The 144,179-nt window shown below is 40.1% G+C and overlaps 2 protein-coding genes across 5 annotated transcripts in view; one reads left to right on the top strand and one right to left on the bottom strand.

Annotated features, from left to right (window-relative positions):
• DNAJC3 (DnaJ heat shock protein family (Hsp40) member C3) overlaps positions 1-34,742 on the top strand; it is a 42,253-nt gene extending 7,511 nt beyond the window's left edge. The window contains exons 3-12 of the mRNA XM_068168511.1: positions 3,102-3,226; positions 4,267-4,341; positions 14,560-14,712; positions 15,993-16,174; positions 21,216-21,335; positions 22,693-22,798; positions 22,903-23,023; positions 28,614-28,746; positions 29,542-29,690; positions 30,838-34,742. Coding sequence (XP_068024612.1) covers positions 3,102-3,226; positions 4,267-4,341; positions 14,560-14,712; positions 15,993-16,174; positions 21,216-21,335; positions 22,693-22,798; positions 22,903-23,023; positions 28,614-28,746; positions 29,542-29,690; positions 30,838-30,995 — 1,322 coding nt within the window. The 3' untranslated portion in view covers positions 30,996-34,742. The remainder of the gene's footprint in view (positions 1-3,101; positions 3,227-4,266; positions 4,342-14,559; positions 14,713-15,992; positions 16,175-21,215; positions 21,336-22,692; positions 22,799-22,902; positions 23,024-28,613; positions 28,747-29,541; positions 29,691-30,837) is intronic.
• A 3,543-nt stretch (positions 34,743-38,285) lies between these two features.
• On the bottom strand, positions 38,286-140,048 carry UGGT2 (UDP-glucose glycoprotein glucosyltransferase 2). 4 transcript variants are annotated; one of them, XM_068168158.1, is made up of 39 exons: positions 139,816-140,048; positions 138,271-138,353; positions 133,490-133,620; positions 132,253-132,365; positions 128,782-128,956; positions 126,786-126,882; positions 125,364-125,442; positions 123,231-123,331; positions 120,849-120,948; positions 115,227-115,287; positions 108,537-108,628; positions 107,587-107,737; positions 105,614-105,733; positions 102,535-102,620; positions 97,480-97,615; positions 95,880-96,011; positions 94,300-94,464; positions 93,747-93,870; positions 93,573-93,671; positions 91,614-91,708; positions 89,985-90,191; positions 87,794-87,925; positions 85,660-85,787; positions 83,877-83,972; positions 82,469-82,571; positions 76,005-76,084; positions 71,671-71,860; positions 69,317-69,475; positions 67,037-67,122; positions 61,881-61,965; positions 59,440-59,525; positions 54,356-54,454; positions 52,082-52,166; positions 51,353-51,535; positions 49,827-49,987; positions 47,943-48,057; positions 45,527-45,643; positions 42,875-43,019; positions 38,286-42,181 (listed from the first exon to the last, which is right to left on the bottom strand). In XM_068168158.1, exons 1-39 carry the CDS (start codon positions 139,965-139,967, stop codon positions 42,159-42,161), a joined length of 4,572 nt encoding a protein of 1,523 aa, XP_068024259.1. In that variant the 5' UTR covers positions 139,968-140,048; the 3' UTR covers positions 38,286-42,158. The 4 variants fall into 4 exon arrangements, with proteins under 4 accessions (XP_068024259.1, XP_068024413.1, XP_068024333.1 ...); XM_068168232.1 differs by lacking the exons at positions 38,286-42,181; positions 42,875-43,019 and having other exon boundaries at positions 45,556-47,814; XM_068168312.1 differs by lacking the exons at positions 38,286-42,181; positions 45,527-45,643; positions 47,943-48,057 and having other exon boundaries at positions 42,884-43,019.
• Positions 140,049-144,179: the final 4,131 nt, after the last annotated feature.

Here is a 144,179-nt window from a genome sequence, read left to right as displayed (position 1 = left end):
AATCCCATCAAGATTAGATTTTATCTTTATGAAGTTTGCTGAAGTATGTCTTTGAAAGGTTGTGTTTATCCATGCTTTGTTCTTGTCCAGGAACCTAAAAAATTCAATACTTAAAGTAGTCTATTTAGCAGTGGGTGATACCTCTGAAACTGATTCTATAATCTGAGATACTGCACTGCTAGTGAAGAGTATCTTAGCTATCCTTTTCTTATACTCAGCAATTTTGTTCTGCATTTTCAGCAAACTAAGGAATTAAATGTCTGCTCCTCTAAACTTTAAAGCAAGTTTACTGGTTTAAATCCTTGGGTTGAAGCACAGGCAGACCAGTAAAGACTGTTAATAGTACAATTTCTCAACTGTGTGCTTTTGTTTATTTTTTTAAAATTGTTGCTTACAATGTGTACATGTGCAGCATTTTCTCAGGGAAGAATAGCACCAAAGTGCTAGACAGAAATGATTCATGCTATTGAGACTTTCCTATTTATGCTGTAGTCTAGCAGTGATATGTAAATGAACTATCTACTGGGTTTGAATTATTAATATTTTTTGTGAGTTCTCAAAGGTTTCTTTCCATTGTGTAAAGGGAGTGGAGTTAGAAAACAACTTTTTCTGTGATATGGAAGCTTCTCATTCCACCAGGAGGTGGTCTGTTGCTCCTTTAGCCTCTTGTGTAGCTGCCAAAGCATTCCTGTGGGATCTGAGCAGAGCAATATTACAACATGTTTTGTGCCTTTTTTTATTAGTTGGCTACGTTTAACTTTCATGGAGGCAGTGGTGTGAGCTGGGGTGCATAGTGAGTTGCCTTCAGAGTGAAACCCTCTGTTTATCCAGTAGCACTTAAGCAGATGGTGGAACTATGGCTTGACCACCTCTGTTGTGACCTTGCTGGGATTTTTAGTTGGATGTTGATTGGAGCCTGATTGCTTGAACATTCGTTAGACTTCTTTCTTCTTCGTATTTTGTCGTAACGAAAGGATTTTAAGCACAGTTTGCTTAATGTGTTTGTAGGGGAGAGGTTTCTTTAATGCTTTTTTTTTTTCACCTGTACTGCATCACTGTAGACTGTGAAGCAAATAGATGTGACTCAGCCAGACTTTCCCCCCACCCCCAAACACCTAAAATGAAAGCAAGCCACTGCTTTCTCTCTTTTCAGTTTAATTTTTAATTATTTCCTTAATTCTATGAAGTCAGTGGCTTATGCATTCTCTTTGGGTAAATGTCAACTGCTGGGGAACTATGAGGCAAAACCGTCAGAAAGGTCATCATCTGGTGCTGGAATATGCTTTCTGAGTTAGCTCTTTGCTATCTTTCATCTTATGTGTATTAGTAAAGTTTCTTAAACTCAACTCTTGATTCATGCTTACTCTACACATTCAGTTGCATGCAATATGACTTAATCACAGAAGCATAGAATGGTTTGGGTTGGAAGGGGCCTTAAAGATCATCCAGTGCCAATGCCAAGTTGTTTCCTGTTAGTTGGCGTTTGGTGTGGTGTGGGGTTTTATTTGTTTGTGTGGGGTTTGATTTTGTTGTTGTTTGGTTGTTTTCTTTTTGAGGTAATAACATTTGAATTTACATCCATAATGCTGCCATACCAGTTGGTATATAATATGGAGGTTATTCTTAAATTTCACTGCTGGACATGAGCGTTTTCACAGCCAAGATACTGTAGAGGAAGAGGGCAGATATTTTTTCCATTGAGAACTGAATTAGTGTTCTGGTAGTGGAGGCAGCTAGCTGTGAAGCACGGTTACTGACCGTAAGATTTTTGGCAGTGTTATTTCTTCCATTTGTTTTAAAATTTGGCTTTCACCTTAGCTGAAGGGAAGAAGATAAATACTTGTTTTGTTCCTCAGGTTTGGATGTTCTTGTTGACATCTGGATTGGTGATTTTTAATTTTTTTTTTTTTAAATTTTGTTTTTAATAATGTCACAGTAAAAAGGTCACTGTCTTTTACTGTGTATGATTGTTTGGGTGCTCCAAGCTGCCTTTCCCTGAGAGCCCATATTGACTGTTACCTTTTTCTTTTACCTGCTGCGTAGAGAAGCATATTAGGAAATTTCTTCTTGATTTCAGAGGCTGATGTTTGTGTCCTATAAGAGTGTCACACACTCTAACCTAGAGAGCATTAAAACGGCTGAATCTTGGATAATTGGCCAGCAGACAACAGGCTATCTGTGTGCCTTGAAGTTAACCTTCAGGTTTTGATAGCATACGTGCATTTGTATGCCATTGAGAGGGGTTGGTGGCCACACAGAATATTAAAGAAGTTGCTTCTGTTTCAGTGGATGGCTTATAAGATTTATCTGTCTGACAACATTGGACTAATATATAGGTCATTTGGGGATTGTTTGCTTGGATCTTACATCATAGTATCATTCAGGGTAGGAAGGGACCACAAGGATCATCTAGTTCCAACCCCCCTGCCATGGGCAGGGACACCCCACACTAGATCAGGCTGGACAGAGCCTCATCCAGCCTGCTCTTAAACACCTCCAGGGACGGGGCCTCGACCACCTCCCTGGACAACCCATTCCAGGGTCTCACCACTCTCATGGGGAAGAACCTCCTCCTCACATCCAGCCTGAATCTCCCCACCTCCAGCTTCATTCCATTCCCCCTAGTACTATCACTACCTGAGATCCTGAGAAGTCCTTCCCCAGCCTTCCTGTAGGCCCCCTTCAGATACTGGAAGGCCACAATTAGGTCACCTCGGAGCCTTCTCTTCTGCAGACTGAACAGCCCCAGCTCTTTCAGTCTGTCCTCATAGGAGATATGACAGACTGGAAGTGTCCCATTGATTTCAAATGTATGTTTGCAGTTGGAGATAAAGGGTTAGTATGAAGTGGCTATTTTCCTGTATGAAGCAGAGAAACTTGTTCATGTTTCACCGTTGGTACTCTTTATTACTTGTTATTTAACAAGAAACACCGTTATCCAAGCAATATCTGATATTACAAATATTATGTCTTATAAATACCATTTTATTTTCTGGTTGCTTAAAACTCAGATAATATATTTTTAGTCATTAAAGTTTCACTGTACCAGAAGTTTCATTTGCTTTGAAATTGTGTTCTGATTACTGTTTCTTCACTTCTAGAGGGAGACTCTGATAACTACATTGCTTATTACAGAAGAGCCACAGTATACTTAGCCATGGGCAAATCTAAAGCAGCAATTCGTGATTTAAGTAAAGTGGTTGAATTAAAGCAGGACTTCACATCAGTAAGTATTGCTGGAATTGAAAATGGTTCAAGCATAAAAAAGCTGATTCAAAGAAGGTCGTTATTTCAGATTTGGCTAAATGGAAATAGAAAAAACATTATCACTCAGAGGACTTTAAGTAGGATAAAATAATAGCAGTGGTGTATGTGCTTGAATTAGCAACTGTGAGTACAGCTTAGCCAGTTATTCTAACAACTAACAGTGGTTCTATTAAGTTCATGTTCCTCACGGGTTTGTGTTAAACACTTTCTATTTCTCTCTTGTGGTTATTCTCCCCTCAATCATCAAAGCTATGCCATTTGAGAGAGAGGAGGAGGAGAAGGAGTGCACAGATGCCTCTTTTTCTTCTATCTTAATCAGCTTTTGATTTGAGGCATCTCTTCTACGCACGAGCTGTCCTGTCTCACTGCCTTCCTATGGGGCTGTTGAAAGTTCTGATTTGCTTGCCTCTTGCTCACTTCTGCATGCTGTGTGTGGAAACTGCCTCACTAGAAGGAGGTCCTCTCTATCCAATTCTGTCATCTCCCTTTGCATGGGCAGTGGCATATCCTACATAGCTTACAATGAAGGAGCATATACTAAATTAATTGCATGGAAATACAAGTCAGAATCTTCAAAATCACGGATTGACTTTTTTTACATAGCTTCTGTTACTCAGAAAATATGGCAGAAGAATTAAATGTGGGAATTCTTTGTTATTTCTGCCAATTTCTTAATCTCTAATCAGGAAGGTGGTGTAAGATAAACACTCACTTTATTTTATTTAGCTTTTTGAATGACCTGTTTCCATGAGTTAGAGCTGCTCATAAAAACTGGTTGCTTTTTGTCCTTCAGTTCTGGTGCAGACTGATCTTCACCAAAGAGTCCTCGTACAAACACCTAGAAGACAATGGGTGTTGAGATTTCTGTTTCAGCTTGTCAGCTGTAGTAAAATGAAAGGGGTTTTTTGTTATTTTTCCAGGATAAAGGAAGCTGAAGCTTGTGTTCATACTTGACTTAATGCCAATTTGTAAATCAAAAGAACTTACGTTTCATTTCAGGCAAGATTGCAGAGAGGACACTTACTGCTCAAGCAAGGAAAATTTGATGAAGCAGAGGATGACTTTAAAAATGTGGTAAGTTGGAGGCCTGAGTTGAACTGTGTCACTGCTTTTAAAGTTGTGTTCTTTGCCAAGGTCTCATCTGAACTCTCGTGCTCTAGAGCACATGTATATGTATTTCTGGGTTTGTCTTTACTGTTCTTTAAAGGTATTGTAGCTCAGCCATCTTGTATGAATAAATGACTGAAAAAGTTGTAATGCACTGATGGAGATGAAATAATAAGGTGTTTCATGAAGTAGCTAAGCACTTTGAAAAGTCTTTGTGTGTGTGATCTCTGCTTCATGACACCTATTCTAGGGAGCAACTGTCATTCAGGAAGAAAGGGTAAGTGATGTGGGACTCAAAGTATGTAATTGAATCCTGCTTTATGTCACTGTATTCAGGTAACCCTGGAAATCACTAGGGGAAGACTCATGGATCAGCCTTTGACGGTTGATTGTGTAAGCATCCTGGGCTCTGAATTTAGTCACTGGGCTATTAAAATCAATGAATTTCAGTGACACACATGTCTTTGTCTTACCATCTGTGAAAGAGTTCTCCATCTTTCACAAATGTGCTGACAATACTTTCTTTCCATGATCAGGAAGCACCCATAGTTCCCATGCAAATGCAGTTGTTTTTCACTGTTCCAGTGGACTCTTTTTGATGAGGAATTAATTAGTTACATGTACCACAGGTGCCAATAGGTCCTACTTTCTCTAATATAAAAGGCAGATGCAGCTGTGCCGAAGCACTGCAAGGCAGGAACCTCAAAGCAAGGCACAACCTCATAACTTACCCATGAAAGCTGAAAGCAGAGCCTGATCCCAAGTAAAGCATGGCATAACCCTGCAAGCTACCCAGTAAACCTGAAAGCAAAGCCCAGTCCCCAGCAAAGTGAAGCTAACTTATCCTAAACACCCTATAAGAAACACAGTGGTACCAAAGATTGCAGAGTGGTGGAGCTGACTGTCTCCAATCCATGCAGGCGTCCCTGCGAGACCAAGTCTTGTCTTGTTGGATTGGAGAAGTGCCAGCCCCTGCCAGTAGCAATCTTCAGGTTTCTTAAGGGTCCCGTGTCCTGTGACATCGGGCCGGGATGTCACAGGAGGTTAGGTCTTGAAGCCAAAGCCCCTCCCATATTTTGCAATCGTGTTATGTAACTTCTCACCCTACTACTCATGTGCGCAGCCTGCTTAGGGGGTCGCACGATCCCTGTCCAGCGATAGGCTTCCTCATCTTCATCTCCCTCAGGTCCATTAGCAGTCAGTTGAGAGCTTGATGGTCTTCTGCAGTCAGCTCAGGATATCAACACATTCAATACATTCCCATCCCCACTTAGTTCCATAAACAGAGGAAACCTACAGATATGTCTTACCGTGCACCTGGCGGCTTCTGGTCAAACACCAAGCATTCCCAGACACCCCTGGGCAGCTGGGCACAAACACCGATTATTCCCAGGCAGCCTGTGGCAGCTGGGTATTCCTGATCAAACTCCAATTAATTATTCACTGCTACAAACCTGAAACTCACTTGTGTGATGGTTTTTTTCTTTCAATGGGTATTTTGTGCATTGAGCCTCACACTGCAAAAAGAAACTTCTAACCCCAGAATATGTTAGAGAGTATGTATGACACAACGCAGTTATACTGTATGCTTTGCAGGATGGTTTAGAGGAATGACTCCTGCAGGTATAAATGCAGCAGGTCTTTGTGTTTGTAGCATACTTGCAATAGCTTAGTCTGAAATTCATGCAGCAGTGGCTCCTCTAGCTGCTGCTTCTTCTAGAAGTTTTAGTAGTGTGTGGTCTGCAGTTGTACTTCTGATTGATCTAGTTGCAGTGCAGCTCTGCTGTTTCCAAGTATGGCTCAGCTCTGATTGAGGCCATAGCTGCTGCAGTATCAATTACATAATGTCAATGCTGATTCTGAGTCTGTATATGCATCTCTTTGCACTTACAGTTTCTTGAAGTATGCTTAATGCTACATATGGAAATGCTTCCCCAGTCAACTGCCAAGTAGATTGCCCTTTTTCCAAAACAACTGCAAAAATTTAGATTGCTGCCTGTGGGCAAATAGCTCAGTCTTCAGTCAGGTTTTAAACATGAAGTAGGACAGTTTCTTCTTAGAAGATGGTTTATGAAGATACTCCCACTTCCCTTGGTTTTGCAAACAATACTGCCTGTGTACTTGGAAAATATGGCAAGTGGAGTGTTTGAGGAGCAGAGTTTTCAGTTAAGTACAGTTTATTCAAGCAAAATAGGCCAATATTGAAGTCATCCTTTGTAACAGATTAATTTATTCAAAGGAGGGAAGGGATTAAGTTATGCGTTCCTTGAATCTTTAAGTGAAATACATATTGTATTTGAGATACTGCCTTGTGTTCTTCTAGTTCTTTCAGACAGCCAGTCTGATTATTCTACCAGTTCTTTACATGTCTAAAATACCTGCTGTGCTCTGGCGGCATGTTTGCATTTAAACACAAAATTAGTCATAACACTGTGAAATGTATTAACATTCTGTGTTACTTTGGTGTGGGTTGGGAGGATTGTTGTTTTGTTTGGTTGGTTGATTTGGGGTTGGGTTTATTTTTCTTGGTAAATTAGAGGGGAGGAGGGAAGGAGGAAGGTTGATAGGTTAGTTACTGAACTGCTTTCTAAATGATTACAAGACATCAAGACCCTCTTTGACTTGTATTTTAAGTGAATTGCCAAGAAGCCAAAAGAAATAAGTTGTACCTTGAGATGAAAGGTTTTTTTCTACTACTAGGGTGGATACAGCACAAAGAAATGCCAATGGGATCTCAGTAGGTTGTAGGCTACAAGTTAATTGTGGACTTGATTATCTAAAGTTGTACCTTTTACATGTGAACAGAGTATGTAGTCTATGATTCTGCTCTTCAGCTGAGTAAATGTAGGTCAGGATCTGAACAGTCCTTTTGCCTCTCTGTTGGCCGGGTATCATCTAACTAGGATGCTCTCATTCTGGGTAAGCACATAGCAAGCACATCAGTAAACTTTGGTGTCAGATCTGGAGCTAAATCTGAGTTAAATTGGGGCCATTCTGCATAACAGTGAATAGGCTCTAAATCTGCATTTGCTGTGAATCAGTAGGCATGCAGAGACCTGGTCATATGCTGTAGTCTGCAAGAGTTGAATATTGTGGAGAGTTGGGGAGTATTTAACAAACCAAAACAAACCTTCACCTATTCATTGCCCTTCCTGAAACGGAAGCCATGATTTGAAGAAAAATAATTCACTTGCTTTACTGTGCAGTGTTTCAGGATGTTGCCTAGAATAGGTAGTCCTAAGGGTGTTAGAATCTTACAGGAATGAATTGCAGGGTGTTAAATATGAGTGGTTTTACTGTCAGTGTTGCTTCTTTCCTGAAGAAATAGTTTTGTCTGTGGGCTTTCTTCTAGTAAAACCAGCCTTGTTTGAAGTGATTCTAGGATGAGAGTGTTTGTTGGTTTGAGTCAGGTGTTGTCTTCAAAGGAGTAGCTAAGATTTTATAGTATTCCCCACTTCTGACTTGGAGAAACCAAGTCAGGCTGTGGCAACTAAGGAGAGCAATTTTGCTTGGACTTGGACTACTCAAGGACGGACGTGTAGGAGTGAGCTGGCTTGTAATTCCTCATATGACACTTGCATTAAGAATCAGTGTCACCAGCGCTGCTTTCTGCGCCTACCAGAACTGTCAGGCGATTGATGTAATAAGCTACTTGTAAAATTCCTGTTCTCTCACAGCATATTGCAGAAGTCTATTGAATCCCAGTGGTGACTCTGAAAAGCTGGGGTTTGGGTTTTTTTTAATTCCTATTCCTCATCTTGTAGTCATGCTTCTTGAAATACATCTCAGCAGTTTAGTAGATGCAGTTATTTTTGAGGGAGAGAAAGAGTAAGACAAATTCAGCCCATCCTAAATGGAGGAGAGAATGACAAGTAAACTGTTCCAATTTCTAACAGCAGAGGTTTTGTGTAGAGCTTAAAGGAATCACTGAAACTCTTAATGAAAACCCCCAATCCTTTAGTTTATACTTGTGAAAGGAAAATTTCATACACTTGAATTATTTCTCTGTAGTTTTGTAGTCTGTTGAAGCAAAGTTTCTTGAGCACTCTAAATGCCTTTGTAGTTACATGATTGTTATGCAGAGCACTCTAATTTTGGAAGTTTCTGACCCCTTGTGGCATATTGGCACTGGCTGTCTTGTGAGACAGCATCAGTGAGAGCAGGCAGTGGGAATGCCTGCCTGGGAAGGATGGGAATAGCCCTTTCAGGAGCAGAGTTTCTTGAAACCCGGCCTTCAGACACAATTTTTTTTCTTCCTTTTTTTTTCCTCTTCTCTGTACTCCCCTGCTGGCCAAAATTAATCACGAGGTTTAGATAGATGGAGGGTGTGGTTCAGACTTTCTGTGCCATGGCATGTTAAGCAGTACTGCATTTCAAGAAACCTTTCTTTTTGGGCAACAGATGCATGAAGTTCCTTATGTGGGCCGCACAGGTTTTTTTGGTCTAACAATACAGATTCACAATTCATTAATCTTTAGAAGCTCTTTAGCTGAGCTGCAAAAGAAAAATCTAACAGTTTGGAAATCTGGGACCTCTAGATGGTGACACAACTTTCAACAGGTGTCAGCTGAGTGGTCTAATTCTTGTGTTCAGAGTGCCCAGGATGGAATGGGGATTAAGCAGAAGTCCTTGGGTGACTTTAGAAAGTCATTGCACACAGTATACGAATAGTATTTGTTCCTTTGCTCCAACATCAGTTGAGTGTCCATATGTTTTTTAATATTAAGTTGTTTCTGTTTTAATTAGAAGTTTCTTAATAACCAAAGTCAACAGGACAGATCTGTGTGCACTTCAACACTCATGTCTAAGACCTCAGCCCACAGAAGCCCTGTAATATTTATTTTATCTTTAAGCATGTGATTTCTTTGTGCATTTTTTTTTTTTAGTGAAAATAGGAGGACTGTTGATATCCTTTGATTGATGGAAGGCTTTCTGAAGAGGTGAAAAAGTGATGCAAGTTCTGGCAGCCTTTAGTATATGCATTGTAATATTGTCTGTGACCCTGCTTGTGTCCTAGAGAAAATGAAAATTATTTGAGTGGCTGAATTCTGTAAACAGAACTCTGTCTAGTCTACTGGAAAGTGTGGAAAGGATGGAGTTGTCATATTTCTTTTAAATGATTTCCCTTTTTTTTTTAGCTTGACTGTAATGCTCACACTTGCTGTTTGTTGAATAAATACTGTAAATTGAAGTGTCCTAAATATGCAATTCTGTCTCCCTTGGAGGCGTAAAAAGTTAGAAGCTGGAAAAGGGTGGTTCCACTTCCAGCTCCACTAGATGTCAGCCAAGACCAAGTGACTGAGCACTGTACATCTACAAATTGTGTTCTACTCTGGAGAAACCCTTGGCTGTTTCAAAAATACACTAGAGAGTAGTTCTCTGTGGTTGGTTGGTAAGTGTAATAAAACTATCTTAGATGTAGGTGAAGGAGACTATCTTACAGCACTGTGAGTTAGCCTCATTTGGGTATATGAAGGTCTCTAAACCAGATTGAAGTGACATTTAAATTGTTTCCAAATGCATTCCTCTGTGGTTCTGTGATCATCTGTGGCTTTCAGGGTAAAGAATAAAAGGTATTTAAGTGCTTCCTTGCATTTTTTCCATCCATCTTAACATTACAGCTGTGTTACTTAATACATTGCTTTGCCAGTGCAGAACTTTCCTTTGTGCAGTGTTCTTGAGTTCATGGTGTCTTGGTCCAGAGGGGGAAGGAAATTCTGTTATTTTTGAACTTTCCCATGTTATGAAATTATAGACACAAACAAGGCCAAAATATTAACAGCAAGGCTACTTATAAACAGAATAAAGTGGATGGAACAGAAGAAAAGGGGGGGGAATGGAGAGAGAGGGGGAAAGGAATTATATTACCACCCTCCCTGCCAGCCCCAAGACAGTTTGGGTCTGTGGAGGAAGGGTGCTGCTGCATCCTTGTTGGCTTGTGCTTTCTGCCCTGGAGGAGGGGAGGGAGAGATCCCAAAGTCCAAATCCTTCTCTGAGCAACCTCCAACATGTGGTGTCTTCAGTAAAGATGTCTTTTGTCTTCTCCATGAGTTGCAGCAGGCAGAACTTAAGGCAGAGGGATGGTTCCTCCTGGTCTGCTGTCTCCAGGCTACATGGTTATGTCTGTGTCTGTCCTTTTCTCTCCTTGAGTTTTATTCTCCTGAGGAGGCGTTGCTCAGGTATTTTATACAGTTTTTCAGACACAGGTGTGGTTTGTTCGGGGTCTTTTTTAGGTATGTGTCTAAGTATTGTCCACAGGGCATAGCAGGTAGCAAATCCATTGTCCTTTTCACCATCCTCCCTTCCTGGGGTAGCTGATGGGTAGAGATGATCTTGTCTGTGCACATTCCAGACAGTTACCCAGTGGTGTCTGCCCATGACACATTTCTGTTGTCTGGAAGCAAAGGTGATTTTATATTTGTTGATTCACATCAAGAGAGACAAGTTTTAGTTTCTTACACACGGGTATCTTGATGTTGGATAACATGGATGCTCCGTCAGTTCCCCTCAGAATGTTTTTCATCTTAGACCTAACAAATTTCTTCTCATTGCCTTTATTTACTAACTGGCATCAGTTTGAAAAGCAAGGAAATAAAACAGCTTTAGAATGTGTGGATATATGCCTAATTTAGTGGCACTGGATGACTGTAAGCAGGTTATGGAAACTGTGTGTCTAACACTTTTGGCTTGTAACAGTATTCTGATCTTTAAACAACAGTGTTAAAGAGGTTTTCAAGCGGATCATGGCTGTTTATAGTACATACTAAGAGATTCAAATGCTATAGATTAATTGCCTGTTCATCTTTAATCTGTACCTTTGAGTACAGAGGATTTTGAGTTGTTTTTGTTGTTTTTTGTTTGTTTTGTTTTCTCAAGGTTGTAAGTGGTCTTCATTAGAATTCCTGTACTAAACGATCAACTTTTCCCTGTGTTGTTGATGAGCCATTGCAAAGGAATGTGTAGAATTATGTAGCTGCAAAGCAAGGCAGATCGTGGTAAGCCATCGTGGTAAACTTAGACGTTTTGTAAAGCGTTCCTGTGCTTCTTCAAAATAAAAGATCCTGAAGCAGAGAGTTCTTACTGTGTTTAATGGGTAGGAGGCAGAAAGGTAATATTGCAAAGTTTTGTCTCAAGTCCTTGAGATAAAGTTCTCAAAGAGGCCAACTTCCTTACGGAGAGTAATGAGAGTAAAGACAGATACACTTGGGAGTGCTTTTAAAGCATAACTTGATAAATCAAATGGGAATAACACTTTTTATGTTGGTGTGGTTTTTTTTTTCCCCTTTTAGTCTTGCTTACTTGAACAGAGGGAAGAGTGGGGTTTGCTTACCCTAAGGTGTGTTTTTCCCCTATACTGTGTCTAGGCTATAAAGTAAAACAGCATGTATAAGCTATTCCTGTATACTGGGCTTTGATTCCTGTAAAGGAATTAGGTGTAAATTTGGCAGGAGGTTGGTTGTGAATGAAAGCTTCTGTTAACAGATGGCTAGCTCTTGCAACTGAAGCTGCAACTAATTTAGTGTTCTAGTCCAAATGTAGTAAACCTCAAAGACTGTGCTGAGAACATGTTCACCAGTAGCAGCATGCTTGTCCATCAGAATTGAGCAGAGCATAGCCTCTGACTCTGTGTTGTGAGGCCATCGATGAAGGATGTAGAGGAGTGTGCAGATTGCTATACTAGTGTATAGTGTATTAAATTCAGCTGGATGGCTTTCAAAATACTTTGCTACTTTCTTGGAAGCTCAGCACTTAGTGTGAGCAGTTGTTCTGAGTTGTCATACCCAAGCTTACTGCTCCACAGAAAAAGGAGAAACAATTGAAATATGATTTGTAATTGATAGTGAAGTGGTAGTTGTCTGATCACAGAGCAAAAAGGAAAATAAAAAGGGGGAAGTAAACCAAAATTAAAATATCAAACTGCATCACATTTCCAGTTTGGTGGGGTTTTTTTTGTTGTTTTTTTTCTGGGAGCTGAATGGGTGGGTTCTTTTAACATCACTGAGTAAAACCTCATAGTAGTATGCTAATTAGTTATTAAGAGCTTCTGAGTGTGTATCTTGGCCATACTGGAGCACAGAAAGGCTTTCATGGCTTCAGTTTGAATGATAGCTTTCATTGTGAACTGGACAGATTATACTACATAAAATTTGTGTGGAGTTTTTCACTCAAATGGTCTTTATTACTGTTGGACTTACTATATGCTTGTAATATTGCTTTCCATATTCCTCTGATGCTTCGCTCCAAATAAATTACAAGAAACATACTGTGTGTCTAAGGAGTGCAGTAGTATCATGAGATAAGTTTAAGTGGAAGCATAAAGCTCATCCTTAGCAAAAGGTCTTTGTTTTTAAGAAAGGAAAACGCTGAGAAATTGAGGCAGAAATTTAGCAAGTCAGCTGCAATGGAAGAGTTCAAAACTTCAGAGAGTTTTGTACTCTCAAAACTTTCAAAATTACAGGTGCAGAAATTTGTTTCTACTGCAAGCTCCAGATTTGGGGAAGAGGATGCACAACATCTGTGGTTTATAGGCAGAGTTTCTGTTCTAACTAGAAGAAAAGATTTTTTTGAGACTTGTATTAGGAATCAGCCTACAAAGAAGAAATCTCTGATTGTATTTCTCTCTTGCTGAAAACCAGTGTAGGGAATAAAGGAGAATTTTCAGGTCTAAGTACGACTTGATTTTTTGTGAGAATAAAATGAAACAACTGCATAAGGTTCAAAAGGACTTAAAATGAAGAATTTAAGACAGAGGTGGGACTTGTGCATGGTTTTGATGTTGCATTTAGGCTTTTTCCTTTCATATGCTTAAGTGTTAGAACCAGGGGAAGTTTTGTTGAAGGAGTTCTGAGAGAAGATGTTGAATTACATTAGAGACTTAAGCACAAAATACGAGTGTTTGAAGAACTGATGAGAAAAAGGGAAGAGGCCACTTTTGGGCTACAGGAGGAAGGAAACAGTACTGCATTACTCTGAGGACTCAGTAACTTTAGTCAGCATTCTGTTTATAAAATTCAAGGCAGTGCAAATTTTTATTTTCAACCAAACAAAAGTAAGTTCAAATTCTGCTGAGCTGTCTCTTTTCAAACTTTGGAAGTCATAGAATGCATTGGGTTGGAAGGGACCCTTGAAGGTCATCTTGTCCAATCCTGCTGCAGTGAGTGGGGACATCTCTAGCTAGATTGGGTTGCTAGAGACCCCTCTACTCAACATGTTCAGGTATTTCACTGCCCTCATTGTAATGTCATTCTGATCAGCAACAAGTGTGAAGTCAGTGCCTTATTCAAACTACACTGATCTTGCAGACCATGTCTTGGCTTTGCGAAGAGCATGACTGAGACTCTTACTGGCCTATATTTGGCTTCCTGGGTGATACCAGAGTTACTTGTGACATTTTGTTACTTGTTTTGGGGGTTTGGGTTGGTTGGTTTGTTTTGTTGTGGCTGAGGTGTTTTTTGTTTGGGGTGGTTTTGGTTTTTTTTTTTTGTTCTCTGGTTTTTAATTTGAATACAAACCTGCCTAAACAAATGAAGGTTAGTACAATGTAACGCTTTCTAGTTACTTGGAGAGCAGTTTAAGAAAGTCTTTGCAGACAAAACTTCAATTTAAAAAAAATAAATCTACATATGAAGGGTAGAAATTACCAGCTGATCCTAGTTGAACCTTTCCCTGATCTGTACCATCTTAACTTGCTGCTGTAACCACTTTTATTTGGGGAAAATGTAGGAAACACAGCTTTACAGTAATACTGTCTGGGACGGGTAGCATCTGCTTCTGTCATGAATTTGAGAGTTGTGCTTAAAGTGAGATGTGCTTATGCTGTGTAGATACACTTTCTACTGGTGCTGAGGAGTCCAGTGTTTAGCAAGTGTCTGCAGAGAGAGTACAATTGAGAGATCCATGACTTACGGGGGGAGGTGACGACTGTTGTGTATGTGTTCAGTGCTAAATGATCAGGCGTGGTGGAGGAAGGAATTTGGTTTCTCTGACTTGTGACAATTTTTATAGAAACTAAAAATGTCTGGGGTTTTTTGAAGTTTGGAGTTGAAAATATTTCTTTCTAGTGGAATTTTAGAACTTACTTTGCTTTATTTGCAGCTTTAGACAGTTCTCCATGATATGATTGTTAATGGGACAAAATGATCTTTGAACAAGCACTTCAGTCTCTCTCTTTGCTAATGTTTGCAGCTGAAATCCAATCCTAGCAGTAATGAGGAAAAGGAAGCCCAGGCTCAGCTGACAAAATCTGATGAGCTACAGCGCCTGCATTCACAAGCATTATCTGCCTACCAGAAAGAGGATTATGAAGCTGCTATTTCTCTTCTTGATGAAATCTTAGCAGTAAGTGTTAAGTAAAATGGTACTGTGAAAGGAAAGTAAGAGTTCCTGTCTTGACATCTGTGTATTTTTATTTTAATAACAATGTAAGAAGACTTGGTATAATATGGTGCTCAGCAAGACAGAACCATACTCCATAATGAAGCTGGAGAGTGGAGAATGCTGAGCACTACCTGAAAAAGGTCATTACAATTGTCTGTAGTTGGGGTTAAAGATACAAGTTCAGCCAAACTTGGGCTGTGGATAATTTTCTTGTTCATACTTTCCTATTTTTTGGTTCTTGGGGAAGTTTGGAAAAAAAAAAATTGTTCTCCCACTAATGAAGATCTGTCAAATATAAGAGGTGCAGAGGTTTTTTTTCATTGCCTACATGCAGGCAATCTTTATGAGAAAATGAAGTAACAAAAGTTGAGAAAAATCACATAGTTAAAAATAGCCCTCTGGATTTTGGGCTTGTGTCTTAGATACCTCTACTTTTTGAGTCTTAATCAGTATAGGTAGTCAGTATAAATAACTCAATCATGTGGACATTTCCTGTGTCATATAGAAAAGTACATTAAAAGACAGTTGACTACCATGACTCTTCACACACAAATTAACAATTGACTTGGAATTTACAACATTCTAGCTTTTGGTGAAGAAGCTGCCAAGGTGTAGGAGTTTGTTTATGTGAAGGGAACACGGAAAAGCAGAAAAGCCTTGTTCTCTAAAATGATGTTTTAAAAACATGACAGAGGGTAAAGCTGCTAAAATGAATTATGATAGGCAATTCTTGCCATACTGTAATATTGTAATATATATATTCAGAATGTGGATACTAAGGTCAAATCTAGTGTAGCTCAATCTTACCCAAAGACTTTTCTAGAGGACAACTGCCAGCTTGCTGCTTTTGCTATTCATTACCCCTATTCTTTTGGGAAGATACAATAATTGATGGTTCTGATATCCTCCCTGGAGGCTCAGCAGACTGTCCCAGTTTAAGCAGTGCCAGTAGATTTAATTCATCTCCCTGCATGAGCTATTGAATCATTTACAAATTTTTCAGGCCTTTGTTTTCTTCTGTGTGGGCAGGTGCAACACAGCATCCACCAGGAAGCATAGATGCTAATTTCATGTGCTCTGCATGCGGCTTGAACCTTATGCTATTGCAGTTGGCAAAGTGAAATTAGATGTTTATTGTTTGGTTTGGGGGTTTTTTACTAATTTTTTTAAGATTATTATTGTGAAGGAAAAGAAGTGAAGTGTTATGGACCAAAACCAAGCTTTAATTTTGATTTCTCAAGGTTTGTGTTTGGGATGCAGAGCTACGAGAACTTCGAGCTGAGTGTTATATAAAGGAAGGGGAACCAAGCAAAGCCATTAGTGACTTGAAAGCTGCTGCCAAATTAAAGAGTGATAACACTGAAGCCTTCTATAAAATCAGCAAAATATACTATCAGCTGGGAGACCATGAATTGTCACTCAGGTAATTTTACTGTTTGCTGTAAGCATTATAATTGAGACAGAAAATGTGGTCATGATAAACCATGAAATGTCTGTGGTGTTTATTTGGGTTTTGGATGGAGTAGCAGCTCGGGTCTGGACCTGGTAAAGGAAGCTCTGTTTTCAGAAGCTAAGGAACTTGCAGTGCAGGCACCATCTTTATTCATGGCAGGCACTGTCATTAGTGGTTCCTAGCGCTTTGCTTATGTAAACAGAAGCCTTGAAGCAGGTCCGTCAGAGTTACTTAATTTACTGTCTTTGATTGTATTTTGCCATGCTAGAAGAAAGCGCTGCTCTGAACTTGCTTTGGGTGGAGCCTTTTTAAACTTTGTACCTCCATTCAAATTAAGATTAAAACTCAAACCAAAAAATGTATGGATTAAGACTTAGGGCTTGATTATTTTTCTTTAAATCATTTTTCTTTTTTATTTCCCCAAGAATGGAAACAAAAGGCTGCAAGGTGAAGACTAAATAAAAAAGTACAGTCAGTCTCTCATTCTTGTAGACAGTGTGCAGTACTTTGAACATGTGGGGTGGGGCTGTTTGGGTGTTTGGTTTGTTCTTTGGTGTGTGTTGTTTTGTTGTTGTTTGTGGGTTTGGTTTTGTGCTGGTTATTTGTGGGTTTGGTGGTGGTTTGTTTTTTTTAGTGTAATGTGTTCCTATATGTCCCTAGTCAGTCCTGCAGAAAACTGCCCCTGCCCAATCCAGGCTGTTAACTTTGTGCTCATTTGGGCAGATGGTATAATTGTTTTTGCACATAAGTGCTTTTTGTTCAGCTCATCATCTTGGATGCTCTACCTTCATGTTCACACTCCTTCCTGTATGGTTTCTGCCACAGAATTTGTTCAATGAGAGGTGAAGGGAACTGAAAAAGCCTGAGTTTGTTTCTTGTCTGGTAGATGGAAACTGCATGTGATTATAATTTCAAATGTCCATTTGTCGAGGGTCGAGGGGAAAGCCAGGCCTTCTCCCCCCCCGTAAAGTAAAGGGAAGAAAAATTGAAAGGAAAAAAAACACAGCCAGATTAGCAAAGGATTGTGTGCTGTATTTACAAAGCAGTTTAGGATGTGCAGGGGAATATACAGAATTTACAATATTTATAATATATACACAGAAATATACAACAAAGTAACACAGGAAAGAGATTCCCTCCTCCACTGAGGAGGGTTCCCCACCCCTGTACCCCCTTCTCTCCCCCTTTTCCCCAGAGAGGGTTAGAAAGAGAGAAAAAGAGCAATTGTTAATTAAAAGCAGTTATATGTGTTAGTAGAGGCCTTATCTGTTCCAAGGTCAGCCTGGCTGAAAGCCCAAAAGCTGTGAGCTGCAGGAAGGAGGGGGGAAGAGTGCAAGACTGAACTTAGACAAGTCCCACTGGGAATCAAAACTGAAGGCAGTGCTCTGCTTTTCCACCAATGAAATTAGTTTAGACCTGTCTTGTTTGTAAAACATTCGGCCATGGTGTCCCTTTGTTAAAGGCATCGCCTCAAACGGTCACACCATTTTATAGCTGGGTCAAAGCAAACACCAACTAACTAATTGGCTTGCACTAGGGATCACCTTTCCAGAGTATACTTCATTTCTGAAGCTCATTGAGTCAATTCTGTGGTGACTTTTGGTAGCTAAGCCATCATAGTGAAATCCCCATAGTGATTTCAAGAGCAGATTTTTGTTTATTTTTTTTAGTCTGAAATCCACACGTGGACTTCCTATGTTAATAACCAGTTTTTCTTTAGTCATTAGATATGATTAGATATGACCATGAAATAATTGAGTTTTCAATATACAGTGAAACCTCCACACTGGACTTCTGAAGGGCAGATTTCAGCTTATTTAAGGAAGTAATTCAGAAAGTTCCTTGGGAAACAGCTCTTAAAGGGGTTCAGGAAGGCTGGACCTACTTCAAGAAAGAACTCTTGAGGGCACAGGAACAGGCTGTGCCAATGTGCCGGGAGACAGCTGGACTGGGTGGGCAAAGAGCTTCTAAAGGAATTAAAGGGAAAAAAAGAGGGCACATCAACTTTGGAAAAAAGGGGAGATGTCCCAGGAAGAGTTCAAGGACATTGCTAGGTCATGCAGGAAAAAAATTGGAGAAGCAAAAGCCCATTTAGAACTTAGACTGGCCACTGCTGCAAAGGTCTCTTCTCCCAGGCAGCCAGCACCACAACAAGAGGACACAGTCTCGAGCTGTGCCAGGGGAAGTTTAGGCTTGAGGTGAGGAGAAAGTTCTTCACTGAGAGAGTCATTTGCTATTGGAATGTGCTGCCCAGGGAGGTGGTGGAGTCCCTGTCCCTGGAGGTGTTCAAGAGGGGATTGGACATGGCACTTGGTGCCATGGTTTAGTCATGAGGTCTGTGGTGCCAGGTTGGACTTGATGATATTTGAGGTCTCTTCCACCTTGGTGAAAGGAGAATAAAAATTGTTTTTATAAATATAACAATGGCAAAAGAAGAGGCAATGACAGCCTCCACTCGTTATTGGATGCAGAAGGGAATATAGTAACAAATGATGAGGAAAGGGCAGGGGTACTTAATACCTTCGTTGTCTGAATCATCAATAGTGGGACAGGTTGGGTTCAGGACAAGTGGCCTCCTGAGCTGGCAGATGGAGTCAGGGAGCAGTATGGTTCCCCTGCAATCCAGGAGGAAGCAGTAAGAAACCTGCTGAGACACTTGGATCCTCACAAGTCCATGGGACCAGATGGGGTCCATCCTAGGGTGCTGAGAGAGCTGGCAGATGAGCTGGCCAAGCCACTCTCCATCATTTTGGAACAGTCCTGGCTCACTGGAGACGTCCCAGATGACTGGAAGCTGGCCAGCGTGATGCCCATCCACAAGAAGGGCCGGAAGGAGAAACCAGGAAATTACAGACCTGTCAGTGCCAGGCAAGATTATGGAACAGGTCATCTTGAGTGCAATCACACAGCACTTGGAGGATGGCCAAGGGATCAGGCCCAGCCAGCATGGATTCAGGAAGGGCAGGTCCTGCCTAACCAACCTGATCTCCTTCTATGGTCAGGTGACTGCCTGGTGGCTGTGGGGCAGGCTGTGGATGTAGTCTGCCTGGACTTCAGCAAGGCCTTTGACATTATCCACCACAACAAAGTCCTGGCAAAGCTGGCAGCTCATGGCTTGGACAGATTCACTGTGAAATGGGTCAAGAACTGGTTGGAGGGCCGGGCCCAGAGAGTGGTGGTGAATGGTGCCACATCCAGCTGGCAGCCAGTCACTAGTGGTGTCCCCCAGGGATCAGTGCTGGGCCCCATCCTGTTCAATATCTTTAATGATGATCTGGATGAGGAGATTGAGTCCATCATCAGTAAATTTGCAGATGAGACCAAGTTAGGAGCAGGTGTTGATCAGTTGTAGGGTAGGAGGGCCCTGGTGAGTGACCTTGGCAGGCTGGGTGGGTGGACAGAGGCCAGTGGGCTGAGATTTAGCAAGGTTAAGTGCAAGGTTCTACACTTTGGCCACAACAACCCCAAGCAGCGCTATAGGCTGTGTACAGAGTGACTGGAGAGCAGCCATGCAGAAAGGGACCTGGGGGTGCCGGTAGATTCTAGGCTGAACATGAGCCAGCATTGTGCCCAGGTGGCCAAGAAGGCCAATGGCATCCTGGCCTGTATTAGGAATAGTGTGGCTAGCAGGAGAGGGGAGGTCATTCTTCCCCTGTACTCAGAACTGGTTAGGCCACACCTTGAGTACTGTGTCCAGTTCTGAGCTCCTCAATTCAAGAGAGATGTTGAGTTGCTGGAATGTGTCCAGAGACAGGTGACAAAACTGGTGAGGGGTTTGGAACACAAGGCCTATGAGGAGAGGCTGAGGGAGCTGGGGTTGTTTAGCCTGGAGAAGAGGAGGCCCAGAGGATACCTCATTGCTGTCTACAACTACATGAAGGCAGGTTGTAGCCAGGTGGGGGGTCAGTCTGTTCTCCCAGGCAACCAGCAACAGAACGAGGGGACACAGTCTCAAGTTATGCCAGGGGAGATTCAGGCTGGCTATTAGGAAGAAGTTCTTCACAGAGAGAGTGATTTGCCATTGGAATGTGCTGCCCAGGGAGGTGGTGGAGTCACCATCACTGGAGGTGTCTAGGAAGAAACTGGATGGGGCACCTGGTGCCATGGTTTAGTTGATCAGATAGGGCTGGGTGATAAGGTTGAACTTGGAGGTCTCTTCCAACCTGGTTGACTCTATACATAAAGTTAGTTCTGTAGCTTCTGGACTTGCTGGGTGATTAGTTTTGCCCTTTCCTTAGTTTTTTCCACTTACTGTTTACAGGCCCTACTAATTTTCAAATAGTAGATATTTTTGTCTATGCTTAGGAATGGAATAAGATTTTGTGATCTTGTTATTAAAATAACTCCGTGGTTGTGCTCTGTTGTTTCTATGAGACAAATATTTTATTCCTTCATGTGGTTGCATTCTGGAGTTTGCCTTTTTTTTTTTTTCTTTTTAAAGGATTTTGACTGTTTTTAAAGGGTGTCTGCCTTAATCTGAGTCTGATTAAACAGGTTTCACTGTGAAAAGCCAGGCTCGAGATCAGCTGAGTTCCTGTCAAGAGGAGGTTTGAGTCATAGCTGAGCTTTGTCTGGTTTTGGCAGCACAAAATATACCTCTGCATAGGTGTTTTGTAATACAGCTGCGGTAAATACATAAGAAAATTACAATCTTTCATATCTGATAACTGCTGAATATTATTTCTTTCCCAGGGTATATTTTTTCTTTTGTTCAGTCAGTTATTATTGTAACACTTGGGCAGTTTTGGGGTTCTGAATCTTTGCAGGGTTGTCAATATAAAATAATTAAAACCCAACCCAGACAAATACCCCTGTGTGTTCTGGGAGACCTTTTGTTGCCTCACTTTAAATTCATTTTTGGATTAAAGGAGAGATTGTGTAAAGAATTCTGCTGTTGCTCTGGACAGCTGATAGATGCTGCTGCGTGTCTCCAGGTGGAATTTCCTGTATGGTGATGTCTTTGTTTTGTTTTGTGCTGTTTTTTCCCTCCTTCCTATCACCCTATGAAAAGTGAAGTCCGGGAGTGCCTGAAACTGGACCAGGACCATAAGCAATGCTTCTCTCTCTATAAGCAAGTAAAAAAGCTCAATAAGCAGATTGAGTCAGCAGAGGAATTCATCAGAGAAGGCAGGTAAGTGTTCAGTGCTGCATTAAAACAAAAAGAAAAAAGAGGAAAATCACTACTGAGGTGCCAGCTTATTGATTGAGGAGTTGAGTAAGTGATGCTTTTTGCATCTGTCAGTTGAAGTGGATAACTGAGCACAGCTCTCAAATTACTATTAAAATAAATATTGACTCACATAGTGACAATCCAATTCTGATTCCTTCTGATGCCACTGTCTTGCATATTTAACTACTTTGTGGAGCAGGTAGTTAAGACTAAGATAGGGATAATGTCTGTCAGCTTTCATACGTTGTTATTCAGCACTGATGAGGTGACTCTTCAAGTGCTGGGCTTCCCAGTACAAGAGAGATTAAGCTTGAGAGTCCAGCAAAGTCCCACTAAGATGGTGGAGGGCCTGGAACATCTCTTCTGAGAGGAAAGGCTGAGACAGTTGAAGTTGTTCCCCTGAGCCTTCTCTGCTGCAGGGTGATTTCATCAGTGTATATAACTACCCAAAGGGAAGATTCAGAGAGGATGCCAGTTGTCTTTGAGGGGTGCCCTGTGACAGGACCAGGAGCAATAGGTATAAACTGAAACAGGAAATTCTGAAAATGCTTGCTGCCATCCCCCTTGCGTCTACTGGTGCAGATTGCCCTGAGAGGTGGTAGAGTCTCCCCTCTTTGGAGATAATTCAAAATCAATCTGTGCACAGTCCTGAGCAGCCTGCTCTAGGTGGCCCTGTCTGAATACATCTTTAAAGACTACATCTTTAAAATAAAACCACCTAGAAACTGCAGTGCCTTAATAGTAAAAGTGGATCTGATTTGACCCTGTTAAATGATGGAAAGTGCCTCTGTATTGTTGCATTTCTAGGTGAATGTTTTAATCAGTTCCATACTCAAACCATGCAACTCCAGCATCTTTGAAACCCTCATAGCAAAAGTACATCTTACCTCATGACTTGTAGAGAAGAGGAAAAGGAGAAAACAACCACCTGATTCAAGCTGGCATAAAGAGCTTTGTACCAAGCAATAGATAGCACAGTGCTCCCAGTAAGACTCTTGACTTAGTCTACCTCATACTAGAGAGGGTGATATTTTATTCCAAGTGTGGAGTGGACAGGAGACATATGTAGAAACTGTTGCCTGTGCACAGTGAGGGATGGTAGTGATATATTTTGAAAGGCCTGACCTGCACAGTACCTTCTTTTCTGTCTCACAGCACAGAAAAGGAAAGAATTCTTCGTACTGTTGCCTTACACTACACCTTTAAGACTGTTAAGGTACATTGTATGAATGTGGAAAATCTGTGAATTTTGGAGTTTGTAAATAAATCACAACCCCTATGCTTCATGGTATTATGCTTATCTTCACGATTTAAACAGGTATGAAGATGCTATCAGTAAATATGAGTCTGTCATGAAAACTGAGCCAGAAGTCCCAGTTTATGCTACTCGTGCCAAAGAAAGAATCTGCCACTGCTTATCAAAGGTAATTCTGCTTCTCTCTCTGTAAATGTCTTGAAAACAGACAGCCCCACCCCCAACCTCAAAACCCACAATTACCTGAACTTTGTTTTACTTTCTGCACTCCAGAACCAGCAGCCTACGGAAACCATAAAAGTTTGCACAGAAGTCCTGCAACTGGAACCAACCAATGTGAACGCACTAAAAGACAGAGCAGAAGCTTATTTGCTGGAAGACCTGTATGAAGAAGGTACAGTTGTATGCAGTTTGCACATACTTTTGTGTGGGGGTGTTTAAAAAGCAGTCAATATTTCAGACTTTCTTTTAATGTGCATTTTGATTCTGCACTGTGTTGTTATCCCCAATCAGCACTGATAGTTTTAGATTTACAAAAATACCTGCTGGCAATTATGCCTTGATGAGTATAAGTGGAATGTACTTGTTTTATCTGCACTGGAGCAATCCTTACAACAGTGAGCTGTGCTTAGGATGTTTTATGAGACTGTACAGCTTCACTTACTTAAACACATTCTGTATAATCAGCAATGTTAGACAATTGCATTGAGATAAAGGTAATTGTAGGGTGATGTAAATCTGTTTTAGGAGCTCCTTTTTAATGTCTTTAGATGACAGTATGAAACAAAACCGTTCCATCCCCTAGCATAGGTTGAGAGCAGAGGATAACAGCCATTGCTACACCTCCATGGATATCTGTGGTGCTGCTGAGACAATCTGATTTTACTGCTGAGGTTTCATTTTTCGTATGAGGTTTGCATAAATTGAGTACCAGTGCACAGTCCCTTCAACAGCCTTGGAAAGCTGGGACTGAGTAATGGGTGTTTGAGTTACACCATGATGGCTTCTTTATGAGTACCAAGTGCTAATGTGCTATAAAAGAAAAAATCTTCAAAGTTCAGTGTAGTGATTCCCATTTTGACAAGAAATGGCTTAAGAAGGAAATTCAGACAGTCTGTGTGTTCCGCCCCAGTGCTCAGTCATACAGCAGTTTTTGAAGCATTGGGCTGTTTCAGTCAAATGTGATGAGGAAAAGGACTTTCCAGGCTTTAACTCTACAGAAGAATAGAATAGAATAGACCAGACCAGATTGGAAGAGACCTTCAAGATCATCATGTCCAACCTATCATCCAACACCACCTAATCAACTAAACCATGCAACCAAGCACCCTATCAAGTCTCCAGTGATGGCGACTCCACCACCTCCTCAGGCAGCCCATTCCAATGGCCAATCACTAGTTCCATTAATTTTAGTACTTGCAGAAGAATTTTCATTTTCAGTGGTCTGGTCTTAGATCTCTTGCACTACAACTGAACAACAACAAATTAATTTAAGCATTCATGAAGCAGCTGTTCTCATTAATAGCATGCTCAGATTTTTTACCTTTTTGAGGGATGAACTGCTGAGAGATGGTACTGCTCACCTCTTGAAGTTCACTTCAAAACTGAGATGCCTATTCTTATTTTTTCAGGCCTTCTTGGCTCAAATGAAAACGTAGTATAAAGAGGACTGCTGTGGTTTCAGGTCGCTCTATTCATCAGCTCTGTAGACTTTGTACCTGTGAAGTGACGTAGTCTCTCTTTGGGGCTGGCAAAACTTCTTACTCCCTTACAAGAAAAAGGGTGGAAGACAAAAGCTTTTTGAAGAACTGATGATCTTGCTACAAAGGAATCGCTTTAAAAACAAACAAAGTGTGAGGGCAAGTTACCTTCCTGGGTTTTGTAGGATAGTGGTTTTCCATCTTTTGATCAACTAAAACTGTAGTGTTGACCTAAAAGGAAGATTTCACCAGGATGAGGCCCCCTTCGGGCATTTCCCCATCTTCTGTACCTCAGTACAGCAGAAGTAAGCCCAGTCAGTGTTGGGGGAAAGTAGAAGTATAAATGAACAAAAAGGAAAAAAGTTCTGTCTAAAAATTAATTAACAGTAGATAGTACACATCCACATAATTACAGCTTGTATGAAAGCTCTTGATTTAAGAGGTGGAAGTGTTTTTAATGAAGCACTCTTCCAGCTTCTGTTGGAGTGAGTCCGGAGGAGGTCCACAGAAATAATCCAAGGGCTGGAGCTCCCCTGCTGTGAGGATACGCTGAGGGAGCTGGGGTGGTTCAGCCTGGAGAAGACAAGACTCTGGGTGGACTTTAGCTGCCTGAAGGGATCCTACAGGAAGGCAGAAGAGAAACTTTATATAAGGGTGTCTAGCAACAGGACAAGGGGAAATGGTTTGAAGCTGAGGGAGAGCAGGGTTAGATTGGATCTTAGGAAGAAGCTCTTCAGTATGAGGGTGGTGGGATTCTGGAATAGGCTGCCCAGAGTGGGTGTGGATGCTTCCTGCCTGAGGGTGTTCAAGGCCAGGCCATGAGCAGTCAAGTCTAGTTGAGAGGTATCCCTGCCCATGGCAGGGAGATTGGAGGAGGTGATTTCTGAGGTCCCTTCCAACCTAAGCCATTTTATGATTCTGTGATTGACAAGTATCAGCCAAAGGAGAACCCAAAGAAAACTTAGGATTTTTTTTTTTTCCCCTTCAAGGTGTGTGAATCTTGAGCTTAGAGGAGGGTATGGAGAGAGGCCCTGCTGTGAGTCCTCTTAAATAACCCTTTTGTGTCCTACTGCTGGACAGAACTGATCTGTTTGTTTCCTTGAAACTGATGCATCTCAGTTGGGATCTTTCTGACATTAGTCTCTATTAAAGCTTCATCTATTTGTGATTCCTCTAGGGTGAGAGAATCTTGAAACTCCTGCAAATTAGAGGAGAAAAAGGTTTGTAACAAGGTCCTGCAGAAATGCACAGAGACCCTTTGGTCTTGTGTTGGAGAAAATGCCTACCTGTTGTGGGGCATAAAGAAACAGAGGATCATCTGGGAGGAGAGCTTACTCCCTGAGCTTGAACCAGCCAAGCTTGGTTTAGCTTGATTCTGAGTGGACAACTGTGATAGAGTGGAGCCATGCACCTCCAAATGCCCATTGTTTAGCGTGTCCCCTGTCGTCTTCTTGCCCTTGACTGTAGTAAGATGATTGTGGCTGCACTTTGCCTTCCAGCTGAGCCTCCATAAACAGTATTACAGTCCATTAATATGAGTCTGCCTGAAGGTGTCTTCACTTGCCCTTCAGTTTTTACTGTTATAAAATGATGACTGATTTCTCTCTGCTGCAGAGAACAGTACAGCAATTAAAATTGTAGCCTCGTACTTGAAGGGGCAAACTGATTCTCATTCTTCCCTCAAGAAAATTTCACGCTGGAGATACCTACTTTTCTGTTTAAAGACAGGAAATGACAAAGTACTTGTAATTCAGAACTTTGGAGGCAGTTATTGTTAAGTGTTCAAGATGCACTTCAGTATGTATAGCTGAGTTCTGATTCCCATCAAATGGTTTTAATTACTTTTATAATCACAGGGGATCCAGGGCTTGTGTAAGAGACATGTGCAATGACTCCCTTTCTGGCTTGCGTCATAAGTACAAGAGTCTGTCTAAAGGATACAGAAGTTTTGTCAAATAAGAAAGAAAACCCCAGCCAAACACACACACAAAAATTCCCCTACTCTTGTAGAGGAAACAGTCCCTATCCCAATAAGGGCATCACTGGTTCAGCTATTCCTCTAATAGAGTTGGCATGGATGTGAGTTGTCTTCAGTTAACTAATGTTTGATAGCAGATTAATTGTGCACATGGAATGATGGCTAATCCTGGTCACCATTCTAAAGATGCAGGCAAGATACAAAAGCCAGCTAGGGGGTTGTGTTGAAAGGTTGTGAAGACTTGTGTTGGAAAAAAAGGAGAGTCAGATTTGACTCATGTATTTAAATTGAAAGTGGTACTGGAAAATAGTTATTCCTTTCATGTCACAGGACAGGATGGAAGAGAGGAAAGATACTCTCTGAAATAGGCCAGTAAGAAGCAGCAGTGATTCTTTGTGTTGGTTTGTGAGGTGCTAGTGCTTTTAGTAGTGGCTGAGAACAACTGATTAAATACCTCACTCAACATACCATGAATTAGTAATAAGTCTTCTGGTTTTATAGCAAACTTCTTGTGGTCAGGAAACTCTCATCCTGCTTCCACCTGCACCTGTGTTCCGCCCTTCAGGTGCAGAGAGCAATTAGGTCTCAAAGAGCAGAATTGGAAAATACCATGAAAACTGATGTCACTTCAGCTGAAAGTGGCAAAATGTACTTGCTGTGAGGTGGGCAGCACTAACAAACAGTTTCTCATATGCTTACCACTTGCAACCTTTAAATGAGGGAGTCGCTTCTGAAAAAGAGAAACCTAGTACTGTCATTGCAGATAGCTGCCCCCTGAGCAGCCTGGTTTGCAGCAGTGGTGGGTGCTGTAGGGGATCTGATGCTCAGTGAGGCTGAGCAATCTGATGTCCACTGGCAGGAGTAGTGGTGGGATCTCTCAGTGTTACTTGAAGCAGATTAAGTGGGGTGGTGCTTAAAGTTACTGGAGCAGTAAAGCAGCAGAATGAAATCTGTTTTCCTTTTTTGTTTTCACTACCAGCTTCAACAGCATATACTTGGCACATGCATTAGGGTCCAGTCCCATTTGCTGGCTTTGGGGGTTCCCCCCCTTTATTTATGTATTTATTTTTATGATTGGACAAATGATTGAAAATACCAGCAGAAGCCTAAGTGCTTTGTTCAATCAGGAAATGAGAGCATCCAGTGATGTGAAAGTGAATAGAACTCTTGTTTTGCTTGTAATTGCATGTGAAATTGTTGGGGCACTGGAAATACTTTCTAGATTTTTACCTTTTTTTTTTTCCCTTTTCAATAACCAAAACCAAATTGCAGTGGTATCAGGTGTCTGGTTAATACAAATTCATTAGCACTTCCTGCTGTCTTGCTCAGAAACAGTGGAAAACAAATGTAACACCTGCTGAGAAATGGCATCTGCTTGGAAATAATCTGATGCAAGTACTTTGTCTAATTTGAGAAACCTAGGAGACTTGGATCTGCAAATGAGACTTGGAGGATTATAACAGGGAAAGAAGAGCAGGCTCATTAAAGACTTCAACAGTTGCTTCCCTAGATAAATCTTCATAGCAAATAATACTTAAACTTGGTGACTTAAGCATTCAGTTAAGAATTATATAGTTTACTTAAAGGGTAGACTTTGAATTTCTTTCAAATTTATGAATACTTTATAGCACTGCTGTTACTTTCATTCCTGAGAAATGCAGCTCTTGAAATAAAAACAAGAGCATGCCTTTGGAAAAAAACACCTATTAAGGTGCCACTCTGCAGAGGTATACAAAGACAAGTATTTGTCTTTCACTAACAGTATGAACTTACTGGTAAGCCGACATCTATCTTCATTATCATTGAAGAGAAAGGGGCTTTCTCTCATGTTGATTGAAGGGCAGGCTGTGGGAGAAGAAGGCTTATTAATTTGAAGACTCTGTGTAATGCATCTTCAGACAGCAGTGTGGGACTAATGTTCTGCAGTGGCCTGCTCAAGTACTAGTCATAGAAACTTGGTGCTTCTGCTTTGTCTCAGCCCTAGGCACTCATTATGTTCATCCATTTCACATCTGGAGGGTGTTATGACCTACACCTAGTAGCCTCCCTTCTCCCTCCTTTACAAAAAGTGTGATGAACCTAAAGAAAGAAAATTAACTCATTTAGATATGAAAATTAATCTCCTCTGCTCCAAAGTTTTCTACTTGGAAAAAGAAACCAAAAACATGGCCAAGCTGGAATAAGCTTTGCTGCTTAAATATAGTCATAGAACAACTTCTGTTTTGGTGAGAAGTTGAGTTGTTTAGATTGAAGTTTATAAAGAGTTGTGTAATCTTTTTTTAATTCATTTTTTGTTTTAATAACAGCTATTAAAGACTATGAGACTGCTCAAGCCAACAGTGAAAATGACCAGCAGGTTCGGGAGGGGCTAGAACGTGCCCAGAAGATGCTGAAGCAATCACAGAAGAGGGATTACTATAAAATCTTGGGAGTAAAAAGGTGAGGTGTTAGTATCTGAGATAATGACTTGAAGTCGGTTGTTAAGCGGGTACATTTAGGGCTCATCACTTAAATTTGTTCTGTGCGTTAGTTTTTGTTCCCGTACCTTGCTACCTTCCCTTTTCTACTTGTGCTAGTTTATCTGCATTCAGCTTTTAAGCAGCATTTGTTTATAGTTCCTTTTAAAAAGAATGAAAAAATAACATTGGGAAGAAAGGAAATAAACCCCTTGTCAAGAAATTCTTAGTATAGATGATTGAGAGTCATATGAACCAATTGGGGAAGAAATTAAGGCAGTACTGAAAACAGCAACAAAGTGAAATTGTGGTAGATCGTGTAAGAGATGGGAAGAATTCAAAAAGAGTAACTAAAGGATCTAAAATGCTTCTGCCATTAACCTTGAGAAACTGGCAACTTCCCTTTCTAATGAGGACCAGATGTCCAATTCTGAACTACTGTCCATCACCCTTCCAGTTGTGAACTGATTTGATCTCTGCTCTGTATGCTTTTTGTTACTCACCTGATTGTAAGTTCTTCGGCCGGTGAGCCGTGTTCTGCACAGCAGCTGGCAGTAGCATTTTTCCAAGGGAAGTACACAGGTGACTGGAAATTGCAACCTGCTTCCTCTCTTTTCTGTGTAAAGGATCCTCAGTGCCACCTGCAAAAAGTTAACTAGCACCTCATGATTTTCCTGATGCCTGTGTTTACTGTCTCAGTGTTTGAAATAAACCTGTAACTTCACTAATGTGACATAGGAGCAATCAAAACAACTTCTCTATGCTTTTCTCTATCCAGAAATGCTCGAAAGCAAGAGATCATAAAAGCTTACAGAAAGCTGGCATCCCAGTGGCATCCTGATAACTTTCAGAGTGAGGAAGAAAAGAAGAAGGCAGAGAAAAAATTCATCGATATAGCAGCTGCTAAAGAAGTCCTCACTGACCCAGGTAATGACTGCTCTTAAACACTTGATTTATTGAATTATTTTTACAGTAATGTAAAATGCAGCAAGTGTAAGCATTACAGCTTCCCTTTTTCCCATTCTCCCTTTCTTCTCTTCCTATGTTAAGAAAGCAATGCATTTACAATTGGATCCAATCTGTTGCATGAAGTCCATTGCAAACTTGGAGTTGTTTATTGTGTCTCAGTGACTTCTGTTTTAAAGTCAAACAAAAGTTTATTATTCCAAAGGTCACTTTTTGGAATATCTTGCAGAGGTTCCCAGGATTGATGAACTCTAGAGATGCTTTAAGGATGTGGGTGCCTCCTCCTGCCTAAAGTTCTATTGCAGTGTGCTGTGAGGCCATCTTCCACATTCCTTCTTGAGCCAGTCTTATGATTTCCTCCCTAACTAACTCCTTTACTTCTCTGCCTTGATGAAATGGGTGTCCTGAAAAAGTGCTGTGCAATCAAAAACACAGTAGGGGTTGTAGGCTGCTGGAAAGTTATATGAAGATGTAAATGACACAGTAGTTGTATAGCCTGTGACTTGCCTGAGGGTCTTGGGGAAGGCTTTCGGTTTTGTCTCCACTGGACAAAACCACAGTGAACATGCTTTCTGCCTCTAAACTGCTGCCCCCAGACAGCTCTCTGCTTGAATGGGGTGTGGTGGAGATTGAAAACATTTGGGACTCTGCACGCTGACTTCTGCAATGTTACTGAATGATCAATAACTGGAATTTATTAATAGTAAAGAATTGGCTAACTACAGCGTGGTCTGTCCTCAGACCATCCTGAGTGAGTGCAGCTGTGAGAGAATACATTCAATAAACTCAGCAGGGGCAACATGAGTTAAAGATCTTGTTGGGGGCATCCCTGCTTACTGCAGGGAGGGTTGGACTAGATAACCTCGAAAGGTCCCATCCAAAGTTTTTTGTCCAGTGTTTTCAGAAAGTTATTCTCCTTTCTTCTGGCTGTCTCTGGGACAGCTTTGAAAAGCTCAGCCATTTAGGTTCTACAGATGCTACCAACACAAGCGATGTTTGTAGCTCTCTGGCCTGGGAGGGTTCAAAATCGGTTGTTGGTCATCAGAGATACTGGTGTCACTACTCTAAATGTTGTGCCTTTGTTCCACTTTGGTTTTGTTTCCTCCAGAAATGAGACGGAAGTTTGATGCAGGAGAGGACCCGCTGGATGCAGAGAGTCAGCAGGGCGGGGGCAACCCTTTCCACAGGAACTGGAACACATGGCAAGGATTCAACCCCTTTGGTTCTGGAGGAGGACCATTTACATTCAAGTTTCACTTCAGTTAGAGCCAAGACTGTTTCTGGTGGCTGCTGCTGTTTTTTACTTAATTCATTGAAAAATAAAAAGTCTCTCAGTTCAAGACCCAAAATCTTAATTTCTAACGTTGTCCTTAACCCAGAGTCTTACTGCAGTGGAAGGAAGCTCCTTGTCTCTTCTAGTATTCAGAGGGTTTGCGATGTGGTGAACCTGACAAGCTCACGCTGGCTAGGGGGTTTGTTACTGCTGGTGTATTCGTTGTGGCTATAGGCAGGATGTGTTTATTCCTGCGGATGGAAAACAGTAAGAGGCTACTTAGGACAACACTTAAACATAAATTTAGGACTCAAGTATATACTTAAAGGTAAAAATGCATGTAAATATGTGTTTCTGAATCAGGGCCTAATGAACGGGGCCGGGGTAGTTCCAATAGTCTCTGCAATAGCAAAGTGTTAGTGGCGGTGCTCGGCGAAGCCAGCCCTCTCTCAGTGTTCTCACAAGGAAGCGCTGGTGGCTGCCTGCTGCATTGGTGTTGCCTTGCCACAGGTGGGGCGGGGAGGCTGCATGCTGAGTGAGTCTGAAGGATCACTCTGCTAGAGATGGCTTCTGTCTAGCTGTACTTGAAAACTCCTGCTGGCTTCGTTCGTTAACCGCAGCGAGTCGTGATGGTTTCCTTGGCAGCAATTCTCAACTAAGAAATGTAAAAATAATCTCTTCTTTTTGAAAATACTTTCTGATTGTGGCTTGGGACAGTTAGGTGTCACTTTTGAGTAGTTTGCACTTGAACAACAAAGTAATCTGCTTGAGATTTGAGCAACAAGTTTGATGTGACATTTCCCTGACTATGCAGCAATTTATTACTCCTCTGCCCAAACACTCAGACCCAGTAGAGGTTGAGGTGAGTGTACTGCGGACTGTGGGAATGAACTCCAGCCCTCCCCTGCAATACAGCTCCTTTGCTTGTGCTGGATGGTGCAGCAGTGGGTCAGTATTATGTGAAACTGGTCGAAGTAATTCTACATTTCGTGTAACAGCCACAGTACTGCAGAAACAAAGGTCTGTGTGCAAACAGGGGACTGACTTTCCATTAGCCACCAGTCTGGTTTGTTTTTTTTCTATCTGCATGTAGCTAAAATTGGTTTGGTGTATTGATGGGAGTGTGTGAATGCCATGTGAGGTGTTGCCAGGTCTGTAGCTGCTATGGAATAATCCTCTTCTGCCACCGAATGTATTACTGATGAGTTTCATCAGCAGCCATTCTCTTAGAATGCAAGAATTTCAGTTCATCGATGTTCCCTTGATTGGATTTTGACTGGAAAACAATCAGCTGAGAGGAATCTTCCCTCACTTCAACTCACAACATTTGAAAGTACCAGCAGCGTCTCTGAAATAAATGAAATCAGCAAACCAGGGCTTCAGTCTGGAAGTGGGTGTTTGATTACTGTGATTGGAGGTGCTAGTGAAGGATTCTCCTTGTTTCCTGCCTCACATACTTTACAAACATAATTGTTGAGGCCATGTGGCTTCGTAAAATGTTTTCCAACAGCAATTCAAAGGTCAGTGCTTGTTCAGCAGAGATTTGTCTTTGAGCTGAAGACTGTATGTGGTAGTTTCCAACAGTTCATGGTACAAAACCACCCCAGCAGCCTCTTAAACTCCAGTGTTGGATATTTTCTGAGTGGAATGAGTTTCTAGAAGTTTGACTTCTGCTTTTGACCTGTCTGAAAGCTTTTTGTTCAGACTCTAGAAGATGCTTAGAATGCTGTTCTTCACACCATTCTAGTCTGGTTGGCATGGTTCTCACAGGACCCCTAGGACTCAGATACAGGAACCTGCTGCACTGAAATGCCCTGTCAGCCCCTGGTGTGGGTGGATGCAGACAGCCCTGTGTGCATGCTTTCTCACTCGCAGTAAGCAAAAGATGTGTGAGATTGTGGTCTCATACAGGTGCCTCTGTGGCTGTCATCTGCCCTCTGTCTGAGGGGTGGGTTAGACCTAACCCAGGCTGGGTGGCCTCTGCTGTGTAGATTACTGGTGGCACGTGTGTGTGAGTGCCACTGCTCTGTACAGGCACTTCTGTGTTGCCTTACTCACTGCAGGAGTGGCTATTCTAATGGAGGATGTCTCTGCTCACTGCATGGAGGTTGGACTAGATGACCTTTGGAGGTCTCTTCCAACCCAAACCATTCTATGTTTCTGTGGCTACTGAATGACCAGTGCAAGCGATGTGTCACATGCTGCACGTATGGGAGCCTTGTTTGGCTTCAGGAAGCTGCAGTAAACACCCACAGCCAGCTCTGTGCCAGGGAAGGGCTAGAGGTGATCCATCTTCTGTTAAAGGACTGCCTGTGTTCAGCTGGCTTGTTCTCCTCCCATTGTTTTAAAAGCTATAGCTGAGAAAATGGTTTTCCGGTTTTTTAGTTTGTTTTCTTTTAGGGAAGGAATAAAATGGTCCCTCATAAATAAATTATTGACACAAGGCACTGATGTTGGAGCAGTGTAGCTTTGTTCCTCCAAGGCCATGGAGGGTTCTGCTATACACTGGAAGCAGTCAGAACAAACAGGACAGTGTTATTTGGAGAATGAATGGGAAAGGGGAAACTACATACTGAAAAACCAAACAAGGTTTGGATGTAGTCAGTAGGAGGAAGATGGTTAATGCGTGACTGCTGTTCATAGATTCCTTTTGCGGAAGGCAGTGTCTTCAAACCAAGAAATGACAATGCAGAGTGAGGCCTTCTGACACCGTGCAGAGGCGTGCTCTGAGAAACATTACCACTCCAGCACAGGTGCTGGCGTGTGGCTCTAAGGTACTTCTGCAAATGCAGGATGACAAAGTGGTACTGAAAAGCAAGCAGGGACCTCCCCAGGATCGCCCCATATGGTGATGGGCTTCCTGATGTGGCTGTAGAAAAATGAAGCGGCCATACCGGGCGGGGTGTTAGCAGTGCAGGTGATGCAGGAGGAAGCTGCACTCGCCTCTTTATTTATTAGTGGGTGTCTGGAGTGCAATAATGTTCAGTAACTGAACATTGAAGTAAATGTCTCAGTAGTTTGTAAGCCCTGAGATGTGCATGTAACCTCACTGCAGCCTGCCTGTAGATGGAAACTGTTGAATGCTCTTTCAGTTCTAACAAACTCTAGGATCCAGCTTGTTTTTAAATGAAGGGGGTGGGGGATGCACACCATGTGTTACTCATTTCATTCTTAATACTGGTGTATTAATAAATCAGTATTAAAACTGATTCCAAACAAGTTCTAAGAGCTCACAGTTGTGGCATACACAGAAAATGTCTAAGCTTAAACTTCTTTTGTTGTTGTTTAACAATAAAGATGATGATTTCCATTTTCAGACCAGTCTTTGGAATAAGAATTACTGTTCTTCTCTTTAGGGCTGTGACTTGTAGGAGCCTTGCTGGAGACTAGCCGGTGTAGGAGGTTAGGTGTATTTAGAAGTGCCTTACTGTAAGGTATTGTTTGTTTGCTCTGTAACACAACACTTTTATCCATAAAATAATGAAAGAAATAAATGGGAGAAATTTCTTTCTTTTCTTTTCTTCCCCTGCCCCTCTTTCCCCCTCTGCAAATCTCGAAGTAGCAGCTCTGTGTTTTAAGGAGGAGAAGCTGGTCACAGATTTATCAAGTGTTTCAAATTATAAAATGTCTTTATATAAAATCATAAATCTAAAAGGCAAGTAACTGTTTTTTCTAGGACTGTGGGAATTATTTTATGGTATTTTTCACAATAAAGATATTTATGACAAGAAAGCACTGCAGTGAATGTGTCTGCCCTTCTTTCTTCATCCTGCTCTCTGGGGCTCAAGCCAGCTGTGCAGAGATGCAGTAAAAGGCTGCCAGGACACTGGCTTGGGGGCTAAATTAACATTTCTTAGGCAGCCAGTGCAGAAGTTGTCAGGCTCTAACAAGTAAGGAACAAGCCTGAGCAGCAACTTGGGTTTCCTTCCCTCAGGCCTGACACAGGTAGTTCCTGCCTGCGGGTGCTGCCCTCCTTGTAGCACAGAGCAGGGAGCAGCGAGGTGTTCAACTCCGAGGGCAGCTTATGGCAAACTGTCCCAGACTGCCTCTGTTCCGAGACTGGGGGCAAAGTCAGGTAACAGCCAGGCCTTCTAGATAGCAGCATGTCCCAGGAAAGCCTCCAGCCCTATGGGTGCTGGTGGCATGAGGGGAGGAATCCCCTCTACCCTCTTTCCTGAGGCTTGAACTTGCAGCCAGCCAGCACTCTGGGGAGAGAAGCCGGGTGGTGGAGGGCAGGTGGGACATGTAGGATGACTGCCTATTCTGAGTTATTTCTGAGGAAATGATGAAAGCAACTTCTGCAGCCACTTCTGTTCATTATTTTATTTGGGGGGCAGTTGGAAGCAAGGGCTTCTTTCCTTGGCCAGGTTTTAATTGAGATTCCTGTGGCCTACCTCTCAGAGAGGAGCACTTCTGACCTTCTTGACCTCAGGAAAGCCCAACAGTAAGAGGTGCAGTTATGGTTTAGGAGAAATACCTGTGTTTCTACACAGCATATCCACAGGAGAGGTAGCACATAACAGAGCAGCAGCCTGGCTCCTGCGTTTGAGTAGCCAAAACTACAGCTCCTGACAAACACTGATGCAAAAAGGTGTCACATACAGATGCAGGTACCATACAGGTGTAGGTACATATGGACATGGAGAACATTCACATTTCAGAGATGATACAATCCACTAAAGGTGGACAACGTGACTGTCTGTCATCAGTCTGTTAAATACCTGAAAGTGGTACAATCAGTATGACAAGTCAGCTGAAAGGGACCATCTCTGACAGCTGGCTTCTTGGAACAGGAGGGTGTCAGGAAGCAATAAAAAAGGAGCCCACTGAGAGTGATTTTTCTCTTGTGTTCTGAAGGGAGAAGTTTTGTTTCCCTTTCACCTTCACTCTGTGCTGAGAGGTTAGGCAGTCTCTTTCTGAGAAGTCTAGCCTCAGTTGAGGATGCAGGCTCTGCCACCGTGTCTATAACCACTCCTTCACAAGGTGCAAATCTAGCTCCTTGCCATCTCCATGCTGCTCAATGGCATTCTGCTACACTGGGAAACAGCTCATGGCACAGTGTCCTTGGAGATAAAGCACCTCAGAGGTGAAGAGATCAAGCACTTGCAGGCCTGACATATATATATAAATCTGTATAGATCCATTATCTCTTTGAAAGGAAGAAAATCATTACCTGATAGTGAAAGGTCAGCAACCACTTAACTAGTCATACAGTTTTATTAATGTGTGTTTTGTGCATGTCTTTAGCTTAAAAAAGCAAAAAGGTCTGTGACAGCAGCACTGATAGGTGAATATAAATAAATCTGTATTTAGCAAGAGGGTCTTTAAAAACCATCTACACCACTGCTATTTTACAGTTGTCAGAGCCCCAAAGCTGGCCCAAAGCGACACACTGGCAGCTGAATAAAACATCCTTTTCAAGAGTTTGGGCAAGGTATGGTGAGAAACTGCCACAATGCTTTGTTCTAATGTGTGAGGATTCAAAGGTAACAGAACCAAGATCTCCATCAGGAGAAAGAGAAGTAAGCTCAGCAGTCCTGCGTGGGGCTGTGAGGTGCGACTGCTGCGCTCAGGAGAAGTTATGAACCAACCAGACTTCAAGATGCAGTTGGCTGAGAAGTGTCAGAAGGAGCTGCCAGAATATGTCACATTCAGAATGAAACAAGAGCTAGGACAAGTGTTGGCTTGAGACTGTCCTCCTGCAGGATAGCCTCACCGTGAGCACGCAGGCTTAATGGGAATTTGAATCCATGCATCTTGAGAGCACACCTGAATGAAGATCAGCAGAAGCTGTAGGCAAGAAGAATGATACTCACCAAATCAGTGCAAATATATAAGCAAAGGGAGTAGCTTTGAATCTCCTCTACCCCTGAGGAAGTCCTTCCCTGGGTATGAACTCCCCACTTCTAAGGACCCTTTTCCACTTCCATTATCCCAGTCAGAGGAAAGGATGCCACCAGGAGCAGATGATGTATACTGCAAATCAACTTTTTTGTTTGCTGACTGATACCATTGTGAGGGTTTTGGTTTGTATGACAACAGGACATTCTTCAGTGACTAGATGGATGGGAACTACCTGTCTAGAAGAGGAAAACCAGTCTTTGGCAGCAGGCTGGCTAGCTTTCTGAGGCAGACTTCAAACTGGAATGGTGGGGGGAAACAAGAGGATTCAACTGGGGAATAAGCCAGGCCAAATAAAGTGATGATAAATATTCCTTAACCACTTCCCAGGATTAGAACAGTCTAGGGTAAGGAGAACTTTGAACATATAGAATGCTTCTTAGACAGGATCAGAGTAGTCATCTCCAAGGGGGATCTTACAGCAGGCATCTGCAACTGCCCTCTAAACCAACAGAGCAGGGCAAAGGAAGCAGTATGTGGGTCATGTGAGCAAGCTTTGGAACAGGAGAAGCTGGTCCTTGGGGGTGACTTCAACATTTACAAAAAAAACCAAAAGGGGTGAAAGGGAAGCTTACTGAGAAATATTTTCATCGTTAAAGCTCCGGCTTGTCACCAACACTGCACTGATGTCTGGTCTGTTCATTTTCGGTTCAACTTCCTCGTTGATGTGAAGAAGAGTGTGGCCGAGCCAAGCCACTGAAGTAGTACTATGAATATGAATTGTGTGAACTCTGAACAGTTCAAATGCTACTTTGCTCATTTCCAGCTGTGAAACAGGTTTCAGAAACACTCCTGGCCCCCAGGAGTTGTTTCCTGACCTGTCACAGGGCAGAGCACACAGCTTGGAAACAGAAAGTGAGCGCTCTCTGCATCTTTCCTAGCTCTGAACACTGCTGCTGCTTCCCAACACAAACACTTTCTTCAGACTGAAGACTCTTGAGGATTTGCTGCCGTTTTTCTGCCTTGGAATCTATTAACCAAGTATTTAATGGTGGCTATATAATACAAAAGAGGAGAACAGAAATTAATGCATACATTTTTTTCCCCTTCTCCAGTGGCACTTTTAAATATTTTGTACAGCATACACAATCTGTTGGTTTGGTATGAAAAATATCAATGATATGCTAATGATTCAAGGTGCTGCTTCTCAAAGGTCTTTGAAAAGCAGTGAATATTTGTCAGAACCCACCCCTCTCTGTTTTATAAACCAACAGAAGTCACTCTTGCAGTTTGAGCTGGGTGCCCCCTGCAATATTTACTTCCTGTGTCCAGAAGTCCAGCCCAGAGGGGTGGACACAGGAAATTATGTAGTATTTCCTACCACAATTCTTTGCACCACTATAAGATCCAGTGCGGAGTGTAGCACACTCTCTTCTCTTCCTCCTCTATCAGCCGGTAACTGTGGGAGATGTCTCCTGGCTTTGGGCCTGGCTAGGCCCAAGGCCATGGGGGGATGGGCAGTCTCAGACCTGGCCAGCTGAGACTAGCCTAGCAGTGGGGGGGGAAGGAGGACCCCTGGGGGTTTTGGGTGTACCCTCAGGTGGGGATGGGATCTCTCTGGGTCTGTTTTGGGATCTTTCTTTGTCACTGCGCTTTTGCTTTTCTGTAAAAGTTCACTGCTTTCTATTTAAACTTTCCATCACTTTTGCAATCCGTTTGTCTGAGTGTTTATTGTTGCCAGTGGTGGGGAAGGGGGCTGCCTCAACCCAGCACAGTCACAAAAAAAGGAAAGACCTTTCCTTGAATGTATTATTATGCATGAAAAAGAAATGCTCTAAAACTTCTTTTACATATATATATATATATAAATATATAAAATGGTAAGAAAATGGCATGAAGCCTTTTAAATCTTCAAAATCTCTCCAACAAATTCCCTTTGCTAAAAATGCTCATTCCAATCATTTCAGTAATCTCAAGAGCTCTTTCTTTTTTTAAAGCCTGTAGACGTCATGCAACTTTGAAAAGCACAGGATGCTACAGATTAAATGAACAAGAAATCAGTGCAGAAATTATCCACATTTTCGACTGCATGACAGAAATTTCCCACACAGTTAATTATAATTAAAGAGAACTAAAGTCCCCTGAAGAACCTGCAAATTCTGGCTTAAAGTTTTCCAATAGACTCTTGAAAGTGTGGAATTCCAAGGCTGATCCACATGACGTGTGGCTGCAGAGTAAAGCTCCAACATGGAAATACAAGCTTAAAACACACAGAACAAACCCAAATTCTACCAAAAGCACAGCAAAACAAAAGAAAAGCAATCAAACAAAAAGAAAGAAGAAAAAAGCAGCCAGCAGTTGAATAATGTTGTGTTTTGGTGATTTTTTCTCTAATGTGGACTATCAGTTGTTTCCTTGTTTTGATTGGGTTTCTTGTAATGATGCACATGCATCTGCTAAGTCAAATGGAAGGCCATCTAGATGGTATAGAAGTGCCAACTGAAAGTGTTGTATGTTCCTAGAATCATTCAATTCCAGGTTGGAAGGGACCCCATGGATCATCAGGTCCAACCCCTCTAAGTGTGAGGGCAGAGGAGGGCAATGAAGGTGGTGAAGGGCCTGGGGAAGAAACCTTATGAAGAGCAACTGAAGGAGCTGGGGCTGTGTAGTTTGGAAAAGAGGAGGCTAAGGGGAGACCTCATTGCTTTCTACAACTACCTGAAAGGATGTTGTAGAGAGGCTGGTAATCACAGGTAATTAGTGATAGAACAAGAGGCAATGACCTCAAGCTGTGACTGGGTGGGTTTAGAATGGACATTAGAAAAAATTTTTTCACAGAAAGAGTGGTCAGGCATTGGGAGGTGCTGCCCAGGGAGGTGGCTGAGTCACCAACCCTGGGTGTGTTTAAAGGTGGCTGGGATGTGGTGCTTGGGGATATGATTTAGGGGTGAACGTTGTAGAGTTAGGGGTTGGACTTGGTGATCCCGACGGTCTTCTCCAGCCTGAGTGTTTCTGTGACTCTAGGTGATAGCATAGCTGAAATGATGGCTCAGCACCCTGTCCAGCTGAGTCTTAAAACTGTCCAGTGTAGGGGAATCCACTACTTCCCTTGGGAGATGATTCCACTGGAAAAAATTTCTTCTGGACTCCCTTTGAACTTTCCACAGGAGTAACTTGTACCCATTACCCCTTGATTTTCCATGAGACCCCTCAGGGGAGGTTCAGACTGGATGTTAGCAGGAAATTCTACACAGAGAGTGATTGCCCATTGGAATGTGCTGCCCAGGGAGGTGGTGGAGTCACCATCACTGGAGGTGTTTAGGAGGAGACAGGATGGGGTGCTTGGCTGCATGGTTTAGTTGATTAGGTGGTGTTGGATGACGGGTTGGACATGATGATCTTGAAGGTCTCTTCCAACCTGGTTTATTCTATTCTAAAAAAGGGAGTCTGCATCATCATGGTTGCCACCCTTTATGAAGTGGTATATGGTAATAACTTCTCCCCTAAGCCTTCTTCCGAAGGCTGAACAAACCCAGACACATTCATCTTGCTGCCCAATATCCTTACAAAATTATGTGGGAGAACAAGTATAACAAAACAGATCTGGCAGTGAAATGTCAAGAGAACTGCCATGAGGATTTGTTGACTCTTGCTACTGGGTTACACAGGAAGTACCTGGCTGGGTGCTTCATACAAAACCAATGGCCACAACGCATCTTTTGAGGTCCATGCAGGAAACGTTAAAACTGTTCAAAATGCATAAAGGCAGTACAAGAACAAAATATAGAAAAGCTATAAATACATTTGCACATCTCATTTTAGCAAGACTTGAAAAATATCAGCAAAGCATGATTTTAAACTCTAGATTGTAATAACAATGAGATTTTAAACAACCAGCACCTTAGGACAATGTTTGTACATACAAACCAGGCTTCATTTGTCTTACGGCTTATTCAGTTATTTGCTGGCATGGAAATACTATGCAAGTCATCGTGAATTCACCCACAGTGCAAATCACTTCATCTTTTATCATTTCAAGCATTTAGACTGAAAGATGGCATAAAGCTGTTTTTACAAGGAGTTTTGGTCACTGTTTGCCTAAAGAACAGAGGCTGCAGCATTTAAGGCACTAGATTCCAGTTCAAGAAAAAATTCCCCGCTTCCAAGTTCCTACTGCAAGCACTTTTCGCTGCAATTTTTGTGGGATCAAAATGTCAGCAGCCCAGTAAAGCCAGAGTTTTGTGAGTGTTTGTTTATAAAGTTAGAAGAGACCCCACTGATGGTCAAAATGGTCACATTCTTTATTGTTTTATTTTCAGTTTTAAACAGGATCATGGTAAAACTGAGTGGAAACAGCTTTCAGGCACTGACCTTCCAATGCCATGTGTCCTGGCTGGAAAATCAGCTTACCCAAAAAAACCTAGAGGAATTTTATGACATACTATTTAAGTGACCAAAAGTATCAATTTAATATTAAATTAAAAAAAATAATAATCAAGAGTCCAGCAGCCCTGCATCATAAATGAAAGGGGACATTCCTTGCTTTAGGAGCCTTCCAAGTTGAATTACATTGGTGTGGGCTAAATTACAAAAGCTTCTTTTTTCTGTTGCCTTTGCTACACTGAGATTTAAATTGATTTATTTTTCCTGTGACCACAGCATTCCTCCAGGGACTAAACTATGGACATGGAACTAAGAATTGTTTGCATTTAAATATGTTTGCTTAATGCATGTAACATGCACAAATCAGGCTTCATGTACGTATTTAGATTCAGTATTCCTAAGGTTGGAAGGGACCTCAAAGATCATCAAGTCCAACCTGTCACCACAGACCTCCTTGACTGGAGTAGGGAGGACACTGCTGCCCACTGCAGGCTTGAACTCGTGACTTTCCCATTAAGGGTCTATATGTGCTACCAACTGAGCCACTTGAGTTCTGGGGTGTGTCCTCCCCCAGACTGACACTGTATCTTTGAAATGTTGAACACAGTTCTTCATGTTCTAAAGTCCTCTGGGCAAGTGAATGAAAAAGAAAATGAAGGAAATCACAAAAGCTACTCTACACTGGTTGAAAATGAAACAAAACAACCAACCAACAAAAACAAACCAACCAACAAAAACAAACAAATCAAGTACCTGTAGATTTCTCTTTTGGTTTTGCATTTAATTTAAAACCTGTTAAAAAACACTTGAAGCTATAAAATATTTGACTTCACACCACATGTTTCAAGTAGTGCCAATGTAACATTTTAAACTCCCATTCAGTCTTTTGCAGAAGGCCACTGAGCTGTCATCATTGCTGTTTACAGGCTGCACTAAAGTTCATCATGCTTAAGGCCTGTAACCAAAGGAAAAAGGAGAATTGTAAAACCTAGTTTAACAAAGACTTGATGACTTGTTTTGTAAAATGCAAGGACAGCCCCTTACTTTCTAGTCACAACCCATCAGTCTGTTCAGCAACTTCACTTTTAGAGCTCAAAGTTGACTATGTTTTCACAAAGAGCAAAAACTATGAATGATTCTTTAAACAAAAAGTGAATTTGTTCTCCAACTCAAGACTTTAGAATATTTATCTGCTAAGTTTTTGTTCAACCTTGAAAGCTAAGATCCCTTTCTTTCTGGTCTCATTACTTCAAGAAGTCAAGTCTTGTTGGAAGACCCGTAAGAGTCTTGGTTTTTCTCCCCATTGTGCTATTTAACTAACCCCATTTAAAATACAGAATCACACGATGTTAGGGGTTGGAAGGCACCTCGAAAGATCAAATGCTGTGGAAGGGTTGGTTTTGTTTGAGCTCCAATAATCAGACACAACCACATTTTCTCTTAGATTCTGGCATGAAACAAAAACTTTTACCCTTTTAATGTAACTCTTACTTAAAGAGGCATCACACGACTCTTAAAACCCACACAAATATCTCTCAGAGCAGGGAAAATTACACAGAGTATTTGTGCCTACTGATCCCAATCTTAATTTCAGCTATATTAATATTAATTTCATAAAAGCTAAGAGCTGAGTATACATGCAAATTACCTTTTTGAAAGAAAGATGTTAGGTTTTTCTTCTCTTTTTCAAGTTGCTGTATTAAATTCCGTATTTCAGAGTCATAATCAACCCATTCAGGAACGATCCGGGCAGCAGCCTTTAATTTTGGTTCTTTGGTTTGGGGATTGTTGCACTGAAAGTTCAAAACATACTAGATGTAAACAAAACACCGGTTGTGGTTTAGAGGGGGCCAGATTATTCCTTCACCTCTTCCAAAAGGGGCAAAAGAAAATTGCTCTCACAAAGGATTGAATAGTATCGAAAAGGTTAAATGGAAGTGCTGTTCACAACTATATGCAACAGCACAAAGTATAGTGAAGCATATAGAATACACAAAAATCCAGAGTCTGGGCTTAACACAGAAACTCATTTAGCCAAAGCTTCACACAAGCCTCCCTTCAAACCAAGCTACAAACACAAGCTCTCATGTCCCTTCCCTACCAAGCTTCTCTGCTCTCCATACCACACCATTGTGATGCAGCACAAAATTCAGACAAGCAACACCAGGCCCCAATTAGACAGCTCCAGGCCTAGTTGGCAGCATTGCCAAGGCTGACAACCAGGCCTCACTCCCCTGTCAAGAGAGGTAAGAGCCTACATGTCCTTCCCAGGAGGAGAAAGGGAGGCAAAACCGAAGTTGGTTTTGCAGCCAGATTTATAGGGATGCAGGAACTTAGGCATATGAAATACATCGTCTGGTCCACCACCTGGACACTGGCCCCTCTGGAGGTCTATAACTTTGCAGTCCTTAAGCCTCAAGCTCCCACACTACCTTTCTAAGGGACACACCTAAAATTATTCTCTCAGCATTTACAGTTTAATCGAAGGACAATGTGCACGGTCAGTTACCTTGATGTTCATTAAATAAAACCAAACCCTGTTTAAATAACTAATATTAAATGCTTCTATTTTCCCCACATGCTCCTGACATGGAGAGCAGAGACAGCTAGCACAAGACTACAAAGATTTAGGCATACTGAAATTGAATTTAATGTTTTTTTATACAGTTTGTGATGCTTCCTCTAGTGTTGTCTAGAAAATGTACTGATTTACTTCCAAAAAAATACCATCAATGGAAATCATCATGAAGAGGGATAAATAGTAAAGCAGACTGAAAGAAGCACTAGTCACTTAATTTCAATCATTCTTGAGCACCCATCTTTTGTGCACAAAAAAACCCTTATTTTAACAACTGTAAAGAGACAAAGAATCATAGTATCAGTCAGGGTTGGAAGGGACCACAAAGATCATCCAGTTCCAACCCCCCTGCCATGGGCAGGGACACCCCACACTAGATCAGGCTGCCCAGAGCCTCATCCAGCCTGGGCTTAAACACCTCCAGGGACAGGGCCCCAACCACCTCCCTGGACAACCCATTCCAGGGTCTCACCACTCTCATGGTGAAGAACCTCCTCCTCACATCCAGCCTGAATCTCCCCACCTCCAGCTTCATTCCATTCCTTTCCCCCTAGTCCTAGCACTACCTGAGAGCCTGAGAAGTCCTTCCCCAGCCTTCCTGTAGGCCCCCTTCAGATACTGGAAGGCCACAATTAGGTCACCTCGGAGCCTTCTCTTCTGCAGACTGAACAGCCCCAACTCCTTCAGTCCTTCCTCATAGGAGAGGTGCTCCAGCCCTCTGATCATCCTTGTGGCCCTTCTCTGGGCACCTTCCAGCACCTCCATATCTCTCGTGTAATAGGGGCTCCAGAACTGGACACTGTACTCCAGGTGGGGTCTCACCAGAGCTGAGTAGAGGGGGAGGATCACCTCCCTTGACCTGCTGGCCACACTTCTCTTGATGCAGCCCAGGATCTGGTTGGCTTTCTGGGCTGCAAGTGCACACTGAGAGGTCATGTTGAGCTTCTCATCCACCAGCACCCCCAAGTCTCTCTCCTCAGGGCTGCTTTCCAGCCAGTCACTGCCCAAGGAAACAGAACTATATGCATTTTGAATATTTGCTCCAGATTCCAGTTGTCTGTATTTGTTCAGAATGACGTCTTTGAAGTATCATTTACAGTGTGTGGGTTGCAAAAACTAAGAATGGGGGGGGAGGGAAAGGGGACAGAGGTAATGATGACAGAGAAGAGCATTTTCTTTCTCTGTTTCAATTCCCAAATAAAGACACTTTCTTTCTAAATGTGGATAGCCTCCTCAGCATTACACTTTTTAAGCTCTGTGTTATCTCCAATTTGCAGTGGTGAAATAGACAGAGAAAACCATGATCATAATATTAAGACCCCTACACAGCAGGTTCTGGAGAAATCTTCTTTGTACAGAGTACGATAGCAGCATACCATAGCCAGGTAACAATACTTCAGAGTTCCACTAATCTGTCTGAATATGGAAAAAAGGGAAAGAAAATACATGTCCAGGTGTGAAAAACCTGTGCAATCTTGTCCAGTTATAGACAGCAACACTTAGTTTTTCAGTACAGTCTTCAGCTTCAACACAAGTGACTTCGGTACAGAGCAAGTGGAAGAGGTCTCAAAGGAGAAGAGCTGCTGTATTGGAAGGGAAGGGAAGTCGTGATGCAGTGCCTTCCAGCAAGGCTGCCCCCATGACACCATACATGCATATCTCAAAAGACACCGAAATTACAGCACAGGTTTTAATCTATAAAACTAATTAAAATCAACTCACCAAATCTATTGTTTTAGCCTTTCTCTTGGATTCATCATCACACCAGGTTTCACACCACAGCCATTCCTGAGGGAGTGACTTAATAGCTACTTGATGAATCATATTATTGGGAAGGTCCTGTATCAGTTTTGTAAAATCATAAATTAGCATTGAATTGAATACAACTGGTTATCAGGTGACTATTTACCAGCAGAGTATCTCAGCCTGTTACCATTTCTATATATTGGTCATGCGTTTCCCTAACTTTTCTCAAGGACACTCAAAACTTCAAAGGGGAACTCCTCTATAGCAGCATCCTTATTAGAAAATAAATCCTAAATTTAAACATACAAAAACATTTTCCCTCTACTCTACTCTACTCTAACATTCCTTTCCACTGATCTGTATTCTGTAAATTCAGAACAAGATGGTTAATTTCCTGCATTTTATTGAATTGCTATCAGTGTAAGGACCTGTCAAGTATTCATCTTGTCATCTCTATACAGACATTTCCATGCCTCTCTTTAAAAATAACAATTAGACATTGCTGTACTGGAAGTCTAGTTTTTATAACTTGTAATTTTTCCTCCCTAAGATTTCTACACTTACTATTCTTGGCATGTAACAGTACATTTTTTGCCCCGTTCTGATTCTAGTTTGTAGTTCATATTAGTATAACTTTAACTACCACCCATGAGGAGAGCAGTGCTGGCACATTAGCAAAGAGCAGAAACTGCCTCTTCTTTCAGAAGGGCTGTGAGCACTCCAGTCAGGCATTTAAAATAAAATAAAAAATACAAATTTATCCTAATGCATCCTTATCAGTGGATAGAGCTCTCCAGGAGTCTTGTAAAATATATTGCACTGTGGTTTGCATTTGCAGAAATTATGCTCTGCTTGGTGCAAAGTAGCAGCAATGAAGACAGAAAGTTGACTCCTATCGATACAGTCAGAAAGCAGATGACTATAAGCATATTACTTTGAAATATTTCCCTTTCCAAAGTAATTTCAATTCCACTCTGCCAAGATTTAGCTGCCCTAAAACCTGCTCACAGCACTGAGGTGCTGAGGGAGGAGTAGCTGACACTGAAGCAGCTTCCAATTTGATCTAACAACCTTTTAAGAGCTACCTGCTCTTATGCATTAATGCTGTAATTGAAAATACAAGAATCATCAAATGGGAAGATGTACAATATTGATATTTTGAGAACATTAGATAAAACTAATTAATATTTCTGAAAAGCAGCATTATGGTGGAAGCTCAGTAGGCTGCTTCCAAATCTTAAAGGTTTTTGTGCAAGAAAAGGGTAAAACTATGCTTGCAAAACACTCAACTAATCACATCAGGAAGATGGGATACAGGGCCAACAGTTCACTTTATTGTTCAGAAGGGAGGTAAATATGACTATTCCTGTTTTGTCAGTCTTTTGCTCTTAACAGCGACAGCTTAAGGCTGCTCTGATTCGCTGTGTCCAGTCCAGTTGAAGTGTGCAGCACAGCTGTATTCCCACTTTTCTTTGTCCACTGCTTTTTTCAGCTTTTAATTTTATCTCAGGGAAAAAAAAACAACACAACCTCAAGTGGCAGTAATGTATTTAAAGAAGAGAAACTTGCTTGCAGAGTAAGGGGGTGGAATGCAGGCACTGAGAGATGTGGGCTTTGCTACCACTGGATCCCCTTACTGCTATAGGCAGATAAAAATGTTTTCCTTGTGGAATTACTAAATCACACAACTGCAAAAGCAGGAACCATCTCACTTCTGAAGCCTTCTGGAGCTCACCCAAAGACAAACATAAAAAGTGGAAAGTATGATTTAATCAGGCAAAAAATTGTTGAGCTGTATAATCAATCTTCCACTGTGTTAAAGAAGCGCTACTAATGACATACAGGTAAGTATGTTTAGTACATCTGGAATCTACTTACATGCTTGTGATTTGCACCCTGACTTAACCCCACCTAGCTTTAAAAATTGGTGAGAGTTATGGAAATGAAGACTACAGTCACTCCAGTGTGATTATGTACAGAAAACACCAGAGTGCATGAGCACTTATAGCTTACAGAAAAAAATGATTTACATTAATGGAAAAGAAGAAGAATGAGGAAAAACCTCTTGCTGAGTAAGAATATAATAACCATTGTCAGAATATAGAGTTATTGTTAGAAAACTAGAAATACACAGAACAATTAGAAATGTAGCAGTCCTCTACATTGGTTTTGCCTCACGTTTTTATATTAAACAAATTTTTGAAGTAGTCATCACTTACTGTTCAGTTTTCTGAACTGTGCTCACATGCACACCTGAAAACATGCTAGAATAACAGTAAAGGACAAAGAATTTCAGAGTTATGTATCATACACAGTGAAATACAAAATAATTCCATGCATATTGAGAAAGGTAAAGAAAAATAACCCCCAAACTGCTGAATCCCATGGATACCTGATCCAGATTTGACAGACTGTTTGGGTCTTGACTAAGAGCCTGGTACTGTCCCCGAAGCCTATCTCCAGCTGCAATCTTTCTGAACTTCTTAAGATCAACAACATATAAAGCACTAAAAGATTTAAAAATAAAAAATAATTAAAAAAATTAACATTGTGGAGTTTCACTTTTTTCATAATATTAATAAAAAAACCAAGAAAGCAAAAGCTGTTCCAATCCTAAAGGATTTTTTAAAAAAGGAGCTGAAGCAACAATAAAAAAGTTAACTCAACATGTCATCAGAATTCCTGCCTTACTCATCTCTTGCGGAGGATGACTACAGGGCAATTGCTTTTGAATGCCTCAGCCATCAATGCCAAGACCATGCCAGCTGCATTGAATGCTCCCCAGCATCACTTCAATATCTTACAACTGCCTAAAGCTGACCCAGCACAAAAGCTGAAGGGGCTTTCAGGGTGGTCAAATATTACTGCAGTGTTTTAAGTGAGAGATGTTTCCCACACACAGCCTGATTGGGGTTTATTGTTTTCTGCTGGGTGTCCTTTGGCTTCTTTCTTTCTTTAGCCAGACACACAAAACCTCTCTCCAGGAAAGACTGCTAGCCTGATTAACCCCCAGCTGCTACCTCTAAGGAATTCACAGAATCATAGAATGGCTCAAGTTGAAAGGAACCTTAGAGATCATCTACTCCAACCTCCTCACCATGGGCAGAGACACCTCTCAACTAGACTCAGCTGCTGAAGGCCTCATCCAACCTGGCCTTGAATACCCTCATGGAGGGGGCATTCACAGCCTCCCTGCATAGCCTATTCCAGTGTCTCACAACCCTCTTATTGAAGAGCTTCTTCCTAAGGTCCAGTCTAACCCTGCTCTCCATCAGCTTCAAACCATTCCCCCTTGTCCTGTCTCTAGACACACTCATTAAAAGTCCATCTGCAGCCTTCCTGTTAGGATCTCTTCAGGTACAAGAACTGTATTTGGGATTTTTCTCTAAACCACCACTGTATTTCTGAGCACTCTTTAGTGCTTGTTTATAAAGGAACTGCAGAGCCAAAAGGCATCCACAAAGTACCTGCAGCAGCTCTTCCCTATTCCTCATTCAGAGAGCACAACCACCCCATGCAGTGCTACAGCCTGGGACAGAGTGACTGGAGAGCAGCCAGGCAGAAAGAGACCTGAGGGGGCTGGTTGACAGCTGGCTGAACATAAACCAGCAGTGTGCCCAGGTGGCCAAGAAGGCCAATGGCATCCTGGCCTGTATCAGAAATAGTGTGGCCAGCAGGAGCAGGGAAGTCATTCTGCCCCTGTACTCAGCACTGGTTAGGCCACACCTTGAGTACTGTGTCCACTTCCGGGTCCCCCAATTTAAGAAGGACATTGAGACTCTTGAGCATGTCCAGAGAAGGGCAATGAGGCTGGGGAGAGGTCTCGAGCATAAGCCCTGTGAGGAGAGGCTGAGGGAGCTGGGGTTGTTTAGCCTGGAGAAGAGGAGGCTCAGGGGAGACCTTATTGCTGTTTACAACTACCTGAAGGAAGGTTGCAGCCAGGTGGGGGTTGGTCTCTATTCCCAGGCAACCAGCACTAGAACAAGAGGACACAATCTCAAGCTGTGCCAGGGGAGGTTTAGGCTTGAAATAAGGAGAAAATTCTTCACAGAAAGAGTTATTGGCCACTGGAGTGTGCTGTCCCCGGAGGTATTCCAAAACAGACCGGATGTGGCACTTGAAGCCATGGTTTAGTTAGTCATGAGGTGTTGGGTGATAGGTTGGACTTGATAATCTCCGAGGTCTTTTCCAACCTTTTTGATTCTATGATTCTATTCTATGGTTCTTTTAATCTAATTCACAAACTGCATAAAGACATGTAAGGGTTTATCCTTACCTAATATGGTATTTCCTTTTCCCAAGATGTGATGCCCAGTAACCTGATTTCCAGAAGCGGTACCCATCCATTTCTTTACGGCTGTCACAGAAAGGTGTGTATCCATAGGGAGCTCCATTCAGATCTAGATCTCTGAGTTCTTTTAGGTCACTTCTCACAATCTAAATAAAGATACATTTAAGGTTGTGAGTTAATACTGTTTTTAAGGTGTGCACATGAAGATAAGTTATTGCAGCAACCTTCTCAAAGTTTAATTTTCATTAAAAACCTAAACAAAACTGAGATGCTGCAGCAATGGATTATAACTAAAGTATTTAACTGGATGGCACTTAGCAAATTATTGTTCAAGGAAAAAAAATGTTTATTCTGTGGCCATCTATGGAACACATTTAATAAGCAAACTATATAAAGAATGCAAAGCATTTTTAACTTATAGGCCACTGTTTCTGGTCACCTGATATTAAATTCTTTCACACAAAAGTAAAACTTTCAAAACCTACAGTGCATCTTCCCTCTAAAAAATCCTTCCTATTTATTACCTGGGCATTCCAAAATTAATGCATCATTTGAAAACCCTTCTATCTAGTAGTCATGTGGTTTTAAAACTAGGTTATAAGGACATTTTGCAATTATCCTTTGTTTACTAATGAATCCTTCTTCTGTCCAAGCCTACTAATTCATTTACCAGAGGTAGAAAAGTTTTAGCTGTTTTGGAGTACAAAGAAATCCTTAAGAGTACTTAGGACAGACAAGCAGTACCACTGTACCTGGGTGAAACTGCTAAAAGTTTCAGTCTGAATTGCTACATCTAAATGAAATCTATTCTCTAGTTTCAGAAAAAGAACAAAATAAGTAATATTTGTTCTGAGTTTTTTAATAACCATTTGATAGATTCCTCAATGTCTCATCTCATCTGTTTGAGACAGTTTGTTACCTTTCAGTAAATTATGTAACACACACAGAATGGTAGGGGTTGGAAGGGACCATCAAGTCCAACCCCCCTGCCAAGGCAGGTTCACCTAAAGAAGGTCACACAGAAAAGTGCCCAGGCAGGTTTTGAACACCTCCAGACGTGGAGACTCCACCATCTCTCTGGGCAGCCTGTTCCAGTGCTCTGAAGACTGCATAAAAATTTAAGAACAAAAGAGGCAGGATTCATCTTTGTCATCACCTCAGACCTCTTCTGCTGCGAGTGGAAAAGCCCTCTTACAACCATCCAGCAGACTGAATCATCTGAACAGGCATTAGGTTAAATGCACCTTTAGATTGCACATACCTCTCCAGGTGCTTTTTCTCACCCCAGGCATCAGGGCCAATTTGAGCAATTCAGTGTGATTAGAGTGTTAATTTCTACATGACTTCAGCAAAATTTTCATTTCACATTCTCCATCAGAATGTTCTGCTCATACAACTGCAATAGTCTTAAGAAACCAACATTTGGATAAAATGGCCACAAGGTATGAAATTGCATCGAGGTAAGCTCAAATTATTTTATCATACGTTTAGATAATATCATGTTCTCTTACCTGGTCAGCATCAACAAATATTATTTTATCCACAGCCAAAGGGAAAAGAACATCCAAAAAAAGAATTTTGTAGCCCCAGATAATTCTCTGTTTTTCTGTCTGTTGATAAAGCCAGCGGGGCCACTTGTACTGTACTAACTCGTACTTAAAGCCATACTTTTTAGCCATGTAAGGAATAACATCCTAGAAGAACAACCACCACAAAACTGTTAGTTGGACATGCCTGCAACACACCCAGAAGGAAAATGAGGGAATGTGGAGCCAAAGTTGCAGCCTTACAAAATACAGAAATTATTCTTTTAGAACATTTATTAGCAGTAGCTATGCAAATACAAAAGGCATTTCATTCAAGTTCAGAGACTATCAGAATAAATCACCCTAAGTGGGCCTTGGGTTCCAGAAAAGAACCACCTAGAACCACTGGTATTTAATATATTCAGAGATAATTGCCAACTGTGGAAACTTAATTTTAATTATATATATTATTATACATATAATTAAAAATATATAAAAATACATATTTTATATAAACATGTATTTTATATCATAAATACAAATATTTTATATAATTTTACATAAAATACATATATTTTTATATATGATATATACACCATTTGTTATATATCAATTTACATATATATATAATTACTCACTTGTATTTTTTTTTTTTTTCATTTGAAAACAACAAACTACTTAAAATTTTAAATAAGAAATGTATGCTTCTCCTACCTTAAATGTTGGGGAGAGGTAATTTTTCAGAAACCAAAATTTAACTGGTGTTTTTGTATGACGTAGGACAGAAAGCATCATAATTCTGTGGAAATACAAGTCTACAATAAACAAACAAATACAGACAGGTCATTAAGTTTCAGCTGCACCTAAGGCTCTCTAAGTATTAATTTTCTTTAACCCAGTTTAAGCAGAAATTTCTGTCTACTTCTAATAAGAAAAAAGCTTTAAAGAACATGAATGCAAGATTGCTTTGAGATAGGTTTATTCAATACAGCTTGGCTAAGCTATACTGGAACAATTTCAAAAGTGGATCTGTTAAAAAGTGTTATTCTAAGGGAAATGCCTGATAAAATAACAACTAATACCTGCTGTTACCTTGGCTACTGAGATAACTTGTTTTAGAAATAGAATCACAGAATACGTCCAGTTGGAAGAGACCTCAAAGATCATCCAGTACGACCTTTGACCCAGTACCGAAGGGTTAACCCTAAACCATGTTGCCAAGCACCAGGTACACACACAACTTGAACTCCTCCGGAGTCTGACACTCCATCACAGTGTTTGATAACCCTTTCAGTGAAGAATTTTTTCCTAACATCTAGCCTAAACCTCCCCCTCCCTCAGGTAGTTGTAGAGAGTGATAAAGTCTCCCCTCAGTCTCCTCTTCTCCAGACCCAACCCCAGCTCCCTCAGGCACTCCTCACAGACCATGTGCTCCAGGCCCTTCATTGCCCTTCTCTGGGCATGTTCCAGTACCTCAATGTCCTTCCTACAGTTAAGTTTAATAAAGTCCTATTTGTTAAGTTTGATAAAATGCTGAAAGGAAAAACAGTGGAAAAGAGAAAGCATAGCTCAAGTTAAGATCCTCTTCAGAAAACGCTTGATAACGACATGAATCATATTTTGAGCTCATCTTTTTTTATTATTGTGGCATTTGTTTGGTGTAACCAGACATATAAGCAATGCCTTAAAAACCTTACAAGAGGTCAAGTCTGCCTTAAAACTCAAGAAATAATAAACTTTAAAATAGGTAAAGAAACATGCAAAATGTTGTGTTTGTTTTGTTTTTCCCTTTAAAATAGTAAGTCCCTGAGGAAGGTTGTTGTAGGTTGAAGGAAAGAAATGCAAATATTCAGTCTGTGCCAATACCTACAAAATACTACTGTCCAAAAAAAAAGGGCATGAAAAAATAGTGAAATCCCATTTTAGGGTAATCAATAAAAAAATAATCACAGAGGTGGTCGTGAGCTGATTAGGCAATCCGGTAAGAATTGCTTCAAAGCAATCGTTACTCACTCAGTGAACACTGAGGTAAGAGTAAGGCCATACCTGCATACTACAGTATCCAAACTTTGGACTAAACAAATAGGCACAACTCTACCAAAGTCACTACTGCTATGGCAAATCACATCCTGGGCTGCATCAAAAGATGCATTGCCAGCAGACAGAGAGGCAACTCTGTCACTTCACTCTGGTAAGACCTCACCCGGAGTACTGTGTCCACCTCTGGTGCCCTCAAGAACAACATGGAACTGATTGAGCAGGTCCAGAGGAGAGCCACAAAAATGATCAGGGGGCTGGAACACCTCTCCTATGAGGACAGGCTGAGGGAGCTGGGGTTGTTCAGAATGGAGAAGACTCTGGGGAGACCTCATAGTGGCCGTTCAGTACCTGCAGGGGGCCTACAAGAAGGCTGGAGAGGGCCTGTTTACAAAGTGATAGGATGAGGAGCAATGGTTTTAAATTAGAGAAGAAGAGATTCAGGTTGGACATTAGGAGGAAGTTCTTTGCCATGGGGGTATTGGAACACTGGAACAGGTTGCACAGGGAGGTAGTTGAGGGCCCATTCTTGGAGATATTCGAGGCCAGGCTCCACAGGGCTCTGGGGCAACCCGATCTAGTGGAGGATGTCCCTGCTGACTGCAAGGAGGGGGGGTGGACTAGATGACCTTTGGAGGTCCTTTCCAACCCAAACCATTCTATGATTCTGAGACTGTAAAGAGAGGCTGAACATCCTTTATATTCACATTTTGTTCATGCACTCATGAACAACATGGAAAATATTTTTTGGTTTTTGAAGAGCCTCTGTATGTTGAATCACCTTGTTGTCAAACAAACATGAACTTCATCTTCACTGTACAGAGCTCTTCTATGTTTTGACAATTCATTCTTTGCACCTTGGTAAAAAAGTCAGTTTCTCTAAGCTGTTTAATTTTAGGATGAACAATTAGAGTATCCCTCTGAAATTGGTTGTTTTCTCCCTTTCCTTACCTCAAAAAGCGTTCATATAAATGGCCTGAAGCAACTGAAAAAATGTTCAGAACATCATTTTTCTTTTCCTTCTCTTCTGTTGAAATTTCTTCTGAAAGTCTAAAAAGGAACACCCAGAATTATTACATAAAAAAAAAAAATATACATTCACTAGAAATAAAATACTACCACATAACCATTAAGACCACAAAGAATCAATGGTAAGAAAAGACAGACTCATCCAACTAACTGAATACACTTAAATTCTACTCCCAGTGTATATGCCTATGATACCAAAATCTTTTGAGAGAGCAACACTTTGTACCCAAGTCACTCAAGACAAACAATGGCAAAAACTACAGCCTCCAATAGTTTTATCAAAGCAATAATCAGAAATACACACAGCCAAAATACTTTGGGAATTGGTTATTTTTAAAAACCAGCAAGTTATTTCTGAAATTTCATCCATGTGCATTCTACATCTCAAGAACCAATGCCTGTTCTCAAGGTAAGGAATGTCTGCATAGCCCCATTGTTTGCTGAGCTGAACAGAAGTTCTAAAATACTGACCGAACATAAATAGAGATGACCATACCAGGCCAAGCCGTGTATTTAGCCCAGTATCTTCTTGTCAGCAGCAGCAATCAACAGCAAAAGACAAGGCTGGGGAATGGCAGCCTTTCCCAGAATACTCTCATAACATTCAGTGGTCTGTAGTGATGGGATTTTCCAAGTGTTTTTCCTAAACAGGTGATGAATTATTCCTTAAATTCATCCAACTACTCTTCCTATAAGCTACCCTGTATCTTTGAGGTACATTGTCCATGAGTTTTCTGTTTCTGCTGCACAGCATTCGTTGCTTGCTTTGAATACCAAATCTTAGGAGGATTGCTTTAAATCACATGTGCAGTCTCCCTCACAGCACTGCTTCACAAATCTCAGAACTGCAAAGGCTGCCTTAGCTGCATGGTTACAGTATGACTTGATATAGTTGAAGATTCCCCTCAATAATCCTTTTTTTCAGGTGAGTCATTCCTCATATATTTAGATGGTGTGAGTCACTCCTATTAATTTTTCTTCTGCTTTGGTATTTTTTAAAAATATACTTTAAAAAGTATAAAAATAATATTCCTCATAATCTTTAAGAACAAGTGAGACAGGTCTCAAATCTCCAACACATTAAAAAAAGTTTATACCATTCCCCTAACACCAAATTGAATTCTCAGAAAGCTGCAAAGTGTGTAAGTGGTATGAATAATCTTTTGAGAAATCCACATTCTTTACACTCAGCAATGGTAAGAGGAAATACCTCAGTCACACATGATCAGGACTACAGCAAACACAGAACAAAAGGACACCAGCAGAGTGACACTGACTGCCTGGTGGGGCATCTCCAAAGAAGACAACCCTACAACTAGCACAAAGTTGCCACAGGGTAAATAGACTGCAGTTCATAGTCCTAAAATGTCTGACTTCTTTCTGATATTTTGCCCTGTTTCTTACACTTAGTAATAGTTTAGGACTAAAAGATACTAGAAGGACACACTTAGGACCAAAAGAACGTTAATCTCTTTATAATACAAGCAGCACCACGTGTGGTGTGAATAAAAGAATAATCAGATTTTGATGCAAGGACCTTGAATATATTAATTATGCAAAGCTTTCCAGAAGGCAGAGATCATTCTAACTGAACAGTCTGCTCAGAAGGAGGCTGGGTTAACTTGTAAGTTCACATGGGAAAAGCAGTCAACTGGAGAAGGACTTGGGTGACATGGTACACACATGAATCCCACATCAGAGCACGTGTGGATTCCTGTAAGGAACTGTGTGCTGGCAGGATATACTTTTCATTCTGGAATATCAAAGAAGAAGGATATTTAACAAGTTCCTAGATAGCAAGAGGCTGACAAATGAGAGGCTTTAAATCATGCCTCTGAGGTACAAACTTGAATCAATGGGAAGAGCAAATAAACTTTATTGGGTGATGGAGTTCAACAGCCCAGACAAGCTCTAAGCTTGATGCACATTCATGAAACAGCCCACTGTGAAGAAAAGGACTAGATCTGGAAGATCATGAGATCTCTGGCCTTGTAACTTTTAGAGGGAGATGAGATTTTTACCACTGCACATATACCCTTTGATGCAGCCCATTATAACTGGAAAGCTTGAAGACGATGAAAAATTCCTTTTACTAATGTCATTCTGCAGAGGAGGTCATCCTTGGGCATCCTTGAGTCCATTTTCCTGACCTGTGGCTTCAGGAATACATTTTGGAAAGCTGTAGTACAGTAGTCTGGAAGACGTTCTAAACCTAGCCAATATTCTAACAGTAAAATCATCTGTGGATAAATTGTGCTAAACAAAATCATTGAGAGAGACCCAATAAAACATCCAGATACTGGAGATACAGGAGGCCTTATCAGGAGAGATGATAAAGCTGAAACAGAAGCCACTCCTAGATCTGCCAAGAAATGTATGTGCTAAGGATTAACTGGGGTCAGCTGCTTACTACATAAAGTAGAACCACTATGCTTTTTATCTTAAGAGTCTCTGTGACTGGCAATCATTGCCAAGGCAACTATGGAAGGAAGAAAACCTTTTGTGAGTCTTGTAGCCATTGTTTGGGGTCAGAAAGACTTTAGGGTACAGAGAAAATAGTGATGAAAAAGCCATTCTTCTTAAATCCCTCAGACGGACACTGTTTCTTACTACCTGAATTATAGTCTAAAGATGTTCTCCTGAACAATAGAGGAATCAGACTTTACCTCAACAGTAGATCTTAAATGCTTAAAGGTACTTTTGGACAGACAAAACTAACTGAAATTTTCTTTCTTGCAGGGCCAAGAGATCTACAATTACTTTGATTAAAGTTGTTTACACAGCCAAGACATTAAGTTGAATTGCTGATGTCAGAAGGCATTACCTTCAGTTTCTTGCTTTTGCAATTCTATAGCTATGCACCTGGTAGCATACTGCAGAAACAACCTGTGCTGCAAATCAGACTTCCCAAGAGCAAAAATGAGTGCTTCCTACAACAGGAAGTCCAGTATGTAAACAATGTATTGCAAATTAAGTCCCCAACCCACAACAGCCTTAAAGATCCCACAGAGGAATTATCACCACTTTGAAAGAGTGGATGATTTTATTGTGTTACCAGCATTCCAGATTCAAGGCCAAAGCTCACTCTTCTTTGACATAATGAACCAAATAATTAAGAATTCAGTAAGTTCTTGTGTCAGCACCTCAAATTTCATGCGAGAACATTATCTTTTTTCAGACATTTAATGTAAAAAAGATCTCAGAAGCATTAGAAGAATGTTTGCAGAGCATCCAAGGCACTGTTTATAAAATACATCGGTCAAAGGCCATCTGATGTAAATGCCCTCAAGAGGAGAACTAACATGTCTTTGAAACTGGTAAAACACCCCATGTTCTGATCCACAGCACATATAGAATCATAGAATCAGTCAGAGTTGGAAGGGTCCACAAGGATCATCTAGTTCCAACCCTTCTGCCATGGGCAGGGACACCTCACACGAGATAAAGCTGGCCAGAGCCTCATACAGCCTGGTCTTAAACACCTCCAGGGACAGGGCCTCAACCACCTCCCTGGACAACCCATTCCAGGGCTTCACCACTCTCTAATTAAAAAAAAACAAAACACCAAACCCCACAAACCAACCAAGAAACAAACCCAAAACAATAAAAAATATTTCTGTAAGCAAGCATGAAACATTTATCACATTCTTCAAAATGATGTCACATGAGTTTGTATCTTATTAATAAAAAACTAAATTCAAATAAAAAAACCAGCCTGAACCACACACCATCCACAGATTATTATAAGCAACTGAAACCAAAATTTTACAATGGTATGGGGGTGCTGCACCATGGTGCTACAGGCTGGGACAGAACGGCTGGAGAGCAGCCAGGCAGAAAGTGACCTGGGGGTACTGGTTGACAGCTATCTGAGCATGAGCCAGCAGTGTGCTCAGGTGGTCAAGAAGGCCAATGGCATCCTGGCCTGTATCAGAAATAGTGTGGCCAGCAGGAGCAGGGAAGTCATTCTGCCCCTGTACTCAGCACTGGTTAGGCCACACCTTAAGTATTGTGTCCAGTTCTGGGCCCCTCAGTTTAGGAAAGATATTGAGACACTTGAATGTGTCCAGAGAAAGGCAACAAGGCTGGGGAGAGGCCTCAAGCACAAGCCTAACAAGGAGAGGCTGAGGGAGCTGGGGTTGTTTAGCCTGGAGAAGAGGTGGCTCAGGGGTGACCTTATTGCTGTCTACAACTACCTGAAGGGTGGTTGTAGCCAGGAGGGGGTTGGTCTTTTCTCTCAGGCAACCAGCACCAGAACAAGGGGACACAGTCTCAAGCTGTACCAGGGGAGATTTAGGCTCAAGGTAAGGAGAAAGTTCTTCACAGAAAGAGTAATTTGCCACTGGAATGGGCTGCCCAGGGAGGTGGTGGAGTCACCATCCCTGGAGGTGTTCAAGAGGGGATTGGACATGGCACTTGAAGGCATGGTTTAGTTAGTCATGAGGTGTTGGGTGACAGGTTGGACTTGATGATCTGTGAGGTCTTTTCCAACCTTGTTGATTATATGACCCTATGAATGAAGTATATGGAAAATTAGAAATATTAATTTAATGCTTGAACTGTAAAGCTTGAATCTTATTACAATTATTTATAGAACTCACATGTTAAAGGCATTTTATTGACAAATAAAAAAGCACTTCTTGAACTTCCTTAAATTATGTCTCTCAGCAGACATGCTGCATCATAGCCTGCTTTTTGAAGTGCCATTTGGTACACCTGAGTACCAATGTGAGACTTTCACATTGAGATTCGTTCCCTGACACAACCACCAACCACAATAATGCCAATGGAGAAAATTAATAAAAACCAGAAGTGCAAAAAGACTGAAAAGGAAAGAACGAGATGTACAAGACATCATAGCTTGTCTTTCATCCCCTTTCATTTATAGTATAAATCCCCTTGGGAGCCTTTTCATGATTTGTACCACTATCAATTAAGAAACTATTATACGGTGTAATTATAAACATGTCCTGGCATGGTTAAAAGGTAAGCAAATCATAAACTACCTTGTAACTGATTCCTCATTTCCCTTTTTTCCTGTTGTTCCATCAGTAAGGAGCTCTTCATTCATTTTATTAGGCTTCTTCTGTACCTGTTTATTAAATACAAATATATTTGTGAAATTTGGGAATTGATAATAATAACTACTTCAGTTGTGATATCTAACTCTGTGGCTAGAGCTGGATCACCATCTCACCAGTTTCTGTAAAATCCTGAACTGCACTGAACAGTAAATGTCATTTCGTACTTTTAAATTACATATAGAACTTACTGTGATAATAACAGAAATAATCAATTATGGAAAATGAAATGGAGATTAGTAATTCAAACAGCATATTCAGACCCTCTGTACTTTTTAATGCAAACAGTAACTGAAAGTGTGGGGAATCATCTCTTGTTACCTCCCTCCTAAGTTTGTGATCCAGCCAAGAAGGCAGAAGAAGGGTAGCATGGTGTGCTACCATGCATGGAGTGTATCAAAAGGGAAACTGTGATTCTTGTAAGCCCTTCACAAGGGGAAAGTGACAAATCTGTCACTGGAATATAAAATCTCCCATCCAGTTTAATCAATCTCCACTATCTTACTCAGATGCTTAATAACAGCAGCAGATTAATTTTGTGTGCTGACCTTAATTTCATTCACTGAAAACACTTCACGTTTGAACTTCATGTTACTTTCACTAAATGTAGGCTAATGCTCACAAACTTCGGCTCACATTCAATCATGTGTTTTTAGCTAATGCTTCTGCAGCCACATCTAGTCTTTGCTGACATGAACGGTAATGCAGCTGAATGACAGAGATTACACATTCTAGAATAGAATAAACCAGGTTTATTAAACTTGGAAGATCTCTTCAAGATCGTGTTCAACCCATCATCCAACACCACCTAATCAACTAAACCATGGCACCAAACACACCATCAAGTCTCCTCCTAAACACCTCCAGTGATGGTGACTCCACCACCTCCCTGGGCAGCACATTCCAATGGGCAATCACTCTCTCTATGAAGAATTTCTTCCTAACATCCAGCCTAAACCTCCCCTGGCACAGCTCGAGACTGTGGCCTCTTGTTCTGGTGCTGGTTGCCTGGGAGAAGAGACCAGCCCTCACCTGGCTACAACCTCCCTTCAGGTAGTTGCAGAGAGCAATAAGGTCTTCCCTGAACCTCTTCTTCTCCAGGCTAAGCAATCCCAGATCCCTCAGCCTCTCCTCATAGGGCTTGTGCTCCAAACCCCTCACCAGCTTTGTTGCCCTTCTCTGGACACGTTCCAGCAACTCAAAATCTTTCCTAAACTGAGAGGCCCAGAACTGGACACAGGACTCAAGGTGTGGCCTAACCAGTGCTGAGTACAGGGGCAGAATGAGCTCCCTGCTCCTGCTGGCCACACTGTTCCTGATGCCAGGATGCCATTGGCCTTTCTTGGCTGCCTGGGCACACTGCTGGCTCATGTTCAGCCTACTGTCAACCAGTACCCCTAGGTCCTTCTCTGCCTGGCCACTCTCCAGCCACTCTGACCCCAGCCTGTAGCACTGCATGGGGTTGCTATGGCCAATGTATAGAACCTGGCACTTAGATGTGTTAACTCTCCATTCTAGTAATAATCTGAATTTGTATCACCTTTTACATGGAATAATTTTCCTATTTTGACCCAAATGACACCATTTATACTCTTTTCCTGGGGCTTATCACACTCCAGAGAGTTATACTTCTCCTCCAAGTTCTGGAAACTTTCAGTTACTGGACTAGGGAAGAGAGTCATGTATCTGGTTTTAAAAATTCCTTTGGTACTTACATTTACATTTTTCTCTCTCCTTCTCAATGTCTACAACAAGAACACAATGTACCAAGGACACCTACACAACATGTTATTTACAAAACAGTGGAAAACCTAGAAGACTGTGAGGTTCCTTCTCCTTAATATAAATCATGTGTCATTATCTCTTTTTGATACATCTTCAAGAAGGAAACTAATGCATTTACACAGATTTGGTAGCTCAGGGTAGAATTCAACATAGCTAATTTTAACTTCCACTCTGGTATCTGGACTTCATGGAAAATCCCACCCCAATCACAGAAGACAAGTGGATATCTCAAAAGGTGGTGAACCCTTGGTTTTAAAACACATGCAAGATAGGATCAACAGTCCTTTGGACTCGTTCTACTAAGCAGAGAAGGATTTTAAGGCACCTAGATTTTTCTCTCAGGAACTAAGCTAGAGGAGATAAATTCTTTATTAACAGCTCTTTAACAATATTCCATGCAACTAGTATAACCCAATTGGCTCAAATTAACTACATTAATTTTCACACAATTTAATTATACAAAATTTATATTACATATTTCAGTACTCAACTGCCAATTAAATAGAGCCTAAGCCATGTAAGCTCTAGTCATATTTCATATAAGGAAATACTGCAGACAAAAAAGGTATCTCTTTACATACTTGTACTTTGATAATTTTGCTTTTGAAGTTGTTTAATACCACGATAACATCTGTCAGGTCAGCTCCAGAATCTGTTCCTTCATGGCTGTGAGGAGGAAAAAAAACAACATGCAAGTGTACTGGCTCATTAAAACATGCACTATTACATTCAACAAAATGCAAATGAGGAAGGAAGAGCACTGAAGATGGAAAGAGCAAAACCGACAAGCAGAGTGCTTCCTGTGGCAAAATAAAGGGGAGGGCATTCAATTACTGTAGGAAGTTCCTGCTTTGAGAAGTCTAGGCAAAACTTTGGCAAAATGTTGAGATAATGAAGATTGGCTTTCAACTGATTTGCTCTAGTAATCAGACCCCTAAAGTCAAAGCTGTGCAAGGGCACCACATTAGCATCTGCCCTTCTGATCATCAGTTTAAAGCCATTCAGGCATCTCAAAACTCTACTGCTGTCCACTGAGTAACAAATCTTGCTGTCACTCTGTGATACAGTATAAAAACATAGTTCTCAAATTGTATAGCTTTTTATACCTCAATAGCCAATACCTTTCTCCTTCAATCCTGTCTTTTGAGAGTATTATGTGGCTATGCAGACAAAAAAAAACAAACCCACAAACCCAAAACAATTTAAAGTAATCTGCTGTCTCTTAGGCTTGATTTATTTTATTCTTTTAACCACAGGAACATATAGCACTCAACATGAAAGGATATGAATCTCCATTTTAAATAAAGTGTGTCACTAAAAAGCTCTAAAATAGTAAAACCAGTGCCAAACAAATACTGATGCCAGAAATCGTGGCAGCTAGCACAGTGTTTCCATTTTTGCCCTCAGGTTGTACACAACCAAGATTTTCTGTTACTCAGTTATCTCAAAATCCTTTATGAATTCTGTAGCTAGCTCTGCAGCTCAACCAATGAAGGTAATTTCCCAAAGTCTCTGCAATATTCTCAAAGTGTTTGGTTTGGCTCTAAAGTTAATATCATCTCCTCCCTAAATCTCTTCTGTGGATCTTTCACTATTTCCTCCGTCTTTACCACGTGCCAACTGTTTTACTCTGCACAGCACCCAGTGTGATGAATTCCTATTCCAGTATGAACAAGGATAGTCACTATGGACACTTCACATGGGTCTCAAGAGCCAGTTTACCTGTTTCTCTATTCAAGTCTTCCTATGCTTCCTACTACCATGTCATGGTAACTTCTTTTCCTGACTGAGTACTTAATTTCAATTCCTAGTCACCCAACCACACACTCAATGGCTTATGATAGACTAATATATTAACTTTTTAGGTCTCTCTCTGAAAGAAAACTGAGAGCACCACATGTTCTCTAATGTTAAATCGGTGTGCAGAATCTTATACAGGACCTTTCATCCTTTCTCTGTCTCTGTGCACAGAGTAATTTTATTAATGTAAGAGATGCACATTTCAAATGAGCAATCGTGAATAAGGTTTTGAACGTGACCTGGGGTTTGGAAGAATTGGGATCACAATTTATAAGATCACAATTTATAAACTCCTCTAACAAAACCAATAAAGGCTTTTGTGTTTCACCCAGAAGGTACTGAATGCCGTTCATGTAACTCAATTCGTAAACTCACTGAAACGTGGGCACAACTTCATTTTTCAATCCACTTGCACTCTGACAGCAGCACTATTAAATGTTTTAAAACAACTACATTATTGCTAGATAGCTGTTGTACAAAACACTTCCAGCAGACTGTTTCTGTCACAGATTTAAAATGTTTCAAAATATCCACTCACTTTTAATATAAATACAAATAAATATAAGTATAAAATCAGTTACAATTTTCCAAATGGAGAGCAAAAGCGTCTGAGTTCAAACAGTATCCAGTAAATTCTCTAAATAAACAAAAAACTCCTTGCCTGAATTAAAAAAGATGCAACTTTCAGTTACAGTACCACCAAAATACAATAAATTAGATCTACCTCCACTTTTCCAAAAGGAAATATTCAACAAGAGCTTTTACTTATACTTTTTTTCTGCAGAGTATTATCTTGCTATACCTACTAACATCACACAATCAAAGTCTCAATAGCAAGCAAGGCTCAGACTGTTGCTGACTATGTAATTTTCACCAGAATAGAATAGACCAGACCAGACCAGGTTGGAAGGGACCTTCAAGATCATCGCTAATTTTCAGAGTAATTCACTGATAACAAATGGATTTACAAGTGTGACTGGTTTGAAATAATGATCCCAGTTAGAAGCAGCATTCAGGAGAAAAAAGAAAAAAAGCTTATTTCAAAAGCTGTGTATTCACATACAGTAAACATAAATTAAGTGCCTGTGTATTAGATGTTAATATGAGACAAGTAAATAAGCATTGAGGTGTAGAACATGCTGTAACTTCAAAATCCAGTATTTTTCTTGAACTTCCTATCATAACTTACAGGCCTGAGCCTCAAAGAGAAAAAGCTCATCTCATAGTTCAACAGGAGAGGACATGATATATAGTATAGGATAGTATAGGAGGATGAAGAGCATTCTGCGATGCTTCTTGGCAAAATTCCATCCGGTCCAATAGTTGCTTGAGTTCTGATAGGAATTTGATACTGTTAACACACTGACATCAGTAGAATTAATATCAAAGATGCTGGTACAGCCTCGCAAGCATACTTTAGCTGTTGTATTTTAAGCCTACAGCTTGTAATGATTAAATTTTTAACAAAAAGGCAAGCTATTGCTTAGGTTCCTCATCAAGTATTACTTTTACCTAACCTAGCTTTGCTCACTTAAGCTCATTTGTATTTATTACTCCCCAGGGAAAATCACTAATCTTAAAAACCCAGCAGATTATTTCAGTTTCCTTGGATCCCATGTAGAACATGGAGTGGGTTTGTTTCATTTTTAATTCGGCTACAGCTCATTACATCATTTTCATTAACCATAATATCATTCATAAATCACATTAGGTATCTTAAGAATTTAATGTTAAATTAGACAAATGACATAGCTGCAGTTGGTGGAGATTAACTGAACTTCCTAGGGTAAAGACTATGCTTTTCTGCCTTTTCAACAGATTGTGAATGTTTCTGGAAGAAATAAATTAAAGTTTGCCAAGAATGAATCTAGTATTCCATCAACACTACAGAGTCTAGCTGGAGGCCTCTATCTAGTAGAGTCCCTCAGGGGTTGTTACTGGGGCTAATGACAGAACTGGGAGTGGCTGACATCTGCAGGCTGTGCTTCCACTCAGTGGCACCTGGACAGGTTGGAAAGTTGGGCAGGGAGAAATTTAATGAAACACAACAAGGATAAGTGTAGAGTCTTGCATCTAGGAAAGAACAACCCCAAGGATCAGTACACATTGGGGTCTGGTCTGTTGGAGCAGTTCTGGTGGACAACACAATGATGATGAGCCAGCAGAGTGCACTTGTAGCCAAGAAGGCCAATGGCATCCTGGGGTGTACTAGAAGGGGTGTGGCTAGTACCTTGAGAGAGGTTCTCTTTCCCCTCTACTCTGCCCTGGTAAGGCCATATCTGGAATATTGTGCCCAGTTCTTGAACTGAGGGGCCCAGAAGGGCAGGGAACTGTTTTGAAGAGTCCAGTGCAGAGCCACAAAGATGATGAAGGGAGTGGAACATCACCCTCGTGAGGAAAGGCTGAGGAAGCTGGGGCTCTTCAGCTTGGATTAGAGGAGAGTGAGAGGTGATCTCATTAATGTTTATAAATATGTAAAGGGCAAATGTCAAGAGGACATGGCCAGGGTATTCTCAGTGATGTCCAATGATAGGACAAGGGGCAATGGGTGCAGGCTGGAGCATAGGAGGTTCCATATGAACATAAGGAAACTTTTTTACTGTGAGAGTGAACACTGGAAAAGACTGCCCAGAGAGGTTGTGGAGTCTCCTTCTCTGGAGATGTTCAAAACATGCCTAGATGTGTTCCTGTGTGACCTACTCTAGGTGATCCTGCACTGGCAGTGGGGTTGGATTTTATTTTTCAAGGTCCTTTCCATACCCTGACATTGTATGATTCCCCCCCCCCCCCCCCGTAACAATGACATTTATTAAATATTAATAATTTTCTTTAATAGTTGTTGATGACTTATCATATAGAACTACATGTTCCTGAACTCTTAAGTAATAATAAATCTTTTATAAGAAATAGACCTATTTCAGCTCACAGGATTACATGGAGAGTGGGGTGTTGGGGGGGGTGAGTAGAGAAGGAAGAACTGAAGCTGAAATACAATAAAACAATTCTATTCTACAAGGGATCAGATCCAAAGCTTCAAGAGGATGCCCTCACATGCTACAGATCTCTGCTGTTACATAGAACATGAGAAAAAGATAACTCTTCCACAGAACAGTTGGAATGGTTGCTAGCATGTGATCCTCATATGAAAATCAACCTTGGAAATTACAGATCTGCAAGCCAAGTAGATGGCAGTTAAATGCCAGTTAGTGGAACATGTTACCCCTTTCCATGTACAGGGCTTTCTCCCTCCAGAGAGGAAAATGTGGTGCAATCAAGATGCAGCCAGTGTACAGAATTGAAGGGTGTTTCTCTATCTCAGTTAATCAGAATCGATAGAAGAAAAAAAGCCTACACAGCTGAAATTAATATAATGGTCCTGTTAAAAAAAGATGCCATTCATCAATAATACTGCACCCTCAGGGCTGAAAATAATTAGGAAGGGAAATTCACAGCACTTCCTCTCCAGCTAATCAAGATGCTATTGGAGAGTAGCAACGCTCTGCTGCACATACTCTTGGAACTGTATCTTGAGTATTTTGGGAACACCAAAATATTAATAAACCAAACCATAAGTGACTTTTCTACAGAATTTGGTGCAAGCAGTTGCATAATAATGCTAACCACTGCTGGAATTGACAGGGTAAGTGCCTGGTAGCCATGTAGCTGTATAGTAAGAGAATTTGCTAGCATCAGGTCTGGCTGAGCATCCTAAGACTTATTATGCATTAACACATCCGAATGCCTTCAAGAACACAGAGAGCTGTCTAAGAGCAACTTATCCTATCAGGAAATAAGGTACCTCTTACAAATTTAAAATAATTGTTTGGTCCTTGCTGTGTTTTTTTCATGTTGTTTCTATTTTCTTTCAGAACTGTTTGACCTTTTCAAAATGTGTTGCACCTCTACTTATGTTTCCGAAAGGTAGAATAATACTTACGACAAAACCTGATAAATCTCTTCAGATCTTCCTTTACGCAATCGCAGCGTCCAAGCACCTGGATTTGCTTTCAGCTGAAAATACCCCTAAAAAAAACATAGGAAAGAAAGCTGCTTGGTCTGTCAGCATTTCGTAATCAGCCACATACACATACAAACATCAATTATCCATCACATGGTACCTCCAAGGTTAGTAAACAATCTACTGTCAGAATAGCCCTAGAAGTAATATAGCAGTGACGCAACCAAATACCATCTTTACCGGCTGTCCTCATTAACGCCTTTCAGAGCTCCTTTTATTTCTAGCTGAATTGAGCTTTACATAAAATCTCCACCTAGAACAGTAAGTGAGCAGTAAAAAAAATTATGAAATTGACCTCAAACTGAAAAGTTTCCTTGGAACAAAGCTTTGTCTGGAACAACTTTAAAAGTCAGTACAGCTGCTTTCCAGTAGGAACTTTGCACACAGATATCACTGTGTGAAAGCCAGACAAAGAATCACAGAATCAAACGGGTTGGAAGAGACCTCCAAGATCATCAAGTCCAACTGATCAACCAACCCTAACTAATCAACTAGACCATGGCACTAAGTGCCTCATCCAGGTCTTTTCTTAAACACCTCCAGGGATGATCTCACCACCTCCCTGGGCAGCCCATTCCAAAGGGCAAATCACTCTGTGAAGAACTTCTCCCTAATATCCAGCCTAAACTTCCTCCTACACAGCTTGAAACTATTTTCTTATTCTGTTGCTGGTTGTCTTGGAGAAGAGACCAACCCCCACCTGGCTACAACCTCCATTCAAGTAGTTGTAGACAGCAATAAGGTCTCCCCTGAGCCTCCTCTTCTCCAGACTAACAAACCCTGCTCCCTTAACTGCTCCTTGTAGGGCTTCTGATCCAGACCCCTCACCAGCTCTGTTGCCTTTCTCTGGACATGTTCGAGCAAGTTAACATATTTCTTGAATTGAGGGGCCCAGAACTGGACACAGGACTCAAGGTGTGGCCTAACCAGTGCTGAGTACAGGGGCATAACGACTTCCCTGCTCCTGCTGGCCACACTATTCCTGATACAGGCCTTGATACCATTTGCCTTCTTGGCCTCCTGGGAACACTGCTGGCTCATGTTCAGCCTACTGTCAACCAGTACCCCCAGGTCTCTTTCTGCCTGGTCGCTTTCCAGCCACTCTGTGCACAGCTTGTAGCACTGCATGGGGCTGTGGCCAAAGCGCAGAACCCGGCACTTAGATGTGTTCAATCTCATGCCATTGGACTCTGCCCATCTGTCCAGCCTGCTAAGGTCCCTCTGCAGAGCTCTCCTTCCCTCTAGCAAAACCACACCTTCCCCTGACTTGGAGTCATCTGCAAACTTACTGATGATGGACTGAATACCCTCATCCAGATCATCAATAAAGATATTAAAGAGCATGGGGCCCAGCACTGATCCCTGGGGGATACCACTAGTGACTGGCTGCCAGTTGGAAGTGGCACCATTCACCACCACTCTCTGGGCCTGGCCCTCCAGCCAGTTCCTAACCCAGTGCAGACTGCACCTGTCCAAGCCACAGACTGACAGCTTGGCCAGGAGTTTGCTGTTGGGGATGGTGTGAAAGGCCTTGCTGGAGTCCAGGTAGACTGCATCCAAAAAAGCTTTGTAATGGCAAGAATCCTTAGAAGAACTGTTTGACTGTTGAGTAAAAATCAAAAGACTGACAGTTTATTACGTATTTTTTCCCTTGTGCACCAAAATTTATCTCTTCCTATCAAATTACATTAACCAATAGAAAATAAATCTTTTGCCTCAGAAATCACAAGATCATCTGCTCTGCAGACTGATAAAAGCAAGCATAATCGTTTTGGATGACCAGAGAAATTCTCAGGTATGGATTTGTCCCACAGAGTCTTTAAGCAGTTAACTGAAGCATCTAAACTAGGAATTTTCTTTCTCCTGGATCACTGGGTAACAAAAATGATTATTATAATCTGAACGTGATTCACACCTCACATTTGTTGGTGGTATCTCCGTCAGAATATAACTACCTCCTACCATCTACTTACGGCAATTAGATGCCCCATTTAGGCACTCAGAAAAGGCAGGGAGGAAAGCTCAGCAAACTAGAAATTAACATCTTTTGTAGCTGGTCTCAGCTCCAGGGTATTCATGTTACTTTTAGCATTACTAAGCTTGCAACACAGAGAAAGGGATTTAAAGAATAAAAAGCCCATAAAGAATTCTCATGGAAAATGTGCAATTTTACTGACTATTTCTGTACTTAATCCTTACCAGGTTGGCCATCACAATAGTATCAACCATGACAGGATTATTCTTTGTGCCCAAAGTGAACTGTAACCCTCGAGGAGGTTGTCCACTTGTTACATCAAAGCAATGTCCTTCAAGTAAAATATATTCCAGTTCATATTCTGCTGTAACTGCCCCTTTTATCTGTGGAAGAAACAATTCACCAGTTAATGATGTCACTTAACCATGTGGGAAAAGCAACATATTACAATGACATATGTGTGGGATTTACCTCACTTAAACTAAACTGTCAAAGAAAAAAGAAAAAAAGGGGGGGGGGGGGGGGGAAGACAAAAGGGGGGGGAAAAGACAAAAGGGGGGGGGAAGACTAAAAGGGGGGGGGAAGACTAAAAGGGGGGGGGGAAGACTAAAAGGGGGGGGGAAGACTAAAAGGGGGGGGGGAAGACTAAAAGGGGGGGGGGAAGACTAAAAGGGGGGGGAAGACTAAAAGGGGGGGAAAGACTAAAAGGGGGGGAAAGACTAAAAGGGGGGGAAAGACTAAAAGGGGGGGAAAGACTAAAAGGGGGGGAAAGACTAAAAGGGGGGAAAGACTAAAAGGGGGGGAAAGACTAAAAGGGGGGGAAAGACTAAAAGGGGGGGAAAGACTAAAAGGGGGGGAAAGACTAAAAGGGGGGGAAAGACTAAAAGGGGGGGAAAGACTAAAAGGGGGGAAAGACTAAAAGGGGGGGAAAGAATAAAAGGGGGGGAAAGAATAAAAGGGGGGGAAAGAATAAAAGGGGGGGAAAGAATAAAAGGGGGGAAAGAATAAAAGGGGGGAAAGAATAAAAGGGGGGAAAGAATAAAAGGGGGGAAAGAATAAAAGGGGGGAAAGAATAAAAGGGGGGAAAGAATAAAAGGGGGGAAAGAATAAAAGGGGGGAAAGAATAAAAGGGGGAAAGAATAAAAGGGGGGAAGAATAAAAGGGGGGAAGAATAAAAGGGGGGAAGAATAAAAGGGGGGAAGAATAAAGGGGGGAAAGAATAAAAGGGGGGGAAAGTATAAAAGGGGGGGAAAGTATAAAAGGGGGGGGAAAGTATAAAAGGGGGGGAAAGTATAAAAGGGGGGGAAAGTATAAAAGGGGGAAAAAAGAAAAAAAGGGGAGGGAGAGGAAAAAAAGCAGGAGAAAAAAAAAGAGGGGGAGAAAAAAGAGAAAAAAGAGGGGGGGGAAAAAAAGAAGGGGGAAAAAAGAAGGGGGGGGAAAGATTAAAAAAAAAAAAAAGAGAGAGAGAAAGGCCCATTTAGAAGGAACTCAATGCAAATTTAAAACAAGCATCATTGGTAGAGAGGATGAATCCCTGTCTGGAGGGACTTTCTATCTAATGACTGTTGCAAAAGCTGAGGGCATCTCAACTTTGGTAAGGTAAATCCCAGCCTGAAATGTCATAACACACCTTCCAAACAGACCGCTTTGGTGGACCAAACACCATTAATATTTTGCACAGATTTAGTAACTGACCCCAATCTAGTGATTTTTGGAGCTCAGGAATTAAAAAGATGATTTAAAAACCTGTGAACCAAAAAAAAAAGGGGTCAAATATATTTCAATCTATATTAATAAACCTGAATATATTGCTGTTAATGTCAAGATTTACCTAGGTTAAACCTGTTTCAAAAACAGTTTTGGTAATAATAAAGAGAAACACAAAGCTAGCACACAGTATCCATTAACTGCTTCATTTTTATCTTCAAAAAATAAAAAGAGTATTTCCATGCATATTATAAAGCTCGACATAGGGGAAAAAAGCTTTTACTTGTATTGTGCAGTGGTTTTGTTGGTGGGTTTTGTGGTGGTTTTTTTTCCCTTTCACTGCCTTTTTTAGTTTGTAAAGTAAGAGAGAATGTGAGAAAAAAAAGATGATGGAAATAAAAATAGTAAAGAAATACTGACCAAATTATTATCACAGAAAGCATTTCTGGAAAACAAGTCTCACAAGGTTTCCATTTCTCTTTTGAGTCACAGTATCACAGTATCACTTAGGTTGGAAAGGACCTCGAGGATCATCGAGTCCAACCTATCAACACAGACCCCATGACTAGACCATGGCACCAAGTGCCACGTCCAATCTCCTCTTGAACGCCTCCAGGGTCGATGACTCCACCACCTCCCTGGGCAGCCCGTTCCAATGACGAATGACTCGCTCGGTGAAGAACTTCCTCCTCACCTCGAGTCTAAACCTCCCCTGGCGCAGCTTGAGACTGTGTCCCCTTGTTCTGGTGCTGGTTGCCTGGGAGAAGAGGCCAACCCCTTCCTGGCTACAACCACCCTTCAGGTAGTTGTAGAGGGCAATGAGGCAGACAGTCCAACACTAGCTTTATAGTGTTTACAAACTACTACTTACATCCTGTAAATGAATATTATCAAGATCACAGGAACTGTTTACTGCTTCAACCAGCCAGCTTTCAGGAGTGATCATGTTTAGAGTCAAAAGGAGCGATTCTGGCAATTCTAAGAATTTTGCCACAGGTTCAGAAGGAAGGAGCTTGTTGATCCCATAAAATAATTCTGGTTCCAGAACAAAACGATAGAAGCTGTTGAAAGAGAAACATTGGGAAAAAAAACCAACAAACATTTACTGAAGCACAAAATTCCCAACCTAAAGTTATTGTAAAATATTTAAAAAACATAGTGAATGTCTAGCAAATTGATGATGTTTGGAGAAACAGTAGCCCCCTATTATTTTCAAATACTGTCCGACTATACCTATGGCATCTCAAACAAGCTGGCAGATGAACACAGAGTCTATTAGCTTTTGTTATTATTATTTTATTTATACATGAAAATGTGCAGTCACCATTAACATTCTCAAAGGCTGGGAAGTTGAAAACTCAAGAGGTGCATCTAAACATTTTGACTGTGAACTGCCTTGAATTCTATCAATCTGCATCACTAAACTAAGCAGAAGGACCAATCTGCTGGACTGAAAGAGCCCTTTGGCAATGGCTCCTGACACTGGAAGCAGTAAAGAAACATCAAAGAAGTCTTTCCATGCATTTTCAACGCTTATTCCACTTATTTCACAGGTAAAAGATCCTTGTAACAACAAAATAATGATGCTTGCCTTCCTTCCTCTTCTGTATCTATCATGAAGAACACCATTGCTACAAAGTATTTGGCCTAGTATAGCAATACATTTCATATGAAACTGCTGCTATAAGAAAAATGCGACCTGTATGCAGGGACAGATCACAGAATCATAGAATGCTTTGGGTTGATCCTTTGGAGGGACATTTTCCACTAGATCAAGCTGCTCAAAACCCCATCCAACCTGGCATTTGGCATCCACAGTTTATAGAATCATAGAACTGTTAGGGTTGGAAAGGACCCCAAGGATCATCTAGTTCCAACCCCCCTGCCATGGGCAGGGACATCTCACACTAGATAAGGTTGCTCAGAACCACATCCAGCCTGGCCTTGAAAACCTCCAGGGATGGGGCTTCTAGAATCATAGAATCAGTAAGGTTGAAAAAGACCTCAAAGATCATCAAGTCCAACCTGTCACCCAACACCTCATGACTAATAAACCACGGCACTAAGTGCCACATCCAAACCTCTCTTGAACACTCCAGGGATGGTGACTCCACCACCTCCCTGGGCAGCACATTCCAATGGGCAAGCACTCTCTCTATGAAGAACTTTCTCCTCACCTCAAGCCTAAACCTCCCCTGGCACTGAGACTGTGTCCTCTTGTTCTGGTGCTGGTTGCCTGGGAGAAGAGACCAACCCCCACCTGGCTACAACCTCCCTTCAGGTAGTTGTAGAGAGCAATAAGGTCTCCCCTGAGCCTCCTCTTCTCCAGGCTAAACAATCTCAGCTCCTTCAGCCTCTCCTCACAGGGCTTGTGCTCCAAACCCCTCACCAGCTTTGTTGCTCTTCTCTGGACATGTTCAAGAGCCTCAATGTCCTTCTTAAATTGTGGGGCACAGAACTGAGCACAGGACTCAAGGTGCGGCCTAACCAGTGCTGAGTACAGGGGCAGAATGACCTCCCTGCTCCTGCTGGCCACACTATTTCTAATACAGGCCAGGATGCCATTTGCCTTCTTGGCTACTTGGGCACACTGCTGGCTCATGTTCAGTCAGCTGCTAATCTGTACCCCCAGGTCCCTTTCTGTTTGGCAGCTCTCCAGCCAATCCAACCCCAGCCTGTAGCACTGCATGGGGTTGCTGTGGCCAAAGTGCAGCACCTGGCACTTGGACTTGTTGAATGTCATCATGTTGGACTCTGCCCATCTGTCCAGCCTGTCAAGGTCCCTCTGGAGAGCCCTTCTACCCTCTAACTGATCAACATCTGCCCCCAACTTGGTGTCATCTGCAAATTTACTGATGACTGACTCAATCCCCTCATCTAGATTGTCAGTGAAGATATTACACAGGATGGGGCCCAGAACTGATCCCTGGGGAACATCACTAGTGACTGACTGTCAGCTGGATGTAGCACCATTCACCACCACTCAAGCCATTCACCACCCTCCAGCCAGTTCCTAACCCCGCACAGAGTGCTGCTGTCCAAGCCATGAGCTGACATCTTGGCCAGGAGTTTGCTGTGGGGGACAGTGTCAAAGGCTTTGCTGAAGTCCAGGTAGACTACATCCACGGCCTTCTCCACACCCACCAGGCAGTCACCCGATCATAGAAGGAGATCAGGTTGGTGAGGCAGGATCTGCCCTTCCTAAATCCATGTTGGCCGGACCTGAGCTGTCCTGCAGGTGCACAGTGATTACCCCCAAAATGATCTGCTCCATCACTTTCCCTGGCACTGAGGTCAGGCTGACAGGCCTGCAGTTTCCAGGTTCCTCCATCCGGCCCTTCTTGTGGATGAGCATCACATTGGCCAGCTTCCAGTCATCTGGGACCTCTCCAGTGAGCCAGGACTGGTGAAAAATGATGGAGAGGCTTGGCCAGCTCATCTGCCAGCTCTCTCAGCACCTCTGGTGGTTTAGGCTGGCTGCCAGCCCTGACGCCACTGCACAGGCCACACCTGGGATGTTCCAAAAGGGGGCCCAGCCCAATGGGTGGTCACAGGAAGCCAGGTATTTCACCTATAATACCCTGCTCCCCTATAAAACATCGAGCGCGGGGTCCTCTCGCTCTCTTTCCTCCCTCGTCGCTGCCTGGGTAAAATGGCGTGAGCTGCCTCCCTTGGGCCTGCCCAGGCCCAAGGCTGGGCTGGGGGGGGAGAAAGAGCCCTGGGGTGGGGGTGGGGGTTGGGTGTACCCCCAGGTGGGGATGGGATGTTCTTGGGTATAGTTTGGGATATCTCTCTCTTTGTCACGGTGCTTGTGGTTTCCTGTAGAACTTTGTTTTTCCATTTAAACTTTCCACCATTTTTTTTGCAATCCATTTTGTCTGAGTCTTTCTTTGCCTGTGGTGGGACAATTGGTCTCCCAACCCACTACAGTTAATTCTCCATCTTTTGCAATCTGATCAGCAGTTCGCCACAGCGACCAACTCCTGCCCTGGCTACGCCATTAACTGTGGGAGCAGAGAGCAGAGTCTTCCTCCTCCGAGTAGCCACCATCATGCCTTCAGTAAAACTGAAGCACCTTGTGTCCTGCCCACATGTCCTGCTCCTGACAACTACTGAGCTAATTCAAAAGGAGTCCATGGGGTACACTTTGTCACTATGTGCACTCCCTTTGCCTGTTAACCTGCCTGTACTAATGGCCAGGCGCTGCCAGCTGTCTGACCATGCCCCCTCCCTCTCACGCCCCACTCGCTGGGTTCCAAGGAGCCAGAAGGCTGCTGCCTCGCAGCTTGCAGTCTGAGAGACTCTGCTTCTCCAGGAATGCCCCCGGCCATGCTGCCCTCTCAGGCACCTTCGCAAGAGACTCTGAGTTGGGTTGCCTCCCCTAACCTCCCATTCCCAGCCTCCCTGGGGCTCCGGGAGCCCCCTTCTCTCTTCTGTAGATCTCGGCACATCACAGAGCTGGCCGGTGCTGATGCAGTTGCCTCGCGGCTCGCGGTCTGAAGTTTCTCTAAATGATGCCAGAAAACCTCTTCCTCTGACCTTTGCCAAGCACAGGGAATGAACCAGGCAGGCACCAACACCTGCAAAATCCAGGCTACCATGTCTCTCTCATAATGATTACGGATACAATACCTGCCAAATGAATGGCAATGCTTAAACCTTGCTCTTAGAGGGAAAGTAACCCTTTCTGGGGAGCTGGCTTCTATGTAAATATCTAAAATCAAATTAGTGAACTCTGAACTCCAATTTAAGGCAGATACTTTCTTTATCAATTAGAATGACGTCTCAGATGCAAACCGTGCATTTACTCAGATGAATTCCAGTGAACTTAATCTGTAATATCCATTAGAGAGACTGTAGGAACTGACCAAGTTAAGCACACAATCTCCCTCTTGCAAGTTCCCCCAGGCATAAAAGACTCTCTACTCATTTACCCACAGTTTGTTTATGAGAAGTGCATTTGATGGACAAGAACACTTCCCTGTGATCCCAAGCTTGACACCTTAGAATTAGAATTTTTCTCCTGACAAATGCAAATTGCTTTGGTAGCACTCAATTTACATTCAAAGCAAATAACTAGTGCCACAAAAGAATCCAGAAACACAAACCACTGTTTACTTTTTAAGAGAATATACGGTGCTAAGGATGTTTTCTTTCCAAACACAAGCAAGATAATACACTTATGAAAAGCTATGAACTACTTACCTTGTCAATGGCACTTCTGACAACTTGGATCTGCAGTTCAAAAACAACCTAAGTTTCATGTTGATAACATCTTTGAGTACCTACAGGGGAAGAAAAAAAAAAGAAATAAAAATTTGTACTACATAAATTTGTTCCTGCTAATCAAACTTTGAAACAAGCTAGTTATCCTTGCAACATCCTGTCATTTCTCAAGCTTCAGTAGAAATCTCAAACATTTTAAAGTTCTAAATATATCTGTATATTAAGGGATGCTGTCAGATATTCCAAATAAAGATTTGACCTTTTCTAAAACTGCATGATTTAGCACATGATATTCTTCACAGTCAAAATGTCATTTCCCAATAGTGATGCAGTTCTTTCAAGACCAGCTATCCCAAATTCCCAATACTGGAGTAAATTATATTATCACTTTTCTTATATTGTGTTTTCTTGAAGATTTTAAAGCTTCTAAGTACATGTGCCTTTCTTCCAATAACCAATCTTAAAACAATGACTTTTGCTTCTGTTAAAATTGCTGTACACAAAAATGTCAGCCAAGATGAATGATGCATTAAACTATTCAATTAACTTCCAAACATTCCAGTAAGTTAAAATATTTCTACTTCTTTCTCAGTTTCTTAATTTTAAAAATATTAATCTTCTGGATGCTGTTATAAAGGAACCATAATATTAGGACAATCTACTTTGTTTAAAGTTAATGAAGTTATTAATTTCTTTAAAGCACTCATAAAAATCTTTTCCAAGTTATCTCTATTTCTGTGGTTTCTGACCTGAAGTGCTTATTTGAGTGCATAAAGCAGCTGTGTCTACTCTTACGGATATTATGAGAAAAACAACCAGGATATTAAAGATAAGTCAAAATATTGAAACCACTGAGGATCTAAAAATTACTGAAATGGGAAAAAGACAAAACAACTGTCGTCCTTGAAATCTTTCTATTGTAACTGTTCTTTTTCTCCCTTTCCTCAGTTCCACTCAGTAGCTAGTGCTACAACTTTATATAGTCCTAGGGACCTGATCTGCTTGTACAGTTTATCACTCTTATCCTTTGTGTCACCTGAAAAACCACTCAGCAAAAAACAAAGACTAGGGAATGGCGTAGAGTGAGAACAAGTGAAGAAGCAGGAAACAAGAACCTCAACAGCACCAAAAGCATAAGAGGTGAAAGTATTACATGACGTGGATTAAAGACCATAATTAAAACAGAGCTCAGCTATACAATGATCTGTCTATCTTCAGACTAAAAAAGCATTTGTAACCCAGTGCTATCTGGTCTCATCTGCTAAAACACACAGAGAATTTTTAACATTAAAGATGTTGCGTCCAAATTATGTACTGGAGTTTATCTTCAAACAAGACAAAATAATCTCATCCCATTAGTAAGAATTCTACTTCAGCAATATGCATTGGTAGGTGGTTGTGTGCAGAATGAAATGACTGAGGTATGATCTCAGCTACAAAGTCACAGAATGTGTCTGGGTGGAAAAGACCTTGAAGATCATTCAGACCAACCTTTGACCCAGCACTGAAGGGTCAACATTAAACCATGTCCACATGCTGCTTGAACAACTCCGGGGATGGTGACTACACCACTGTCCCAGGCAGACCATAGCAATATTTGATAATCCTTTCTGAGAAGAAGTATTTCCTAGCATCCAGCCTGCACCTCCCCTGGTGCAGCTTTTAACCATTTCTTCTAGTCCTGTTGTTTGTTATACAAGAGAAAAGGCTGGCCCCCTCCTCACCCAACCTCCTTTCAGGTAGTTGTAGAGAACAATGAAGTTTCCCCTCAGCCTCCTCTTCTCCACAATGAACAACCCTAGCTCACTAGACGCTCCTCATAGGCCATGTGCTCCAGGTCCTTCATGAGCCTCACTGCCCTTCTCTGGACACACTCCAGAACCTCAGTATCTTTCCTATAGTGAGTGGTCCAGAACTGAACACAGTACCCGAAGTGTGGCTTCACCAATGCTGAGTACAGGGGGATGATTACCTCCCTGTTCATGCTGGCTACTATGTTTCTAGTTGGCTTTCTTGTCCTCCTGGGCACACTGCTGGCTCATATTCAGTTGACTGTTAACCAATACCCCCAGGGGCCTCTCCAAGATGCAGCTTTGCAACCACACATCCCCAAGTCTGTAGCTTACCATGGCGTTGTTTCCACCTGGGTGCAGGACCTGGCACTCAGCCTTGTTGAACTTCACACAATTAAGCTTGGCTCAGCCCTTCTCCTACAACCTGCCTTTCATAAACCCATGCTGACTGGACCTGATCAGCTGGTTGTCTTGTATATGCTGCATGATGGCACTCAGGATGACCTATTTCATAACCTTTCCTGGCATTGAGATCAGATGGTCATCAACAGGCCATAAAATTTAACACAGTATTGTAGCCAAAAGAATAACACCATCCTTAATTAACCTTGCAAAGCAATTTAAATAGAAAACAGCCAATAAGACAAGAATGCACTATCTCTGTGTTTTCCAACAATGCACCTTCCAGGATACTGCACTCAGCTCTGTTCTTTAGGGCTTATGAGGACACCAAAAGCCAGGGCATTTAAGTCAAGACATGAAAAGACTGGAAAGTCTTTATAGCAAGGCACTTAAAGAGTTCAGTCAAATTACTGTAATTAAAAAAATGCAAATAAAAGTATGGAGATGTTCAGAGATTATTTCAGACTGTAACAAATGCTTGAATTACTTCAGTTTACATGGCTTGAAAATAGTTTAAACCATGTGCAGTCATGTTGTAAAAAACTAAGTTACTACAACTGATCTGAAAAGCATTAACTCAGTAAACTAGCATTATTCAATCAGTCAGGTGGAACTGTTTGTGAACATCACCATTAATATCAATATCCACACTGAAAACAAACTTTTATAAGAGAATCTTCAATAGAACTCCCAAAATGATGCGAAGATGCTTACAGCTTGGAGCTAAACAAAAATCTGCAATTCCAAGTCTGAGTTTAACAGTCAGGCTAATTAGCTACTCCAAAAGCTCAGTATGATCTGTGATCTGCAGTCAACCACTTAAGATTAGATTTAAAAAACAAATGAAAAGATCTCCTTCAAGCTGACAAAAGTAAGTCCTAGGGGCTCCGCTATACAGGGAATCTGACTAGATTACCAGAAGGGGGGCCTTGAGAGATTGCTGTCATTTCAGGGATGGAATACGAGTTTCTCTCTGAAGACAGAAAGAACAAACAAAAAGGCAAAAGATAATTTAGAATAAAAAAAGAAGGAAAAGATTTTATTTTTCTCTCCACATTTTTTTTTCAGTTACGGGAACTAGAGAAAAGAATGTGCTGCCCAGGGAGGTGGTGGAGTCACCATCCCTGGAGGTGTTCAAGAGGGGACTGGATGTGGTACTTGGTCCCATGGTTTAGTCATGAGGTCTGTGGTGACAGGTTGGACTTGATGATCTTTGAGATCTCTTCCAACCTTGATCATTCTGTGATTCCAAGAGTTACATACTGCTGGAATAAAGCAGTTAGGCTAGGGGATATGTAGTTTGTTCAGTGGCACCATGTATAATATTTCATAACTTCAGGACTAGTTAGGTGTTTCATACATTCCACTGAGAACTGATGTAGTTCAGCTTTGGTCAAGTTACGGCTAGACAGACAGTGACTGTTGCCTTGACTGGAAATGCTGACATCTATGACCAAACTTTTTGAAAAAAGAGAACATGCATTATATGAAAACTTGTACCTGCCACCTGCTGGAGAGGATATAGAGCAGTTCTTATAGCACAGTCCAGCATATACTTTAGAAACAGATAAAAGCCTTGGTTCTGCTCTCATCCATGCTCTGACTCATACCTTGATACTGTCCATAAATTACCTCTCAGACTAAGCAGCAAAATTTAGATTATAATTTACCTATATCTGTTCACACACTCTCAATTCCATTTAATATGAATAACTTTTGGGCTATATTTAAAAATTACCAAAAGATTTCTTTGAAGTGGCTATTAAGTGACACAAAACAGCAAGCTTTCAACAGGGTGAAAAAGAAATAAATCATAACAGTCTGGGCTCCCCAGCTCAAGAGGGACAGGGATCTACTTGAGAGTCCAATGGAGGGCTACAAGGATGATGAAGGGACTGGAACATCTCTGCTGTGATAAAAAGGCTGAGAGACCTGGGGCTATTTAGTCTGGAGAGCAGAAGACAGAGGGAATCTGACCAATGTCTATAAATATCTGAGGTCTGGGTGTCAGGAAGGAAGGCACAGCCTCTGCTCACTTGTGCCTTGTGATAGGACAAGGGGCAATGGATCGAAACTGCAGCACAGGAAGTTCCACCTCAACATGAAGAAGAACTTCTTTACTGTGAGGGTCACAGAGCACTGGAGCAGGCTGCCCAGAGAGGCGGTGGAGTCTCATTCTCTGGAGACTTTCCAGCCCTGTCTATATATGTCTTGTGCAACCTGTGCTAGGTTCCATGGTCCTGCTCTAGCATGGGGGTTCGACTTGATCTCCGGAGGTCCCTTCCAACCCCTAACATCCTGTGATAACGCAGGCATATTCAATATGGACCAGGGCAAGATCATGTGCTTTACTGTGGTAGTTACTATACAAATTTTAACAGAATCGTAGAATGGCTTAGGTTGGAAGGGACCTTAAAGATCACCTATTCTAACCTCTCCACCATGGGCCTCTCAACTGCTCAAAGCCTCATACAACCCGGCCTTGAACACCTCCAGGGAGAAAGCATCAACAGCCTTCCTGGGCAACCTATTTCATAGTCTAAAGAGCTTCTTCCTAAGATCCAGTCTAAATTTACTCTTTGTCAGCTTGAAACCATCCCCCCTAGTCCTATTGCTAGACACCCTTATGAAAAATTTCTCTCCGTCCTTCCTGTAGGATCCCTTCAGGTATTGGTTTGTACTATGAATAGTTACCATCCAATATACTGGGCACTAAACCAATTATATTATTCAGAAGAAGATTCTTCAAATATAAATATAGCCTAGGGCTTAAAGTTTTCAGTATTTAGGTCACTTAGGTATATAGCAAGATAATCAGAAAGGCCCCCATTTAGAAACTTCAAGTTTTGAGCTTGCTGGATACATATGCACACCAGGCTGTGGTGGCTTTCTAAAGAATTAGATACCTCTTATTTTCCTCATCTTCAGGTCATTTTATTTTTCATTAAAAAGTTTCATCTATGTTAAAATATTTCTGATTTGTTTATTTTAAAGAGCATTTCATTATTCTCTCTTAAGGGCTGGCTTCTTGAGTAAGACTACAGCTCCTTTGAATCAAGAAGGATCTACTGTGGCTGAACAGCTTGGTCACCATGGGAGTCATTTGCCTAGATATGCATAAGAGAAGACACTACTTATTAAGAAACCTGCTGCACTAGGAGGAAATGAAGGCCTCTCTATTCTTCATAGCTCTCCTGGAGCTACAAGATCCTTAAAGGAACATACCATAATAGGAACTTCCAGCTGAATGGCTGGAGTTTCCAGTCAATTTCAAAGTGAAAATATTTTCATTTGGTTATATCAGGCTTTCATTTTAACTGAGAAGGATGAACTGAAAGGCCTGGTTCTGGAGAAAAGCTAGTATTTCAGCATTTTCATGCATTTTTAACAATGTTTCACTATTAGAGATGAAGAGAGAGTGGATCCTTCAGCATCTGATACAAAAGGCATAAAAAGGGTATGGTAATGGGAGGGGGAAAAAAAGCAATGTAAGAATTTATGAAACTTTCATAATTACTGCAATAAAAAATATAAACCAGGATGCAGCAGAAATCAAATTACAGGCTTCAAAATTGTAACAGACCATAAAGAAAAGACAAAAAATTTACATTTTTATGGGAAACTATAAAGCTACCTCAGGTAGAATGATATTCTGCAGCCAGTGAAAAAAGAAAATAATTTTAGGAACTATGTTTTAGGACAGTTTCTCCTTAGGTGATCAATAGGTACACACAATGGAAGACTTCTAGATATACTTGGTAGCATTAATAAGCCTAGAAATACCCTTCCAAGAGCTGAAAGGTTTATAGTCCAATCTTCTTATGATGATATTGCAGGTCAGATTTAGACCACCTCATTTAGGTACCTTGGAAAACTAAGGTGATTTGGTTTAATAGAAAGAAGCATTTGCCTCTTAAGATTTTGAGATGGGACATCCTTTCCCTCTATATTACGCAGACAATCTCCTTTTCTTCCTTCTATTGACAATAAAGAACATTTATGGACTCACTTTTAAGAGGACTGGTTCATGTAGCATCTGGATTTTAATTGGAAATAAGGTACCTCGATGATGAATTAGATCATCCCTAGGTTTTAAATACTAATTTCAATAACTAAAAATCCGTAGTTTTAAAAACCTGAGGATTTTTTGCCCCTTTACTACAGCGTTCATGGGAATAAGAAAAATGTTAGTAAAAATTAAACTACAAATATGCAAATTAAAATAAAATAAAATAACCTCCATCTTACAATCAATAAATGAGCCATCTTCTGTGCTTCTCTTGTCAATGGATCCACAATAGCAACAACATCATAGAACGGTTCATTCTCTCGGGGATTAATTTTTATCACGCTGTAAAAAAATGAAGAAAAAAATAATTAAACAAAAGAGACATGAAAACTGTAAACTGAATTTGTGGAAATAAACATTTTTAGGCACAGATCTGTAATATAGGAGACACTTTAGATTTTACTGCCCATGAAGATGCTTCCCTCCTTTCAAGCAGTAATCATTATTGCTCCCTGTGTTATCACTAGGAAAGCTAAACATGAACAGCAATAAAAAAAAATCATGTGCTGTAGATACACGATATGGAATGTTTGGTCTCTTCCAACCTTGGTGATTCGGTGATTCTGTTGTGGGTTTTTTTTTTCCCCCCCACAAAAAATATACCTAGAAATTTGAGTATCATTAGTGAATCAAACTGCATCCAGTCTGGTAGTAGCATAGTACTGATTGTTATTAGTATAACTTTGGAAAAGGTGTCATCCACTTTTAACAGGACACTACTGATTTTACGTCTGGTATTTTCAACAAGAGGACCAGCCCATAAGCACAGCACACTAGAGCACTTCTAACAATAAAAATGAACAGGGATTTGGAAACAGCATTACAAAAATTTTTGGTTTGATCATCATTCTTGTGTTATTACATGTCATTTTAAAATTGTACCACCTATGGCTAGTATTCCATTACAGAGCAGACAGGATTCACAGATGCACATCTCGTGTAGTACTTCAGTCTCATTCATTAACAATAGTAGACAACACTTAGGGTACAGTCACATTCTAAACCTAGGATCAGAAAGCCAAGGAGCCATAACACAAGCACACTAATACAAGCTTGACAAGTGTAAATCTGTTAGCTGATAATAGTGTGATCAGTTTTTCCTAAGGAATTAGAATCCAGTGAGCCCTATTAATTTGCATTTGAATGTAATCCAGTAGTATTAGCTGTGGTGAAGTATGGCACTGCTGCATATAGCAGCCTGTGGCTTAGCAAAAGTTGTACTCTTGTTTTCTACATTAATGAATTCATGAGGGCTTCATTCTACTCTGTGAAATTGCTTCTAACAGTTTAGTAAGTTTATCGACTCCCAAGTTTTCTAACTCTAGATTATCACTGCTATTACAATTTACTCTTTTCAGCAAGGGGTAAGGCTAGAAAATCATTCAGTGCTACTAATCAATTTATTAAGAAAAGAGATTAAGAGCTTGACACTAAGGCAGACGAACAGGTTCTTCATACAACAATAGCAACTCCTTTTATAATCGGAGTGCTTAATTCAAGTTTCCAAAGACCTTATGCATTCAACAATGCATTCTAGTTTTAATATTTAAGTACATTAAGTGCATGACCATGACAGACAGAACTTACCTGTGGTCTTCTTTCAGGAATTCAGCATTTTGTCTCATCTCTGTTTTAGGTAAAGATGACAGTAGGGCATCTATTTTCATAATCAAATCACTGCCACTGTATTAAATAAAGCACATCTGATTTATTTTTCATTAGAAAAGGAGTAAAACGTTCACACTTTAATGTATGCCTGCCTGTGTAAGGGGTGTTTTAAAAGCTTGTATCCCCAATCTGGATTCTTTAAAATAATTATCACCTTAAGAGTTGAAGCTTTGAGTAAAACTTTAGCATGACAATACCCAAGAACCACTACTGCCTTAGCTCTTGTGAAATGTATGCTTCTTAAAATTAACTGATGTTGATTTAGCAGAATTGCCATTCAGCCTCACAGTTTGCATGGTACAATTTGATGAAATTGATCATTCCTTATTCCTTTGTTTTGCAGGTTTTGCTCATTGTGCAAACATCAAGGAACAGACATAAATCATTGAAGAGTTAAGGTTGGAAAAGCCCTCTAAGACCATCAAACCCAACCATCAACACACCATGGCCACTTCACCATGGCTTAAAGTGCCATGTTTTCATATTTTATACTGACCAAGTTTAAAATGTACTTGGCCACATCTTCCAACTGTTTTGGTTTTTGTTACTGGAATTTTCTTTGAAATCTTAGTAGTCCTGTTTCAGTTTCACTAAGTCTTCATATTTGATTAAATATATTTTGTGCCTCACTACTTATCTCCTTGATAGTTCTACCTCTTGATGTTTGGTAGCAATTCTTCCAGTTGTGCCAGACCTTTTGGATAAGAGAAATGATACAAAGGCACTGGAAGTAGCTTGATTTGTAAAAAAAAATAAATAAAGTTTTTCACTCTTTGTACAAATCCCCTAGAACCTTAGATGAAGCACTGGCAAGAACTCATCTTTATACTTTGATTTACAGATGTATGAAAGTTGTCTAGCAGGGTGTTGGAGTACCATATCTGACCACACCTCTACAGGCTCCTTTTCTAACAATTCCCCAGAAGAATGCACTTTCTTACTTCAAGTATCAACTCTCAGATATTATGGTGGTTTTAAAATGTGCTGGGTTTTATTAAGCTTATGATTACAGTTAGCTGTATTCACCTCTTGACTGTAAGCACAATGAAAGCAGATACACTATTTGGAGTAATTTAGCAGAGCTACACATGTTATGGAGGCAAGTTGGAGAGGTGAGATTCTTTGGACATGTAGTGACTTTTTATGCCTAAGTCTCATCACTCATATGACCAACGATAACAGGTTTCGTGTCTCTTGACTAGGACAGCATGACTTTCTTTCTGCTCTGTGTTGTAACCACAAGGTACCAAATAGGCTGTCAGGAGGTTGCCAGCAGCAGGGTAAATGACACATGCAGTTGAAACCCAACATACATGTTTTATATACACAGTGGAAAACTATGTTAAATGGCATAACAAGCCAAAAGTGATAAAAAAATTAGCAGATCTACCATTTATTCTAGGAAACAGGGCAAGGGTTGGAGTAGGTAAAGTATAGTGAGTCCGACAGGGAAATACTGAAAAGGAAATGAGTTAAAACAGTCTATGTAGAAGTACTCAGACATTAAACATGAGGATAGCAAGCATATAGTATGCAAACAACAAACACTGAGTGTAGACAATATATAACTATATAATAGGAAGAACACTGAGTTTATATTTGATTCTTTGTTCCTATTTCCCATGCAAAAGGACTATTAATTTGTCACAGGCAATGAACAAGACAGCATATCACAAAGTCTCAAAATGCAAAATAATTTTACCTTTTACTACTGTTTCCCATCTCTTTGACAATAGCTTTAATCTTCTCTGCTGAGGTACTATATGTTATTTTTTCCAACAAATTAAAGTCTTCTGCATAAAATTCACTTTCATCTAAAGGACCCAGCACCTCAGATAGAGGGAAAAAAAAATACCACTAAGTGTACAATGTCCCAATAACATTTCTTGTGTAAGCCAAAAAAATACTAATAATTGTAAATGAATGCACAATATTCAGTATGCCACCCCCAGGCCCTATATACCTCAATATTATTAACTATATAGTATGGACTGCATGGTAACTATGCAGGATTGTGTTTTTACGGCTACGCAATTACAGTTCGTTACCAATCACGATGAACAGCTGCCATGGTAATAACCATGGTATTTTTCCTTATATGTAAAGGAGTACACTATTTAAAAACAACAGGTCTAAGTCAATGACTGTTAGGTATATTATTTGCAACTGAAATTCAAATTACTATGTCTAGCACACTTTTTAGTCATTGAGTTGTGAACATGATCGTGACTTTTCAAGGCTTCTCAGAAGCAGAATGGATAGAAAGGCAGAAAAGAGCAAATTATAAGAAATGTAAGCTATCCAGAGACAAGAAACAAATACTGTGTTTTTCAGATGCCTGAAGAAAAGTATGAAGTCCCTCAAAAAAAGCTTTGAGGATATTGTTTGGATTTTCCACTCATAGTCTGACAGCAGGCTACATGACCCAAATCAAATTCAAGAGCCTACAGGGCTCCCAGGATGTAGTAATGCCATGATGTAAAGTTTGGTGCTGAATGCCTCTTTCCCAAAATTCAACTGCTTCCCAGAAATGAGAGGTTATCTAACAAAACCCTACTTCTGATTTTTTAATTAATCTTGATCATATATGAAATACAGGAATACCTAGTGTCAGAATCATAATTAGAAAAAAATTACTCATTAAAAACAAAACCAGTGATAAAAGGGTAGAAATGGCAAGGGTAGAAAAGAGGGACAGAAATGAAGGATATCCCATGTCTTCTTTAAAAGTGATCTTTTAAAATTGTAATACTTTCAGATAGATGAATATACATTATCAAATTGATCCAAGTATTTTTGAGAAACTTATTGCCTCAAAACTTAAAATATGACATCATTTGAGCTGTCTTAGGCATGGAAAACAATAACCCATTTATAAAATAACATTGTGTACACAGTTAAGAGGGCAGGGGTTTCACACAGGAAAAGCCAACAATTCTTTCATGCTTTAGCAACAAACCCACTTCCTCTGGGTTCATTCATGGTATGTCAGTTGCGTATCAGAAGCCAGTTAGGATGCACAAGAGTGACCAAGAACATAATTTAAAGAGTTCCTACTAGTGAGATGCTGACATAGTATCATATAATATAATCATAAAATAATAAAATATAATCTAATAAAATAATCTAATAAAATGATATAATTTAAAAATAATAATATAAAAATAATAATATAATAATGAAGTAATAAGCAGATAATAGAAAAGGGTTAACACAAAGAGTAGATTGTGTAAATTGTATTTGTAATTTTAATGACAGTACCTTATAAGTACTAAACACTGAACCAAACACTGTATTTTGAATCAAAATGAAAGCTACTGATTTCACAATAGACATCCAAGAAACTGAAACAACACCACAACTATACTTTAATTTGAAAATTAAGATTTAAGACTATAGAACAATTTGATACTTATAAGCAATCTGGTGTTCTAGAGCTTGAAATACTACCCTAGTGAAAGTAATTGCTTTTTTATTATATATACAGCACTTTATCTCATCCCAGATGTATAAAATACAGGTAACTTTAGGATCAAAAATTATTCTTAATTAGTAATATATCAAATATTAGCCTATTTAGAGAACGTTGTCAGATTACCTTAAATAGCTGTGGGAATGACAGACATACATAGTACCTTCAGCAGAACAGAGCTAATAAACAAGTTAGGAATAAAACCAAGTGAAAAACAAGATGAACATTCATACCCTTCTCTAACAAGAGGCTGAACAAGTGGGAAATCAATATCATGCCCTGTTTTTAGCTTGAAACTGAAGTTCCAGGAAGTAAAAAAATAACCAATAAAAAAGACTTAGAGATAACTTAATTTCTTACTTACCCTGCCATTGCTTATAACAGCCATTTGCCCAGGAAGCAGCTTAAGAACCTCCTGGCAGAACATCTGGTGAGTTTTAATTAAATCCAATCCTAGAGTATTGTACTTTTTCTCAAAAGTATTATCATCCATTCCCTAAAGCAAAGGTAAAGCATGAGATGGTGGTATTACAAAAATAAATCATGTAATAGCTGAGGTAATCAAACATTTTCTTCAAGTTATGAGGTAACCAAAAATCAAAATAAAACAACCTCAGCTTCAGTGTCAGTACATGACTGTTGGTGCGGAGCCATGGTCACCCAATTAGCTAGTGTGCAATTTTCACCCTTGGGCAACTGTAAATACCTGTAAGAGCAAAGCTGAGCTGGGGATTAGGCACCTTCCTAAAATCCAGCACAGAGCTTCATGAAAATAACCTCCTCTGTTAACAACTGAACTGTACTCTCACTTTTAGGAAAAAGACAAAAAAATTCCCTAATACTCTAAAAACCTAACATTTGTTTTTAATGTTATCATTGAATACAGCTTAAACATGTTTTGGAGAAGCCAATCTAATCCAGTAAGACATACAGTGCTCAAAGCAGAAAAAAAATGCTGGAGATTTTGCTATGCTTACAAAAGGACTGTGTCTAATCTGTCAAAATTATCGGCTGCACCTTGAGTACTGTGTCCAGTTCTGGGCCCCTCAGTTTAAGAAGGACATCGAGACACTTGAATGTGTCCAGAGAAGGGCAACAAGGCTGGTGAGAGGCCTTGAGCACAAGCCCTATGAGGAAAAGCTGAGGGAGCTGGGATTGTTTAGCCTGGAGAAGAGGAGGCTCAGGGGTGACCTCATTGCCCTCTACAACTACCTGAGGGGTGGTTATGACCAGGAAGGGGTTGGTCTCTCCTCCCAGGCAACCAGCACCAGAACAAGGGGACACAGTCTCAAATTGAGCCAGGGGAGGTTTAGACTCGAGGTGAGGAGGAAGTTCTTCACCAAGCGAGTCATTCGTCATTTGAATGGGTTGCCCAGGGAGGTGGTTGAGTCACCATCCCTGGACCAGGCGTTCAAGAGGAGATTGGACGTGGCACTTGGTGCCGTGGTCTAGTCATGGGGTCTGTGTTGATAGGTTGGACTCGATGATCCTCGAGGTCCTTTCCAACCTAAGTTATACTGTGATACTCTATTGTTAAGTATTTCTTCATTAGAAATGTAAGGATCAAGCAAATTTATTTTGTTATACTAATTGTATCTAAAAGAATCTATTAGTAATGTGCATACACTTCTTAAATAGCTACCTTTATGTATTCCAAAATTTGTTAGACAATGCAGTAAGAGCATGACCCAAATCAGCTAATTCATTTTCCACTGTGGTGCCAGAGGATTCAAAATATTACTGTTTTAAAATACTACCATTTACATCTCTTCCTGAAAGAAAAATTGTAGTTTACAGGTGTTGTTAAATATCTCAGCTCCATGCTGCCTGTGAACTTTGAAATTAGAAACATTTATATTTTAAGCCAATGAATTTTCATAGAAACACATCAGAAAATGTTGGCCAGAACTATAAAATCCTCACTAACTTCAACCGCTTCAGCCTGCGCCTATTAATACTCAACAACCACAACAGAAAATCAAAAGCAATTACTTAAATCTTCATTCCTAACAAACATTAATATTGTAATGTTAATTAGGAAAGCACTATAAAAAAAAAATAAAAATCAACAATGAAAAATGTAATCATTTTTGTCCCAGTAATCCTGTATCTATACTCAGTATCCTCATTTTCTTCCTTCAAAGAAATTATTTATTCTTCCATCAAATGCGAGTTGCCAAAAATCCAGATTTGCTTGACTAGAAACTATATAAGGATTATCAACCCCACAGCATTTGGCCAAACACTTTTACAGAATCACAGAATCACCAAGGTTGGAAGAGACCTCAAAGACCATTGAGTCCAACCTGTCACCACAGACCTCATGACTAAACCATGGCACTGAGTGCCACGTCCAATCCCCTCTTGAACACCTCCAGGGATGGTGACCCTACCACCTCCCTGGGCAGCACATTCCAATGGCGAATGACTCTCTCAGTGAAGAACTTTCTCCTCACCTCGAGCCTGAACTCCCCTTGGCTCAGCTTGAGACATCTCTTTACAATAACGTGCATGTAAAATGAAAAAGAAAGCAGTCCAATTTAATTTGCACTCACTGGGATGAGGAATTTCACAATTTTAGTTCCAGCAGCAAGAGATTTGGCTGTCTCTTCCTTACTAAGTTTACTGAGGAAACTTTTTAAGGTGCTGTTGTTTTGGGTGAGAAAAGCAGTCAAGATTCCTCTTGCAATAGCTGTGTTATCTTCCTTTATTTTTGATGATGGATTGTTCAAAATCCCAACACGTGCATGACTGCTCATTTTCTGCAAGGAAAAATACAGAATAATACATAATTTTGCAGTTCCATCTGCTTTTACCTAATGTAATCATATCTATTATAACTCCATGAAATGTCCTTAATTATTTATTTCTTTGGCAGTTATTTGTCTTTAGAAAACCTGTATCAATTCAGAACTTCAACTAGGAGTAAGAAATGTTATAAATAGGTAAATCTTCATTAATAACACATTTTAAGCAGATTTATTCTTTTGAAATAGAACAATTGCTCTTGAGCATTCTGCTGGACTGTATTTTTAACAAGAGGCATACACAAGTGTTCATTTACAGACCTCAGAACCAGTTTTGTAGATGTTTTTCTCTTTTTCAAAAAGCTATCAAACTAAGTATAAAATGTTAATCACTGGGAAAAATCTTTCAATTGTTAAAATCAGTGAAGCCATTTCAATTTTACTAGAGGGAGTGATGACTCTAAGGTAGGATCAAATAGCACCACTAACTGAAGGCAAGGTAAATGGACTCTATTGCAGTAAAGAATACAAAAATAAGGAACAAAATCACTGATAATCAACATACTTAAACTGCAAACTTCAAATTGCAGCCCTTGAGAATTTTTTTTTGTAAAAAACACTCATTTGAAAAGCTTGAAAATGTGTACTTTGTTCCTGAGAAGCATGTTCTCACTGAGAAGAGGACAGGAGGCATACTAGGCTATGTTAGGAGACACATGGCAAGCCAGATAAGGAAAGTTCTTGTTTTCCCTCACTCAGCACTTGTGAGGCTGCACTTGCACTGCTGTGGCCTGGTTTTGGTCCCATCAGTGCAGTAAGGATGTTAAGATGCTTAGAGATGCTTCAGCAAAGGACTACCAAGACTGTTAGAGGTCTATGAGAAGTCATTGCAGAAACAGGGTTTGCTCAGTCCAGCAAAGCGGAGGCTATGGAGAATCCTAATAGCAACTAACAACAGCTGAAGCGGAAATGAAAAACATAAGAGGCCCAAACTCTTCTTGGCAGTGGCAAAGAATGTAACAAGGAGTAATGGTCAGAAATTTCATCCTGGCTGGAAAAACTATGCTAGGAAGGCAGCACAAGACCAGTGCAGTGTTCTGTATCATATGACATAGCTGTGGCCATGAAGTGACCATTTTTTTCAGGGGAAAAGGTCTATAATTGGGAAGAAAAATCACCATTCTAACACACAGCATCACAGTTTGCCTTCAGTGTTAGGAGCTGAAGAACCAAATTATCATTTACAGGCCTGTAAGACACCAGTGCTGCAGTACAGTAGAGCAAAATGAACACACAGCCTCTTATGTCTGCACCTGACCCACAAGAAAAGTATAGTTACACCTTTATTTAGGAGTGTAATTTTGAATGTGCATAGCGTTGTTAAGAACACATTCATTATTATTGTTATTATTTTAATAAAACCAGCCATAAACTCACCAGGTGTTTCAAGGCATTAGAGAGCAATCGTCTCCCAGCTGGCTTATCAAAATCAGCAATAATCCAGATAGTAACAGCATATAATCCATCTTCATCTGAAAATTAAAGATTATCTTGCTTTACATTCTGGATAATCTTCTGATAAGAAATGAATAATGAATTACTCCTGCTTGAGATTTTGAAGTTCACATGTCTGACTGCTGACTTCAACCATCAGACTAATCTTCACCACATCAGAATCTTTTGCCCTCTGAATTGAAATAAAATTCTTAGGAGGTACTTCAACATATCAATATTAGCAAGTCACTAAAATAGACAATCTGTTGTTCCACCACTGAAACAAGATGGCCCTAAATAATAAGCAAGCTCTGCTTTACCAGAGGTTTCTTAGGAACACTGGATGAAAGCTCATCGTACAGCCAGAAATGAAAAGGATGAAGTAGTTACAAAAATGCATGAGTTAGGTCATTCACTTCCCCTGGCAGCAAAGGCAGAGTCCTTTGGCCAAAAGTAGGACAAAAATTACCATTTCTGAGCATGAACAGGAATATATCAGATACAGTCCAAAGAAAGTAAACAACCATGTAAGTGTGTACACAGAAAGTTTCCTGTCTCCTGGCCCATAGCCTTCTGTTCTTTACTCTTCATAGATAGGCAATGGCATATGAAAAATAATCTGTAGACAAATATCAGTTTACTCAAGCCTATCACATAACCCCTAAAAGTTAATAAATATAGAATATAGTTTTACAAGGTTCTGTTGAGATTCTAGGAAGAGGTTGTTTTTATTAAGTGTTGTTGCAGTGTAGACACTGGGGGCAGAGATTTGAAATGTAGATTCCAGCTTAAAGGTTATGGGTTTTACACAAGAGAGACAAATCATAGAAATAAGACCACATCTTGAAAGCCAGTCATCATCTGACAACTAGCTGGGACATCCCTGTGGTTGTACAATAGAGAATCGAATATAGCTGTAGACAGAGAATCGAATTGAGCTAAGTAATTTTATTCTAAAGAAATGTAAGTTTATGGCACTTCTTTCAGATAATGGAACAAGTAAAAACTGTTACTACTGCAGAAAAATTACTGAAAGAACAGCATGATTTTGTTAACAGCATTATTCTGCTTCTTTATGGATTGACGTAAATGAGCAGTTGTTAACTGTCTTCTCCTAGAAGTTAACAAGGTACAGACTTATTGCAAATTTCCATGTATTGTTATGACTCCCCCTGTGGTAACTGAAATTTCTTCTAACTCCAAGGGAAGGTATTTGCATATGCAATAAGAACATTTTACATTAAAAACATTTCAAATGTACATAAAAGTGCAAGTTTTAGCAAGATGAATATATATATATGAGTGATAATTCATCAGAATATATGTATTTTTTCTTTTCTCCAGAGAGATAAAACTTTGCACATAAAAATTAAACCATCTAAGTAAAGGAAAAATAAAGAGATACTGAATGCTAATAAATATGAAATAAAATCAGTCATTCCTTACATTGCAGAAATGTCTAATTTTGATAGATACTACACAGACCATACATTCTTCACATGCTGCTACTAAGAGCTGCTTGAAAACTGAATATACTCTCTTTAATACCCTCAAGTAAAACTATATTAGTGTAAAAACTGAATCTGTCTGAAGCTGCAGAATCCTTGCAAAGCTTTTAAGTTTCATGTCTGTAAAACAAAAAATAACTACCCATGACATCCATCCAATTTCAGAAGCACTAAACCTAAAGTAACTGCCCTGTTATTTATAGTTTATTATATTAGGATGTGATCTAGTCCTGAAAGCATATATTGGAATATTGAGAACTTGTTTTTTTTTTTTTACATGAGATCCTTGGGATACTCACTTTAGATATTTTACTGGCAAATTTCAATAATTTGTAATACATAAATAAAAATAACCCTCCCCTATATGTAAAACCCATGTAGAAATGGAATATACCTTTTCTGGTTACATACTTCATGTTGTCTGAAATTACAGCAGTTTTATCTTGTGAGTCCAAAAAGGAGAAAGTAGAGAAGTCTTCCACATCGAATGGAACTGCAAACATAAACCACAACATGTTAGACTTCAAAGGAAAATCACAACAACCACCAAGCCAGGAAAAGTATTTACCAGATGTGGGCCTGAAATGTACGTATCTTCTTTCTGCTCCAAGTATGGTGGGGTTTATACGGGAAACTACATTGTGCTGATCCATAAGAAAATCCACTGCGTTCATATGATCATTTAACAAACCCTGTAGTAAGAGAAAAAAGAAAAGTAAATCTGTACTTTTACATCTTCAAGAGAAACAAAGACCCAAGTATCTGTACAGTCTTTCAGTTAAAGCTTCTATATACACCAAGTTATGGACAATGTCAAGTCAAAACCATCTTAAGTATAACACAGTATTTCAAAGTATTAGACACACATATTTTAGTAAATAACCTCAGTACATTCCTAGTTTCTGATTGTAACATTCAATAGCTGATCCTTCAGTCTTGTATAATCTAAATATACTGTTTCAAAACCATGACAGCAAATTAATGGAACAGTGTAATTTCAGTTGTAATATTATTAATTTCAAGCCATCTCATTATAAAAAAAAAATAAATACATAAACATGACTTAAACAATTCGCTGCCAAATATTTCATCTTGGATTCATTCAGAAATGTTAAACATACCGTGAACACTGCCCTCTGGAAGAACCCAGTGGCATCAATAATCCTCTGAAGAATAACTGTCTCTAACTCTGCAGCATTCATTTCTGCTCTGTTAAAGGGCACACCATTAAACAGAGCTTGAGGCAATGGACCCAGGCCAGTCTTTTTATAAAAGATTGCTCCTGCCTGAACAGATCAGAAATATCACAGGATTAAACACACTGCAGCAGACTGTAGCAAAAAATGAAACTAATACTAGGAGACAATAGACTCTAATCTCCAGGCACTATTCACTGTCACACCTTTCTGTGAGAAGCAGGGACAAAGGAGGGAACATTTGGAAACCAAACAGAATCACACACAATCAACCAGTTTGGAAGAGACCTCCAAGACCAAGTCCAACTGATCACCTATCCCTAACTGATCAGGACACATAGGACTCATTTGTCAAACAGAATGAGACAAGAAATTACAGACCTATGTATGTGCATTTTTTGCTAGAATGTTAAGCAAAATAAAAAGTAAGTAACACTGAAGAAGGACTGTAAGACAGTTGTAGTTTCAGATGGATCAACCTAGACATTGTCCCCAGAGAGAGCACTCCTGGAAAACTCAGAAAGCTTTTATGTTCAGAAGCCAAGCCTTACTCAATAAGAAAGTAGGACAAGCTGATTTTTCCTCAGAGAAAAATCAGGGGGACAAGCGAAAATAAAAGTGTACTGTAAGTAATTCTCCCTTCCTGATCTGCATCCCTTCATGTTTTCTTTCAGCAGCGCTTTCTGGATGGCTACAATCTCTATGGCTGTACCTACGCATCCACCTTTCTGCCATCTCACTGTCTCTTCCCTGATCTTCATTACAGTGTCACTGTCCCTGCTTGTACAGAGGGACTTCTGCCTGGTGGCTGTCTTTCTTCCTTTAATACTCTGTGGGAAGCTTTTCTCCCCTCAGCATACCCAGTTGTTTCCAGTGCAGTTTCAAACTGCCCTTCTACTGGAATCTTCCATGGAATTCAGTGAGGGACAAGCAGTGTAAGGCAAACAGCACCTTTTTGCCTGGCTGCATAGAAGCACCTTTTTAAAGGAACATAATACACATAATATAACAAATTTTAAAAGGAAATCAAGAAAATGGACGGCATGTGTCAGAAGCACAAGATTGTATAGAGGGCATTGCTGAAGACACATGGAAAAAATGGTATTTGTATATATATATATTTCAGCAGAAAATTGTCTACATAATCCATTATAGATACAATTATGTCTTCTTTATAACCTTTAAATCAAAAGTTGTAGCTGTCTTTCCCAAAGGAAATTATAACCAGAAAGCACAATTAAGGGAAACAATGATTTGGCTAGAAGACAGACTTCTGCAGTGAGAGACACCTTGACGTGCTTACTAGAAAAGAATACTGTGCTCCTGAATGTAGCAGGCAGTAGTAAATTTAAGTACTAAGAGTTATAAAGACTGAATGCTGGCTAAAGAAAAATTTGACTCAAAGATGCCATGTTTACTTGCTTTAACATTTACCAATCTTTTAGCTTCACAAATGCAATCAGTTGTCTACTGTAGTATTCCTTACCAGACTACTTCCAACGTACCTTCCTCCCTTCGTCGTATTCAGAGTGAACATCCAGTATACTCTGAACATCAGCATGGGGATATTCCCTTCTAAGAACATTTTTCACATGATTTACTGTTAGAACATTTCCATCTTTCACTTCATGGTACATCTATTGTAAAAAATTGTAACAGAAAAATAAGGAAGAAATTGCCAATCATAATTGAATAAAATTAGTGAAAGTAAATAATAAATACATATGTTTTAATGCACTAGTATATTTTGTAACAGTATACTTTCGTATTTCTTTTATTGCTATACTGCAGCTTTTATATTGCTTTAATAATAACCAGTACCACACATATGCATCATGTGTTATCAGCACACTATTCTGATTATTCTATTATTATACCTTTAGTGTAACTCTGAAGTGGCAAAGGAAATATACTTATGTGAGCTGAATGTGAAAGATTATTTCTCTCCACTGATTAGAGAAGGAATTTAAATTCTCACTATAAACTACCTAACCATGGGTAGTTAACTGAAACTATATGGGATGAATCCAAGCCTGAATTAGTCCGTGATACTTTATCCCTACAGCATAAAATTTTATTACTTTCATCAAATATACCAAGGAAATTTGAAGAGAAAATTATTCAATCAGTTTCTTTTCAAATGACACTACATTTTTCTATATAGTCCTGAGTACCTCAAACATTTATTTTATTGCTTCTGGTTTTGTTATTTTTTTATGAAACAAAGCAAAGAAAGGAATTCATTTTATAAAACACACTAAATTGCTATTTTGTGATCGGCTCATGGGTAATGGTCACACATGCATGCCAGCTCCTAATACTTGTGAATTTTTATTTCTCTTCCAAAGTACTCCTAGGTACTTCAGTTCTTTTCATCTTACACTCTCCAAGTTTGCCCATGACATTAGTTTCTAGACACTGAACAGAACAAAAAATAAAAGCAAGATAAAAATGTTACCATATTCTGCAACACAATTTTGCCTGCAGAGACTTCACACAGACTGCTCACTTTTTTTCCCTCCATTTATCTCTCATCTCTGAAATTTCTGTCTTCACATGAGCCTGAATTCCCTCACACAGAAAATCTGTCTCATTCATAAAAGTTGCAAGGGTACAATATTTTTGTTTTGTACACTCACAAACAGCTTCAGCATGACCGAAAAAGAACTTACCTTACGCTATTTCATTTTCTACACTATAGAAGGTTTCTACACTACACAGGTCTTTCAAAGCTTATAGGATTGTGAAAGTGCTATTAAAATGCCTGTATTCCAAGAGATAAAGAACACAAAGCTGGGCACATGACATTAACACAAATACAGAACCATTTTTCTACAAGAAAATATTAAAAGCTGTAAGGCATGCATCTACCTTTTTACAGTCTTGAAGAAAGCCTGTAGACAGGTAAAATGACAAGAGCAAGTTGGTTTTCAGAAGAGGAAAGTATTTCTGCAAATTATCTTACAGCATGGTTTTAAGGCTTTACTTTCATGTAAAGTAAATGCAAAAGCATCATGTTGTCACAAGGTAGCAAAATTCTAACTATACAGAAAAGAAATGTGAAAAAAAGAAAAAAAAAAGGTGATTTCTTGTGAAAGAACTAACATTAATTATTGAGGTAAAGGCTTGAGAGGTGTCAGATTCCTCTACAATGTAATTAAAAGTTCTCCAAAGAGCTATTCCAGCATCTTCATTTCCATCAACTTCTTCTTTTGTATTTAAAATGAAAACAAATCCAATCCTAAAAAAAAATACAAAAAAGAAAAAAAAAAAAAAAAGAGAAAAAGAGTCATACATTTTAAACCAAAATCAGTTTCACATGTATTCTAACACCGACAAAGAACAAGATATTTCTGTTCAAGTAATCTGCTCAGCACGGAGGGATGAAAACACCTCAGTGGTGTTGCCATGACTGTGTGTGGCAACACTGAGGATACCAGCTATGAAATCTTTATATGATCATCTAGGATTAGGCTTAAGTTACCAACTACGTACTGATTTTGGATGTATCTTTCCTACCATTTAAAGCTGACAGCAATTAAGATATCCATGAGCCATTAGGATGTACTCCCAGTCCTTTCTCTCCTTACCAGTCTGAAGGCTACGACAAGATCTCAACAGTCTGAGTCTCTGTTTCAGACTGGACATCTTTTATTTTTCCTGAAATGAATGCCTTGATAAATTGAATGTAGATATACTGGAGTCTTGAAGTACTGTCATATGCTATTCTTACTAGCCCTTTTCTTGCCCTAGACATATGAAGCTTGATAGGAAAAAAGGCCCAGAAAACTCCTAATGAAGGTGATATTTTCAATACCATCTTCCTAAAAAAATATAAATATCTGGATTGACCTTGTCATACAATCTTGACAGTGTAAAGAGTAGAACAGCTTTGGTGTTCTACAACAGCAGGGGAAATTCAAAGCTAACAGCCACTTATATAAAAAAAAAAAAAAAGTATTAAATTGAGCATCATCATTTGCATATAACACATGGAGGTGTCACTGAAAGTTTTGGCACATGCTCCAGAAAGCCCAGAAGTTCAAGATACTGATGTGCTCCCTTTCTCCAGGGACCAAAGGCTTTGAGTAATGAGACAACCTGGTTAAACAGACTGGAAATAGGGACACAATGACTAAAGCACAAAGTCCTTCAGAGACTGAGGGCCCAGGAGAGCTAAAATTGAAGATATTAGAAGTATTTTCCCTGATGTGAACACACAAGGATGTTTCTGGTCTCTACTACACCACTGGAAAGGACTTTTGATCACTACACTCAGTTCCACATCTTAGCTATTACAGGAAAAGGCCAAGAAAGGTCCTTTCATTGAGTTTCAAGGGACAGAGCATGTGTACATGCATAGCTAGAACAGGCTCCCAAGAGAAGAAATACATGCCAATTCATGAACACAGCTGTCTGCATTAAGAGATTAAATTTACAAAGGTGGATCCTGCTAGTCTCCCAGAAGTTTGTGAGTGCAAAGTCACCAGAACCAGTCTAAGGATTTGCAGGTCTTCTGTCCAGCATCAATAAATACAGATACCCTCCCCTCCACCCTCTTGCATGTCAACGTTGAGCCTGCTTGTATAATGGGAGCGAAGAATGGAAGAAGATAGCTAAACACAGAAAATTTTAGCAATCAGGAATGGAGATTTTATGTTCGGGGATCAACTTCATGTAGTTTTCCAGAACACCTGAATCCTTGAATCACCCTGAATATCTGAGGCTAATGCTACTCATACCAGGTCTGGAGGAAAAACTGCTACCATTAGGTGTCACCTCTCCCAAGATAAATCTGACTGTGCACAAAAAAGCTGCTCTATGACAAATCCCTGTGGAAGCAGCTATTCAACTTTGTTTTCTCCTCTAGATTTACCTTTTAGCAAACCAGGGATATCTCCAGCTGCCAAACTGCAACCAAAACCTAACTGGCTAACTGCTAACTGGCTCACACAATTGCAGCCATTTAAGAAATACAGCTGTATAACTGCTGTCTGTTCCTGATTACAGGTATGGCAGCACTTGATCATATCTATATACAGCACTCAGTTGAAAGATAGAAAATTACATCAGCTATCAGAAAGAGATTATTTGTAAGACAGAACAAGGGACTCACAGTTTTTCTAGAGGAGTATCACAAGGAATGATGATAAAAGGAGTGGAACACCTCCCTTATGAGAAAAGGTTGAGGGAGCTGGGTCTCCAGCTTGGAGCAGAGGAGACTGAAGGGTGACCTTATTAATGTTTACATGAAGGGAGAGTGTCAGGTGGATGGAAACTGGCTCGTCTCAGAAACGTGCAATGATAGGACAAGGATCAGTAGATACAACCTGAAGCACAGGAGATTCCATGCGAACAGAAGGAAGGAGGGTGACAGAGCACTAGAACAGGCTGCCAGGTGAGGTTGCGGAGTCTCTTTCTCTGGAGGTATTGAAAACCCATCTGAACACATTCCCGTCTAACCTGCTCTAGGTGATCCTGCTCTGGCAGGGAGGTTGGACTAGATGATCTTTCAGGTCCCTTTCAACCCCTAATATTCTCTGAATCAAAGCTGGCTTCTGCTACACAAAACTCTGCATCTTGCAAATATTTCTACAGAGTGTACAGATCCATCATAGCTGCTACAAGAACATGACAGACCTCCCAATCTCATGATAAATGAGAGCTACTACAGTAGACAATCTGCAATGATGAGCCCACATTTCAGCAGAACTTCATATTTACTAGTAATAATTCAATGAGTTAGTTTAAGAAGTTAGCTTCTCATTTGGAGAACTGATTGACATTAGGTATTTTAAAACTATTAAGGCAAAATCTGTCATATCAATGCAAATTGTTTAGACAGATGTTCAGGACATAAATGTGCATCAGATCAAAGGACAGTGAGAAATAAGAAATACAGTAAATTTTCTAAAGAGATATAAATAATAGATAATGTAGAATGATGCGTCATGATCTACTACTAACTGCTTCTCCCATTTTTTTTTACAACTCTCCTTACTGTAAATAGCTTTTCCTGAACTCTTGTGCCATCTGGGTGTCATAAGAGGAGTCAGAAAAGCATACACAACACTATAAACTTCATGGCTTGTCTACATCTTGACTACTGCATACATAGATGTTGCTCTCACCTCAGAAGCTTTAATACAACTAAAAAAAAGCTCAGGAAGGAGTGCTATAGGTTTAGGACTAATACTATTGGAAATAAAAGGTTTTCCAGAGAATTTGAGAGTCCAGAGGGCCAGACGATCCCCAAGGGGCTGAACAGGACATTGCAAGATATCTTTATCCCATTCTATTGGTCCACAAATTCCTATATAATATGAAGTGCAAGTACAGCTGGTCCTCTTTCTTTCTTTTCCCCTTTCTCTCCTGCACTTTGCTTGCTTTTCTGCTCTTCACCTTTTTTGCATTATGGTAAGAACAGTGGCGGGGACAGGGAGAAATAATATTTGTTAGCTGGCAACAGCCTTCTGGGCTTTGTCCCAGAGAGTCTGGGCTTTGTCCAGGGGATCTGAACAATTGCTGGGTTATATGTATGTATATATTTATGACCCTTTATATTTTGTTTACTGTTATAAATATTATTTTCATATAACTTTCAAATTCTGGGTAAGTTTGGTTATTTACCCTTTTTGGGGTAAACCCCCACGTTCTGTCTGGAGCAAAATCACCACACTCCAAATCTCCAAATGGGCTAAAGGCCACGAAAATACTCAGGCAAAGTCCTTCATTATGTTTTGGGTTTTTTTTGGTCATTGAATGATTAAAAAAAAAATAAATAAATATAAAAGCAAAACAATTACCAGAGCTAGCAACATTTTAAATGCAAATCAAACCCCTGCAATTTAATAAGGAAACAAGAAGCCATTTCACTGGAGGATTTTAAACATTTAACGTTGAATTAATCTTGCTGAACTTTGGATCTAGTTTGGACACCCTTCTAGTGTAAGCTATGGAAATAAACAGGTACTTCTGAAAGCAATTAATTTTCTCTTAAAGTAGGCATTTAAGATGAACTAAATTCCTTCTTAGAAGTTTCTCTTACTGTCAAATAACAACTAGTTCAGATTCAGACAACTAATTTTTAGAAATGCAAAACTTATCAAGGAAAATCTTGCTGTGGTCTTTAAGTATTTGCATATAAAACAAAGTTATGCAAAGCAACCACAATTGAAAGAACTAAATTTAAAAATACCTTCAAATTATGTTTCACCTACAGAATATCAGAATATTTTGCTCAGAATGCAAGTTCACATGAGTAACCAGTGGGACTAATTGACAAGGAAATCTTTTGTCAGACTTTTGCAGTTCATTTTCCACACACTCATATATATGTGTGTGTGTGTTGTGTATATATATGTATTTACACCAATATACACACACACACACACACACCCCCAAGCACAGTCTCAAGCTGTGCCAGGGGAGGTTTAGGCTGGATGTTAGGAAGAAATTCTTCACAGAGAGAGTGATTGCCCATTGGAATGGGCTGCCCAGGGAGGTGGCGGAGTCACCATCATTGGGGGTGTTTAGGAGGAGACTTGATGGGGTGCTTGTTGCCATGGTTTAGTTGATTAGATGGTGTTGGATGATGGGTTGGACATGATGATCTTGAAGGTCTCTTCCAACCTGGTTTATTCTATTCTATTCTATTCGCTTAAGAGTACTTAATATCACAGTAAGCTTAATACAAATGGGTAACCAAAGTGTCTTATTAGAATGTTGCTGCCCTGGACTTCATTTAAATTCAAATGTTGAGATGAATCTACTACTGTTATTTGTACCATGCTGCAGTCATGCCAGCTTCAAAAATGAAGGTACTGGCTACAGCAAAGTATTATGTGGCTTGAAGTTCGGATCGCAACATGGGAGGCTTCCTGCTAAAATTCCTGCTTTTGCGTTCCACGTCTTGGGTGTTGGTGGTGTGATGGTGGTGGGACAAGGAAGGATGGGGGAGTAGTTTTCCAGCTTGGGCTTTTGGCTTGGTTGCTTCTGCCTTCTGTTGTGTTTTTTTCTGCAAATAGGCTAAGGTAACTATGCATTTTGTACTAAGAGTATCTGGTTTCACTCAGTAAACTCTTCTCTGACTTTTATTTTGGTCTCTTCTATGCTGGGGGAGCAGGCAGGCTAGCTCTCATGTTAACCCTTTACACTTACCTTAGTGGCACATTATGATGATAGAATAACTCTGCCAGTTTCATATAATCAGCTGTATATTCTTGGACAGGATCAACAAAAAGTACCTAAGAAGAAAACAGATTATACAGCCAGTATTTATTTATTCTTGATGTCTGATTTTGCTTATTTCAGACAAAAATCTAAGATAAGAACAGAAATTTCCAAAGCAGCTGTATACCCAACTGTTTTCAATTTCCTAGAGCATTCATTGTAAGAAAACATTAAGAGTATAAATGAAAGTAACTTCAGAATTAATGAATTTGGACCAAATACTGAAAACAAGATTTAACTGTTTACTGAACTTCAAAGTAAGGATATCAATACTCTCCTCTGAAAGACTGTGGCTACAGTTTGTTTTTATTAATGACCTTGCTTTAATTTTTTTTTTTAATTACCAAAAAGGATCTAATGCTGATTTTTCTATTCTTTCAAACTCTCCTCTGTTGTGAAAACCAAAAACTAAACAGAATATACTGAGTTAAGGCTTTAATTAAAAAAATGGAGCACTGGGAAAGAGCTCTTTCTTCCTTGTTCATGTATCTTTGTATTCACCCTTTCACTTGTATCTTGAAGCCTGTTGTAGGTTAAGGGTTAACTGTAAAACCATAAAGTGAAAACTACTTCTGAGGGGGTGGAAAAGTCCATTTCAAGAGGGAGGCACAGGATATTGTAATATATTATTCAATTCCCTTCTCCTGTATCTCTCTATTTAAGAGACAACACTTTCACAGTTCTCTCTTTCCCTCTGCTCTGGGTGTGTGGCTTTTGCTTTCAGCGTGGGGAAGGCTTTGCTGATGGGAGCTGTATTTCTTGCTGCATAGCAAGGCCTAGCCATGGGGCTAGGGCCACTGCTGATTCTGAGTGTGTATGTATGTGTGTGTGTGTGTGTATATATATATATATATATATCTATATCTATCTATCTCCTTTTCCCTTCATGCCTTTTGTACTTTGTTTACTTTTGTAAATATTATTTAACTTCCAGTTCTGTGCAAGTGTTTTTTTATTTACTCCTTTGGGGTAAATTCTACATCCTGTCCTGAGCTGGAAAGGCTCAACCCAGGACAAAGCCTAAAATCAGATCTTTTAGGCATGGACAGACTCTGAAACTGGGATGCATCCACATATGTGGATTATCCTTCAGGGTATTTAATTATGACATCATGCATTGCAACTTCCCTTAGAATTTATCTTAAATTTGCTATGGCAGCTGAAATGCAGCAGAGTAATTTAAAAAAATTTTTGAACATTCCCTCCCCCTCAGATTATAGCAAAATTATATGTTGTAGATTTCTATAATACAGCTGTTACAAACTTCATGCGGTCCAACAAGGCCAAGCGCCAAGCCCTGTGCCTGGACCAGGGCAATCCCTGGTGTTAGTACAGGCTAAGGGATGGAGGGATTGAGAGCAGCCCTGCTAAGAAGGAGTTGGGGATACTGGTGCATAGCCAACTGGACAAAAAGCTGAACATTAGCCAGTAATGTGCGCTTGCAGCCCAGCCAGCTGTATCCTAGGCTGCATCAAAATGAGCACTGCCAGCAGGTCAAGGGAGATGATTCTGCTTCTCTACTCCATGCTGGTGAGACCCCACCTGGAGCACTGCATCCAGCTCTGGAATCCATAGGAAAGACATGCACCTGTTGGGACAGGTTCAGAGAAGGCCACAAAAATGGTCAGAGGGCTGGAATCTCTCTCCTACGAGGAAAGGCTGGGAGTTGGGGCTGTTCAGCTTGGAGAAGTTTTTGAGAAGACCTCATTTCAGCCTTTCAATATGTAAATGAGGCTTGTAAGAAAGGTGGAGAGAGGCTTTTTACCAGTAATTGTGGCACAGCAATGACAGAATAAGAGGTGACAACTTTAAATTAGAGGGCAGGTTTAGATTAGCTATGAAGAAATGAAGGTGGTGAGACACCACACCTTCTCTCAGTAGTGTACTATGAAGAAAATCCGTTGATAGCAGTGAATTGTTTGCAGATGACACTGAACTGAGTGGGAGGATTGAGCAATGTGAGGGTAGGAAGGCTCTACAAAGGCATCTGGACAGGCTGCCTTGGTGGGCTGAGGTCAGTTGCATGAGCCAAGTGCTGGGTCGCACACCTCATGTTGATCCTGTTGGATCTCAACACCCCATGCAAAGCTACAGGCTTGGGGCAGAGTGTCTGGAAAGTTGGCTGGTGAGAGAGGAAACTGGGGGTACTGGATGACAGCCATCTTTGCCAGCAGTTTTCTCAGGTAGCTATGGTGGCCAGTGGCATCTTGGCCCATATCAGGAATAGAGTGGCCAACAGCAGTAGGGAAGTGATTGTGCCTCTGTCCTTGAAACCCTGCATCTTGAATAATGTGTTCAGTTTTTTGGGTCAGTCACTACAGGAGGGATGTTGAGTTGCTGGAGTGTATCCAGAGAAGGACAACAAAGCTGATGAAGGATCTGGAGAATGAGTCTTATGAGGAGTGGCCGAGGGAACTGGGATTATTTAGTCTGGAGAAGAAAAGGCTCCAGGGAGAACTCACTGCTCTCTACACCTACCTGAAAGGAGGCTGTACTGAGGTCTCTGTTGTCTGTTCTCCCAAGTATCAGGTGATAGGAACAGAGGAAATGGCCTTAAACTGTACCATGGGAGGTTTAGATTGGATATTAAGAAAAATGTCTTTAATGGAAGAGTGGAGAGCCATTGGAACAGGCTGCCCAGGAAGGTGATGGAGATGAAGTGTGTGAACATGGCACTTAGGACATGGTTTAATGGCCATGGTGGTGTTACACTGACAGCTGGACTTAAAGGTCTTTTCCAACTGAAACAATTCTATGATCCTATGAAATACCTTTAGGTAGCATGGTAAGAACAGAAAAGCTCCTGACAAAACTGTACCTAAGTCCACTTCAGGGAATTAGAGTAATAATCACATGCCTCACAAGATATTTTCATTACTATTAGCAGATCCACACAGAAAACATGAAATTCTAACCTATTTTTCACAATGAACACAGCATGTGTATTTTTCAATGAACAGTCTGTCCACATATAGAACAGAAAAACAGTTAAGTTCTCCAAACTTACCAAATTAAATAAATTGTGTCTAATCTGCTGTATAACTCCGGGAAATGCAGGTTTTAGCAGCTCCTGATAGCTTGCAGGCCATGTGCTATAGCTGTAATCTTGTTCTATATTGTTAACCCACTAAAACAAAACAGGCAGCCTTTTGAGAAAACACACATTAGAGTAAAATACCTGTGTATAAATCAAAATATTTTAAACCACATTGAAAGCCTGGAAAAAGTAAAAACATTTTAGCTTGTTGTTGAAAAAGTAACAGAAAATAAGTTTAATTATTAGGTTTTTTCCTTTTCAATCAAACTGGGATTTTTAATAATGGGTGGAAAAGGAAAAAAAACTATTTGTATTCTGTATCAAGATGTGAGCAAAACTATTTTGTCAATTGTAGAACCTGCTTTCACAATACAAAGGTCATAGGAACAGAGATGCAAGTAACACTGCATAACCATCTTGTAAGACAAATGTACTATTTACCTATAACCCAAAGAACCACTTCAGATATCAAAAACCCTGTAATTAATATATGGCCAGCTTTTTCCTCTGTTTTTGCATGTGTTTGACTATTTGGCAAACAAAACAGTGAAATATGGTTCTTACAGATAAATAAATTCACCCCCACCCACTGGCATATAACCTTTGTAATAAAAACAGTATGCACTTTGAAGACGGGAAAAAACCTGAGTCATTGGACAGTTAGAAAGAAGATACTTAAGCTGTCCACAATTCTCTTACCGTACCTGTAAAGTTCATTTTGCAGTATTGCAGAATGCAAAGATATTATACAGATAGACAAATTGCTCTAAAGTAAAATTCTGTAACTATGAACACGTGACTACCCTCTGCTCTAGTGAAACCCCACCTATCCAGTTCAGGAGCCCCTATTACAAGAAGGATCTGGACATGCTGGAACGTGTCCAGAGAAGGGCCACGAAGATGATCAGAGGGCTGGAGCACCTCTCCTGTGAGAATAGACTGAAAGAGTTGGGGCTACTCAGTCTGAAGAAGAGAAAGCTTCACGGAGACCTCATTGTGGCCTTCCAGTATGTGAAGGGGGCCTACAAGAAAGCTGGGGAGGGACTTTTCAGGGTGTCAGGTAATGATAGGACTAGAGAGAATGGAACAAAAATAGAAGTGGGTAGATTTAGACTGGATGTTAGGAAGTTCTTCACCATGAGAGTGGTGAGACACCAGAACAGGTTGCCAAGGGAGGTGGTGGAAGCCTCATCCCTGGAGGTTTGGACAAGGCTGGATGTGGCTATGAGCAACCTGATCTAGTGTGAGGTGTCCCTGCCCACGGCAGGCGGCTTGGAACTGCATGATTCTTGAGGTCCCTTCCAACTCTCACAATTCAATGATATACATTCTTCTTTTAAACATTCTACATCTTAAAATTTTAATAAGGTATAGACTACAGAAAATTACTCCTAAAATATACTGAAGATATATCACCTTCCAAAATGTTTGTCATGGGTTGAGTTGAATCTGCTGATGACGTTCAGTACCATGCTGCCATCATACCAGCCTCAAAATGCAAGTGCTGGGTATTGCAAAGTATCATGGGGCTTGAAGTTCAGATTGCAACATGAGAAGCTTCCTGCTATGGTTGCTGCTTCTGGGTTTTGGGGTATTGGTCTTTTCTACTGGGCAGGCTGCAGATTTGGGTGGGGGGAACTGTTTTTACTGCTGGCTTCTGCTGCTGTATCTGCATTTTGCTGAATGTTTCCTGCAAACAGGCTAAAGGTAATTGTGCACTGTATTATCTCAGTGAATTTCTTATCTCTAGGCTGTTTTTGTGTTACTCTCCCTCCTGTCTGTGTGGGGAAACTAACACTTGTGAGAGTGGGCTGTGCTAACCCAGGACAATATTTTAAACTGCTCATCAAGATATGGTGTTTCTAGTACACTAAAAAAAAAAAAAAAAAAAGTAGTGATAGAAAATCTCTAATATTTAAATAAATATTCATTTATTTACTTACTATTATCGAAGAGTGACGGATGTCTAGTGCATAACTGTTGTCTGCAGGATGTATATGCAATCTCATAAATTTACTGAGGATCTCCTCTTTGATTCCAAGTTCATGAAGGCCATGTATCACTTTTCCTTCCAGTTTAAGAGTCTCTAAGATACTTTTTCAGGAAGACAAAATGCATAATGTCTGCATAGAACTCTTGTTAGGACATAAGAAAAACTACTTCAAAGACCATTTATGCAAGGATTACTTTTTTTGTTTAATATTTACATTCTCCTGAAGTCAAATATTTAAATGAAAATCAGTTAGTATCACTGTGTATCTCCAACTTACTTCAAAACAAATTACACAGCTTATTCATGTTTATTTTATATGAAGGAATTTCCTCCATCTTTAGTAAAATCTAGTAGGATAGCAGAGTGGAGGGTTGCTCACTGCATTGTCCTGATTGAGGCACAAGGAGGGTACATTAAGAAGCTTTGCAAGCATGTGGAGAAGCAGAGAGAAAATGGAGATGCAGAAGAGCTAGCTTCAAGTCTGCATCATGTCAGAACCCTGAAAACAGCATGGAGGAAACATAGCTACATCTTTAAAAGAAAACTTTCCCAGAAGACCCAACTGGACTCTTACAATATTTGTCACAGTCTGAAAATTCACTGAGAATGGAAACAAACCTGAAGTATTGACTAGCAGAACACAACAGGCAACATTTGTAGCTTGCTTCATGTTGAATTCTATAGTGAAAGGCTTCCCCTCACCCCAAATGTATTGAAATTAAATCTAGCACTAGCATTAAAAAACGCTATAAATATTTGCATCAGTAACAAGAAAGGATGCAAGTGGCTCCATCTCAAAACTTGGCAAAGAAACAGGTGAGGCTGTCCATCACTATGAGCATAACTTTTCCAGTATTATTACTAATTCTGCAATCTTCAAACAAAATCTTAGTGTCTTACCTAAAGGGATCATGAAAATCCAGGTCAATATGAAGGCCATTTAGAAATAAACGTGCTTCTCCAGGTTGGAGTCCAAGTGTTTTATGAAAATGCTAAAAAGTCAAACACACTGCTAAGTTATTTAGGTGTATGTCCATGCTAAAACACATATATTAAAACATGTGTAAAACTAAGCAACTCTGCAAAACAGGCATATCAAATCTCTGCCACATAATTTCTTCTTTTAACTGAGTGCTGTTGATAAAAATATTGTCAATATACCTTTATGAGCACTATTTAATACACTTTCAATATAAAAATGCAAACAACTGGTAATTCCCCCCTGCAAACAACCTAGCATCTCTACCTGTACAAAGTAAAGCCAAAGAACACATTCTCAGTGTCTCCCACATCCTTTCAGTAAAAGGAGACCTTATATGTGTTCTTCAGATCTCCACCAGAAACTACCTTTCTCACCAGCTTAACATCTCCCACAACTCAAAAAAACCCCACATGGTTGCAATTGTTACAGGGAAAAGTGACAGGAGCAACAGCAGTAGTTTATTCCAATTCATACTATGAGGAGCAGTAAGATTTCCAGATCTGTCTGAATTCACAACAGATGAAGAGAAAGCACAACAAATACACTGAAAAAAGGCAAACTGAGGAAGATATGCTTTTCTTTCCCCCCTACCCCCATTTCGCTACCACTTGCTGAACAAAAGCATGAATAAAACATGCACACTTAGAACAAGCAACCCAGGCTGCCTGTATTACTCCACTTACGAGCCTGTCACTGAACAAATGGCACAACACTGAAAATTGTATTATTCCTTTAAAGTAGCATGGCTACTTTCACAAATGTAAGCAAACTTAAAGCTAACTAGTTTAGAATAGAATAGAATAGAATAGAATAAACCAGGTTGGAAGAGACCTTCAAGATCATTGTGTCCAACCCATCATCCAACACCATCTAATCAACTAAACCATGCAACCAAGCACCCCATCAAGTCTCCTCCAATAATGGTGACTCCACCACCTCCCTAGGCAGCCCATTCCAATGGACAATCACTCTCTCTGTGTAGAACTTCCTCCTAACCTCCAGCCTAAACCTCCGCTGGTGCAGCCTGAGACTGTGTCCTCTTGTTCTGGTGCTGGCTGCCTGGGAGAAGAGACCAAGATCCACGTGTCTACAACCTCCCTTAAGGTAGTTGTAGAGAGCAAAAAGGTCTCCCCTGAGCCTCCTCTTCTCCAGGCTAAGCAATCCCAGCTCCCTCAGTCTCTCCTCATAGGGCTTGTGTTCCAAGCCACTCACCAACTTTGTTGCCCTTCTGTGGACATGCTCCAGCAAGTCAACATCCTTCCTAAACTGAAGGGCCCAGAACTGCACACAGTACTCAAGGTGTGGCCTAACCAGTGCAGTGTACAGGGGCAATTTGTGACATTAAATGCAGCTGCACATAAATGAGAAAACAACACACTTAATGCTCCTTGTAACCCAACATATGTGCATATTACTTATCATTCATTCACATCCCTTAGTATATATAAACATTCTCACAACCCAAAGCGGAATGGGAGTATGTAATATTGATGTACGAAAGGCAGGGCTGTCCATGAAGGAAAAATGCAGCTGTGATAAGCCTGAGCCCAACACGCAAAGAATTTTTATGAAAGTCCACTATCTGTCCTTGATCTGGGAAAACAGGTTTTGAAAATGGTAAATGTAATTTATTCTAATGTTATAACCTAAACTTTGTAGTGCTTTCATTGCTTTTTTTATATGTAGATTTACACACAAAGAAAATGTAACAATTACTTGTGCTTGTTATAAAGCCTTTAAGTACACATGTTCAGACTCAGATATAATGTGAAGAATATGGTGGATTTGGGGATGCATCTCACTAATGCAAATAAATACTTTTAAAAAAACTTATCAGTTACTACCTAGGATGAACATTTTAGTAGGCACCTAAAAATGGGTGTGAGTGGGCCTTTCAAACATAAGGATCACAAATGCACGGCAGTAAATTTCCCACGTTCAGACATGGAAATAGAGGTAATTTCATTACTTTTCTATTTTACAATAAACTAATTTTATTACCATACTTATCTAAACTACAGAAAAGATTTTTTGATATATCACAAAACTTGGTATAGAAGAGGATGGACTTCTGTCTTTATACCCAACTGCTGCTTTGCATTATTCTGGTCCAAAAGCAAACAACTTCGACTACTGTTTTAATAGCAGCATTGTGCCACAAAGTCCTGTAACTGCAAAAAAAAATCCCCTTAATGCCTGTGACTGTTTGAAGCTGTCCCTTTAAGAAAGGGGACATTGTGGCTGAATGTTTATAAACGAAAGACAGATCTAAACTAATTTCATTGGTAGATTGGTAGAAAGCACCTTTGAACTGGGAGTACAGCAGAGACTCCTGGGCAGTCTTGCACTTTCTCCTTTCTGCAGCTCACAGCTTCTGGGCTTTTGGCCAGACTGACTTTGGAAAAAGATAAGGCCTCTGCTAACCCACTTGCTCTAACCATATAACTGCTTTTAATTAACAATTTTTCCTTTTTCTCTCTTTCTAACCCTCTCTGGGGAAAAGGGGGAGAGAAGGGGGTACAGGGGTGGGAAAACCTCCTCAGCAGAGGAGGGAATCTCATTTCTGTGTTACTTTGTTGTATATTTCTGTATATATTGTAAATACTGTAAATTTTGTATATCAACCTGCATTCCCTAAACTGCTTTGTAAATATAGCACATCCCTTTGCTAATCTGGCTGTGGTTTTTTTTTTTTTTCCCTTTCAATTTTCTTCCCTTTACTTACAGGGGGGGAAGAAGGCTTTGCAGCCTTCCCCTTCAACCCTCGACAATGCCACTGGACTTAAGGAGAGAAGAAGAAATATAAAGAGAATTACAGTCTTAGAAATCTTAGCAACATCCTTCAGGGTTCTTGTGTGACAGCTAAAACAGGCCCTCGCCTTGAAGTTCTGAAATCAGCATTTAGGGTAAGGGATTTCTTACTACTCCTTAAAGCTTACTGATCATGTGAACCCAGATACTGAGAAAGACTGCATCTGGCTGATGCAGGTAACAAAACTCGCAATACTAATTAAAATGAACGCAGGAACAATGAAAAAAATAAATAGTCACTGAGTATCAAGATGGGAGTCTAGAAGTCTTTCAAATCCTTCAGCAGAGCAGTAGGAAAATAATTGAGCTGAGTCAGAGCTTAAACTCATACAAGTTTGATGCTAGGCATTTGATTTTCATAAGAGCATCCATTTGCCATAACAACTTTGATCAAAGCAGTACGTAGGAATCCATGACTAGAATTTAACACTGGCAATACTCACATACTATTTTCTTGCTAAACTGTCATCAAGTTACTGCCCTGAAGTTGAGTTGTGTTTAATAAATTTTAATTTTTCCTTTTATCCATAGCAGTCTTTCACCTATTTCTGTCCTGGTTTAATCCCAACTAGCAACTAAGCGCCACATGGCTGCTTGCTCACTCTCCACACCAGTGTGATGGAGAGAAGAATCAGCAAGTAAAACTCACAGGCTGAGGTAAGAACAGTTTAGTAACTGAAATTAACAAAACCAAACCAACCAACCAATAAACCAAAAATCCACCCACAACAAAAAATAATTAAACAAAAAAAAAGGCCAGTGATGCACAATGCAATTGCCCACCACCCAATGACTGATACTGACAGTCCCTAAGCAGCAACTGGCCCTCCCAGTCAGTTTGCAAGTTCATATAGTGACTATGATGGTATGAAACATCCCTTTGCCTAGTTTCAGTCAGCTGTGCAGGCCATGCTCCCCGCAAGCTCCTTGTGCACCTCCCTGATGACCATGCATGAAAAAAATCCCTAAGTGCACAGCAACAACTAAAACATCAGTGTGGTATCAACATTATTCTCATACTAAATCCAAAACACAGCATTGTACCAGCTACTAAGAATTAAAATGACTTAGCCCAGACAAAACCAGGACAATTTCTTAGTTAGGTATCAATTCACTACACCTAAATCAACACATTCCTATCAACTTAATACCTTCATTTCTTCCTGCTGTATTTCCTATTCAACTTTCATTATCTTAAGAGGGAATCATCCAGTTACACACAGCATGAGATTATATCTTCCCTGCTGCTAGATAGATGTACTGCAACTCCAGAATGTACATGTCACTTTGTTGTGCTCTGGCAGCAGTGTTCAGGAAGTTTCCCTACTTTTATCCAACAAATTTTAGCTTTTCTCTAAAGGGCCTGTAACCTCAGTTAGGAAGTAGTATAAAATCTAAACTTAGTCTGCTAGCTGCCCAAGTTCCTTTTGTAATTAACTTATTTAATAAAATCTATGGCCTCATAGGAGTGATCCAGCTGATATCCAATGCCATTTGGGATACTGCAAGGTCTCAGGGTAAGAATTCTTGAACTGGAAAGTACAGGTCAATCAGAAGGGAACGAATGTCCCAGCAGTCACATCCACCAGACCTGTGGCTAGTTGTGTGGCTAGCTTGGACAGCCCATGGTGTATCACATGATGTCAGAAATAAATGTTCAGGGAAGTCAATCATGTCCCACAAAACCACTGAGTGAGTTAAACTGTCCATTGACCACATTGTTATAACAGGAGTATAGATACCAATATAAATATGTTTAAATGCAGATTTGCAATTTCAAACCAAATAATATTTTTCCTAATCATTATCTTTATTATTAATTGCCATTTTAACTCTTAATCTAACTCTGCCCCCTCCATTCTGGGGTAGGAGTAGGTTTTGATTAAGCAGTTTTTCATTTTTTGCTAACAGACTTGCAACTAGAGAAAGACAGAGACATTGTAAAGACTTCATCAAGAAACAAGGAAAGTATTGATAACATCATGTTCTGGAGAACCTATGACCACTGGAGTTGTGTTTTGCTTTATCCTGATTATAACTCTAACAACAAAGCTATAGAGGAAAATCCATCTATCAACTGTATACAAAAAGCAATGCCATAGGGTGTAAATACTGATTTGGTTCCTTGAGCAAAAACTATGACAGTTGCCACTAATTCAAGAAACAAAAGGCCTGTAAAATGGTTGAGCCCACCCTAAGACGTCTGTGAAAACCCAAGAATCAAACTTGCACTCTGGACTCAAGAAAGAGCTCAGGAAAGTGAACTGCTGGGATACATGCAATCACCTAAGGACAAGCAAAGCCCTGTACAATTGTTTCCAGGATTGTTTTCAAGGAGCTTAACACTTGAGGTTGCTACTATTTGGACACAAAACACTCAAGACTCAAAAGCCTTAAAACTAATTTAGCATGTTGGAGAGCTCCAACACATTTATGTGACATCTTCTACAAAGGAGATGACAAACTCTTTGTGGGAAGGCTGTATGAGTGCAACAGAGACAGCGTTTGTGTTCACTGTTTTGGAAGGTGGAAGAAATTGGAAAGACATTACCTGCAAATATTAGTCTTGGCAAGGTCTGAATAGATGCAAAACAAAATGATAGATGAAAACGCTGCAAAAGTACAAGAGTGCCATAATTAAGAAACAAACCCCTTTCACTATGGTGGTTGGTCAGTCTTAACACCATATGAAAATAAAAGCTCTGAAAAAATCAAGAATACAGATATTGCTATGGATGTCAGTTCATATGGCCACTCCTAAAAGCATGGTGATGAATTCTAGTACTCAGCTTGAAAGAAAAAAACCCAAACAGCTAAACTCTGAACTGAGAGAGGTATCATCAACTTGACAAATGCAAAGTGGCTTCTCAGGATCACAGAATCACTTAGTGTTAGGGGTTGGAAGGGAAGGAACTCCAGAGATCAAGTTCAACTTCCCTGACAGAGAAGGCCACACAGGACCACAGCCAGGCGGGTTTTGAGAGTGTCCAGAGAAGGAGACTTCCTCATCTCTCCAGACAAACTGTTCCAGTGCTCCATGTCCCTCATCATAAAGAAGCATCTCCTCAGGCTGAGTTGATCCTGTATTATAGCTGTTGCTCCTTGTCCTATGACTGGGCATCACTGAAAAGAGACTGGCACCTTCATCTTGACACCCACCTCTCAGATATTTACAGACATTAACAAGACTCCTCTCACCCTTCTTTTCTCAAGACTAAACAGCCCTAGGTCTCTCAGTCTTTCTTCATAGGAGAGATATCCAAGTTCTGCAATTATACATCAGTCAAAACACACATGAAAAAAGACTCTTCATGTGACACAAGACAGAAAAGATGCAGCATGCCAAGGATGAAAATAAAACCACCAACAACCATAGAGGATGATCAAAATACCTTGTAGAAGTTGCACATGTCATTCTAGGTGTAGAAAGTTCAAAGCCAGCATGTGCCTACCATAATACAAGCAGGTTTAAAGTCAGCATCACAGCTGTAGAAAAATTAGCTGACACCTATTTTTGCTTTCACAGCACACAATTTACAACTGAACATAACACACCATGAAAACTGTTTGTCCTTGCCTAGTTCTGTAAAAATCAAAAGAGGTATGGGAAAAAGTACTAAGAACAGCAGAAAAACTTGAACTAAGCATTTCAATGTTATTTATAGTAAAAGATGTTTAGAACATTTAGTTCTTTTTCTCTGACACAAACTACTGGAAAGTTGCTATACTAATAAAAAGCTCCAAAAGTAGTAATATGACAACAATTCAAATGTCTACTTGAAGGAAGAAGAACAAACCTTCTGATTTTCTTCTATTTCATTTCGCATTTTCTTGTCTACAGGCACTCTGGTCAGTGATCTGTAAAAATAAGATATTTGTCTTACTCAGCCACTGTGTTTTAAAACATGCATTAAATAATGCAAAACTGCATATTTTAATGACACATCCAATGCAGTGTAATTGAAAAAATGTTTTAATTAAAGACTTATAAACAAGACTAATGCAGTATCATAAATGTTTTATTCTCAAAACAAGTATTTTGTTCTGTATTACTCTACTAAAACTAGGTTTCAAAATTGAGGCTGGGTTTTGTTGAAGTTATAATATCCATGTATTTTTTTACTACTCCAAATTTACCTCTTGTTTTGTTTCTTTATTTACCTCTTCAGTGTTTTGTGTGCCCTTTTCTTTTTTTTTTTAAATGGGAAATTATTACCTAATAAATGCCCTATTTGTGTCTTTTAATGTTCCTGAGTCCATGCTAGTCAACACAACAGCACAGGTGGCCATGGACAAAGCTTGATGTTTTGGTCTAAGACAAGGAAAATCTACAAAAATGACAATTTTGAAATTAGCTCATTAGAAAAGAGATTTCCAGATTGAGACCCTTGAAAATGTTAAGTATTCAAAGACAGTCAAATTCTAGTTTCCTTAGTCATTCTATCTTTAGAAGAGCTGAAGTTGTTCAGCCTGGAGAAGAGGGAGCTCTGGGAGAAGTGGCATTCCAGTGCGTGAAGTGTGCTTACAAGAAAGATGGAGAGAGACTGTTTACAAAGGCCTGCAGTGATAGGACAAGGGGCAATGGCTTCAAAGTAGAGAAGTGCAGATTTACATTGGATGTTAGCAACAGATTCTTTACTATGATGGCGGGGGAACACTGGAACAGGTGGCCCAGGGAGGGGGTTGGGGCTCCATCCCTGGTGATACTCAAGGTGAGGCTCAACAGGGCTCTAGGCAGCTGGGTCTAGTTGAGGGTGCCCCTGCTTATTGCAAAGGGGATTTGACTAGATAACCTTTAGAAGTCCGTTCCAACCCAGACCATTTATGATAATCCATTGATTTGTTTTTAACTTTCAATAGCACTGTGAAAAACTATGTTAACTTTCTCTGACATGATATATTGTATGTGAGGTTAATAATTACTAGGCTCTCATGAAATACTCCCAGAGGCAAATTAATCTCTCCATGTTTTAAAAAACTCTAAACCAAATTTAACCTAAATCTGATTCTCCCCATAAATGCCAAAATACATACACTGGTTGTCTAGATAAGCATTTCATACAAAACATGAGTGTACCTACTTTAGCAAGTACGAATGGAGGTTTAAGAAAAACTGCAGCCATCTTAAACATGAACTCTAAATTGAGAGAATGATTCTATCAACCAAACTTCAGTACTTATGGACATCAAAGTAGTTATTAATGAATATAAATCCTCATCTTCCCCCAAACAAATCTGATTTATAATAGATCTTGATAGTAAACTCCACATTCTTCAGAATATGTCCAAAAGAAGACATAAAATGGGTTTACTTGTCTATAAATACTACAGAATTCATCACAGCTAAATATCCCTTTTCCATTCACACTCTCTAAATGTTCTGGCAGATGATTTTTGTCACTGGGAATCTCATCTGGGTCACATGATGAAAGAGCAATAGAGGATCAAGAAGGAGCTGTATTTATATTAAGTCATACTTGGTGGGCTTTCCTTGGCTAAAAATAAGAGACGTGTAACTCAAAACTGTGACATCAACAGCAGCGCTACAAAACAGTCACAAATGTATTATCAGAAGTCATGGGGGGGTAAGCTTAGTAATTTGCTTATTATTGTTCAACTAATCTAAACTCTTTCCTATAAAGCTTTTATAACAATACTGTTAGGTACTCTCTATGCACATAAAAAAAATGTAATAAGTGTATTCAAACCAGAAATATGTCTTATGCTGTGGTTTAGTCATGAGGTCTGTGGTGACAGGTTGGACTTGATCTTTGAGGTCTCTTCCAACCTTGGTGATTCTGTGAACTTGTGTTTTGAAATCAGAATTATGGAACAGAAAGAAATAATAAATATAGTGTGAAATAGAAACATTGCTGATTAAGATTTAAACAAATATTAAAAGCAACACCAAAGAAATTCAAATTCAGAAAAATGGAGAAGGATTAGGGAAAAAACACCACCAAGTCCAAAGCCTCAAAACTGACACTGCTGTAAGGAATCTTCTACCAACAACAGACCCTAAAGAACTTCTCATTGAAAGAGCATCTGGAATTGATGATCTGAAATTATTACTGAGATTTCACTTATCCAACAAACAAAAGACTCCAAAGGAAGGTGGAAATTTGATGTGTGGCAGTACTACCAAAACTATCATTCTGACATCACAGCAATAGTCTTAAACAGCCTTGAAGTAAAAAACGAAACAAAACCTTGCTAAACTCAACATGAATAGTAGTAGGGCGCACAGCTCCCAGAATTAATGCTTCATTTACATGCACAGGTAAAAAGTATAACCTAAATCTTCCCAAATAGCTTAGAGTAGTGAGACAGAAACATAAAAAAATGAATGTGAAAATAATGAAAAGGGGGAAAGGAGAAGAGAAAGCTGGCCCAACATTAGCAAGGAAGTAGAGTACTTATCAGCAAAATGTAAGCTTTCTTATTACCAATAAAATGATACATTAAAAAAAATCATTAACTAGCTCCTCACCTACACAGGGCAGTTGATGATGTAGGGTTCTAGCAGATTTTAAGGAAAAAGTGTGATGGCCTTGAGAAGGACAGTGTAGGAATTTAAGGTAACAAGTGTAAAAGTACCAGTGAAGGACACCTGTTCATATTGAATTCAGTCCTTTGCCCCATTTGTTCACAGCTTCACAAAGTTTTACATATGGTTTTCTAAATATTGTGGTAAGGACTCATTAGAAAGAAATACTTTAATGTCTGAAAGTAAATGGATACTAGTTCTCATTCTTCATGATATAGCAGTGTTCTCGTATGACCTTATGGTTGGAATATTTTCTGTCATTTAGTTTTATGCATCTTTATCCTTACCTGGAATAAAATGTAGCTATGTAGTAGGGCGTTTCAGGGGAAACAAAAAAAGGAAACTTCTCTTGTATTAGCATTCATGAATGATAAATGTACAGCAAGAAACAGGGTATTATAATCCTTGTTATTGCACTTTTAAAGAACAGATAATTATAACATATACAACAAAATAAAGATGAAAAATACCCTCCAAAATGAATTATCAATATGTCACTATGACATATATCAGTTGTTAATATCTGATGACATTTTGTAAAATCTACCTCAGACTAACCTTTTCAACCGGAAATAGACACAAAAATGCAAGGTATAAACTGTGCTACAGGATTGGGGAAGTGTGTCTGGAAAGCTGTCTGGCAGAAAGCGACCTGAGGGTTCTAAATTGACAAGCAACTGAATATGAGCAAGCAGTGTGCCCATGTGGCCAAGAAAGCCAGCAGCATCCTGGCTCATATTAGAAATGCTGTGTCCAGGAGGAACAGGAAGGTGACTGTGCTCTTGTACTCAGCTCTGGTAAGGCCACACCTTGAGTATTGTGTCCAGTTTTGGGCACCTCAATACAGGAGAGATGTGGAGGTGCTGCAGTGAGTACAGAGGAGGGCAATGAAGCTGGTGAAGGGTCCAGAGAATGAATATTATGAATAACAACTGAAAGAGCTGGGACTATTTAGTTTGGAAAAGAGGAGGCTGAGGGGAGACCTCATTGTTCTCTACAACTACCTGAAAGGACACTGTAGAGAGGCTGGTGCTGGTCTCTTCTCACAGGTAATTAGTGACAGAACAAGAGGGAATGGCCTCAAACTACAACTGGGTGGGTTTAGATTGGACATTAGGATTCACAGAAAGAGTGGTCAGGCTTTGGAATGTGCTGCCCAGGGAGGTGGTTGAGTCACAAACCCTGGATGTGTTGAAGGGTTGTTTGGACTTGGTGCTTGGGGATGTGGTTTAGGGGTGAGCCTTGTGGAGTGGGATTATCGGTTGGATTTGGTGATCCTGAGGGTCTTTTCCAACCTGAATGTTTCTATGATTCTGTGAAAGAAACTTTCAGAGGTATGGTATATTAATTTTTTATGCTGTTAGGGAACACCTCAGTTAAGGAACACACAATATTTATTTTCATAACTGTTGTTCTAAAACTTTTACACAGCCTTTTCAACGACAAATTTGAATTATTTAAAAATGGCTGTCACATCTAAACTGTGTGGCATTCTAAACAATGTAAAAATGCTGTTGTTATAATAACCAGTTATCTATCTTAAGTGATTAAGCAGTATCTTTTCCTGTTTATTCTGTTGGGGATTTTGACTCAGCACGTTAAGCATTCTTAGGTTATTAAGGAAATACATTTTGTGCACTGTTTTTACACAGCGACCCTTTGATTTAAGTTTGCTGTCAATGCAGACCTACTAACTTGAAATTATTTAAATATTTGTAATCTCTATTTGTTAAAAATATCTATGATAACATGCTAGATTAGCACATTAGAATAAATCATACAGGACAGGAATTGCAGTTTCCCTTTTAATAATTCTAAAAATCTTCTTATACTTTCACCCATAAAATGTTTGAAGAGTAGGTAAATTGTGCTCTAATGTGACAGATACACAGCAGGAGTCAGAGTAGGATATAAAAATTTAATGACTCTTAAAAATCAACAATTTAAATGTCACCTACCATACTTCAAACTGACTTTTTCCCGTCCTTTAAAGAACAGAACCGGCCTTGCAGTTCAATCAACATTATGTGTGTTCATTTCCACTATCTTCTTACGGAAAGCTGAGTTTTCTTGATTGCTAATCTATATGCAATCTTGTACCTTACTATTTCATAATAAGGATATTTCAGGTACTCTAAGTGATTTTCCTTCCTTGAAACAAGTTACAAAGGTAGTTTCTCCATTACAGTGTAGATTTTCTCTAACAGAAAATCAGACATGAAAATAAACCACTGTGACAATTAGCCAGGAGTTGTAAAACATGAAAGCACGCCGAGTTAAGAATCCTATTTAGCATTATATTTAATTCAGTAATTTGAGTAAATATTGCTGATAGGATTACATAAAAAACTTATTAAAGAAAAGCATTTATCAGTTGCAATACAATCAGTTGATCAGTTCACAATTTTTTAACATTAATGTTATTCATTTATTTAATATTAATCTTGATCTTTTATTGAGTACAGTAGCTAGGTCCCAACATCGTCAGCATTGCTGTGCTTAGAAGTAATGTGGGTGGATTCCCTACCAAACTTATTAATAGAATTTTGCCTCTACCTGCTGTGAGTAGATCTGCTATTAATTCAACAGACTCTTCTAGCCAGGAAAATTTCATTCCAGTAAAAGCCAGAACTAGGCATTCAGTCTTAAGTGTTTGAAGGATTAGGATGCCTTTGTGACATTTCCTGCATCAGATACCAAACATTCAAGAGACCAATCATGAGCCCTCCCAGAAGCCCGCTCCTGGACTCCATCTAGCAAGCAGTAAAACATGAATAATTTCACTGCAGGATTTGAGTATAAAGCTGTGTTACTGAATTAAATTCAAATGCAAACAAATGCACTATTTTAAAAACAAGCTTAAGTATCATACCTGGCTCTTATTGGGAAGTTCTGAGCTATGTCTTTCATTACCTTTAAGGTATCATAAACAGGGGCAGACTTAATACGAGCAGCTGCTTGAAAACTAAGATCTGGGGAAAAAAACACACAAGAAAACACTGGAAATATCACTCTCCATCAATACTGCTTACAATCAGAAAACTGTTCTATATAAAATCTCTACTAATAAGTTTTGTTTCAGTTATACATTGTATAATATGAAGTAACATTACTAGGGTTGAAAAGACAGGCATTTAAAAGTTCGACATTCCAAATTCAGGTTCCCCCAGAGAATTCTGCTCAGCTGCCTTGAGAGTGATCATTTTCTAAAAAGAACATTTCAGATCCATTTCAACAGCTACAGAAGGTGTGATCAGGTAAAGCAATACCCGACTGCTGGTGCTACTACAGGTAGTGATGCCTTATGTGCACGTAGGGCACACATATATACATATCCTTCATAAATTGTTACTAATTTCCATTTTATGCTGAACAGCTAGAGTATGAATATTCAAATCCCACTGAGGCAAAATGACATGTCTTTTTACCTTCTTGGTTATCTTTGCTTGGGTACTGTCACTTACAGACCTCCCCTTGTGACATGCTAGCATAGCTGAGAGAGCACAGTAGGGCACCTTGGGGAAAAGCCGATCCTGAGCTTGAAGCAGACCTCAAAGTATGCTTTGAAAGCTAATGAAGCACTAGAGATCAAGAGGCTGTTCACACATCATTTTTCACTATGAATAGTAAACCAAATTGCTTACCCCAAACATAAATGCTCTTGAAAGACAACTCTTGAATGGTGTTTAAGGTGTTTTATAAACAGGAGTATATTCTGTAGCCAAAGGAATTTTGGTTAAATTTAGTTAAATTTTCACTTGGAAGCTAATCAAAGAAAATCAGAGAGTAGCTGAGCCATTAGCTCAGCCACTATAATTAGTCATTAAGAATTAACTAGAGAGAGTACCCAGCCATGTCAGGAGTAAGAATATCAAAAATAACTGCACCATACAAACAGGAGGCTGAAGATCCCTTCCTGGCACTGAACAAATGGCATCCTGACACGTAACTATGTTTGTTTTCCAATGCTGTATGACTTTTTTTTTGCTTGGAGAGCAGCACCAATTTAATATTTTATTTATGTAGCCATGACACTGCAGAAAAAAAATCACCATTGAATAGAGACCTTGTATTGGCTTTTGAAGGTACACACTAAAAGGATCAGAGTTGCGCAGCTCCTCTGCTTGAAAATCAGTGATATTTACACAAAAAACCCCAACAACCCAACACACACACACAAAAAAGGGAATTTTCTTTTTTTCTTTTTTTTTTTTTTTTGCACAGTACATTTCTCAGGAGAGCTGAAATGTAAGGTTTTTCATATTTTTTTAAAAGTTTGGACCAAGATAAATTCTGCAGCTCAAGGGGAGTTCATTGAGAACAGACTGCAAGTGAACTACAATTATCTCAAATATTTCAAACTGGATGCTGCTAGCAAACTCTGTAACAATCAGGGTCCTAAAATGAAATTCAACAGTTCAGGTGATTCCTCAGTCTCCTTCACTGCACTAGTACAACAACAGATCAGTTTTATCAGTACTGGGTAGCCCTCTAAACCTGAAGAATGTAAAGTTGCCTAGACTTCAACGTCATGACATCGCAGGGACTTATTTTGGAGTGATTTATAATTTTATTTGAGCTATAGAAAAACTCTCTTAACCTGTATTTCACCCTGACTTGCTAGTCATGGTAAAGTGTTGGGGGGGCTGGGGTTTATTGTTTTGATGGTTTGTTGTTGTTTATTGTTATTTCAGATGGGATGCGAGGAGGAGGTTCTTCACCATGAGAGTGGTGAAGCCCTGGAATGGGCTATCCAGGGAGGTGGTTGAGGCCCCGTCCCTGGAGGTGTTTAAGACCAGGCTGGATGAGGCTCTGGGCAGCCTGATCTAGTGTGAGGTGTCACTGCCCATGGCAGGGGGGTTGGAACTAGATGATCCTTATGGTCCCTTCCAACCCTGACTGATTCTAGGATTGTGGATTTTCTTTTCCCCTGACTTCTCAAAAAAAAAAACCAACCTGCAACTAAGTTTAACATCTGAGATAACATTATTGGACAGAAAAAATGACATTTTATAAAATTACTTCAATGGTCCCTTAGTTTGTAGCATATTAAGGTGCCAGACACTAAGCAAGCTAGCACTAGATACTAGAACAAGACACCAACACATTCTTTTAAAATACTTGATATAATACCACCTTTTAATGAAACCATGTGTCCCTTTTTAAAACAAGCTTTTAACATCCTGCTGATATATCAACATAAGAAAGGAAAGTTAATTACTGCATCAATTCAGACAAAAAAAACAATACATACCCTGCAGCTCCCAAACCTTCAGTGGTTCCATGTTGTCAGAGCTTTCAATTAGATGCTTTTTGAACTCATTCAGGTTATTTTTCAGGTCAGGATGCATCTGTCTGCAATAAAATGTGTTGGGGTTTGTTTTGCTTTTTCTTAAGGCAAAATTAATTACATTGATCAATATCTGCTTTTCTCCACAGCACTATGCACAGCTAATACTGTTATCTTTAGGGCAACAAGCAAAAATTGAAATGTTAAGTAATTCTTAAAACAAACACAAGGATTTAGGGTGAAAAGAGGTGATTTCTGAGGACTGAAAACCAGTCAAACACAAGAGGTTGTTCAGTATTTTGTAGTGATCTGTCTCAAAGTCTGTCACATACATCCTGATGGAATAAATGAACCCAAAGATTAAATGGTATTAACACACAAGTAACTGTTGCTTTGGTTTACCACAGCATGATTTATACCTAACTGTACACTCTACTATAGATTTAACTCTGGCTGTACACTTTATTGTATTGCCTACAGAAGATACAGGCAAGACAATGTTGACAACATCTTTTATAAATTAACATTGCTGACAAACATCAAGCTACTGAGGACACAAAGCAGTAACCAGACCTGAAGAAGGCCATGATGCCCAAAAGCTTGGGTTTTGTTTGTTCCTGCCCCCCACCCCCCAAAAAAAAAACCCCAAAAAACTCCACCATAATTGCACAAATAAGTTTTAAGGGAAAAGACTTCAGCCTGCTACAAGACAGCCTTGAATGTCAAAATCTCTAACAGATTTCTAAAAACTTTTCTACTAGAAGTATTAAACAAGAAGCAAAAAGTAGTTAAATCCCAGATATCTAAAGCATTAAGACTAAGTTCTGTAATATTTCATATTTTATTCTAGATATGAAGAAGTTTCACAAGGAATCCCTCTCTCCTAATGTTTTAGCTGTTGGATGATATCAACTATTGTTCTTTACAGGAAAATATCAGAGAGACTGTTGTTCCCAAATTAAAATATATCCTCAAAGAAAGCATAGTCAGCTGAAAAAGGAAGAAAATAGAGAAGATTCAGTTTTTGGATAGTTGTAACAGGCATGTCTAGTCATGAGGTCTGTGGTGACAGGTTGGACTCGATTTTTGAGGTCTCTTCCAACCTCAGTGATACTGTGACATAGAAATGACAAACAGTTCATATTCTTAGAAATCTGTGAAGCAGTAAACTCCTAACTAGATTTGATCTCTTTAATTACTAGTTTTATTGCCTTCTTGCAAATGTATCTTGATTTTTTTTCCATTCCTTCAGTAAAAAGACCTTTAATTCAGTGAATTAAAGACAGATGACAAATAAGATGTAGCCCACAATATAATCAAGGTACATTACTGATGCTTGGTCTCTCCTTTCTGTGGTTCACTTACACTGTAGGCTACGTAGGCACAAAACTGAATGCACAAAGCCAAGTAAAGAAAAAGCTAACCACCTCTTTGTATCTATCATCATGTAGGATTGAGTTATGGTAATTTGCACAAATAGTTGTGTTTCTAAAATTCGTGTCTTTTGCTTACATTAAAATCTGTTTAACAGCTTTGATGTGGCTGTAACAGAGAATTTACAGATTACTGAAATACCCACTCACTTTCAGGATGAAAAGGAGAAGAAAATTGAGTCTAGAAACGATGCCAAAAAGCTGGAATGATCATACAGAATTAACCAGGTTGGAAAAGACTTTTGAGATCATCAAGTCCAACCTATCACCCAACACCTTCTAATCAACTAAACCATTTTCTGAAAACAGAAGTAGCAGCAATCATTTACTGTAGATACAAATATGAAAATATAACATTATAAGTTTTTTTTGTCTGTTGCCCCAAAGGATTTTTTTTAACTTTAAAACCAGCTTACTGTATTTATTAGTATATCCTAAGAGAATTAGAAAAAGAAAAGCAATGCATTTAATGAACAGAATAAACCACTATTGCATCCCTCCTTGCACAAGACATACACATAAAAATGACTTGGAATTTTCTCCAGTGGCAAATAAAATAATTTCCAACATAAATCTCACCTCAGTAAAAAAAAACCCCAAACAATGAACTGATTAAGGTTCCAGGAACAAAGGAAAAGTTTAACTGTAATTTATATCAACTTACTTTAATTTGCCAAAGAGAAATCCTTGGACATCACTTTCTTCCTCCTCCTCATCTTCAGCTTCTTTTGTCTCATTTGCTCCTGAACACATAGGACATTTAGACAATAAAAAACAAGTTACTGATGTACTATATGCTTATGAGTTCTAAAGTGGTTAAGGGAAACATACAATCTGAAAATTGTCATTCTTAATTTCAATTAAATTTATACTTCCGTATTCATATTCTGACATCAGAATGAATTGCATTCAGAACTTTGTTGACATTCAAATTCATTTTAAAATCAAATTCATCCAATGGCTACATTTTTTTAGTATAAAATGATGTGGTTAAATAGCTCACTTCCCAAAATAGTTATTTCTCAGTTTAAGTGGTAAGATATCTCTTATCAGACAACTACTAACAAATTTATGCTTTAAAAGTCTGACGATTTTATTATAGTTTCATAGTTTCATTCAGGGTTGGAAGGGACCACAAGGATCATCTAGTTCCAACCCCCCTGCCATGGGCAGGGACACCCCACACTAGATCAGGCTGGACAGAGCCTCATCCAGCCTGCTCTTAAACACCCCCAGGGACGGGGCCTCGACCACCTCCCTGGACAACCCATTCCAGGGTTTCACCACTCTCATGGTGAAGAACCTCCTCCTCACATCCAGCCTGAATCTCCCCACCTCCAGCTTCATTCCATTTCATTTTAAAACACTTCAATTTCCAGCTAGCATTTCTAAGTTAGAGATCAACCTCTTTCCCTTTAAAAAAATACCAAACTATTTTTGACCTGACTCAAAAGCTATTAAACTTTACTCCTACCAAAGAGCATTAAACAACTTTTTATGTCCTAAATGTCAATGTAAGATAATTTTTCTGTGCCACACCAGGGCTAACGCTTTCTGCATTAGATGTCTCACGTCAACACATAACAACATACATTGGTACCAAACTCTGTGATACAGCATATCTTTCCAACAGAAGACTGTGAAAGTATTTCCAGATAAATTCAGAAAAAAGACACCCCTTACACCTGAAACACTGATGTGTGGATACTGCCATAATCAGCACATTAGAGATGCCTATAAACAAAGTAAAAGAAGAACAGAGGTTCAACAATCTTGAGGAAGAACAGGTTGTGTTTTGAAGAGCCACAGAAAATAACAATTAGTTAGGCAGTGAGCTATACCCTAAGCACAGCTGTATTCTGATGTCATAGAATCACCAAAGCTGGGAAAGACCTTTAAGATTATAGAGTTCAACCACAATGCCTGAGACATCCTTCTGTAGAAAGAAAGTAAATGTGACTTTTAATACATTGAACTTTATAACTAAAGATTGTAACACATTTCAACAGTACCTCTGGTAAGATATCATAACAAAAACCACCAACCAAACATCCCAACACAACCACCAACCACAAAAAGCACATACCTTTAACCTGTGCATCATCTACTGCTTTATATTCTGTGCTCTTTATTGCAAGTTCCACACCATATCCAGATAAGTACATTTTTCTGGGACTTGGTTTCTGTTCAATGACATTAACAGAACAAAAAAGTATCTTAAAAACTTGTATTTGTAGGAGATATAATACTTTAACTTTAGAACATTATGACAGTCACAATTTAAAGTAATCTTTCAATTTATGATTTAAAGTACAAAGTGCTACATCAAATTACAAGAGTCATGTAAGGTATATTGACAGTCCTTTAAGGTGTGTAACAGAAAGTAAGGACTTCCCTTACATCTTGTACACCACAAAGGCTGTATCAAAACTGTAATCCATTCACATATTATCAAAAGGAGGACTGGAACACAGAGTGGCTAGCATTCCAAACCGATGCCTTACAACTCACATTTTAAACTGTTACTCATGTCTTTGTAATTTTGCTGGACTTGAAGCATTTCAAGACTATTTCTGCACCAGACTGATTCTTTATAAAAGTTTTGAGGAGTTAGTTACTTCCTGCATGGAAGATTAAGAAAATGTGTTTAAAGCATCAGTGGCTAAAACAGATTGCTACTTAACAAAAACAAACATGGACTAGAAGTTTGACATTCAATAATGTGATCACTCAGAGCGCACTTATTTCTGAAAATCAGCCCTAACTTGCCCAAAATGCATGAAAGTCCCCTTTCCAAAATGCAGTTTGCAAACACAGCAGCAACTTCTTGAAAACCTTTTAGCTTGAGCTTGCAATTTCCAAGAATAAGTCTGTACTGCAAATCCTCTGGCCCACAGCTGTAAACCCAGGAGGCTAGAGGTTTTCTCTCTTGGCCCTCTATAGCTAATCTCAATGAAGAGAGACAGCATTGCACTATAACCAGTCTTGGTGATAGTGGCAAAAACAATTGATAGCAGAAAGACTGGACCTGTTCTAGCTCTCAATGCTCCCTCTTCTGGTACTTAATGTAAAAAAAGGAGAAGGAATCTGTCAGTGGGAACCAAAGAATAAAAATGGAGGTTATGAGGAAGAAAAAAGAAGAGCTGTTTGGAGAGAGAAAAAGTGCAGGACAGCAGGCAATACACATTCGGAGGGACCACGATGCACAAGCCGGTCAAAGCAAGGACACTGCAGGTATTTGAGAGCATAACAAAACATTAAGTTCAGTGAAAGCCATGCCCCACACAACTCAGAACTTATGACTGGTTGCCTCAAATTATCTATTTCATTACTGTGAGCAAACAACTCAAAGTCATCTGCAAACTGCAGATCTCATCTAACCTAATCTACATAATCATAGCAACCTCTCACTCCATCAGATGATTCTTGTACTAGCCACACTATATAAGAGCTGTACTTGGAATATAAATTACAAAAACCTTTCCACAACCAAAACTGGGAACAATATTGTGATTCTATGTTATAGTTCTATGTATTTGTCCTGTTTTATTTCAGGGAGAAGGGAAAGATAGAAGCATTTAGAAACATTTTGTTAAAATATTGACACTGTGGAATGCAAGCATCATGAAACTGGCCAGTGACGCTGACTGGGATAGCCCATGCTGCTGTACTACAATGAACACAGGATTATAAATACATAAGTTTTTCAACTTGACTTTCTATTCCACTTCAAATTTTTCTAATTCTTGTTACTAATACATTATCTGCTGCACCAACATTTACCCAAGATCTTTGCTCAAAGTAAAAAACCCATACAGCTAAAACCCAAAGAGATATTTGAAGATCAGTGATGCAAACAGTGCTTGCATATAGGATTAGACAATATTATCATGCTTCCCCAGCTTCAAAGTCTGTGTAAGGCAAATCACTTCATCTAGGAAGTTTTAAAATTAAAATACATACTGTACAAGACTTAAGCAAATGTAAGAATGAATGCAGAAAATCTGTTTTGTCAAAAAGCAAAGAAAATAAAGACAGGATACTAACAGCTTACCAAAACCATATTAACTTGAACTGCATACCTGAACATAATGCCGGAGAACATAAACAATTTCCTCCTTTTGTGCCTTCTCTGACAAAATCTTGTGGAATTTGACAAAGTCTTTCGTGCCCATTTCTGCATAAAGAACAACCACTGGGCCATCGTCTTTGAGACTTGGGTATTTATGATCTTCCTTAAAAAGATAAGGCCTTGGTCTGGATTTAAAAAACAGGTAGTTGTGATAGCACATATTGGGAAAAGAAATCAAAACAGTGGCAGCTTTTTTACTTCATAGTTACAAAACCCCAACAAGCTAGTTAGAGCTTATATGCTAACAATATATTAAGCCACATTAAGATCATCACAAAATAGCTATGACTGCTTGCAGGCAAACTTAGAACACCAAATTCACTAATTAAAGTCTGAAAAATCAGGATCAACTACAAATAACGTTCAAGTATTTTATTAAGTAACAACACAAAGCAAATGAAAGGCATAGCACTTTGAGATTTTGTGCATCAGTGACAGCTTGAAGCTTTTAATTTAAGCTTTTAATTTAAACAGTGCATTACACGTATTAGAGATGCACAGAGCCATCAGTAACAGAGTAGCAGAGGGATATTCAGTGAAGTTTGGGAAAGCTGCTAACATACATGAATACTAATTAGCACTGTACTTCTTTAATACGATCAAACACTGAATTTAACTAATTTTGCAAATTTTGACTGTCTACCTACCCTCCTCATTGAAAGCCATGTCTAGAAAAGCTACACTTCTATATCTACAATGAATTCTTAGATGACTGCAAACATTATCTGAATAAAACCTGGGAAAGACAGAAAAATAACAGAGGAGAGATATGACGGAGCATTACACTCAAGATGCTGGTAATTACTTGTGTCCTTTTTTAAAGTTCCCTTTGCATAGCCACACTTCAAAGAAGAGTGAGTGGCTTGGAACACAAGCCCTATGAGGAGAGGCTGAGGGAGCTGGGATTGCTTAGCCTGGAGAGGAGAAGACTCAGGGGTGACCTTACTGCTCTCTACAACTACCTGAAGGGGGGTTGTAAACAGGCAGAGGTTGGTCTCTTCTCCCAGGCACCCAGCACCAGAACAAGAGGACACAGTCTCAGGCTGCACCAGGGGAAGTTCAGGCTGGAGGTCAGGAGGAAGTTTTACACAGAGAGAGTGATTGCCCATTGGAATGGACTGCCCGGGGAGGTGGTGGAATCGCCATCGCTGGAGGTGTTCAGGAGGAGACTTGACAGGGTGCTTGGTTGCATGGGTTAGTTGATTAGGTGGTGTTGGATTATAGGTTGGACGCGATGATCTCGAAGGTCTCTTCCAACCTGGTTTATTCTATTCTATTCTATTCTAAACTTCTTTCAGAGCTCTCCAAGACAAGTTCAGAAACTCTAATTCAACACACACTGCTGAAACATGTGCAGTACATGCTCATTGGAAAAGATTTGAGCAGAACTTCACATGCCACACTTTATTTGATGCAAAGCTTTGGAGTATCTTCAATATAAAAATGACAGAATAATTGACAATGTAAAGAATCTTCAGATGTCATCTGCTATAAAAGCTCATTCAAAGCAGAGCCAGTTTGTATTGGGTTACTCCAGGCTTTAACATTAACATCCTGTGGAGGCTTGGTAGGTATGCAGTAAGACCACACTTCCAAGGCAGAAACAAAAAGGAGAGGCTTGGTTTGAGAATTAACTCGGATGCATGAAGCCATGTGTCACAGAAATATCAAGTAAGCCTTCCTTCCCATTGTCATCATAGGACAGGAAAAGTAGACATCATCAGGGAATCCGAAACAACTCTTGACTGAGTAAACTCTGTTCAAGAAAAGATCCAGATATGCCCCAGTGAAAGCATATGTATGGGATGTGATTTGTGATACTTCATATCCAGAGAGACAAGAACTGCCACAATCATTTCTAGAGCTAAAAAGGTAAATTGAAGGAGCTTCTCTTAGCTAGCCATCTAGGTATAGAAGAAGAACAACCCCTGTTCTCCAAAGGTGGGTACCAAGTGCTGCAATGACTTTCCTGAACACTGAAAGTCTCAAAGGAAACATTTTATACTATAAAGAATGTATTTCAGTAGAAAATTAAGTGCTGCAGTGAAGTAACACTGCATAGGGCTACCATAATGACCTTGGATTAGAGAATTAAAACATTCATCCGCTGTAAATCCAAGATAAGACTTCGTTCTGTTTCTCTTCGATACTGAGTAGTAGTGAGAAGGGATTGATTCCCTTGCTCTTAGAGCTGAAAGCTAATTAATTTCCTGCCATAAGAGATTCTCAGGAGAAGGCTGCCTGAAAGGGAATGAACAGAAGTTAGGTAGACAAAAAGGAAAAAAAACAAATTCATGAAGATGCAGACTTCATCACTTGCTAATCAGTTACGAGGGTAGTACGGGCAACTATGTTTGCCAAGACAAGATGAAGGAGCAGTGTGATGGACCGAAAACAGCAGACATGCATACTGACAAATTTTCTAAGGCACTGATTGTTTTGAACAAAATGTGACTCTTCTCTCAGCAGCAACATTGCCAGAAATCTTAGTGTTCTGGTTTGGACCATCAGCAAGATAAGCAACCCCAATCATTTAACCACTGAAGATCGTCCATTGACACATACAGAACCCTTGATCAGCCCACTGAACCCCCACACAAAGTGATTCCGGCTAGAGCCATGCAGTCCATTGCAACATAGCTGAAAGCACAAGTCACAGCAGCTGCTTCATAAAGGACTGGAGGAAGCAAAACCTTCATCTTGCTATGCAGACTATTTTGGCTCTCCTGAGTTCAAAGTGCCTGAGACTTACTGGATCAGATTCAGCTGATGGATCTGCACATAATAATGCTTCACCTTCTTTCTCTTCCAGAGATTTCAAACTATCATCCCTAAAAATAGAATATTTCTAGTGTTCTCATCCAATAGAGGGAACTTCAGAACAACTGAAAGCCTAGCTTAAGTAGGCCTGGCTTAATTGGAAGAGTCATGACACAGAGACAGAAAATTAAACACAAAGGAAAACCATTCGAAATTAAGAAAGAAGTAATAGAGCAAACAGATCTCTTGTCATAAAAGCCACAGAGAAAAAAACTAAGACTAGTTTACAGGAAACAGCAGTGAGATGAAACACTGTCCTAGGTAGCATTTGTTTCCCATATAAAAAAGAAATAACAAGAGTACGGTCCTGTCTCTATTTGGGTAAATATCTACAGCACAAGTGAAAAGTATCTGCAACCTAGAGTATCCCCAGAAAGGAGAATGTGCAGTGTATTTGAACAGAAAGTACATGCTAACTTCAACATGACTGTTCCATACCAAAAATAAGGGAAGAAATACAAAAGTATCCATGTGGTTAGAGGAGCAAATCACTACAATTTTATTTTAACACTCTAGTTTGATTCGTAATTGATGAATTCTCATAACAGTAAGTCCTCTTTGGTAACCTATTTTTCCTCTTATAACAGATCACTACATTTACCTCTTAGTAGCCTTCTTCAGCAGCTTTTTTATTTCATTAGTCTTACAGGTGTGCTTCTCATGGATAACCACAAATGCACTGCAGCCTTCTGGTGGAGGTTCATCAGCTGCAATCTAATATTTCAACAATTATACTCAACCAGAATGCTTTGATTGCACTTCAACTTAAACTCACATCCCCTTGATTAAAATGACACAACAGCTGCCATTGAGTTGTGTTTCTAATTAAGCCCATTCGAAGTTGGGCACATGTGAAAAAAAGCAATGGAAAATATTAGAAGATTAAAACCTTATAACCTTTGTGAGATGTAGTCTATCAGACTCAGTCATACTCTAGAAAAATGCAGCTCCATTTATGTTCTGCAAAGACAGGGCTGAGAAATCTCCTCCTCCTCCTGAGAAATCACAGCCAGTACTCTTAAGGTAATTTTAATTTTAGTTGCTATCAGTAATCATATTAATGTGCAAAGATTCGACTGCTAACCAATAAATTCCAAATAATTAATGTCAATTTTTGAGTCTCTCTCCTTCCCAGCACTGCCTGCCCTCCCCCCCCCCCCCTTTTTTTTTTAACTCTATTCAGCCATTTGCACGTAAAGTGGGAATCATATGACTGCATGTCAATGACTCAATGACTCTGGATTCACAAGATATGATTTTGAGATGATGACATTCCCCCAGAGAATACTTGCAACCCCCTCCAACTTTATTACAGTTGGTTACCTTTCAGAAACACAGATTTCTCACTTGTATCTTGAAGATGACATTGCTAGAGGGAGGAGGGGCAGTTTTAGACTAGTGGCGCAGTGCGTTTATGTCCTCCTACCTTTTTGTTAACAAAGCAGGCATCAGACTGCTCTATCTTTCAATTTTCCAAATACTATAATAATGAGAAATAAGAAATCCACTAAATAACCAATATAGAAGACTTGAAGACACAGGAAATTTCCTGTGCTGGGAATGTCTGGAAATTTCCCCTAGGATATTCAAAGCAATGCAAAAAACCCACAACTTAAGTTTTAAAAATGAAGAATTTCAAAAATTATACCCTGGAAATGATGCTATCCATACAATTAAACATGAATATTTGTTCCTCTCAAGATAACCAGCTTATGAAGCATCATCTTTATACATGGATCATGTTTGATTCCAAATAGGTCCAGCACACATGTAATAATGAACATCTTTTACTCTGCAAGCAATATACCACATAAAATCATATCAGATAATATGGTCACCTGCTGAAACATCTGAACAGTTGGAGAATATGCCCGTATGGAAATTGCAAACTTCAATAGGTTGATTTGCAAATTAGATAAAAATTGTCCTGCTTTCTTCAAGATTAAATTGTAATAGGAATGCTCTGAATCTGTTTGAAAGAAAACAAAACAACATCGTTTTAGTATTTAGGCATAAATGATGTGGCAGATCTACCTGTGCTACAGAATAGGCAAACAGGCTTGGCAGTACAGAAGTCTTGAATGCTGTCCACTGATAATCGGCTTCCTTTACTACCATTTCTAAAAGCCTAGTGCAACATGAATACAACAAGAGTGCAATAGCACTAGCTAACATGTAAATAATCTCTAGCAATATAAATATCCTCTGAAGACAATACTGTCTTCCCACAGATCAACAGCGAAAGTCTTGATTAGAGCTTATTCATTTATTTCTATTTGTCAGGCTTAGGGCAGTCTTTTCATACAAATGTTGAAGGTTCCTTACTTTCAACTGGTATTATTTTACAAATTATTTCCTCCTATTTACTCTTGGAACACTCCAAGCATACAACTTGAACTAAAAACAAAAAAATAAATAAAAAATTATCCTCTAAAGGTTACATTCTTTGAGCTACTCTCACCTATCCCACTTCCTTCCTAAAGGCTCATGACAAATCAGACTACAAGAACAGATGCAATATGTGAAGTGGCTTTCCCCCCTCTCTGCATATCTTGCCTCCTCAAGGTCAAAATTAGGACTCCAAGTATGAAGAGAGGTGGATATGGTCTGAGAATGACAGAAGTGTAATCAAGAACATTTGTTGGAAATAATTAACCTTCTTTTCTTCTTCTACGGGCATATTGAAGTGAGTATTCTCATGCTGTTCTCTAGCTGTGAGGCTAAAAGGCATAATTAGAAAGAGGTTGCAATACTGTTTTATCAAGTTGTGAAAAACACTTGTATATGTTTAAGGAATTGTTGTGGTTTAATCCCAGCCAGCAGCTAAGCACCATATAGCTTCTCCCTCACTCCTCCCCTGGAGGGATGGGGAGGAGAATCAGAAAAAAAAATTGAATTTGCAGATTGAGATAAGAACAGTTTAAGAATTTAAATATAATAATAATAATAATGATAGTACTGAAAAAAATAGTATTATTGTAACAAAAGGAATAAAACAAAGAGAGAATGAAATAAAACCCAAGGAAAAATGGTGATGCACAAGAACCAATGCCCAGACAGTCCCCAAGCAGTGATCCACTTCCTCGAGCCAAATCCACCCAGTTTATATGACCATGATGACCTTTTAGGTAGTTCAGGTCAGCTGTCCTACCTATGCTTCCTCCCAGCTTCTTGTGCACCTCCTTGCTAGCAGAGCATGAGAAACTTAAAAATCCCAACTTCCCAAGTGCTGCTTAGCAACAACCAAAGCATCAGTGTGTTATCAACATTATTCTGATACTAAATCCAAAACACAGCACTGTACCAGCTACTAAAAAGAAAACTGACTCTATCTCAGCCAAACCCAGGACTGGAATAATGTTCATCATCGTTCCTGGGTAGCATTATTTAAATAATTGAAAATGCAGGCTGTATACATTCTACTATGGGATGTTCTTGGACACAAACAAATCAGAGCGCCAAAGCTTTGGCCATACCAAACACCGTGTACCACCCATGTTCCACATGTTGCTCTTCCACAGAAGCTGCTGAAACACATGTGAAATGCTCCAGAACTGCCAATTTATGGCCCCTCCAATCTATGTAGTCAGCATGTATTTTACTTACATTGATGGATAATACCTGAAAACTGTAGTAATTCAAGACCTTTTTCACATGTAATTCAAATACTGTCCCATAAAGGTGAAAAGTCACAGCAAAGGGAAAGCAGTTTGTGGGGAGGAACTATTTCAGTGGTCCAGTTTAAATTTATCTGTCTTCTTAGGTCAATACAGTATTTTAAAGGTGTTCTTGCTGTGTAAGTGAAATAATCATCACAGTAGGAAATCACTTTAGGCATCCAAAATGGCACCATTACTCTTTCTCCTGTCACAACAGACCCTACTAAAAAGGCTGCCCTCAGTTTTCTTACAGGTCCCCTTGATGTACCAGAAGGCCACGGTAAGGTCTCCCAGGAGCTTTCACCAATTTGAACAACCCCAACTTTCTCAGCCTTTCTTCAGAGGAGACATGGTTCAGTCTTCTAAATTATTTTAATGGCTCTCCTCTGAATCTACTCCAACAGGTTTATATCCTTCTTGTGCCTCAGTGCAAGCCTCTAGAGCTGAACACAGCTCAGTACTTGAGATGAGATCTAACCAGAGCAGAGAGGCAGAATCACCTCCCCTCAATCTGCTGGCCTTACTTCTTTTGATGCAACCCAGGGTACAATTGGTTTACTGGACTGTGGGCACACATTACCAGCTCATGTCCAGCTTCTCATCCACTGGCGTCCCCAAATCCTTCTCTACAGGGCTGCTATCAATCCCTTCATTCCCCAGCCTGATAGATACCAAGGATTGTCCTGACCCATGTGCAGGATACTGCACTTGATCTGGCCGAACATAATGAGGTTCATATGAATCCACTTCCCAGGCTTCTCCAGATCCCTCTGGATGGCATCCCATCCTTCAGGCATGTAACTGCAACACTCAGTTTGGTGTCACTGGTAAACTTACTGAGGGTGCACTCAACGCCACTGTCTGTCATTGATGAAGGTATTAAAGCACATCTACTTCTTGCTTCCTCAGACTGAATAAAACCCAGTTCTCTCAGCTTTTCCTCAGAGTCCACTCTAGTTTCCTAAACATTGAGGTGACCCTCTCCTGGACTTGTTCCTCTACTAATCTTATTTTTAATGGGGAGCCCCAACATGAGTCCAGTATTCCACAGCTGATCTTAAAGTGACAATACGATGAAGTAGTTACTTTTCTTGACCTGCTGGCTACACTCTTGCTGGCATGTAGCTGTCCTTCACAGGCATAAAAATTTAATGCAACTAACTGACTGGTGAGAACAATCCCCAAGTCTGTTTCTCAAAAAATGCTTTGTAGTCAGTCAGTGCCTAGGTCGTACAATTGCTGAGCTTATTCCAGCTCACATGCAGGACTCTATAAAGCACCTCTACTGATTCTGGTTTTGTTGATCTATCTCTCCAGCTTGCCAAGGACTATCTAACGGTAGCCCTACCCTCCAGCTTCTTCTAAACTCCTTCCAGTTTTAACTCACAATTTTGCAGAGGGTGAATTACATGCCACCATCCTGTGCACTGACAAAGGCTTTAAATAGTGTTAGTCAACAGCATCTGCCTCAAGCAATGCTACTAGCAGATGACCACAGGTCAAATTCTGCACCTATTTCCATTTTCCATGTCCTCATGCCTTTACACATAACAGCTGCGAGTAGCATTCACCACCTCAGACTACTGTTCTCAGATTCTTTGGTTTTGTTTACACTTCTGACCTCAGACCATCCCCAGTTTTCATCATTTACAGTATTTGTTTGGGTATTTTTTTACCTCTCCAGTTGATATCCAACAACTATAATCACAGTTCTTTGTACATCTGCTTCTATTAGAGCCTTTCTAAAGAAATGAAGAGGAAAATACAGGGAGACAGTAAAGTAGAACGTCATGCTTTACTCAACAAAACCACACTACAGAATCATAAGCAGCAAAATGTTGTTTACCAAGCACATCCCTGTTCCTTTCCTGTATTTTTTTTTTAAGTCTATTGGATGCTTTGGGTATTGCCAAGCACTCAATGTACTCACTGACCTATCCACATTGACAGCACAATCTCTTCCTAACTTGTATTCAGTCCCAGTTGTTGAAGCATATCACAGAGAGCATTATCAAGTACCAAGGATTACTTTCTGTCATCTCACTGCCATTTCCTGCATGGTGTTTCTACAGTTTGATAGTTCTTGATGACTAACATTCAGTTTACAAGTTTACACATTAAGCATTCAGTTTAATCTCTAGCGGTAGTGCTAGTTTCTCGAACACCTAAAGAGCTGTACCATTCTAAAATAAATGGCAAAATGAAACAGCCTTACGTTGTTCTGAAGCTTTTTTCATTTTCTTGATCTAGTGAACATAGATCTAATACTGACCAACATGTTATAAAGCCTGGGAGGCCTCCAAGATTTTTATTACCACAGCTGTTTCTACTAAGCTTCTCTCCCAGGTATCTTGTGGGATGGCTCATTTTTATGCTTAATTTGCTGGATTTGTTCTTCTCTTCGAACTTCTAACAACTTCATATTGATTTCTGTCTAATCATGGAAGGCTTTTCTATTCTTATTTTGACAGTCATAAACATTTATTCTATAACACCTGCTGCTATGAAACACTCTCTATGCCACCTACAAATATTTAACGTTTTAGTAACTTTTTCTTTTTTTCCTTTAGCTAGCATTTCCATTTTAGTTATTTGTGGGGCTTCTCTCCCCTACAAACATCCATCTTACACAAAATACTAGGTCTGAATATCCCATTATATACTCTTGCTGAGTAATGCAGTAAGGCAAGTACCTTCACCTTTATACTTCTGTTCCACACTGTAACTCCAGTTCAGTCCATCTCTTCCTTACCTTTATAACTCATCTACTGACAGAGCTTTCAGGGGCTCTAGAGAGAGCTCTCAAGAACACTACAGCATTCTGAAAATAAACTAGTAAGCAATAGTGAAAGAGTGAGGCTTTATCTGGCTGGAACTTGTTAGTACACTAGCTTCATGGTTGGAAGTTAAATAGAGGGCAAGAAAAATTGTTAAAACTAGCATGCTGTTCTTCAACTTACCTCCTTGCTTATAAACTGTTAATTCTCGTACAGTTTCCAAGAACTGCCAAAACTTCTCATTACCATCTTCTGCAATAAATTCACTGTTTAAAAACAAAAATGAATTGTCTGTAGATTGATTTTGTCCAAAGATGTACCACAGTAAAAAAAAATCTTCATTTGTTTAAAAATAATACAAAATTATAAGAAATATTCAGCATTCAATGACCATCTAACATCTCTGTACCATAATGTGCAGGCATATTTTGGATAAAAGAAATTTTGAACAAAACACTACTGATCTGAACTCAACAATCAGTACTGAAAGCAAGCACACTATTCCCCAACACAAACACAGTTTGCCACTTTATTTTTCCACAGATATTCCAATACACAGTTATAAATTAAATCAGTTCAGCACATGGATTTTATTTAATGGTGGCTAAATATACAAATAAGAACACAGGTTCCATCAGCTTAGAATTTTTAACAAAATTACAGGGTTCTATTGATGAAAGTGTCAACTTCGTTATGTAGGGGCAGTCCCCTGTCTCTGGGTGGATTTCAAAGATGGATTAATCTTTATAAAGCAGATAAGGTAAGGGTCGATTTATTCCACATACCAAATCCTTCCATTTACTGATAACACTTTCCTGTGGTTTTTTATTTTTTTTTAATTAAAGGAAATATCAGTTGCCTTTTCCACTCCATTACATCTACCAAAATGTTTCACTTGCTAGCATGAGCATATTGTTCTCTAGTCTTTACTTTGGAAGTTTGTCACTCCTTTGATTACAGAAGCTTGTGATCCTCCCTTTAATGGGAATTAGAAAGAGCAGTAAAAGAGTACTCCAAAGAGCAGTAAAAGGTTTTGTTAACACCAAACTGGCACAGAAGCAACAAACACATAGTACTGAAAAAAAAACCATTTTTGTTTCCTGTTTTGAAGCTATGATTACAAGTTAACAACACCTTTATTTAAAAATACGTGCTTTGATACTACAGAAACACATCTTCACTAGTACTTTTATATGTATTAGTTCATCCGTGAGTGAATGCAAACTAATGGGGGTGAGATGAAGAAATAACTGGGAAGCAGAGATTGTGTAGATTGTCCCGCGGCACCTCCTCAACCTACGCCGCAAAACGTCTGTTAGATACAAAGCAACTTAAATAGCTGACACTTAAAAGGCGGCAAAGTCTGGCAACACTAGCCATAACATGTTACAGAGGGAGAAAGTAGTTCTGCCTTCTACCAAAGTAGTTTTAAACATCCTCCGACAGAGCAAGATAAGAGAGAAACGCATCCAGGAGTACTTCTAACACACCCTCTGGCAGAAGAGGCACAGGCATCCCGCTCTGACAGCCCACCTTCCCTCTCAGCCCGAGAAACACAGAAAGGGGCCCCTCCCTCGTCCTGCCCCCTCAGTATGGCGCCCCCCTCCCCCTCTCCTCCGAGCCAGGCAAGAGGGCAGGTACGGCTGCGGCTCTTCGGCTCCCTTGCCCCAGCCTAACAGCCCCGCGCGGCCGCCGAGGAAAGCAGTCGCGGGAGGAGGCTGCACGCACCTCGCCTCCAGCAGCAACGGGGTCGCCGGCCACTTCGCCGCCAGCCGGGCCGTCACGGCCTGGGAAGAGGCTGGAGCCCTGCCGCAGGGGCACGGCTGGGCACACAGCAGGGCAAAGAGGAGGGCAGACAGCAGCGACGGCCAGCACGCCATGAGGAAGAAGGGGCGGTGATGGCCGATAGGAGCAAACGCCCCCCGACACTAGTCAGCCTCAGCGTGCACAGCCTCACCCCCACAGCCTTTCTCGGACTGGCTGTGCTGTCCCCTCACTATTGGGCTATTGGTGAGGCCAGAGACCAATCAGCGTCTGACGCCAAATAAACAGCGAGGCTGCCCGGGCCGGCGTCCCGACACGCGGCGCTGGGGGCGGAGCTTGCTCGGCTGAGCGGGCGGGCTGCCGGACAGCTCGCCTCTCCGCGCAAGCGCCGGAGCGATGGTGGTGCCGCCGCCTGAGGCGGGGTAGTTCCGCTATTTTAGTTTATTTAATTTAATTGTAAATTTCTCATGCTATTTTTAAATGCGAGTTTTGCGTAGAGTATTTTGAGAGTTGCCTTGTGGGGATCTGCTGTTCTTCCGAGCAGTGCGCTCTGTTAGGCGGGCGCTGTGGATTACAGCGGTGGTGGCTGCTCGCCCCTGAGGAGGGGCAGGCAGGGCGGTGTAACCCTGCCGCCAGGAGAACAGCTGCTTTCTTGACCTTCCCCAAGTTACCGTCTGCCTGTGCTTATGCTTGATCCTGAATGGGTGTTCTTCGGACTTCATGGAATCAGAAATAGGATCCTGCCTAGTGTGAGCTGCTTCGTACAGAATGTTTATGTACATATATAGGGGTTGCTGGAAAGAAGGAGTGACTTCTTCTTCCCCTCAAACTGAAAGTTTTCTGAGTTGATTTCTGTTTTGAAATGTGTTCTATTTCTTCCCTATGTAATCGTAACCTGGAATGGTCCAGGCTGGAAGGGACCATCCAGTCCGACCTTCCTGCAGTCAAGCAGGGACATCCTCAACTAAATCAGGTTGCTTAGGGCCTCATGGAGCCTCACCTTGAGGCCAACAGGATGAGATTTTAATAAGGCTAAGTGCAGGGATCTACACATTGGCCACAACAACCCCCAGCAGCATCACAGGCTGGGGTCAGAGTGGCTGGAGAGCAGCCAGGCAGAAAGGGACCTGGGAGTACTGGTAGATAGTAGGCTGAACATGAGCAAGCAGTGTGCCCAGGTGGCCAAGAAGGCCAATGGCATCCTGGCCTATATCAGAAATAGTGTGGCCAGCAGGAGCAGGGAAGTCATTGTGCCCCTGTACTCAGCACTGGTTAGGGCACACTTTGAGTACTGTGTCCCATCCTGGGCTCCTCAATTCAAGAGAGATGTTGAGGTACTGGAATGTGTCCAGAGAAGGGTGACAAAACTGATGAGGGGCCTGGAGCACAAGCCCTATGAGGAGAGGCTGAGGGAGCTGGGGTTGTTTATCCTGGAAAAGAGGAGGCCCAGGGGAGATGCTATTGCTGTCTACAACTACCTGAAGGGAGGTTGTAGCCAGGTGGGGGTCAGGCTGTTCTCCCAGGCAACCAGGAACAGAACAAGGGGACACAATCTCAAGCTGTGCCAGGGGAGGTTTAAGCTAGATGTCAGGAAGAAGTTCTTCATAGAAGGAGTGATTTGTCATTGGAATGGGCTGCCCAGGGAGGTGGTGGAGTCACCATTATTGGAGATCTTCAAGAAAAGACTGGATGAGACACTTGGTGCCATGGTCTAGTTGATTAGATAGGGCTGGGTGATCTTGGAAGTCTCTTCCAACCTGGCTGATTCTATAACTCTATGATCTCCAGGGAAGGGGCCACAACCACCTCCCTGGGCAACCTGTTCTAGTGATCTACCACCCTCATAGTAAAGAACTTGGATGGGGCAGGTCTGATCATTTGAACTGTGTCCTACCTTCTGCCTAATTTACCTTGCAATTTTCAGGCTTGTAGTTTCTAGTTTTCAATCTGGTTTTGAAAAGTCAATTTGATTTCCCAGCAAAGCTACTGCACCTTAGAGCTGTATAGCAAAGCTATGAGAGGCTGGCGTGGGTGCTTCTGGAGCAGCAGCATGGGATGTGAACTGCTTTGAGTGGTTTGCTGGAAAAATAAACCTCCAGCTGTATTAAAAATAGAGGGTAACACTTTTTCCCAAATTTGACTTGTGGACTTTGAGGCTGGAGCCTGGAATGTCTTACTGCTGCATGCACCTAGAGTTTGCTAAGTCGCTTCCTGCCTGCTTAAACCTGCTCTGTAGATAGCAGGAGCCATTTGAGGCACCAGTCTAGAATGTTGGCTATGGATTATATAGTTTGTTTGATGCTCAGGACTGGTCAGTATAACAGCAGATGTACAAACAAAAGGAGTCTATTTGCTAGGTATTCTCAAACTGTGGTACAGAAGCTTTGCCCCCTCAAAATGCCTGCACTTAACATGCTAGTGGGTCTTTATCATCTCAAAGTAAAATAAAGCCATCCTTGAGCATCTTTCATGTGTAAGTTCAGTTTGAGGTCATAGAATCATTCAGGCTGGAAATGACCCTTGAGATCATCAGGTCCAACCATTAACCCTACTCTACCAAGGTCACCACTAAACCATGTTGCGTAGTGCCACATTTAAACTTAGACCTTTAAACGCATCCAAGGATGGGACTCAACCACCTCCCTGGGCAGCCTGTTCCAATGCTTGACTACTCATTTCAGTGATTCCTCCCCGCCCCCCCCTCCCCCCCCCAAGTCTAGCCTAAACCTCCCCTAGTGCAGTAGTGCAGCCTGAGGCTATTCCTTCTTGTTCTATTTGTTCTATCACTAATTACCTGTGAGAAGAGGCCAGCACCTACCTATCTATATTGTCTTGTGTTTGATCTTTTAGAGTTATTCTCACTAATTGGTGCTGTTATAAGATCTCAGATAATTTTCAGGTACCAATGGCACACATTGGTGATGCTAACTTTAATGTAAATCAGTTGCTTTAATGCAATTCAGTTGATTCAAGTTAACCTTACCTAAGGCTGGTAGTGTAGCCTTGATATATACCTCTACAGAAATAATGAAAAACACAGGAGTATTTGTCTTGGTTCATGTGTAAAGACATTAAAAATAACAAAATTCAGCATCTGTTATATGAGGAAAGCTTGTGATACTCTAAGTAGCTTCTTTTGTTTCCTATTGACAGTTGTGGTGGTTTGGCCCTGGCTGGGTGCCAAATGCCCACCAAAATCACTCTATCACAACCCTTCTTAGGTGGACAGGGGAGAATATAACAAAAGGCTAGTGATAAAGTAGAAGCAATTTAATAATGTGAAGCACAAACAAAGACTGCATGCAGAAGCAAAAGCAAAGAGAGATGTTACTCCCTACTTCCCATCAGCAGACAGTCTTTTGTCACTCCTGGGATGCAGAGTTCTGCGTGTAATGGTTGCTCTGCAGGAGTGATGCTATGGATGAATATTCCCCCACTTTCTTCTTTCACTTAGTGTATGTATCTGAGCTGACATCATATGGCATGGAATACCCCTTTGGTAATTTTGGATCAGCTGGCTCGGCTGTGTCCCCTCCCAAGATCTTGCCCACCCCTCAGCATACTCTAGGGTGGGGAAATGCTGGAAACACAGAGCCTGGTTCAGCAGTAGCCAAAACACTGCTGTGTTATCAACACCCAGACACAGCATTGCAAAACAAAGCACTAGGAAGATTCTCTGAGGAGAATTAACTTCAGCTCGGCCAAACCCAGTTCAACAGTTCAGGAGCCATGGGTGGCATGGCCAGAGTACTCTGTAGATTAGTAAGTTTGGCCCTCGTGTGTTTCTTTGCTAATAAACCATGTGTGGGCTCTCTAGCCAAGTTCAAAATGCATTTGGTGGACTAAGTAGAACTCAGCTGCACTTGTTCTGCACAGATTAGTCTATGACTATTATTATAGTGAGCATCAAAAAGCCCTGCAAACAAACCCAACAATCCTTTCATGGTTAAAGGCGTTACTAATGAGTTGCCTTTTGCTGTGTCTTCAACCAAAACTGAAAATTGCTAAGCATGTTCCCTGTGTGTATACATTTACCATGCATTTTTCATAACTCCATGTGATACTATGTATTTGAAATGATGAATGCATCTATTTTACCCTAATCTATCAATTCTGCTTTTCTGTATAAAGTTGCTGCATTACATTTTGGTTGATATTGATACTGAAGAGGCTACTATTGTTGCTTAAATGTGAATTCTTAACAACTTGTAGTTGTTTCATCTTAAATTGTGACAATTTATGATTTGCCATACAAAAATAAATGTTGGCACTGGTTGTAGAAACACAAATAGCTTTGAGTTCAGTGGCAAAATAAAGTAGTAGCTCTG

The sequence above is a fragment of the Melanerpes formicivorus genome, unplaced genomic scaffold, assembly GCF_026170545.1.
Source record: "Melanerpes formicivorus ecotype bairdi unplaced genomic scaffold, bMelFor1.0.p_v2 SCAF_1, whole genome shotgun sequence".
Lineage (NCBI taxonomy): Eukaryota > Metazoa > Chordata > Aves > Piciformes > Picidae > Melanerpes > Melanerpes formicivorus.
This window is presented reverse-complemented; position numbering and strand designations above follow the sequence as displayed.

Bases quoted from the DNA above. Each gene is read 5' to 3' on its own strand.
- UGGT2 (XM_068168158.1), bottom strand. From the start codon at position 139,967: ATGGCGTGCTGGCCGTCGCTGCTGTCTGCCCTCCTCTTTGCCCTGCTG. The intron at 120,949-123,230 runs GTATGTATTGTT...TTTTTTCCCCAG, and splicing joins GAAGGTTTGGGAGCTGCAGG to ATCTTAGTTTTCAAGCAGCT. The intron at 96,012-97,479 runs GTTAGTTCTTTC...TTTTTACAATAG, and splicing joins CCTTTACCTCAATAATTAAT to ATGTACCATGAAGTGAAAGA.